The following is a 144,179-nucleotide window of genomic DNA, read 5'->3' as shown; positions in this document are numbered from 1 at the left end:
GTGCTGCTGGTATAATACACACAGGTGACTGTGCTGCTGCTGGTACAATACACACAGGTGACTGTGCTGCTGCTCATACAATACACACAGGTGACTGTGCTGCTGCTGGTATAATACACACAGGTGACTGTGCTGCTGGTATAATACACACAGGTGACTGTGCTGCTGGTATAATACACACAGGTGACTGTGCTGCTGGTACAATACACACAGGTGACTGTGCTGCTGGTACAATACACACAGGTGACTGTGCTGCTGGTATAATACACACAGGTGACTGTGCTGCTGGTATAATACACACAGGTGACTGTGCTGCTGGTACAATACACACAGGTGACTGTGCTGCTGGTACAATACACACAGGTGACTGTGCTGCTGGTATAATACACACAGGTGACTGTGCTGCTGGTATAATACACACAGGTGACTGTGCTGCTGGTATAATACACACAGGTGACTGTGCTGCTGGTATAATACACACAGGTGACTGTGCTGCTGGTACAATACACACAGGTGACTGCTGCTGGTACAATACACACAGGTGACTGTGCTGCTGGTACAATACACACAGGTGACTGTGCTGCTGGTACAATACACACAGGTGACTGTGCTGCTGGTACAATACACACAGGTGACTGTGCTGCTGGTATAATACACACAGGTGACTGTGCTGCTGGTATAATACACACAGGTGACTGTGCTGCTGGTATAATACACACAGGTGACTGTGCTGCTGGTATAATACACACAGGTGACTGTGCTGCTGGTATAATACACACAGGTGACTGTGCTGCTGGTATAATACACACAGGTGACTGTGCTGCTGGTACAATACACACAGGTGACTGTGCTGCTGGTATAATACACACAGGTGACTGTGCTGTTGGTATAATACACACAGGTGACTGTGCTACTGGTACAATACACACACGTGACTGTGCTGCTGGTACAATACACACAGGTGACTGTGCTGCTGGTATAATACACACAGGTGACTGTGCTGCTGGTATAATACACACAGATGACTGTGCTGCTGGTATAATACACACAGGTGACTGTGCTGCTGGTATAATACACACAGGTGACTGTGCTGCTGGTATAATACACACAGGTGACTGTGCTGCTGGTATAATACACACAGGTGACTGTGCTGCTGGTATAATACACACAGGTGACTGTGCTGCTGGTACAATAAACACAGGTGACTGTGCTGCTGGTATAATACACACAGATGACTGTGCTGCTCCTGTTACAATACACACAGGTGACTGTGCTGCTGGTACAATACACACACGTGACTGTGCTGCTGGTACAATACACACAGGTGACTGTGCTGCTGGTATAATACACACAGATGACTGTGCTGCTGGTATAATACACACAGGTGACTATGCTGCTGGTATAATACACACAGGTGACTGTGCTGCTGGTATAATACACACACGTGACTGTGCTGCTGGTACAATACACACAGGTGACTGTGCTGCTGGTATAATACACACAGGTGACTGTGCTGCTGGTATAATACACACAGGTGACTGTGCTGCTGGTATAATACACACAGGTGACTATGCTGCTGGTATAATACACACAGGTGACTGTGCTGCTGGTATAATACACACAGGTGACTGTGCTGCTGGTATAATACACACAGGTGACTATGCTGCTGGTATAATACACACAGGTGACTGTGCTGCTGGTATAATACACACAGGTGACTGTGCTGCTGGTATAATACACACAGGTGACTGTGCTGCTGGTATAATACACACAGGTGACTGTGCTGCTGGTACAATACACACAGGTGACTGTGCTGCTGGTACAATACACACAGGTGACTGTGCTCCTGGTACAATACACACAGGTGACTGTGCTCCTGGTACAATACACACAGGTGACTGTGCTGCTGGTATAATACACACAGGTGACTGTGCTGCTGGTATAATACACACAGGTGACTATGCTGCTGGTATAATACACACAGGTGACTATGCTGCTGGTATAATACACACAGGTGACTATGCTGCTGGTATAATACACACAGGTGACTGTGCTGCTGGTATAATACACACACGTGACTGTGCTGCTGGTACAATACACACAGGTGACTGTGCTGCTGGTATAATACACACAGGTGACTGTGCTGCTGGTATAATACACACAGGTGACTGTGCTGCTGGTATAATACACACAGGTGACTATGCTGCTGGTATAATACACACAGGTGACTGTGCTGCTGGTATAATACACACAGGTGACTGTGCTGCTGGTATAATACACACAGGTGACTATGCTGCTGGTATAATACACACAGGTGACTGTGCTGCTGGTATAATACACACAGGTGACTGTGCTGCTGGTATAATACACACAGGTGACTGTGCTGCTGGTATAATACACACAGGTGACTGTGCTGCTGGTACAATACACACAGGTGACTGTGCTGCTGGTACAATACACACAGGTGACTGTGCTCCTGGTACAATACACACAGGTGACTGTGCTCCTGGTACAATACACACAGGTGACTGTGCTGCTGGTATAATACACACAGGTGACTATGCTGCTGGTATAATACACACAGGTGACTGTGCTGCTGGTACAATACACACAGGTGACTGTGCTGCTGGTATAATACACACAGGTGACTGTGCTCCTGGTACAATACACACAGGTGACTGTGCTCCTGGTACAATACACACAGGTGACTGTGCTGCTGGTATAATACACACAGGTGACTGTGCTGCTGGTATAATACACACAGGTGACTATGCTGCTGGTATAATACACACAGGTGACTATGCTGCTGGTATAATACACACAGGTGACTGTGCTGCTGGTATAATACACACAGGTGACTGTGCTGCTGGTATAATACACACAGGTGACTATGCTGCTGGTATAATACACACAGGTGACTATGCTGCTGGTATAATACACACAGGTGACTGTGCTGCTGGTATAATACACACAGGTGACTGTGCTGCTGGTACAATACACACAGGAGTTTGCAGCAGTCTGTGCACTTTGCTGTTGCAGATAAAAGTTGTCGGTCTTGGCTGGGGCTGAGCACAGCACCCCGGGGTGACAGGCAGGGGACATACCTGGAGGCAGAGCTGTGCCGTCCTGCTCCGTGTCAGTGCTCCGTCCCGGGCTGAGCTGCTGCAGCTGGTCCCTCCCGAGCACACACTGGCTGCATGGGGAGGGGATGCTGGCAGCAGAGGCAGAACCATCATTGGACCTCCTGATCTCCCCTCCCCTCCTGCTGGGGAATACACAGCTCAGCACAGCAGTATCAGGACCATATGCCAGCAGGGACTCCCCGTCCAGATGGGATGTCTGCATGTAGCAGAGCTGACTGTGTTCCCACTCATGGCAATCATTACTGTATAAAGCTGAGCACTAGCTTTGCCTGCAGTGTGTGGAAAACACAGGCAACACAGGGTGATTTCATGGGAATTCTTGCAAAAATTACATTTGCTGCATATGTACAAGAGGTGAAAAAAATAGGAAATCTGGAAATAAATAAATAAAATAATTTTATTTTTGTCACCATTTTCTGAGACCCATAACTTATTTTAATTTCTCCATTGATTCAGCAGGGTGAGGGATTGCTTTTTGCATCATGAAAAACTGATGTTTTTATTGCTACCACTTCATGGCGTATTTTTATTGCTTTTTTACATATTTGTTTAGATTACTTTAAAACTTTTTAAAACTTTTTCACTTTTTTTTCCAATATTTTTATTTTTCCATAGTGGTCTTGATCCTGCAAATGTTTGATAGCATCTTCTATATACTCTAATTCTTCAGTATTGACGTAAATAGTCAAAATGAAGGTCTTTTATGAATGGCATCTACAGGGTAGGTCCATAGAAGTCCTAAGATGGCAGCCATGGGGGGCCTCCAGCTAACAGAAGACATAGGTAAATAGACACACAGACAGACAGGTAGACAGACAGATACAACTGCATCTCAATAAATTAGAATACCATCAAACAGTTTATATACTTCAGTAATTCAATACAAAAAGTGAAATGCATATATAATAGAGTCATTAAACACTGAGGGATTCATTTCTATACATCTATATATTATATAGAGTCATTACACACAGAGGGATTTATTCTTATATATTATATAGAGTCATTATACACAGAGGGATCTATTCCTATATATTATATGGAGTCATTACACACAGAGGGATCTATTCCTATATATTATATAGAGTCATTACACACAGAGGGATCTATTCCTATATATTATATAGAGTCATTACACACAGAGGGATCTATTCGTATATATTATATAGTCATTACACACAGAGGAATCTATTCCTATATATTATATAGAGTCATTACACACAGAGGGATTTATTCTTATATATTATATAGAGTCATTACACACAGAGGGATCTATTCCTATATATTATATAGAGTCATTACACACAGAGGGATGTATTCTTATATATTATATAGTCATTACACACAGAGGAATCTATTCCTATATATTATATAGAGTCATTACACACAGAGGGATCTATTTCTATATATTATATAGAGTCATTACACACAGAGGGATCTATTCCTATACATTATATAGATTCAATACACACAGAGGAATCTATTTCTATATATTAATAGAGTCATTACACACAGAATGATCTATTCCTATATATTATATAGAGTCATTACACACACTGGGATCTATTCCTATATAATATATAGAGTCATTACACACAGTGGGATCTATTCCTATATATTATATAGAGTCATTACACACAGAGGGATCTATTTCTATATATTATATAGAGTCATTACACACAGTGGGATCTATACCTATATATTATATAGAGTCATTACACATAGAGGGATCTATTCCTATATATTATATAGAGTCATTACACACAGAGGGATCTATTTCTATATATTATATAGAGTCATTACACACAGAGTGATCTATTTCAAGTGTTTATGTCTGTTAATGTTGATGATTATGGCTTACAGCCAGTGAAAACCTAAAAGTCATTATCTCAGAAAATTAGATTGATTGTGTAGCCTACTAAACAAGACTAAGGAACCATTTTAAATGCTTAGGAAGCCTTTGCAGGTGTTTTGTGGTAATTATTCTAATTTTCTGAGGTAATGACTTTTGGGTTTTTATTGGCTGTAAGCCATATTCATCAACATTAACAGAAATAAACACTTGAAATAGATCCCTCTGTGTGTAATGACTATATAATATATAGGAACAGATCCCTCTGTGTGTAATGACCCTATATAATATATAGGAATAGATCCCTCTGTGTGTAATGACTCTATATAATATATAGAAATAGATCCCTCTGTGTGTAATGACTCTATATAATATATAGGAATAGATCCCTCTGTGTGTAATGACTCTATATAATATATAGGAATAGATCCCTCTGTGTGTAATGACTCTATATAATAGATGTGTATCCCTTTTTGTATTGAATTGCTGAAATAAATTAACTTGCTAAGGATATTCTAATTTATTGAGATGTACTTGTATATGCATATGACTGATCGAAAAACTAGGACTGCTGTCTACTATTATTATGTTTGCCTTCCTGGTTATTAAAACAAATTCATTCAGGTAGATTTATTTTATTTATGATGAATTTACATCACAAAATAGGAATTAAACATCCATAAAAAGTTGTCATTGAGACATTTGTTCAATAACCAAGATACTTAGCAAAAGCATCCCTTTAAAGATTTAATTCAAGGAGTTGTGCCAGGGCATGACCAGCTGAGGGAGGATTCTCCGGTCGTGATGTCTGTGTAACCAAACCCCCTTATCCTCTAAAAATAAACACACGGACTGCATGCGACTTGGTTCAAATGGCCACAGCAGCCTTTTTATTGCCTATTGTTTCACAGACTAGTACCTTAGGGACGCCGTCCAACGGGCGACCCAAAACAACCACATAACGGTAACAATAGACAATAACATTTACAATACCCCCCGGGGTAGGCCCAGTCCACTAACTACTACTCCCCCTGTCCCCGGCCGCAACACACCGACCCAGAGACGAGGTGCCAATCACCCACGGATTGACCCCCACACTTTGGCAGAACCCCGTGCCTGCCACATCCCGGAAACCGAGAGCCACCATACCAAGACAATGACTCCCGGTCCAGCCACCAATCACTTCCAAACCTCTGGACCAGACCTACCCCCACCGCTACTGTGACAAAAGGTATCCCAACTACCCAAAAACACATCTCCCACATGACAACACAAAGGGAGGGTGGGCGGGGATCGTTCGGCGTCCGGAAACAGAAGAGGAGGTAACTCCTTCCTCTCCCAGACTAACCCTTTCCCTGCTCCTCCTCTTCCTCCCCGGCTAAAACCATCCCCCAAAGCCATATTAGGCATATACACCACTGTCCCTATTAACCCATCACTCCCTACCTCCCCCTTGGTCATGTCGCCCCTCCCCCCAAGTGGGTCCGTGGCTTTCTTTCACTTTGACAAACCTAATCCGACATCATGTGGGTATCCCAGTGTTGTTGGTGTCTTTCCTTTACAGTTCCTAAAGCGTGGTGGATCCGTTTTCCTTGCTCTTCATTTTACCAATGTTTTCTGGGAAATGATCCAAGTGGCTATGGAGATAATGCACCTTGATACTCAATGTACAGCCAAGGTAATGGAAAGAAAATAGCATTCTTTCTACTAGTTCAGTGTAACTATCTACAGTACTTTAGGTTTACCAAGAAAATTCAGTACAACCATAGTGAAAGGAGACCATGCATCTGCCTTAACGTTCAATGACTCTTAAGTGTGGGTCTTTTATGAGTCCTCTGCTATGAGGACTGTCGAAAATACCCGCCTTTAGCTTATCCATGGTGAGCGTTGGAAGTTTTGTACATAGTCAAAGTATTTTCCCTCTTTTTTTAGAGCCTTTACAGTCTACTTTATTCAATGTGCAGTGGTGGTAGAATGATCTTATTCCTGTCAATCAATGATTCTGCAATTACATTGTTTTCTCCTACTACCATGTGTTTTCTAAGAGGCCATTGTTTTCTCAACCCGAGCTCATTTTTTGATCTACTATCCGAGATACAGAATAAACAGGTGTGCTCTGTGTATCTGCCGTCCCAGGACAATGTTCACCATTTTTAGATCCAGAAAGATTGGCCACTAGTGATCATGGTATGATAGTTTCTATAGGGCCAGAGTCATTGTGTTTTGCTCTTCAGTTATCTTAGTTAACTGACCTACTGGCAGGGGCGTAACGACCACGGTAACACAGAACGCGACCATGGCCGGGTTCGGCAGGGTTAGGAGCCTGGCACCTGCCCTGAAGAGAAGTAGATGGCTTCTCTCAGTGAGAGAGGAGCTGCGCTGAAACATCAGACTGTGCGGCTGCTATGGTGCCCGTGAGTCAGGGGGCACGGTGCCAGTGATGGCACCAGGCCCCAGTCACTCATCTTCTCACTAAGCAATGAAGAAGAATGAAGTGGGGCACACCGTTTTATCCTTCATCATTCTCCCCCTGTGCCAGCATTCGATGTCTCAGCGCAACGGAGCGCGGTGACATCACTACTGTGTGCCTGCTGTGCTGAGATGCTTCAGCCTAGAATGTATTGGCTCCTTCCAGGTTAGTGAGCATGACCGGCTTGGTTAGTGGATATTGAGATATGCAGAGCAAAGGACAGGAGGATGCCCTGACCGGAGCAGCTGGGGAACAAGGAGAGGAGAGGTGAGTACTAGTTTTTTTGTTGTTTTTTTTTTAATCAGTGAGTACACGATGACCAGAGGCCTATGGAGTGCATTATCCATGGAGCACTATGGGGCTACATAATTCAATATGAAGGACTATGGGGGCTGCATTATAATACATATAGGACTATGGGGGCTGCGTTATAGTACATATAGAACTATGGGGGTTGCATTATAATACATGCAGGACTACGGGGCTGCATTATGTTATATGGTGGACTTATGGGGTTATGTTATACATAGACTATGAGGCTGTGTGGCGCCCTAGGACCTGGTCGCCACAACGGCATTGCCCTCCTGAGGGTTAATGCTGAGCCTGGAGGTAATGGGGAAATCTACTGGCCAGTAAGTTAACATCCACCGCAGTTTCTCCCTCAGGCCAGTAGGGGGAGCTCTGAACCTGAAGTTTCAGGGAGCTTCCTTAAGCCTGACCTGGGGGAGGAGTTAGTTAGTCTGTAGGGAGCAGTAGAAGTGAACAGACGCAGAGTGAGCTGTCCTGTGAATCTGGGGCCTAGAGCTGGAGCAGTTTGGCCCAGAGAAGCAGGAGTAGCTGAGAGGCAGTGGAGAGACTCGGACATCGGAGTCTGTGGTTGCTAGGGTATAAAATCCGTCCCTGGTAGCCGAATCCGAAGGGCAGGAGAGCTGCAAGCCCCTGGCCCAGACACATCCAAGGTACAGCTGCAGCATCAGGGCCCGGTGTAGACCCCAGCGGGGAAGCACCAGAGAGTGGGCCTGCGCAGCCACCTACAGAGGGAAGGGACGTGCCATTGGTCCCAGCAGCGAAGAGGGCCATTGCTGGATTCAGAGAAGCAGGGTCCTATCATCACCAAGGAAGGTACAGGAGTAGGCCTCATACTCAGCTGGCCAGAAAGATCACCCCAAGTACCTCCAGGCCGACCGGATCCCCATCACCACCTGTAACGGTCTCCCAGGACTGGACTGTTCCCAGAGTAAAAGAGGAAAAGGTAAAGAGACTGTTGTTTGTGCCTGGTTCTTTCCTCGCCTGTCGGCCCTGCACCGTGTTAGTCACACAGCACCATAGACTTTCACAAGCACCAACTGTGCCCCGGGCATTGCTCCACCTGTGGGGAGCAGTACTACCATAGCTGCTATATCATCATCCCGGAGGCCTCACACAGCAGCGGCGGCTTAATAGCCGCATGCCACAGGTGGCGTCACGAACACAACCATTAACAAGCAAGCCACATATTCAACTGACACCCACCAGGGCCACGGAGCCGGGCCCAGCCACCACTGACTACCACCGGACTAGTCCGGCCCGGCACCGGGTGTCCCATAGCCCTGGGGTGGGCGAGTCAACTTTTGGCGTCACGAACAGGATTTCGTGCCCGGTCACACCGGGTACTGTGCGCCTGCCGGAATTGTGCTTAGAAGACTGTGTACTGGCTGCAGACCACCGCCGCCATTAGCCTCGCCGAGCGCAGGAAGAAGGGGGGCGTGCCTGACAAAGAGCGCGAAGGGAGCGCGCCATCAGAGCGGAGCGCTGTTAACCCCGCGCGACCCGGAAGAAAATTTGAAAAGTGAACGGAGCCTGGTAAGGTTCACTAAGGGGGAGGAAGATGTCCGACTCAGAGGGAGGGCAGGTGGATGCCGTAGCCCGAGACGCCGCAGCACCAGCAGAAGCAATCCCAGTCGCCGTCGCCCCAGCCCCCGCTGTAGCGCCGGTAATGCCGATCACCATGCCATACATACCGGGAGCAGAATGGCTGCCGCAATACTCCGGAGAGTCCCATACCTTGAGTGACTTCAGAGAAAGCCTGCACAGCTTATTCCGGGTGTATCCGCTGACTGAGAGCCAGAAGGTGGGCATATTAATGGGACAGCTAGCCGGCGCAGCCCAGCGTGAAGCGAAGTCATGGCCTGATACAGATAAAGGGACAGCAGCCCAGATACTGGCCAAGTTAAAGAGTACGTTTGACACCCGCACCGCAGCAGAGATAAAGATGAGATTCTTTGGGTGCAAGCAGCGGGCCACAGACAGCATAAGGGACTATGCCCTAAACCTGCAAGAGGCCCTGAAAGCAGTTAAACAGGTGGACCCAGAGGGTGTACGTGAAGAAGACAAACTCCTAACTGAGCAGTTCATAGAGGGGCTCCTGTCAGATGCCCACAGGACCCAGCTGCGTATCCTGGTCCTGCAGAACCCTGCTCTGGACTTTGCCAAGTTTAAGGACCAGGCCATCAGGGTACTGAGAGAATCTACGCCGAATGACCCAGTACCCCTCCGGCCTCTTGCTATCACGTACCCCGGGGTGGTGCCTGCAACACGAGCCACTGCAGGGGCTGAGGCGCAGTCCCTGGACAAGGATCCCACTGCGGAGCTCAGACAACAGGTCCAGGAGCTGACCAAGACTGTAGCTGCCCTTGCCAAGACCGTGCAGTCTCTACAAATGACCCCCTCGCCTGCGAAAATCGAGTTGGCCTCCAGCCCAGAGGACGTCCCATGGATGCGACAGAGAAGGATTCCGCCGACCCGAGGCAGAGACACAGACCGGTATGATTCAACAGGACAACCGATCTGCCGCAACTGCAACCAGGCGGGCCACATTGCACGACGCTGTCCTTTAAATGGGCCGAGCCTGGGGCCAGGAGCCGACCCCCAGGTGTAAGGAAGCCCGGCTCAACCCCCAGCCGCAGCAAGTATGTGGGAGGACGACCGGTCCTTCCTATTGTGCTGGATGGGATCCCTTTGAATGCCCTCCTGGATACAGGATCCCAGGTAACAACCATCCCCCACAAACTGTACAAAAGATATTGGGCCGATTCAGACATTGACCATGGCCCAGATGACGATTTAACAATTGTGGCCAGTAATGGTCAGCCCTTACCTCAGATTGGGTACAAAGAAGTAACCATTAAAGTGGGGCGGGTGGAATTGCCATGTCAGGGGATGATAATTGTAGATATTGATCGCAAAGAATCTGACCCACTGCTAACTCTTGGTACAAATGTGATAGAAAATTGTATTGCCGAAGTGATAATTTTGTTACAACAGGCGTCTGAAACTGCCAGCTCCGGGCAGCAGCGTGTCCTACAGAGGGAGATCAGAGCCCTGATGAGGAGGCAGCAGGTAGAGCTGGCCGGAGGAGAAATTGGCAGTGTGAGGGTAAGTGACTCCCTCCCCATTGTAATACCCCCAAGAAGTGAAATGTTGATATGGTGTCGGGCAGCAATAGGCCTCAAGGGTCAGGATTACCATGCCTTGGTAGAACCAATGTATTCAGACAGTAGGCCTGGAGTCCTGATAGCCAGAGGGGTAGCGGACGTCCGCAAGGGGAGAGTGCCCGTCCGTGTCCTGAATTGTGGGGAGGAGGAGGCCAAATTGCCCCGGTATGCCACCGTGGCAAAATTGTACACTGTCAGCAACAATACCATTAAAGCAGTGGAACCCTTGATCCCGTCCGACCAGGCGGAAGACAATGGCTCCAAGGGGCAGCCGGGAGACTGGTGCCAAAAATTACATGTGGGCACCGACTCCACCCCCTCACACCAAAAGCATGGGGTTTACCGGGTGGTACAGGAATACGAGCGGGTCTTCAGCAAACACCCCCTAGATTTTGGGCAGGTGAAAGGGGTTCAACATCAAATCCCCACGGGTGATCATCATCCCATTAAAGAAAGATACCGCCCTGTACCCCCCGCACAGTATCAGTGTGCCAAGGAAATGTTACGGGAAATGAAGGAGGCTGGGGTTATCAGAGATAGTTGTAGCCCCTGGGCAGCTCCACTAGTGCTCGTAAAGAAAAAAGATGGTACAATGAGAATGTGTGTAGATTACAGGCAAATTAACCGCATTACACATAAAGATGCCTATCCACTACCCAGAATAGAGGAGTCACTAACAGCCTTAAAGTCAGCTAACTATTTCTCCACCTTGGATCTCACCAGTGGGTATTGGCAGGTTCCCGTGGCAGAGGCGGACAAGGAGAAGACTGCATTCACGACACCAATGGGTCTCTGTGAGTTCAATTGCATGCCATTCGGGCTCTGCAACGCCCCAGGGACATTCCAAAGGTTGATGGAGTGCTGCTTGGGCCACCACAACTTCGAAACCGTGCTGCTGTACCTGGATGACGTAATAGTCTACTCCAAGACTTATGAGGACCACCTGAAGCACTTAGCAGAAGTGTTTGAGTCCTTGTCGAAATATGGCCTGAAGATCAAGCCGTCCAAATGTCACCTCTTGAAGCCAAAGGTACAGTACCTGGGTCATGTGGTCAGCGCAGAAGGCGTGGCACCTGATCCGGAGAAAGTCACGGTAATCAAGGACTGGCCAAGACCCACCACGGTGAAGGAGGTGCGGCAGTTCCTTGGACTGGTGGGCTACTACCGAAGGTTCATCGATGGGTTTACCAAGATAGCAGCGCCCCTTCAAGATCTCCTGGTGGGCCAGCCGAAGCAGGCTAAGAAGCAGAGCCCTCCATTTGAATGGAGCAGCCAACTGGAGACATCCTTTGTCCGGCTGAAAGGGGCTCTCACGGGAGAAGAAATTCTGGCCTACCCTGACTACAGCCAACCGTTTATACTGTACACAGACGCCAGCAACGTGGGACTGGGAGCAGTTCTGTCCCAGGTGCAGGGAGGCAGAGAGAGGGTGATCGCGTACGCCAGTAGGAAGCTACGGCCCACAGAAAGGAATCCAGAAAACTACAGTTCCTTCAAGCTGGAGTTCCTCGCTATTGTGTGGGCAGTGACTGAACGCTTCAAGCACTATCTGGCATCGGCCAAGTTTACCATCTTCACGGACAACAATCCGTTGACACACCTGGCAACAGCCAAGTTAGGTGCGATGGAACAGCGATGGATGGCCCGGCTGTCTAACTTTGACTTTACCATCAAGTATCGGGCTGGCAAGAAGAATAACAATGCTGATGCGCTGTCCAGAATGCCTCACTTACCCGAGTCTGGAGAAGACCTGGATGAACTCGAAGAAATAGAGTTACCGGCTTTCCATCACCAGGGTGTTTCACAGTGTGAGCATGCTGTGGGAGTGAAGCGCTTAAACCAGCACGAGGTCTCGGTCAATCCATTACTCCACCATAATTGGGAAGAAACCCAGAATGGTGACCCGGCCGTGCGATTGGTCAAGGAGAAGCTAGCGCAAGCTGAGACCCATCTTGGCCCAGACGCTCCAGAGGAAGCCCAGCAGCTGTGGAAGGAGAGGGGACGACTGTTCACCTACCAGGGCAAGCTCTGCAAGAGATATGTCAACTATCGAACAAATGAACTTGTCTGGCAGATAGTGGTTCCGCAGAGGGATGCTCCAATGGTCCTAGCAGCGTATCATGATAACGCAGGACACTTCGGGTGGAAGAAGTTGGAGGCCTTACTCCGTGATCGGTTCTACTGGGTGCACATGAGGAAGATGATCGAGAAATGGTGCCGAGACTGTGGCCCGTGTAACTTGAGGCGGAAGGATGATGCCAGCCAAAGGTCTCCCCTACAGCCAATTGTCACGAAGCAGCCCCTGGAGTTGGTGGCCCTGGACCACGTGAAGTTAACACCAAGTCGGTCAGGCTATGTGTACGCCCTCACCATTGTGGACCATTACTCTCGTTTCCTGGTAGTAGTGCCTGTGAAGGACCAGACAGCCAGGACGGCAGCTAGAGCGTTCCAGGCATCCTTTTATCGACCGCACGGCTATCCGGAGAGGGTACTGACAGATCAGGGTCCTGCATTCGAGGCTGAAGTGTTCCAAGAGTTCTGTAACATGTACGGTTGTAAGAAAATTCGAACCACACCGTACCACCCCCAGACCAATGGACTGTGCGAGAAGATGAACCATGTGGTTATTGATATGCTGAAGACCCTACCGCTGGAAGAGAGGAACCAATGGCCAGAAAAGTTGCCAGATCTGGTAGACCTGTACAACCACATCCCAGTGAATTCGACCAACTGCAGCCCCGCTTACCTGATGCGAGCCAGACCAGGCAAGTTGCCTGTAGACTTTGAGATGGGGACTGTGTCGCCTGAGGCGGTTCAAGAAATAGAGGATTGGGATGCAGAACGGCAGCAGCGGTACCGTAAGGTCCAGGAGTGCGTGGAAAGGAGCCTGTCTCAAGCAAGAACGAGACAAGAACAGCATTACAATCAAACAGCCCCAGCAACTCCCTTAGCACCTGGAGAACAAGTCCTCAAGAAGAAGCGGAAGACGCATAAGTTGGATGATCAGTGGGAAAACGAGCCCTACACCATTATCCCCTCCAACTTTGACAATAGTAAGGTATGCCTCATCAGCAAAGATGAAGGCAAGACCTGCCAAGCAATTTCCCGAGACCGCCTGAAAGCGTGCCCTGAACGGTGCCGAATCCAAAGAGAAATGGAAGGAGTACAAGGAAGTCCCCAACGTCAAGAGAAAGAGGGGGAGATGATTCAAACCATCCTTGGAAAGTTCCCCAAAACTTGGACCCGAATCAACAATGCCATAGTGGTACCAGTTTTGACGTTTCCGCAGTTGGTCGAGCCAGAAACAGAAAAGGTTCCGGATCCACCTAAAGAATCGTCCGCTCCAGCACGAGATGACACGCCAGCAGTGGAACAGGAGGATCAACCCCCTGTCAGTGGTGAACCTGTCATACCCTTGGCGAATCTTAGACCACAAAGGCAACCATCACGCTTACCTATTGGGGTTAGGCCCACCTGTAGTGCTGAGATAGAAGACGCACCACGTAGTCAGGGGCAAACACCAGAGCTACGTAGGTCCCAGCGCAGCACTCGGGGACAACCCCCTCTAAGGTATAGGGAGTCTACCGTATAAAGTAAAGAGTACTTATTAGAGTGTAAATAGTTATGCAGAATGTCTGTCATGTTGTGTACAAAATGTTTTCTTTTTCTTTGATTGCGAAAATGGACAATTGGGCCACTGGACTATGGGTGGCCAACACCCAAATTGTTCATAGTTAGCACCAGTGTGCTCAACACCCCTGAAGAAAAACCCGTCCGGCGTGCATAGAGTGGGGTCATCAATGCTCTGACGCACGCCCAGAGCCTACGTTGGGGGTTTGAACGCGGCGGGTCCCCCATGGAGCAGTGTAATGGACACCCGGCAGGGAGCCACACTGGACTCTCATAGAAAGGTTTAAGATTGTAACGTTAAAGAGAATGTGCCTCCCATATTGGGATGAAATGTATGACATGTTATGTTTTGTTTCTACAGTCCGGGAGTACTGAATTCAACTAAGGGGGAGTGTGGCGCCCTAGGACCTGGTCGCCACAACGGCATTGCCCTCCTGAGGGTTAATGCTGAGCCTGGAGGTAATGGGGAAATCTACTGGCCAGTAAGTTAACATCCACCGCAGTTTCTCCCTCAGGCCAGTAGGGGGAGCTCTGAACCTGAAGTTTCAGGGAGCTTCCTTAAGCCTGACCTGGGGGAGGAGTTAGTTAGTCTGTAGGGAGCAGTAGAAGTGAACAGACGCAGAGTGAGCTGTCCTGTGAATCTGGGGCCTAGAGCTGGAGCAGTTTGGCCCAGAGAAGCAGGAGTAGCTGAGAGGCAGTGGAGAGACTCGGACATCGGAGTCTGTGGTTGCCAGGGTATAAAATCCGTCCCTGGTAGCCGAATCCGAAGGGCAGGAGAGCTGCAAGCCCCTGGCCCAGACACATCCAAGGTACAGCTGCAGCATCAGGGCCCGGTGTAGACCCCAGCGGGGAAGCACCAGAGAGTGGGCCTGCGCAGCCACCTACAGAGGGAAGGGACGTGCCATTGGTCCCAGCAGCGAAGAGGGCCATTGCTGGATTCAGAGAAGCAGGGTCCTATCATCACCAAGGAAGGTACAGGAGTAGGCCTCATACTCAGCTGGCCAGAAAGATCACCCCAAGTACCTCCAGGCCGACCGGATCCCCATCACCACCTGTAACGGTCTCCCAGGACTGGACTGTTCCCAGAGTAAAAGAGGAAAAGGTAAAGAGACTGTTGTTTGTGCCTGGTTCTTTCCTCGCCTGTCGGCCCTGCACCGTGTTAGTCACACAGCACCATAGACTTTCACAAGCACCAACTGTGCCCCGGGCATTGCTCCACCTGTGGGGAGCAGTACTACCATAGCTGCTATATCATCATCCCGGAGGCCTCACACAGCAGCGGCGGCTTAATAGCCGCATGCCACAGGTGGCGTCACGAACACAACCATTAACAAGCAAGCCACATATTCAACTGACACCCACCAGGGCCACGGAGCCGGGCCCAGCCACCACTGACTACCACCGGACTAGTCCGGCCCGGCACCGGGTGTCCCATAGCCCTGGGGTGGGCGAGTCAGCTGCATTATATTATATGATGGACTTATGGGGTTATGTTATACATAGACTACGGGGCTGCATTATATTATATGATGGACTTATGGGGTTATGTTATACATAGACTACGGGGCTGCATTATATTATATGATGGACTTATGGGGTTATGTTATACATAGACTACGGGGCTGCATTATATTATATGATGGACTTATGGGGTTATGTTATACATAGACTACGGGGCTGCATTATATTATATGATGGACTTATGGGGTTATGTTATACATAGACTATGGGGGTGCATTATATTATATGGTGGACTAATGGGGTTATGTTATACATAGACTATGGGGGTGCATTATAATATATGGAGGACTATCGGGGGAATAATACAATATGAAGGACTATGGGGGCTGCATTATAATACATATAGGACTATGGGGGCTGCATTATAGTACATGCAGGACTATGTGGCTGCAATATATTATATGGAGGACTAATGGGGTTATTTTATGCATGAACTATCGGGGTGCATTATAATATGTGGAGGACTATGGGGTGCAGTATAATATATGGAGGACTATGGGGTGAATTATAATACATGGAGGACTATGAGAGGTACATTATTATAATTGGAGGGCTATGAGGCCTACCTTATACATGGAAAACTATGGGAAATGCATTATAATACAAGGAGGACTATGGAGCTGCATTCTTATATATAAAGGGCTATGTGTGAACCATTATACTATATGGAAGACTATGTGGGGGGCATTATAGTATTTGGAGAGCTATATATGAGGGGGGACAAAAATACAAGCATGGGATGGAAAAGTTTTGTGCTGAGGGGAAAAAGGTTCTTTCCCTCAGCACCCAGCTTTCCCTTGCTCTGATATCATGGGAAAGCTGCATGCTGAGGGAAAGATGTATATCAGAGCATGTGGAAGCTGCATGCTGAGGGAAAGATGTATAGGGGGAGACAGGTCCAAACGTCATATGCACATTTTCTTATCTGATCTGCTAGTCTCATGGTGCAGAACCAGTCCTGTAGTGGTGGCTACAGACCATATTTACAAAGGTTCAAATTATCTGCTTACATTTATTATTCTCTATGTACTGCTAAGCTTATTCCCTAAAGAAAGAAGACAACCGCCTAAAAGAATCGCACTTTCCAGACTCGTAAACAATCAAAGTTGGCAAGTGAATGGGCTCTTGTGTCGCCCTGGGCAAGCCAGGGGACACAGGTCACAACACCACCACACCCCACACTCCAGGTAGGCACATCTGCTAACCAGAAATCCTTGTTGCCTTCCTCCAGGAGTCTGTTGATGCACACCAGGGGGTGGGCCAGGCGGTTGGCTCCGCCCACCAAGGAGCTCACAACTCTGGAGACAGGAAGTTACCAGTCAGAAAAGCTCAGGGGGAGCTTGAGTGAGGAGCTAAGTAAACAGCAGAGAAGTGAAAGTGGAGGAAAGAAAAGGAGTAAAGGAGGAAAGCAAGAAGTGGTGACAGCACAGAGAGAGTGCGAAGCCTGAGAGCCCAGCTGTGTGTAGGGCTAGAACAGCAAGGTCAGCGACGGCGGTGACTGTCCGGAGGGGGACCGTTTGGAAGTTCCTGGAAGGACCCCGTTGGCTGTGTGCCCGGTGGTCTGGAGCAGTGTTCCGAAGGACAGTCAGCACCAGGGCAGGGGCCTCTCGGACCCCGGCAAGGCTAGGAGTCGCCCAATTTGCCGAATCCGTCAGTGAAGGGGACGTAGATCCCCCAGCAACCAAGTCCCGATTGACGGCAACAGCCCGACCGTTACAGGGGAGACACCGCCACCGCCAGGGCACCAGTTTCCCCAGGGCCAGCGCCTGCGGGCAAAGTGTAGAGCTCCTCCGGCCCAGATTGCAGTCGGGGAGCGGGTAACCGGAGGGAATCCACCGCTACCATCAGTCAACACAGGTGCAAGGAAGAGAGACGTCACCGTCACCTACCGGGAGTGCAGGTGCAGCCGTCTGTGGGACCGTCCTACCAGCCGTTGGTTTACCGTACAAACTGTGTCCGTGTCTCAGGCTGAGTGAGTACCACAGTGCCGCAAGGCACAGCGCTGCCCCCGCGTCCCTGCGCCCTCCAGGCCCTACACTTTACATCTCTTCACCGGGCCCCGGGATCACCAACCCCTACCCACGGAGGGGCAACACAACACCTGGCTGCTCCCATTACCATCCCCGGGATCCCCATCCAAAGCAGCGGTGGTGCAATCACCACAACCGTGGGTGGCGTCACGAACTATAACAATCCCCACACCCAACAAACCCCTTTCACTCACGGGCGAGGAGTGCCGCTCGAGACACCCCGGGATCCGGCCTACGGCTCGAGCCACCAGGAGCAGCTGCCGGACCCGAGCAGAAGGGGTGAGCGCGGTGTGCTGACACCCTCCTCCCCGCCCGCGACAACTTGGCGTCACGAACAGGATCTTACCGCTCTGCCGTCTGGTAGAGGTGCGCCTTGTTACCGCCGGAAGTATCCGGCAGAAAAATTTCAGAAGCCGCCATCTTTGGCGCGAAAAGTTCCCGCTCGAGCGTCTTCTCGAGCAGTAGAGGCGCGAAGGCCAAAACCCCGCCCCGAGGAAGGAGGGGCCGAAAAGAGCTAAGGGGGACGCGATGGCGGCTGGCCGCATGTAGCTGCGGCTATAAAAGCAGGGACGCCAGGACTCTGCAAATATCCCGTTCCTGGAAACAAACGAACCAGCCATCATGTGGATGCCGTCCCGCGACACCGTACCCCCCGCGCCTGGAACCGCGGCGTGGGTGGAGATCCGGACCGCGCAGCTCTACCAACGGCTGCAGGTGAAGATGCAGCTCCTCATGGAGGAGTGGGAGGCCGACATGGCGGACGTTGTAGCCACCGTGCGGAGACGCGAGGAGGAAGCGGAGAAAGGGAGGGTGAGTGACCCACGTCCCGACGCCCTTGAGGGGCCGGTCATCGCGGCTGTGGGGCCCGGTCCAAGCCCTCTCCCTTCGCTGCCTCCCTCGCCACCCGTCCCGGAGGCCGTGATCCCGCCACTAGGCCTGCTACCACCGCAACCGGTAGCAGTACCCAGCGTCCCCGCCCAAGCGGGCCAACCTGTAGCCGGAGCCCGCAGCAAGTCCGCAGTGTTGCCGTGGAAGACTCCGAAGACCGAACCGGAGGCATCCCCTGAGAAACTCCCCGAGCCGGAGCCGATGACCCGCTCCGGGCCGAAGGCCCAGCAGCGGAAAGCCCCTAGGCCCATCCCCCACACCTCGGCTGAGGTAGCGCCGGGTTGTTGCTGCAGGGCAGCACCCAAGGCCATGACACCGCGGGATACGCCACCCACCTTCCTGACAGTGGGTAACGTTCAGGATGTCCCGCGGGGCCCGACCCGTGCGCCGGCGCTGGCAGCAGCGCCGTACTGGGATAGGGAGCCGGTACCGCTGGGTCTGGAGATCGCCGAGAGAGAGAGGAAGAAGGCTGAGCTGGTGGCCAGAGCGATCCGGGAGAAGGAGAATCTCCGGCAAGCGACGTTCCGTGACCGGGGACCGCTGTACGAGGGACAGGTGAGGCGGTTTGATGTCCGCCGGGGCTACGGGTTCATCTATGAGCCGGGCCTGGAGGCCGAGGTGTTTGTAGCCCGGCGGGACGTGCATGCTCACCTGCCCGAAGAACATCCTGGCCGTAATCTGATGCCGGGAGATATCGTGCAGTATACCCGGCACTTTGGGGAGCGAGGGTGGTTTGCGCTGGACGTTAACCTCAGGAGGGGCCCGGAGGCCCGAGCGAGCGCAGACCTCTACCCCTTGCCAGCAACCCCAGCGCTTGAAAGACCGGAGTAGGGCAATGGAGGCCCGCAGCACCGTCCCCGTTGGGACCACCTGCTTGTTTGCAAAGTTTTGCCAAAGTTGAACAAGATGATGAAAATGATCCGAAGAAGTCACCTGATTTATTTTGTTGATTTGCAACCGGCTGGAGCCGGCACCGTTGTCCCCGTGGGGACCGTTTAATATGCATGGGAACTAGCTATGGACAAGCCCGTGAACTCTGCAGGGCAACCACAAACGTTAGTGGCTTGTAAATATGTTGGGTGCCGTTGCCGTTTCCGCAGGCCGCCTCCGGAGAGGCAGGTTGGAGGGAGGGCCCTGAGCAGAGCAGGCCAGGGCCCAGCCACAAAAGGACCGGTGGCTACCCTCTGGAGGGCAAGGACAGATCCCGCTCGGGTACCGTGTGCTGGACTGTGGGTCAAGGGGTGCTGCCTGGGTTTTAGGGGCAGCATCAGGGCCAGGTTACTTGGGTGGGAGAGAGCGGAAACCGTAACCGTACACCGTTGAAATGTTAAAAGTAAATGTGCCTCCCGTCTTGGGAAGAATTTATTAAAAATGTTATTGATGTTATGTTGAACCTGTTATCCCCTTTTTCACAGAAAAATAAAACCGGTGTAGGACGGCAGCCCGCGGACGGTCTGCATTTTGCTAAGGGGGAATGTGTCGCCCTGGGCAAGCCAGGGGACACAGGTCACAACACCACCACACCCCACACTCCAGGTAGGCACATCTGCTAACCAGAAATCCTTGTTGCCTTCCTCCAGGAGTCTGTTGATGCACACCAGGGGGTGGGCCAGGCGGTTGGCTCCGCCCACCAAGGAGCTCACAACTCTGGAGGCAGGAAGTTACCAGGCAGAAAAGCTCAGGGGGAGCTTGAGTGAGGAGCTAAGTAAACAGCAGAGAAGTGAAAGTGGAGGAAAGAAAAGGAGTAAAGGAGGAAAGCAAGAAGTGGTGACAGCACAGAGAGAGTGCGAAGCCTGAGAGCCCAGCTGTGTGTAGGGCTAGAACAGCAAGGTCAGCGACGGCGGTGACTGTCCGGAGGGGGACCGTTTGGAAGTTCCTGGAAGGACCCCGTTGGCTGTGTGCCCGGTGGTCTGGAGCAGTGTTCCGAAGGACAGTCAGCACCAGGGCAGGGGCCTCTCGGACCCCGGCAAGGCTAGGAGTCGCCCAATTTGCCGAATCCGTCAGTGAAGGGGACGTAGATCCCCCAGCAACCAAGTCCCGATTGACGGCAACAGCCCGACCGTTACAGGGGAGACACCGCCACCGCCAGGGCACCAGTTTCCCCAGGGCCAGCGCCTGCGGGCAAAGTGTAGAGCTCCTCCGGCCCAGATTGCAGTCGGGGAGCGGGTAACCGGAGGGAATCCACCGCTACCATCAGTCAACACAGGTGCAAGGAAGAGAGACGTCACCGTCACCTACCGGGAGTGCAGGTGCAGCCGTCTGTGGGACCGTCCTACCAGCCGTTGGTTTACCGTACAAACTGTGTCCGTGTCTCAGGCTGAGTGAGTACCACAGTGCCGCAAGGCACAGCGCTGCCCCCGCGTCCCTGCGCCCTCCAGGCCCTACACTTTACATCTCTTCACCGGGCCCCGGGATCACCAACCCCTACCCACGGAGGGGCAACACAACACCTGGCTGCTCCCATTACCATCCCCGGGATCCCCATCCAAAGCAGCGGTGGTGCAATCACCACAACCGTGGGTGGCGTCACGAACTATAACAATCCCCACACCCAACAAACCCCTTTCACTCACGGGCGAGGAGTGCCGCTCGAGACACCCCGGGATCCGGCCTACGGCTCGAGCCACCAGGAGCAGCTGCCGGACCCGAGCAGAAGGGGTGAGCGCGGTGTGCTGACACCCTCCTCCCCGCCCGCGACACTCTCACATACAGATCTGCGTCTCTGTCATGTCCCCCTGCATTCTACAATGGCTGGCTCCCCCTAGTGGTGACTGGAAGCAAGTCATTTTCTGATGAGACATTCACGTTTTAAGGACTGAGCTGCAATACCTGACACAACCACAAGCAAACGCACAGCGCTGTTTTTTGGCAAACAAAGTAGATGATGAGACTATGAGGCAAACTCCTACCAATCTGATATTCTCAGTGATTTAGTCCATCAGAATTAAAATCCCAGAAAAAAAGCCTTTAAATAGACAGTGATGGAGAATATCTCTATGAATAGAATGATTCCACTCCCTGCCATGATGCCCGGGATATGCCGTAGTAACATAATCTTATCATTCTGTACCACAGCAGTCACAGCGGCTTCTAATATCGGAAGAAGCGAGGAGATGAGACATTTCAACCACTTGTAGAATGTACTTGGAGGAGATGGTTCTGGACGATGTCCAAAATAAGGCAAGCCTATGGGGGGTAGTGACGACGAGACACACAGACTCTACACAAGACCTCTGTCCATAAATATAAGGTTACTCTGCACTGTGCCTTAATAGAGAGATGATTTCCTTGTTGACGTCAGAATATTGCAGATCCTGGGACATATTCACACTGACAATTTGGTGTTTGCACTGGGAAAACCCCCAGTGGACAAAACCTTAAAGGGAAACAATGAGTAGGATTTTCATGTCTAAGGCCTCTTTCACATGTTCATGAAAAACCACGCACGTGTTTCACGGACGTGTCAGAGGTGCATTTTGCCCTCCGTGAGCCGTGTTTATAGCCCACGTGTGTTCTCGGTGTGTTATCCGTGATAACACACGGAGAACGGGAACTTTCTGCTCACCTGTCGCTGGCGTCGTTGTCCGTGGTGCTGATCTTCGGTCTCCGGTCCCGACTCCCCGCTGCTGCAGCTTCCGGCCGCAGTGAAGTGAAAATTAAATGAGCATAATGAGCGGCGGTCGGAGGAAAGTGACAGCAGCGGCAGAGACTGGAGGGCAGGAGAAGGTGAGTAACGTTTTTTTTTTTATTTTCTCAAACACGTGTGTTTTCTCCGGCGCGTCTCACATGGAACACCTCCGTGTGGTCCGTTTGCGTTCTGTGTGACAGCCGTGATGCCGGAGAAAAAATGGACATGTTGACGTGTGGAGTACACGGACACACGTATGCTCCACACGTACACACGGTCCATGGCAGAAAACGCACGTGACGCAGACCCATTTATTTTAATGGGTCTACGTGTGCCCGTGTCTCCGGTACGTGAGAAAAAGGACCAAACACGTACCGGCGACACGGACGTGTGAAAGAGGCTTAAAGTAAAGCCAGTGCTATACTGGTGCTAGGATGCTGAATGTAATCATAGCTTCTGTTCTGAGATTGGATGTTTTATTACAGTAATATGTGCAAGTAAAGTTCCAGCAATGCACTGCTATTTGATTGACAGGTGCAACAGGGGTCGGAATATGGGGTCGGTTCTTGGTATCTATACCTCCACTCTGTCTGCCTGCTTGCCCCCCCCCCCCCCCCCCCCCCCCCCGTCACCATCATAGACTTAAATTCTGGTACGTACTCAGCATTTATCACTATTGCAACAAACTCTTCACTGAGATGGCGTTGGAGTCAGTGCCTGTGCATAGCGCTATCTCTGGCGCCATCTTTCTGAAGACTCTTTTTTTCTACATTGGACAAATGGCTGCGCCATGTGAGGGCGGCGCATGTGCCCTCGCATCCTCATCTCTCGTGAACACTGGAGCGCACAAAGTCACAAAATAAGTGGAGACTGCTCCCGAAGTCAACTCACCTGTCTCCTCTGAAGCATGTGGCTCGTATTCTGGGTGCAGTCTGAGGTCACATGCGGGGAGCTGATCCTTGGGGGCGGGCAGTTTCCACTTTTGTTGTAATGGTGCATTCCCCCATGGTCATGAAGAAAGCTGAGATTGCGAGGGTGCATGTGCTGCCCTTACATCACGCATTCACCAATCCAATTAAGGCCTGCGACACACATCTGTGCCGCCGGTACGTGTTTGCCATTTTTTACACGCACTGGCGGCACGGAGACACGTTCAGCAATGCTACCCTATTGTAACACGCACACACACGTAAAACCACTCGGAACGTGTGTCCGTGTGCGTTTGTACGTGTGTGCGTTTTTCTACACGCTGACATGTCAGTGTTTGGGTGTCACACGGCCCGCACCCGTACCACACGGATGTAGTATGGATGCGGTCCCGTGTGACACGCGCCGGAGAAAACACACGTGTCAGAGAAAACAAAAAACCTTAACTCACCTTCTCCAGCCCTCCTGTCTCTGCCACTGCTGTCACTTGCTGCCGACCGCCGCTCATTATGCTCATTTAATATTCACTTCACTGCGGCCGGAAGCAGCAGCAGCGGGGAGTCAGCAGGGCTGGAGACCAAAGATCGGCACCATGGACAGCAGCGCGGACCACGTGAGTATGTAAATAACCTGTTCTCCGTATGTTATCACGGATAGAGCATGCGGAGAACACACATGGCCCGCACATACCAGAGACACGTACTTACCTGCACGCAACACGCAGGGGAAATACTTGTCTCTCGGCACGCGCGTGATTTTCACGTGAGTGTGTCGGAGGCCTAAGGAATAGAGAGCCTTCACAAAGATGGCGCCAGAGATATCGCTATGCGCAGGTGCTGACTCCAGCGCCATCTTAGTGAAGACTTTGCTGCAATAGTGATAAATGCTAATAAGCAGGCTCCAGTATTAAAGTCTTTGATGGCGACAGGGGGAGGAAAGCCAGGTGGGCAGTCAGGGGCGGGGATAGATAGCAAGACCCGACTCCCACATTCCTGCCCCTGTTGCACCTGTCAATCAAATAGCAGTGCATTGCTGGAACTTTACTTGCAAATATTTGTGTAATAAAACATCCAATCTCAGAACAAATGCTATGCTTACATTCAGCTTCCTAGCACCAGTATAGCACTGGCTTTACTTTACACATGAAAATCCAGCTGGTTGGTTTCCTTTAAAGCACCACTTCAGCGGGGGGTTTTCAGTGCTTTAAATATAAGTCTCCCTCCCCTTATCTTATACTCACCCTCTGGTGGCTAATTTTTTATTGATGCTACTCTAGCGCCATCTTGTGCCCGAAACGTCTGAATGGCCGGAAGTCAGAAATTACATCACAAGATCTCAATACAAGTCTATGAGAGCCAGAACAAGGCCAGAACGTTCTCTCACAGACTTGTATTGAGATGTGACCTCCAGCACTCTCCATGAAACACTGGCCCGCAGCACTATATTGTGCCCGTAACTTCTGAATGGTCGGAAGTCAAAAATTATGTCACAAGGTCTCAATACAAGTCTATGAGAGCAAGAACGAGGCTCCCATACAGTTGCAGTGATTTCTAACCTCTTGTTACTCCATCAACCAATGGAGCTATCAACAGGTCACAAATCACCAGAGACCGACCGGAGTGGCAGTGATAGAAGATGAAGCCGCCAGAAAGTAAGTATAAAAAAGGGGGAAGTGGAAATAGATTAGAAACACCGCTCAAGCATAACATTTTAAAAAAAACCTCTGGAGTGGTGCTAATCCATGACCAATCAAAAGGTTAAAAATGCAAGGATATATGTTGCATAGAATAGGGGTGTACGTACGTTCGACCAGGAGTTGATATGTCATTGCTGCAATCTGTACAGTCACACAGGGGATTAAAAAGTAAGGAGGCCACTTCTGCCTCCACTCCAAGATGAATCATGCAGTATGATAAGATATTGGACTGCAAAGAGCCCATGTATTGTCTTGCACAGAGGCATCTTTTCTCTGTGTTTGTTCCGGGGTTGAACTAAGGCTATGTTCACAAACAGTGGGGGGTTTTCTGCAGCCAACACAATTCTCTTGGCAGTAAAAGTTCTGTGCTTCGCAGCATTTTTATTCCGTTTTTTTGCAGCGATTTTGGGTGCAGATTACATGTCTGCTTTATCTACAGTCATGGCCAAAAGTTTTGAGAATGACACCAAAATTATATTTTCACATGATTTGTTGCCCTCTGGTTTTTAATTGTGTTTGTCTGATGTTTACATCACATACAGAAATATAATTGCAATCATATTATGAGTACCAAAAGGTTATATTGACAGTTAGAATGAGTTAATGCAGCAAGTCAATATTTGCAGTGTTGACCCTTCTTCTTCAGGACCTCTGCAATTCTCCCTGGCATGCTCTCAATCAACTTCTGGATCAAATCCTGACTGATAGCTGTCCATTCTTGCATAAGCAATGCTTGCATTTTGCCAGAATTTGTTGGTTTTTGTTTGTCCACGCGTCTCTTGATGATTGCCCACAAGTTCTCAATGGGATTAAGATCTGGGGAGTTTCCAGGCCATGGACCCAAAATCTCTATGTTTTGTTCCATGAGCCATTTAGTGATCACCTTTGCTTTATGGCAAGGTGCTCCATCATGCTGGAAAAGGCATTGTTGGGCGCCAAACTGCTCTTGGACACTTGGGAGAAGTTGCTCTTGGAGGACATTCTGGTACCACTCTTTATTCATGGCTGTGTTTTTAGGCAAGACTGTGAGTGAGCCGATTCCCTTTGCTGAGAAGCAACCCCACACATGAATCGTTTCAGGATGCTTAACAGTTGGCATGAGACAAGACTGGTGGTAGCGCTCACCTCTCCTTCTCCTAATAAGCTGTTTTCCAGTTGTCCCAAACAATCGAAAAGGGGATTCATCTGAGAAAATGACTTTACCCCAGTCCTCAGCAGTCCACTCCCTGTACCTTTTGCAGAATATCAGTCAGTCCCTGATGTTTTTTCTGGAGAGAAGTGGCTTCTTTGCTGCCCTCCTTGAAACCAGGCCTTGCTCAAGCAGTCTCTGCCTCACAGTGCATGCAGAAGCACTCTGTTACGGTTGCTGTGGCACTGGAGACTATGTTCGGATTTCTTGCTACTGCACATGTGCGAGCACTGGAGACTATGTTCGGACTTCTTGCTACTGCACATGTGCAAGCGCTGGAGACTAAGTCCTATCTTGGAGCCATTGCACATGTGCGGGTGACATCATCGCTGACACGAGGTCACATGTCTCTGACACCTTCTAAGCTGATTGGCCACTGGTCATGTACTTGTGACATGTGGTCACATGTCTCTGACACCTTCTATGCCGATTGGTCGCAGGTCAGGTGCTTGTGATGCTTTGCTCGGTGATAGGCCAGCGTGACGCCATTGCTGTCATTCTGGCAGCGGATTGGCTCTGGTGTCCTCCATCTTGGATGAGGCACAGAGTCTATATAAGACCCTGACGCACGCCGCCCGGCGCTCAGTCCTCTTGGTTCCTGCATAGGAGTAGACGCTCTGTGCATGTCCCTTGCGGCACCTATTCTATCTAGGTGAGCGTTATCGGTAGGGTAACGCTCTTGTACCTTGCAGCTTATGCTGTGGTCCGTATCCTCGCACCTTAGTGGAACGGACATAGGCAGGTGCTTGCTGCACATGGTCTGACTGGGCCTTGTGGTTCTACTCTGAGGTGAGCGCTATCGGTAGAGTAGCACTCCTCTACCTTTCAGCCGTACTGTTGTCCGTGTCCTCGCACCTTAGTGGAGCAGACATAAGTAGGTTAGGTGGTCGTTGCCTTCTAGGGTAACGCTCCACTACGCTGCCTCCTGCAGCAGTCCGTATCCTTGCACACTAGGGGAGCGGTCATAGGCAGGAGTTTCAAGCTAGCAGCCGTATCCGTATCCTTGCACCACAAGTGGAGCGGACATAGGTAGGTGCCATATTGCACACACTACACCTAGTCTCTGTGACTGTTAACTGAGACAGGTGTTTTCACGCTCACAAACTGTGAGACTTCTATGCACTTTTATGTTGTATTCCTCACTCTTTTGCATTTCCACTCCTATGTTATTCTAATAAGGTAGTCGCTGTGACTTAAACAGTATACGCCGCTATTGGTCTTGGTGACTCTGTGACGCAACAATGTCAGTACCGCTTTGGTGGTACAGGTTTCCCCTATCCTCTGCCATACTCTGCAGCAGAGCTCTGCACGGTGGACCATGACTGTCGGATAGTCTTCCATTCCCTTATTATCCGACAGCCCCCATAACACACTCACACCAGCCTGCTGGTATTGCTGAGCTAGCTCGGCACTGCTGGTAGTCCGATCCTGCAGCTGAAATAGTTTTAAGATACGGTCCTGGCATTTGCTGGTCCTTCTTGGGCGCACGTGAGCCTTTTTGGCAACAATGGAAGATTTCTCCTTGAAGTTCTTGATGATGCGATAGATTGTTGACTGAGGTGCAAACTTTGTAGCTGCGATACTCTTCCCTGTTAGGCCATTTTTGTGCAGAGCAATGATGGCTGCACGTGTTTAGAGATAACCATAGTTAACTGAAGAGAAACAATGATACCAAGCACCAGCCTCCTTTTAAAGTGTCCAGTGGTGTCCTTCTTACTTAATCATGACTGATTGATCATCAGCCCTGTCCTCATCAACACCCACACCTGTGTTAATGGGCAGGAATGAAATGTGTTGTGGGGGTTAAAGTTCATTTTCTTAGCCAATATTGACTTTGCAAGTAATTGCTATTAAGCTGATCACTTTATGACATTCTGGAGTATATGCAAATTGCCATTAGAAAAACGTAAGCAGTAGACTTTGTAAAAATTAATATTTGTAGCATTCTCAAAACTTTTGGCCATGACTGTACAGTACATGATTAATAAAGATAATTTTATTCTCCAAAAAACACTTTCAAAATGTAGTGAAAAATGTCGTTGCGGCTTTTGAAATGTTTTTTTTTCACTTTCTCGTTGTTTTTTATGGGTGAAAAAAATGCGCAGATCTTAAATTCAACAAACCAAAAAATCCCCCTCCCTGAAATCAACAGAGGAATAAAATGACACTTCAAGTGACCCTCTCCATCCTGCCTTGTTGGCACCTGGCTCCAGTCCGTCCTGCCCTTTTGGTACCTGGTTCCATTCCATCCTGCCATGTTGGCAACTGGTTCCTGTCCATCCTATCCAGCTGGTACCTTCTACCTGTCCGTCTTGCCCTGTTGGTACTAATGACTGTGTTGGTCAACCCCTGCTGTGCCATTGTCTCAGCTACCCTGGTGTTTCTATCAAGGTTGGGAATTTAGGGAAACCCGCAAATGGAGTTTTTCAGGGTCACAGAGACGGATTTCAAATCGATCTGCACAGATATAAATGAATCAATGAAACATGTTCACTGCTTGAGCAGAAGTTAACTTCTGACCCGTTTATTAAAGAATCTTGTGATTAAACAATACAACATTCGACTTCGACCTTGGAGCAAGAACAAGGAGTCAACATCCCGCATTCAACATCCCACATCCCACATGGTGTGAACCAACTAATTATGAATTCTCTCAGTATGTTATGAATACTTCTTTGTTCATTGTTCCTTTTGGCGACCTTATCTTTGTTAACACTTTGCAGAATACACATCTTAGAATCATATTATAAAGCTTCTATGCGATTGTCATATAGACACACAGATAATTATGCAACGACATCTATACTTCGATTATTTGCATACACAGATCATCTTATTATATCTGAACAAATGGCCTATAGCCCAGGCCTACCCTCACAGTTCTTGTCCTTGCTAGTAACTCTGCTTGTCTGTCCTGGCCATACTGTCTACTTCAGCTATCCTGTGGTCCCTGTCTAAACTAGACACTCAGCTTGTCTGCACCTGTGTCCGACCCTGCCCTGGGGGTCAGCTGCTACAGTCCCAGTCTCTGTCCTGGAAGTAGCACCTGGTGTCCACCTCATGGTGGGCGCTTAGCTCCTCCCACAAAAGAGTAAGCCTGGGTTCTCCCTGTGGTCCATTGGGTCCACTTCAGTTCACCGCTTTACCATCTCCAGTGGTGAGTGTTACAAATTCACACAGGCAGAGAAATCAAATCATAGATGTCCATAATTTAAGTTATGTTTAATAATGAGAAATGGCACAGGGAAAAAGTATTGAACACATGAAAAAAAGAGAGGTGAAAAAAGCCATGGAAAGTCATGACAGCAGCTGAAATCTATCAGTAAATAGAAAGCAATACTGCTAGTTAGTGAAAAATATATCAGCTGCTTCAACTATTAGCCTATAAAAAGGTCTCATTCAAGGTGTCACACAAGAAACATCTCATGATAGGTAAAACCACTGAGTTATGTCATAACTTAAGCCGGCGTCACACGGTACGATATATCGGGTGATATGTCGGCGGGGTCACGTCGTAAGTGATGCACATCCAGCATCGTTTGATATATCGTAGCATCTGACAACTATGAGCGACGGTGAACAAGCAAAAATACTCACCTTATCGTTGCTCGTTGACACGTTGCTCATTTTCAAAATGTTTCTTCTTCTCTGCGCCGGTTGTTCATCGTACCTGAGGCAGCACACATCGCTCCGTGTGACACCCCGGGAATGATGAACACAGCTTACCTGCGTCCCGCCGGCAATGCGGAAGGAAGTAAGTGGGCGGGATGTTACGTACCGCTCATCTCCGCCCCTATTGGCCGGCCGCTGTGTGACGTCGCTGTGACGCCGAACGTCCCTCCCCCTTCAGGAAGTGGATGTACGCCGCCCACAGCGAGGTCGCCCGGCAGGTAAGTACATGTGACGGGGGTTTAACGACTTTGTGCGCCACGGGCAACTAATTACCCGTGACGCACAAATGACGGGGGCGGGTACAATCACTTATGCGATCGTACGATAACTCATCCCGTGTGACACTGGCTTTATACAGCCATATTGTTGCAAAATGAACTCATGGCATTGGTTACAGAAGAATTTTTAAACTGCTGAAGGTGCCAGTGAGCACTGTTGGTGCCATAATTTTGAAATTAAAAGAACATAATTTCACCATAAACTGGCCACGGCCAGGTGCTCCCTGCGAGATTTTAGACTTAGGAATGAAAATAATTATCAAAAGGGTTGTCCAAGAGCCAAGAGCCACCTGTAGAGAGCTACAGAAAGAACAGAAAGACCTGGAATCAGCAGGTACAATTGTTTCTAAAGAAAACATTAAGTAGTGCACTCTACATGGCCTGTATGCATGCTTACCATGCAAGACTCCATTGCTGAACAAAAACCAGGTTCAAGAGCGTTTAAAGTTTGCTCAATAACATTTAGACAAGCCTGTGAAATACTGAAAATATAGTCTGGTTAGATGAGAGCTAAATTAATCTCGTTGGATGCCAAAATACAACTCAGGTTTGGAGGTCAAACGGCAAATTACCCCCAAAGCACCATACCCACAGTGAGGTTTGGAGGTAGGAGCATCATGGTGTGGGGCCATTTTTCAGCATACAGCACTGGCAAACTTCATATGATTCAAGGAATGATTAATGGACAAATGTACCAAAACATTATTATAAAATTATAAAATCTGTTACCAGGATGATGAAGATGAAACGAAGCTGGACATGTCAGAAAGACAATGATAGCAAATGCACAGCCAAGGAAACTCTCAACTGGTTTCAGCGAAGGAAAGTAAAGCTGCTAGAATGGCCGAGCCGATCACCGGACCTGAATCCAATAGTAAATGTATTGAAGGAGCTAAAGCTCAGATTTAAGGGTTCTTTATACGCTGCCACATCGCTAGCGATAGCTTGCGATGTCGAGCGCGATAGCACCCGCCCCTGTCGCTCGTGCGACATTTGGTGATCGCTGCCGTAGCGAACATTATCGCTACGGCAGTGTCACACGCACATACCTGTGCAGCGACGTCGCTGTTACCGCCGAACAATCCCTCCCTCAAGGGGGAGGTGCGTTCGGCGTCACAACGACGTCACCACGACGTCACTAAGCAGCCGGCCAATAGCAGAGGAGGGGCGGAGATGAGCGGGACGTAACATCCCGCCCACTTCCTTCCTTCCGCATTGCAGGTAAGGAGATGTTTGATTCCGCAGGAATGACAAACAACATCGTACCTGCAGCACCAACGATATTAAGGAAATGAACGACGTGTCAACGAGCAACGATTTTTCACGTTTTTGCCATCGTTGATCGTCTCTCCTTGGTGTCACACGCTGCGATGTCGCTAATGACGCCGGATGTGCGTCACTAACGACGTGACCCCGACGATATATCGTTAGTGATGTCGCAGCGTGTAAAGCACCCTTTAGACAGAAGTGTTTTGTTAACAATGCCCCAAATTAGACAAACGTTCCGCAAAGTTTATATGACTTTAACTTTGAACTTCTCTAACTCCAGAAAAAATATTACATCCAAACAATCCTGTCCTAGAGCTGAATAGGACCAGTATTCAGTAGCACCAATCTCTCCTATACCTTAGTGATTTGCTATAGTGTATGGCTATGTGCGCACGTTGCGTACTGGCCCTGCAGAAATTTCTGCAGCGATTTAACGTGCGCTTCAAATCGCTGCAGAAACAGTCCGTAATGAAAAAAAACCAAAACAGCCGATTCCATGCGCTCTGAGTGCAGCCCCTCTCATAGACAGGGCAGGGGATGCAGGCAGAGCGCAGGAAAGAAGTGACATGTCACTTCTTAGAACGCGCGCTTCAGGCAGCAGCCGAAGCACTGCGCTCTAATACGCCACGTGCGCACGTCTCCTGCACAATCTCTATAGACTGTGCAGGGGACGCAGGATGCATGCAGTTACGCAACATGCGCACATAGCCTATCAGTGCAGGAATAAATGAATGAGGTGGATGGCAGTACTGTGCTAAGAGAATTGTCTAGAATTAATACAATGTATCTACTATTCAGCTGTGAAAAATATTGTTTGTAGCACTTTTCGGAATGTGACTGTTCACTGATCTTGTTTATGATGGGGGACTGAAACACAAAATTCAGTGAAGAATTGCACAATTGTCTATTATTTAATTATTAGGTTTATTATTTGCACAAAGACCCCTTTAAAAAGCAAATTAACAATGTGACTAATGTGCCATATTGCATGTTGTTTCGTCCTGCAAGAACACATGCAGACGACGCTCATTCTGAGGTTTGTGCAGGAATTTAGAGCAGATTTTCCTATTAGAATTGCCAAAGGTTAAATCTATAGCCAAATTCCCAACTAAATCCACATATTAAATAAATTGGCTTCTTATGTAACAGAAATGTTCCCTTTATTTGACCAAAGCAGTATAGGACACTGTCCTGTTAGTTTTACTTGAAATACGATGCCATTACTATTTCTGCCACCAGATGGCGAAAAACAACATTAGAATTTTCCATGTGTTGCAGAAACATTTTGGTTTATTCACAAAATCCATTTCCAAAATTGCCATTTAATTCCAATTGGTTGCTGATTTTGGAAAGTCAGAGACATGATTAGAGAATAGTTGTTTTTTTCACAACTGCATTGTAAAGATTAGCACAAAATGGCGCACAGCTGGATGATACAATACAAGCACTTATTAGCATTTACATTTTGTGCCCCCCTATTTCCTTATAGATTATTATTATTATTATTATTATTATTATTAGTAATTATTTATAGAGCACCATTAATTCCATGGTGCTGTACATGAGAAGGGGTTACATACAGAATACATATACAAGTTACAGTAGACAGACTAGTACAGAGGGAAGAGGACCCTGCCCTTGCGGGCTTACATTCTATAGGATTTAGGGGAGGAAACAATAGGTGGGGTGTAGGTTGGGCGGCAGCTCCGCACGGTGGTAAGGCAGCAGCTCTGCACGGTGGTCAGGCGGCAGCTCTGCACGGTGGTCAGGCGGCAGCTCTGCACGGTGGTCAGGCGGCAGCTCTGCACGGTGGTCAGGCGGCAGCTCTGCACGGTGGTAAGGCGGCAGCTACGCACGGTGGTCAGGCGGCAGCTCTGCACGGTGGTCAGGCGGCAGCTCTGCACGGTGGTAAGGCGGCAGCTCTGCACGGTGGTCAGGCGGCAGCTCTGCACGGTGGTAAGGCGGCAGCTATGCACGGTGGTCAGGCGACAGCTCTGCACGGTGGTCAGGCGGCAGCTCTGCACGGTGGTAAGGTGGCAGCTATGCACGGTGGTCAGGCGGCAGCTCTGCACGGTGGTCAGGCGGCAGCTACGCACGGTGGTCAGGCGGCAGCTCCGCACGGTGGTCAGGCGGCAGCTCCGCACGGTGGTCAGGTGGCAGCTCCGCACGGTGGTCAGGTGGCAGCTCCGCACGGTGGTCAGGCGGCAGCTCCACACGATGGTCAGGCAGCAGCTCCGCATGGTGGTCAGGTGGCAGCTCTGCATGGTGGTCAGGCGGCAGCTTCGCACGGTGGTCAGGCAGCAGCTCCGCATGGTGGTCAGGCGGCAGCTCCGCTCGGTGGTCAGGCGGCAGCTCCACACAGTGGTCATGGGGCAGCTCCGCACGGTGGTCAGGCGGCAGCTCCGCACGGTGGTCAGGTGGCAGCTCTGCACGGTGGTCAGGTGGCAGCTCTGCACGGTGGTCAGGCGGCAGCTCCGCACGGTGGTCAGGTGGCAGCTTCGCACGGTGGTCAGGCGGCAGCTCCGCATGGTGGTCAGGCGGCAGCTCCGCACGGTGGTCAGGCGGCAGCTCCGCACGGTGGTCAGGCGGCAGCTCCGCTCGGTGGTCAGGCGGCAGCTCCACACAGTGGTCAGGCGGCAGCTGTGGTGGTGGTGAAGCAGTGAGGTCATTGTAGATTATATGCAATATTGTAGCTTGTGAGGAGGAACCTCACTCCTCTTGGTATGTGTTGAATTGTGTTAGGCCCCTTTCACATTGCGTTCAGCTCTCTGTTCAATGGTCCCGTTGGGGCTTCCGTCCGAACCCCCAACAAAACAAGTTTCGGACGTATGCGCTGACGGGGCCACTGACTGTAACGGTGCAGGCGGAGTCACCATGTGCTCTGTCTTGCACCATTTTTGGGTGCACACACTTTTGTCCTGGTGTCCAGAAAGCGGACTCCGTCTGCACCATTATAGACAGTGGCCCCGTTAGCGCATACGTCCAAAACCTGTTTTGTTGGGGGTTCGGACGGAAGCCCAGATGGGACCACTGAATGGAGAGAGAAATGCAATGTGAAATTGGCCGAAGGCTGCATTCACAAGACCAGTAATCATCTGTTAAAACGGATCCTCAGAGATACATTGGCAAACTGATTTCTGCCAGTTCCATTTTTTTAACATGCGAAGTTTATGGAGGCCATGTGGAGTCTATGGAGGCCAGTTCCGTTAACGGAGTGCTATTTATCTTCCATTTGTAACAGATTCGGTAAGAAAACAACGGATCAGTTACAAATGCAAGTACAACTGATGGCTAATTAGCAATCCGTTAACGGATCCGTCCTCCATAGACTACCATGTTTAAAAACGGATCCAGCAGACATCAGTCATTTAACAATGCACAAAAAAGTTGTGTTTGCAGAACTTTTCTTTGACAAGGGATCTCTGCAGGATGATTACCGGACAGGTGAGCTCAGCCTTATTCTGTAATGTCTCCTATTGTCCGTCCATGTCCTCCTGAATTGTAATGCGCTGCAGAATATATTGGCGCTAGAGAAATAACAATTATTATTATCATCAAAAATCTGAAGGCAAAAAAATAAAAAGTCACAAAAAAACATGATAAATCTGCTTTACAAAACATTCACAAGACAGAGTTTTCATGCAGATTCGGACCAAAACCTGCGCTTATGGCTCATATTTTCTCACTCATGTCTTTGAAATACATGGAAAAGAAGTAAATACACATATTTATGATGCATTTTTATTTCGTTTTTTACCCATTTATTTAAATAGTTGAAAAGTGCTTTGAAGGCTCAAACCTGCAAGAAAAAAATGAGAAGAATGCGCATGAAATTTCAGAAATCTCACATTGTTGATATTGTAAATTCCGTATCTCTTCTGTAGCCAAAATGGAAAGTGTGAACAATCCGTTACTGATACGGAATACGTCAGATTGAAAAACGACACTAAGCAGCCCCATGAGGGTCCGCCCCACTCACTATCATTATCTACAGTATATGGAGGGCTATATGGGGCCCATTATTCTGTATGGAGGGCTATGTGGGGCCCATTATTCTGTATGGAGGGCTATGTGGGGCCATTATTCTGTATGGAGGGCTATGTGGGGTCCATTATTCTGTATGGAGGGCTATGTGGGGCCTATTATTCTGTATGGAGGACTATGTGGGGCCCATTATTCTGTATGGAGGACTATGTGGGGCCCATTATTCTGTATTGAGGGCTATGTGGGGCCCATTATTCTGTATGGAGGGCTATGTGGGGCCCATTATTCTGTATTGAGGGCTATGTGGAGCCCATTATTCTGTATGGAGGGCTATGTGGGGCCCATTATTCTGTATGGAGGGCTATGTGGGGCCCATTATTCTGTATGGAGGGCTATGTGGGGCCCATTATTCTGTATGGAGGAATATGTAGGGCCCATTATTCTGTATGGAGGACTATGTGGGGTCCATTATTATGTATGGAGGGCTATATGCGGCCCATTATTCTGTATGGAGGACTATGTGGGGCCATTATTCTGTATGGAGGGCTATGTGGGACCATTATTCTGTATGGAGGGCTATGTGGGGCCCATTATTCTGTATGGAGGACTATGTGGGACCATTATTCTGTATGGAGGGCTATGTGGGGCCCATTATTCTGTATGGAGGGCTATGTGGGGCCCATTATTCTGTATGGAGGACTATGTGGGGCCCATTATTCTGTATGGAGAGCAATGTGGGACCATTATTCTCTATGGAGGGCTATGTGGGGCCCATTATTCTGTATGGAGGGCTATGTGGGGCCCATTACTCTGTATGGAGGGCTATGTGGGGCCCATTATTCTGTATAGAGAGGTATGTGGGGCCCATTATTCTGTATGGAGGGCTATGTGGGGCCCATTATTATGTATGGAGGGCTATGTGGGGCCCATTATTCTGTATGGAGGACTATGTGGGACCATTATTCTGTATGGAGGACTATGTGGGACCATTATTCTCTATGGAGGGCTATGTGGGGCCCATTATTCTGTATGGAGGGCTATGTGGGGCCCATTACTCTGTATGGAGGGCTATGTGGGGCCCATTATTCTGTATAGAGAGGTATGTGGGGCCCATTATTCTGTATGGAGGGCTATGTGGGGCCCATTATTCTGTATGGAGGACTATGTGGGGCCCATTATTCTGTATGGAGGACTATGTGGGGCCCATTATTCTGTATGGAGGACTATGTGGGGCCCATTATTCTGTATGGAGGGCTATGTGGTGCCCATTATTCTGTATGGAGGGCTATGTGGGGCCCATTATTCTGTATGGAGGGCTATGTGGGGCCCATTAATCTGTATGGAGGAATATGTGGGGCCCATTATTCTGTATGGAGGACTATGTGGGGTCCATTATTATGTATGGAGGGCTATGTGCGGCCCATTATTCTGTATGGAGGACTATGTGGGGCCCATTATTCTGTATGGAGGACTATGTGGGGCCCATTATTCTGTATGGAGGGCTATGTGGGGCCCATTATTCTGTATGGAGAGCTATGTAGGGCCCATTATTCTGTATGGAGGACTATGTGCGGCCCATTATTCTGTAAGGAGGGCTATGTGGACCCCATTATTCTGTATGGAGGGCTATGTGGGGCCAATTATTCTGTATGGAGGGCTATGTGGGGCCATTATTCTGTATGGAGGACTATGTGGGGCACATTATTCTGTATGGAGGGCTATGTGGGGCACATTATTCTGTATGGGGGCTATGTGGGGCCCACAACTAGGTTGGCTCATAACTTTGCACAAGTTTATAAATTTGGCGCCCTGTGTATTTGAGTTTGATATCCCTAGCCAATCCTCTGTGTGCTTATAAATACAGGACTATAATGTAAATGGGCTTCTGGACTGACAGCAAGTTGGTGTCTTGAAATATAATGAGAAATGGAAACAAAATATACAAAAAAAGTTGAAAACGTTTCATTCTGCAACTTTTTTATTTGTACAGGACCGGCCAACACCTTGCAGGACAGAGCTATAGGTTCTATTTATTTCTTGATGGAGGAGAAAGAAGTATCTAAAATAAATGTTGAGTCAGGCTGAAATTCAATCCAACAATAAGTGTTAAAAAGTGCCAAAATTTTGGTGCATTTACATTTTTGTTTGCATGAGTAAGTCTGCACCTTTTTTTGCAATGCAAATTCATTTGCGATTATAGGACAGACCCGGTTTTATGCAAATATTGCAGAAAATCCACACGTGGCGTCATGTGATCCCGAAAGAAAAAAGTCACATATAATATGATTGTTCTGTATAAGAAATCCCAGTGGAGCTCTAGCATTTATTTGGACACAATAATTGTGAATTTGATTATCAAAAATAATTATGCAGTAAATTTAATATGTCCTAAAATAAAAAAGAAGAAAAAAAACGAAAGATTGCAGTAAATTTGTCAAGAGGAACCAGTGCTGCCTCATGGTGGCCACTCCTGGGATGTGCAGAAAATTACCGAATTTACTGGTTTTTATCAAACCAGATACGAAAATGTTTTGGAAAGGAAAATAGACAAAGAAATCCTAAAATCTAAGGTCACTGCAACAATTTAACAAAAAATTTTGAAAGTGGCTCTAAAAAATAGCAGTAAAATCTACCCCTAAAACCATCGCATACAAAGAACGAGAAAAGGAAAAGGAGATTTTTTTTTTTTTACATAGTGTGAATCACTCTAAAAATATAAATGATTATATAACATTGTGGTGTCAAATTTTTTTTGTTTTGTTTTTTTTTGTAATTATCGTCACAGAATATTGTTGTGAAGCCTGAGCTCTAGTGTATGTTCACACATGACAGATACACTGCAGATTTTCTGGATGGAACATCCACAGTGTATACAGTGCCAGCTATTAGTAAATGTAATCCACAGAAAAAGTGCAGAATTTGCTTGGAGATTGACTCGCAGCAATGGTGCAGGCGGATGTTTAGGCTATATGCGCACTTTGCGTTTTTACCTGCGTTTCCGCAGCGTTTGAATGCCAAAATGCATGCGTTTTGATTTTACAAGCAAAGTCTATGGGAAATGGGGATTTCTTGTGCGCACTTTGCTGTTAAAAAGGCAGCGTTTAATTTGCATATTTTTGGGCAAAAACTCAGCGGTTAAAGAAGCAACATGTCAATTGTTTTTGCCATTTGGGCAGCGTTTTGCTAACATTGAAGTCAATGAGAAGTTGCAAAACGCAAGCAACATCTAAATTCTTGCATTTTACATGCTTTTTTGATGCTGAAAACGTTTAGGACCAATTAATTGCATTCGTTTTTGGCAAAATATTAATGGCATGATATGTCCCTTTACACACACACACACACAATTATTTTTTAATAAAATCCATAAATAAATGTAATTTTATGCATAATTGTCACAAAATTATCATTTTAATTAAAAAATATTAAAATTATCAATCAAAAATTGGCTATTTGTTATCATTTTTTTCCCTTTTTTTCAGTGTTTGAATGTTTAAGCTTTATTTAGTAGTGTCTTTGTATTCAAAACGCATCTGACTTTAAGCAATGGAAAAGCATGTGAATTGCACCAATAAACGCAGCAAAAACGAGGTAAATACGCACGCGTATTTATCGCGTTTTTGTGGTCAAAACCAAATTTGGCAAAAACCATTTCTGTCAGAGGATGCGTTTAGAACTGCAACTACCTCGACGCAATGTGGGCACACAGCCTTACTGCCAAGGGGGAAATACAAGGCAAATCTGCATCCATATTGCGCGGACTTTGCCACAGATTTGTGCCAATTTTTTTCTGTTCATTGTGACAGACGACTTCCCACAGAGAAAAAAAAACATTGCATTTACTGCAATATTTATTCTAGTGTTTTTATGCCAAATATAAGATAAAACTTACCTGTAACACATTAGCAAGTTATTAAACACTGCAAACTGTGGTTTTATGTCACTTTTTGTTTTTACTTTTGGTGTAGTTTTTTAACCCATGGGGAAAAATGTACGAAGTTTTATGTGGTAGTTTTAGGCCATGTACACACTGTGTATTTGATGAGTTTTTAATTTTGTATCTATAAGGCAGGTGCACACGGTGAGTATTTGGTGAGGGTTTTTTTTTTTTTTTTAACCTCAGTATCTGTAAGGCCACGTGCACACGTTCAGTATTTGGTGAGTTTTTACCTCAGTATCTGTAAAGCTACGTGCACACGTTCAGTATTTGGTGTTTTTTACCTCAGTATTTGTAAGGCCAGGTGCACACGTTTAGTATTTGGTGTTTTTTACCTCAGTATTTGTAAGGCCAGGTGCACACGTTTAGTATTTGGTGTTTTTTACCTCAGTATTTGTAAGGTCACGTTCACACGTTTAGTATTTGGTGTTTTTTACCTCAGTATTTGTAAGGTCACGTTCACACGTTTAGTATTTGGTGTTTTTTACCTCAGTATTTGTAAGGCCAGGTGCACACGTTTAGTATTTGGTGTTTTTTACCTCAGTATTTGTAAGGCCAGGTGCACACGTTTAGTATTTGGTGTTTTTTACCTCAGTATTTGTAAGGTCACGTTCACACGTTTAGTATTTGGTGTTTTTTACCTCAGTATTTGTAAGGTCACGTTCACACGTTTAGTATTTGGTGAGTTCTCTACCTCAGTATATGTAAGGCCTCTTTCACACGTCCGTGAAAAACCATGCACGTTTTTCACGGACATGTCAAAGGTGTGTTTTGCCCTCCGTGAGCCGTGTATATGGCACACGTGTGTTCTCCGTGATAACACACAGAGAACGGGAACTTTCTGCTCACCTGTCGCTGGTGTCGCTGTCTGTGGTGCTGATCTTCGGTATCCGGTCCTGCCGACTCCCCGCTGCTGCAGCTTCCGGCCGCAGTGAAGTGAATATGCAATGAGCGGCGGTCAGAAGCGAGTGACAGCAGCGGCAGAGACAGGAGGGCTGGAGAAGGTGAGTAAAGTTTTTTTTTTTTTCTCAAACACGTGTTTTCTCTGGCGCGTGTCACGCAGAACACCTCCGTGTGGTCTGTTTGCGTTCCGTGTGACACCTGTGATGCTGGAGAAAAACGGACATGTTGACGTGTGGAGCACACGGACACACGTATGCTCCACACGTACACACAGTCCATGTCAGAACACGCACGTGAGCGCAGACCCATTGATTTTAATGGGTCTACGTGTGCCCGTACGTGAGGAAAAGGACCAAACACGTACCGACGACACGGATGTGTGAAAGAAGCCCAAGACAACGTGCACACATTTAGTATGTGGTGAGTTTTTACCTCAGTATCCATAAGGTCACATGCACACGTTCAGTATTTGGTGAGGTTTTTACCTCAGTATATGTAGCCTAAACCAGGAGTGGAACTATAGGAAGAAAAGTATAAAGCAAACACCAGCACCACTGCCGGATTTTTTTTTATCCACTCCTGGTTTTAGCTTAGGCTACTTTCACACATCAGTTTTCTGCATTCAGGCACAATCCTTTTTTTTCCTGATCCAAAGGATCCGGCAAAAAAGTGTAAAACCGTATCCACCGGATCCGGTTTTTAACGGATCCGTTATGCCGGATGCGTACAAAACCGGATCCGGTGGATACGTTTTGCATCCGGTTTGTCCTTTTTTTTTTGAAGGATCAGCTTTTTTAATTAATTTGGTGCATGCGCAGTTTACAAAAATGGATCCGGTAGCCGCATCCATTTTTTACCGCATTGCACCGGATCCAGCGTCCATAGGCTTTCATTGGAAAATATGCCGTATCGCGCCGGATCCGGCGCGATGCGTTTTTTTTGCCGGACAAACAAAACGTTGCAAGACACGTTGCCTCCGGCCGCCGCTTTGATAAATTTTGCCGCATCCGGAAAAAAACGGATGCAACGCAAAGCCATAAGGTACAATCCGGTAACAATGCAAATCTATGGGGATAAAACGGATGCGGTACCGGATCAGTTTATCCCGTTTTTTCCGGATTGTACCTGATGGAAAAAAACTGATGTGTGAAAGTAGTCAAAGGCCAGAATCACACTTGCTAGTGCCTCGCGTGTAACTCACGCGAGTCTCTCATGGTAGAACCCGGCATGGCCGCACACTCTCCTGACAGGAGCTGGTCGGTTGCATGTATCTCTATGCAGCTCAGACGCTCCTGTATGCATAGTGTGCGGCCATGCCGGGTTCTACCATGAGAGACTCGCGTGAGTTACACGCGAGGCACTAGCAAGTGTGATTCTGGCCTAAGAAATAGTGGAGGTAAATAACTTACCAAATACTGAACGTGTGAACGTAGCTTTAAATTAAATGGATTTTTCACACAAAAATCACAGCATTTATCCTCCTTGGAAACACTGCAATGAGCGGATATATTATTGGTGTTACCGGTGACGCCGCACAGGGGCGCCAGAGGTAAGGGGCCCATTTTTACCTCCAAAGCAGGTGGAATTATGAAAAGCTATTGAGCTACAAAGGACCCAGGTACTGTTCTTGCACAGGGGCCTCTTCTGTGTCCACCAGTGAACACAGCCCCAGCCTTTCTGATGTTACTAGTGAAGCCAGTAGCGGAGCTCAGCAGTTATTGGTAACATAAGGCCGGACACCATCATTAATTAGGATAATCTATACCAGCATTTAGTAATTAGGTCAATTAGGTAAGTGCTTTCATATAGGAGATTGGCCGGGAGCAGCCACACAGTAGTATCTGGTCCGGTCCTAGTCTCAGGAGGGGAAAGTAGTGCAGTATGATGTGTGGCCGCTCCCAAGTTGTCTTGCTGTAACTTTGGGTAAAGTCTTGTGAGGGCATTGTCTGCTTCTGACAGGTCCCTGGCTGAGAAAATGTCATTACTGTTCAGGTAAGAAGTGGGCACCTCCCTGGCAGGAGTGGCGTAATTGCAGTGTGTTTCCATAGCTATATATTAGTGTGTGTGCACTGGGGACAGTGATAGACTTGCAGGGCCCTGGGCTGGTAGCTGATGAATACTGATGTGGACACTGGACCAGGGTCCTGTGAATCTGTTTCACAGTTAGGCTAGTATCACACTTGCGTGTTTTTTTTTTTTTTTGTTTTTTTTTCAGTTGCAATCCGCCGTCTTGGAAAACAGCGGAATCTGTTAACTGATTCCTCTGTTTCCCATAGACTTGTATGGATGACTGATTGCAACAGATGTACCTGCGTTGCTTCCGCTGGCCGATGCTGCGTTGCCTCCGCTGGGCGGAAGGAACGCAGCATGTAATGTTAATTGCTTGTGTTAAAATCACACTGAGCAGTGGATTCCGTTACATCTGTCTATAGTTATAATGGATCCCTATTGTGGCGGATTCCGTTGCAAAGTGCTTTACAACGGAATCCACTGCTGGATTCCACTAATTTCTACTGAGCATGCCCAGAATGAAGAGAAAAAAACGGAGCCGATGCATTCCGTTAGATGGATGCCTAACGGATGCAACGCGTCCGTTATTTTATAGGAATCAGCTAACTGATTCCTGTGAAATAATGGACCCGTTGCATTCGTTGACAACACAAATAACTGATGCGTCAAAACGACGCAGCAACAGACCCGGCGGATTCAACCCAAAGCAAGAGTGAAACTAGCCTTAGTGATAAGCTTAAAGTCAGGTGTAATGAGTGGCTGATCTTATGTTAGGTTTACTCTGACTGGGCCCAACTATAGTATTGTGGGGCCCTTATGCCGCTTATTCTTAGGCTAGTTTCACACTTGTGTTTGGGCGAAATCCGCTGGGTCCGTTGCTGCGTCGTTTTGATGCATCCGTTATTTTTGTGGTGTCAACGGATCCGTTATTTCACAGTAATCCGTTAGCTGATTCCTGTAAAATAATGGACCGTCGCATCCGTTTGGCGTCCGTTAGGCGTCCAATGGAATCCGTTGGCTTATTTTTTTTTCCCCATTCTGGGCATGCTCAGTAGAAATTAGCGGAATCCAGCACCGGATTCCGTTAAGCACTTAGCAACGGAATCCGATACCATAGGGAAACATTAAAAATGAACGGAAGCAACGGAATCCGCTGGTCGGCGTCATTTTGACGCAAGCATTTAACATTAAATTCAGCGTTGCTTCCGCTCGGCGGAAGCAACGCAGGTACTTTTGGCACAATCCGTCATCAATTCAAGTCTATGGGAAATGGCGGAATCCGTTAACGGATTCCACTGTTTCCCAAGACAGCGGATTGCGCCATAAAAATAAGGCAAGTGTGAAAGTACCCTTGAAGGGATCCTCTACTAGTGTCCCCCTTTAAACTTTTTGCAAGTTAGGCTCACTTATAACTTCTAGGCTTGGCATATCATGTGCAATATGCATCCAGAACCACAAGCAGTTCTTGGTGTATCTTGCTAATCCCTGCCTAATTGTCCCTGTTTCTAGTATGTGAGTGAAATACACTCCTTCTATGCCACTGGAACTCCAAATTAGTAAGACTTGTTTTACAAGCGCTCAAGAACATCCTTGCAGCACACATGCTTTCTGGTGTACTAATAGCTTCTGCTTTATTACATCATGTGACAAGCTTGTATAGTAACCCACACAAAGAAATTACTCCCCAGCTCTATGCACCAGGCTATGTGCGCACTAGAAAATTGACTTTTCTTAAGAAAAAGCTGCACCCTCTGGCAGAATACCGCACCTGTGGCAAAAACTGCAGTAAAATCGCACCTGCGTGTTTGCCATAGTTTTTCTGTGGGTTGGCCCCTCAGGTATTTTACCATTCTCTATGGCAAAAAATTCACAGGTGCCTGCAGAGGCTACATGCTCACTTTTTGCTGCAGAAATTCTTTTTTTTTTTTTACCGTAGGCTTTGCTGGAAAGTGACCGCAGAATGGTTATGAACATTTTCTGCAGCAAAACCGCAGTGTGTTCATAGGGCCTAAGGCTATGTGCGCACATTGCTTTTTTTCATGCGTTTCCGCAGCGTTTTATGCCAAGAAGCTTGCGTTTTGTTTTCTAAGTAGTCTATGGGAATTTAGCAAAACTTGCCCGCACGATGCTTTTTTTTTTTGACAATTTTGTTAATCTCTGCGTATATAAAAGCAGCATGTCAATTCTTTTTTGCGTTTTGGCAGCGTTCAGCTAACATTAATGTCAATGACAGTTTTGAAAACTCATCCAAAATCAAGATTCTAGCATTTTACATGCATTTTTGATGCTACACGCATGCTTTTTTGTCAAAATTAAAGCATGCATTTTTAGCATTAGTGAGGTCAAGAAGTTTCCTTTTGCCCTCACATCCAGCCTGACTTAAAATAGTCAGTTCATTTTATTTTTAACATAAATATTCAATCTCAATAATCATTTTAGTAAAATTATGTGTATGACTTAAGGCTTGAATTTAATTTTTTTTCACTTTTTTTTCCTAGTATTTGAATGTTCAAACTTTATTTAGTAGTGTCTTTGTATTGAAAACGCATCCCATTTTAAGCACTGAAAATGCATGTAAAACGTAGCAAAAACGCATGCGTATTTCCTGCGTTTATGTGGTCAAAACCAAATTTGACAAATTTTGCCAGAGGATGTGTTCATTTCTGTAAGTTACAGAACGCAATGTGTGCGCATAGCAATGTGAAACCTCACTGCCAATCAGTGTTAGCTGAGCCCTATAGCATCATTTCAGTTATAAGAGAAGATTGTTTCTAGAAGAACAAAGTGGATTGTATTCTCAAAGATCTTTAAAAGCCTTTCTAAAGATCCTTTGATATGCTAATGAGCGCAGGGACTAAAGGTACTAAGCGACGCTCCAGTGATCCCACCAGCAATCTGACATTGCAGGGATCGCTGGCGTGTCGCTACATGGTCACTGGTGAGCTGTCAAACAGGCAGAACTCACCAGCGACCAGCCCCCAGCCAGCAGCGACACATGGAAGCGATGCTGCGCTTGGTAACTAAGGTAAATATCGGGTAACCAAGGAAAGCACTTTTGGTTACCCGATATTTACATTAGTTACTAGCGTCCGCCGCTCTCACGCTGTCAGTGCCGGATCCCTGTTCCCTGCACTCCTAGCCAGAGTACACATCGGGTTAATTACCTGATGTGTACTCCGGCTAAGTGTGCAGGGAGCTGGCACTGACAGCGTGAGAGCGGCGGACGCTGGTAACTAAGGTAAATATCGGGTAACCAAGGAAAGGGCTTCTTGGTTACCTGATGTTTACCTTGATTACCAGCGTCCGCAGAAGTCGGCTCCCTGCACATGCAGTTGTTGCTCTCGCTGTCACACACAGCAACAACTAAAAAATGGTCCAGGACATTCAGCAACAACCGGCGACCTCACAGCAGGGGCCAGGTCGTTGCTGGATGTCACACACAGCAACATCGCTATCAAGATCGCTGTTGCGTCAAAAAAATCGTGCCTCAACAGCGATGATGCTTAGGGAGACATGGCCTTAATGCAAAGGTAACACTTCCCCCTGACTACACTGTCCTCTTAACATGTTTGGTTCGACCTTGTGGGTGTGCAATGTGGCGCCCTGGACAAGCCAGGGGCCACAGAGAACAACACAACACACCCCACACTCCCGGTCAGGCACACCGAAGTCAGACACAACCCTTGTTGCCTTCCTCCAGGGGCTGATGTTCACACCAGGGGGTGGGCCAGGCGGTTGGTCCCACCCACCAAGGAGTACACAGTCCTGGAGGCAGGAAAAGTAGACAGTTTTTTAGTTTGAGAGGTGAAAGTGAGAGGAAGGAAAGTGGTAGTGGAGCAACTAACTGACGGCGTCCAGGTGTGTGGCCCGGGCGGTACAGCAAGGTTGGCAGACGGTGGTGACCGTCTGCAGGAGTGGCCTATCGGAGTCTACCGTAAGGACCGTGGACGGGCGCTGGCCCGGCGGTACCGGACCGGTACGCAAGGAGAAGCCAGCACCATCTGGCAGGGGCCTACGGACCCTGGCAAGGCTAGGAGCTGCCGTAAAGTTGCAGAATCCGTTGGCTGCTGGGAAACCCAGGAGGTTCCCTTCGCTAAGTCCCGAAAGAAGGCAACTGTCCAACCAAGGGAGGGAGACACCGCCATGGCAACAGTTTCCCAGGGCCAGATCCTGCGGGCAAAAGGGGCTCCTCCAGCCCATATCCAAGCTGGGGAGCAGGTTACCGGTGGGAACCCATCGGAACCATCTACCGTACATAGGTGCAGGGAAAGGCAGTCACCATCAACCTGCCGGGAGGAAACTGCAGCCGTCTGTGGGACCCGTCCATCCAGCCGTGTGTTTTACTGAGAACTGTGTCTTCATCATTGGGCTGAGTGAGTACCACCGTGCCATGCGGCACAGTGCTGCCCTCCGCGACCCTGCACCTCACCAGGCCCCATAGCCCGCCTGCACCAACCATCCCTACCCCCATCACCGGGACAACCAACCCCCTACCCACGGAGGGGAGAACTAACAACAAAGCTGCTCCCTGTCGCTGCTCCCTGTCACCGCTCCCGGGATCCCCGTCCAGAGTAGCGGTGGTGTCACCAATATCACCACAACCGTGGGTGGCGTCACAGACAGTATCCAAATCCCCACAAACATTTCCCCTTTTCACTCACGGGCGAAGAACGCCGCTCGAGTCCCCAGGATCCGGCCCACCGCTCGAGCCACCGCCGGGCAGCAGCCAGACCCGAGCAGTGGGAGAGCACAGCGTCCCCTCCTCCGCCCACGACACCAACATGCTATTCAATGCCCAGCATCATTGGCAGTGATACATGTACCTGTGTCCGTTGTCACCGCCTCAGATGCTGAGTTTAAGCTCAGTGTGCATGATCGGAAGTCACTGCACTTCCAGTCATGTGCACTTTAAACCTGGGTGTATGTGTCCTGGCTTCAGAGGTCTACTGCGCTTGACCGGAAGTGCCGGATTTCTGATCGTGCACCCTGAGCCTAAACCCAACTGCCTGACTCCACCCCACCTGGTGTGGACATCAAACCCTGGAGGGAGGCAACAAGGATTTTTCGATTGACTGTTGTTGCTGCCTATGGTGGGGGTGTGTGACTACCTGGCTAGTCCAGGGCGTCACACCACCCACAGTGTGTGGTGAGATGTAGCACCACTGCTGCTGTTGGGGAGCACTCGGGGGCGATGGGATAGCAACCGGATATTAACCCCTACGTGGGTAGGGATGGATGCCCCGGGGCCCAGTGTATGTGCTGAGGATGGTGGTTGCAGGGGCCTGTCTGACGCCCTGGGCAAGCCAGGGGTCACAGGTCACAACACCACATGCACCCCACATTCCCTGCAGGTACACCGAAGTCAAAACTAAAATCCTTGTTGCCTTCCTCCAGGGGCTGGTGTCCACACCAGGGGGTGGGCCAAGCAGTTGGCTCCACCCACCGAGGAGTTCACAGCCCTGGAGGTGGGAAAACCAGGCAGTCCAGCTAGGGCAGTGAAAGTGAAAGGAAGTGAGAGTGAAGCAGTAAAGGAGGAAAGTGAGAGTAGTGACAGAGAAAGTGACAGCAAGAAGCCTGAAGTTGGTCCGGGTGTGTGCCCCAGACTGAGACAGCAAGGTTGGCAGACGGCGGTGACCGTCTGCAGGAGAGATTGCTCGGAGGTTGCCGAAAGGACCGCAGACGGGTGGTGACCCGGCGGTACCGGAGCGGTATACAAAGAACAGTCATCACCAGGGCAGGGGCCTTTCGGATCCCGGCAAGGCTAGGAGTCGCCATAATTTGCCAAATCCGTCAGTGAAGGGGACCTCTGTCTCCCAACAACCAAGTCCCGTTTGAAGGCAACAGTCCGACCGTTAAGGGGAGACACCGCCAAGGCACCAGTTTCCCAGGGCCAGCGCCTGCGGGCAAGAGTGTAGCTCCTCCGGCTCATATCCAAGCTGGGGAGCGGGTTACCGGTGGGAACCAATCGCTACAAACTACACATGGGTGCAGGGAAGAGACCGTCACCGTCAACTGCAGGGAACATCAGCACCGTAACCGTCCGAGGGACCCGTCCAACCAGCCGTTTGTTTACCGAGAACTGTCGTGTTTACTGGCTGAGTGAGTACCTTCGTGCCGTGCGGCACAGCGCTGCCCCTGCGCCCCTGCACCTCCACAGGCCCCATACCTGCCTGTCCACCATCCAATTCCATCACTGGGCCCCGGGATCACCAACCCCTACCCACGGAGGGGCAAAACTGGCTGCTCCATACAATCACTCCCAGGTTCCCCAGCCAGAGCAGCGGCGGTATACACTCAATCACCACAACCGTGGGTGGCGTCACGGACAATAAACTATCCCAACAACCAAACCCCTTTCACTCACGGGCGAGGAGCGCTGCTAGAGTCCCTGGGATCCGGCCCATCGCTCGAGCCACCGAGCAGTAGCAGCAGGCCGCGGCAGCCGGACCCGAGCAGTGGGAGAGTGCGGCGTCCCCTCCTCCGCCCGCGACACCTGCGCGCCCAGTCAGACCGGGGGATGCTGGTGTACTCAGTCAAATGAATCACACAAATCAAACGGTAAACCAAGGTGCCAGTGGCCAGCCACTGCGGCCGGGTGTATTCTGGTCCCTCACACTGGGTGATGGTCTGTGTCTTTCCTTTGCACTATTTTAGTTCTTTGGACTTCTTGATATGGAACATGGGAGTCCGCTCCCAGAACTACGGGTGCAAGCCTTGCCCGCAGATGCTGACCCGTGGGATCTAAAGAGGCCCTGGCGGATGCCCTATCCCCTGTGGTGGGCTGCTAGTCTGCTTCTTTTGGGACTTCGGGTGGGACAGGACCTGTAATCCTGTCCTCAACTGGTGAATTAACAAAGCTGGTGGATCCGGTCTCTGCTTCAGGGACCAGGTATCCCCTCTGTGCACGGTTTCCGGTTCGGTTCTCTGGTGTTGGTACCGGTGGGCTCCTATCCTGTCCTGGTCCACCTCGGATCTCCGGCAACCGTCTTCCCGTCTCCTGACACACGGACCACCATCTACCACCTAGCCAGTATGCCGGGGCTCCAACCCAAACGCCTTTTCTCTCTGGCTTCCACTCCAACTTCACTCTCTCCTCTCTCAACTGTACTTCACTCCAACTCCAAACAAAACTGAACTCAACTCTCACTTTTCCCTCCCTGGATTCTCTAGACCCCCTAGGTGGGTGTTTTCCTTCCGCCTGGTCCTGCCCACTGGTGTGCCTTTCCTACCCTGGGGGGGTGACTAGGGTTTTGTTGGCTCAGTGTAACCCTGTGAGGGAAGGTGTTGTGAGGGCTTATTTTGTGTGACCACCTGGCGGCGCCAGGGCGTCACATTAGCACGCCCCTGTGGGAGTGCTAAGAGGGTGGACTAGTCTGGGGACATAACGCCCTTGCTACTAGTCCCTGCGCTCATTGGATATCATAAAGAATCTTTAGAAATGGGACGCCCCTGAGTCGATTAGGGTGTCACAGGGAACTGCACCCCTGTCTCTCATGGTGCAGAACTCACCCTCCATGGTTCTGGGTTCCTACACACTGGTATTGCTTCCTTCAGCACTCAAATCCTAATCACACCTCACACCACACCCTGTCAGGCACACCAGAGGGTGGTCTAGCTGGAATAGGGCAACCCACCTAGGGGTCAGGCAGACTGGTGGGAGGAAGTCAGATGAGTAGTAGCCTTCAGAGTAAGGAGCTGAGGGAGTTGGAGCTCCCTGTGAGATCTTGGTTGGGTAGCAGACTGTCTGGGACCAGAGGAGTCGGAGACCTGGTTGCAGGGTATTGGAAAAAGGTGTATTGACTTAGTTTTGGAGAACAGTTGGCACCAGAAAGTCCAGTAACCAGACCGGTACCGAGCACGGCAGGATACAGGACCCTAAATCAGGGAGTAGATTCACGCAACCTGATAATTCACCTGTGGAGGATAGTCTCTTTATGAACTTTCCCCCAAGAGCTTAGAGATCGAAGGCATCAACACAACGAGGGGGATAGGGCTTTCCAGCTTATATGGCCTACGGAAATCCCAAGTGTCAGCCATCGAGAGCACAGCTTCTCTATATCACTATAGGGAGCCGGACCCTGACAGCTTCAGGTCGAAGGGTCACTCGGGAACATCTACACAATTGTGCATGGAGGCAGACTCTGGACCACTAATCAGTACCAGCAGGGACGGATTCCCGGATGGGCTCCCCAGAGTGGCAGCGGCACCCAGAGACTTGGTTTACTGCTGTCAATCTGCTTATTGGCCGCACTAACAATTGCACCGCTAGAGTACACTTACCTTCCTGGATCCTGACCTGCCCAAATCACCTCCACCATACAATTTCACCTCCCTCCAGTGCCTTTGTGGTGCCCTGGACAAGGCAGGGGCCACACAGAACACAACACACCCCACACTCCCAGCAGGCACACCGAAGTCAGACATAAAACCCTTGTTGCCTTCCTCCAGGAGCTGATATCCACACCAGGGGGTGGGCCAGACGGTTGGTCCCGCCCACCGAGGAGTTCACAGTCCTGGAGGCGGGAAAAGTAAACAGTTCAGTTCTGGAGTGGAGGAGGAGTAAACAGTTGAGTTTGAGAGTGGAAGTGAGAGGGAGAAAAGTAGAAAAGGAGCAGACTGAAGTTGGTCCGGGTGTGGGGCCCGGACAGATCAGCAAGGTTGGCAGACTGTGGTGACCGTCTGCAGGAGTGGCCTATCGGAGTCTACTGCAAGAACTGTGGACAGGCAGTGGCCCGGCGGTACCGGACCGGTACACAAAGAGAAAGCCAGCACCATCTGGCAAAGGCCTACGGACCCCGGCAAGGCTAGGAGTTGCCGTGAAGATGCCAAATCCGTTAGCAAAGGGAACCTCCTGGGTTTCCCAGCAGCCAAGTCCTGACAGAAGGCAACAGTCCAACCAAGTGAGGGAGACACCGCCAAGGCAACAGTTTCCCAGGGCAAGTGCCTACGGGCAAAAGGGGCTCCTCCGGCCCACATCCAAGCCGGGGAGCGGGTTACCGGTGGGAACCCATTGGAACCATATACCGTATCTAGGTGCAGGGAAAGGCAGTCATCACCAACCTGCCGGGAGGAAACAACCGCAGCCATCTGTGGGACCCGTCCATCCAGCCGTGTGTTTTACGGAGAACTGTCTTCATCATTGGGCTGAGTGAGTACCACCGTGCCGTGCGGCACAGCGCTGCACATCGCCAGGCCCCGTAGACCGCCTGCACCAACCATCCCTACCCCCATCACCGGGCCCCGAGACAAACAACCCCCTACCCACGGAGGGGAGAAATAACAACCAAGCTGCTCCCTGTCACCGCTCCCAGGATCCCCATCTAGAGCAGCCAGGGTGTCACCAATATCACCACAACCGTGGGTGGCATCACTGACAATAATCAAAACCCCCACAATCAAAATCCCCTTTTCACTCAAGGGCGAGGAACGCCGCTCGAGTCCCTGGGATCTGGCCCACCGATCGAACCACCACCGAGCAGCTGCAGGAGCAAGCCGGACACGAGCAGTGGGAGAGCGCAGCGTCCCCTCCTCTGCCCGCGACACCTTCCCTACCTGTGGAGGGATCACAATCTAGCTGCCCCACTCAATCAGCCCCGGGTACTCCAATCGGCAGCGGCGGTACTCCCTTTCCACACACCACGGGTGGCTTCACTAACTGTCCCTTGTACATATTACCCCATAACTGCAACAACCTGCAACCAGGTAGATAATGCCCAATAGTCCAATTCATACAAGATAATAGCAAGGACTAAAACTTAACTTTTAATAATTCAGATAAAATTGTCAATATTACATAATAGTGCAGTAAAATTGCCAAATGGCTATAAGTTGAAGTGATCTCACCCAGATGTTCTCCAGGGACAGTGGCAGGGATCAAAGTAAAGGCCACCCTGTATTTGGACACAGCCTTTACCTTTGATCCCTGTCACTGCAGGTTGATCAATTGGTTCTCTATTCTCCCCTGAGGAACTCTTTATACCTGGAGGGAAATGCGTTGGGAGAACGCTTTTTTCTTTGTTTGGTTGTGGGGCAGACAGCTCATTTGGGCGCTGCCCTTGTCAGGGCGGAAGCATTGGCACGGGGCACGACAGGGTTTATATCTTATCTCCCAATGCTTTACCCCGGCTTTTTCCGCTTGTGACCAACCCTGGATCGGTGTGTCCTTCTGTCCCTGGAGAACATCTGGGTGAGATCACTTCAACTTATAGCCATTTGGCAATTTTACTGCACTATTATGTAATATTGACAATTTTATCTGAATTATTAAAAGTCAAGATAATAGCAAGGACTAAAACTTATCTAGATATTACCCCACCCTTTTCCCCTTTTATTAGAGTGGCCACTGAGCCCTGGGTCCGGGGACCCTCGAGCCACGAGCAGTCCAACTGCTGCAGGGGCGGCGCAAATACTTTTTCTAAAGATCCCTTTTATCTATGCTACTAGATGCAGGGATTAGCAATATTCACCCAGAACTGCTCATGATTCTGGGTGCACATTGTACCTTACAGGTTCCTTTTAACCAGGGGTGTAACTTGAAGCTCAGACTTTGATGGAGGTGTACCGCCCCGCAGGCTTGGCTGCGACCGCCGAGCCGCTCTGATCCGTGCTCGTACTGCAGGCGGTGGCTCGAGCCTCCCATGGATCCGGGGGTCACGTCGCTCTGCAAGGGAGTTGGCACTGCACGCGGGGACTCGGAGTGTATGGATTTGGAGTGATAGTTCGTGACGCCACCCACGGGTTGTGGTGATCGTAGACACCACTGCTGCGGTGAAGGTGTGGGGGCTCCCGGGAGCGGTGTAGTGGCGCAGCTAGGTGTAGGCCCCTCTGTGGGTAGAGGATGTTGGTCCCGGGGCTCGATGCTAAGGGGGCGGGTAACAGGTGTTTCGCTGGTCTTGGCGATGGTGCAGGTGCGGTGCGGCGCTCGGCCCGAGGGCACTGGTGTACTCACTTTGACAAATACACTGGAGTCTCTGGTAAACCAAACGAGATGGTGGACGGTGCCCACAGCCGGCTGCGTTGTTTCTCCCCTTACTCCGGGTTGGTGGTTTCCGCCTTTCTCCTGCACCTATGTTGTGTGTAAGTAACTGCCTACGCTTCAGCGACGGTAGTTCGCTCCCCAGCGGTGTGTGTGATGGGGAACCCATTTGCCTGCAGACGCTGGCCCTTTGGATGTCTTGCTGTGGCAGTAGCTCTCTATCCTGAATCGTGGGGCTGTTGTCTTCAATCAGGCCTTGTGTTGGAGTGAACCCCTGAGGTCCAGGCCGCAATCAGTTAATTTGACTAAAAGGTGGCTACTAGCCTAGTCGGGGTCTGAGTACCCCTCCTGGTGCTCCGGTATCCAGTTGGTTCCCCGGTTCGGTTCCAGCGGGCCACTACCCTGTCCAGTCCCTTACGGTTCCACCAGTCATCTTCCCGGTCTCCTGCAGGCGGCCACCACAGTCTGCCTCCTGGCTAAAGGGTGTCCGGGCTCCATCCCGAACCCCCTGTTAGTTCTGTCACTCTCCCTACTCCTCTCCTTCCTCTCCCTCACTACAGACTCTGTTCTCCTGTTTTTCCCGCCTCGGGCCATCAGAACTCCTCGGTGGGTGGGGCCAACCACCTGGCTCCACCCCACCTGGTGTGAACCTCAGAATCTGGGGGTGACTCAGGTTTTTAAGGGTGGCTGCTGTGACCCTTTTTAGGGGGGGGTGTTGTGCGTGGGACTGTGACCCCTGGTTAGTCCAGGGCGTCACACAAACGCTCCAATCAGGCCTTTGATTATATAAAGTATTGGTCTCTTCCTATAGGCTGAAGAGACTTTTTGGGGCCTGTGTGCAATTGCAACTCCTGCACCTGTGTCCCTGCCATTAAGTGCTTGTGGCACACTATCCTTACTGTTAGGATTGGTCCATTGCTGATGTGTACTGTATTGGATACAATATTTGGTTACAAAACTGCCTCTTTATGTATGGTTAGTGTTGGGTCATGCGCACTGTGTATGCATGATAGCAGCTGCTGGTTTTAAAAACAATTTTATGCAAGTAAATAACAAATATATGGGCCCAGAAATAACTTGGCGGCTGAGATGCAGCTCCTGAAGAGCAGAGGTTGCACAGTCAGGAGATCATGACATGCTGAGTCAGAAGACATGTGGCTGACACCATGGAAGTGGTCACTTATCATGGGAGAGATGCAAAGGACAGGCATAACATTACTTACTTCCAGTAGATGATGGGCTACAGGGGAATAAGTTGTGCTGTAAATTCATGTGCCATAGATGGCAGGTGGTATGTAACACTTAATATACATATCCTATCCTGGGGCTTTAAATGGGGCCATAGATGAGCAAGTAAGAATCTCTCAATCTAAGCCTATTCAATGTAAGGAGGCCTTCATAAACTTGTGCATTTGACTTCTGTGTCGCCCTGGGCAAGCCAGGGGACACAGGTTACAACACCACCACACCCCACACTCCAGGTAGGCACATCACAGCTAACCACAAATCCTTGTTGCCTTCCTCCAGAGGTTGATGATGCACACCAGGGGGTGGGCCAGGCGGTTGGCTCCGCCCACCGAGGAGCTCACAACACTGGAGGCAGGAAGAAACCAAGCAGTCTAGTCAGGGAGGAGGAAGTGGAAGGAGTGGAGGAGTAGTCTAGACAGGGCTAAAGTAAACAACTAGGTGAAAGTGAAGGAAGGAAAGTAGTAAAGGAGGAAAGCAAGTAAAGTAACAGAAGAGAAAGACAGCCTGAAGGGTCCAGCTTTGTGAGGGCCAGAACAGCAAGGTCAGCAACGGCGGTGACTGTCTGGAGGGGGACCGTTTGGAAGTTCCTGGAAGGACCCCGTTGGCTGTGTGCCCGGTGGTCTGGAGCAGTGTTCCGAAGGACAGTCAGCACCAGGGCAGGGGCCTCTCGGACCCCGGCAAGGCTAGGAGTCGCCAGATTTGCCAAATCCGTCAGTGACGGGGACGCAGATCCCCCAACAACCAAGTCCCGATTGAAGGCAACAGCCCAACCCGTATTGGAGAGACACCGCCACCGCCAGGGCACAAGTTTCTCAGGGCCAGCGCCTGCGGGCAAAGTGTAGAGCTCCTCCGGCCCAGATTGCAGCCGGGGAGCGGGTAACCGGAGGGAATCCACCGCTACCATCAGTCAACACAGGTGCAAGGAAGAGGGACATCACCGTCACCTACCGGGAGTGCAGGTGCAGCAGTCTGTGGGACCGTCCTACCAGCCGTTGGTTTACCGTACAAACTGTGTCCGTGTGTCAGGCTGAGTGAGTACCATAGTGCCGCAAGGCACAGCGCTGCCCCCGCGTCCCTGCGCCCTCCAGGCCCTACACTTCACATCTCATCACCGGGCCCTGGGATCACCAACCCCTACCCACGGAGGGGCAACACAACACCTGGCTGCGCCGCATCACCATCCCCGGGACCCCCACACTGAGCAGCGGTGGTGCAATCACCACAACCGTGGGTGGCGTCACGAACTATAACAATCCCTTCACCCAACAAACATCCCCTTTCACTCACGGGCGAGGAGTCTCGCTCGAGAAACCCCGGGATCCGGCCCACAGCTCGAGCCACCAGGAGCAGCTGCCGGACCCGAGCAGAAGGGGTGAGCGCGGTGTGCTGACACCCTCCTCCCCGCCCGCGACACTTCCACAAGACTTAAATGTAGGGTGCAGCAGTGGGCTGCCCTCAGCTGGTTTTGGCATTTTCTCAAGTGTCAACAATGGCCTTCATTATTGTAGTCTGATCAAACCTGAATGTTCTCCTTCTATATGGAATAAAGTACTTTAAGCAACAAATGAGACAGAGGAGTCCTTGTACATGGGGCTCTGCCCTTGTGACATGAACTTTTAGCATGCTTTGATGGACTCCTGAGGGTTTTAGTTGGCTTGTATGTCCAGGAGTCAAAATGGAAAGGCCACTATAGCATGCCCATGGTTGCAGTTTCTCAGCTTGGTGGTGCATCTAATTGGGGATTATTGGCGGAAGGTCACAACTAATTCTATCTTTGGCCATTACAGGTTAGCGTTCCTAATGTATATTTTGGCCACAGAAGTCTGCACACAAAGCACCAGCTCAGGTAACGTCTTCTAACATTGCCAGGGCCCAGGAGACTTCTCTACCACTAACCCAGGTTACGTTCTTTAGATTTCATAGTCTCCAGCTGCCGGAAGTCCCTGGTACAGCTCGATTTGCCTGCACAAAATGTTTTCAGGAAATATGTAAGATTTTCAGCAATTGGTAAGTTGTACTCTAAATTTTTTTTTTTTTTTTTTTTTTTAACTCAATTTAACATGTCATGGAAAAATGAATCATTGCTTTATTGGGTGTTTGTTAAAGGGAACCGGTCAGCAGAAATTTTGCCCTAAACCTAAGTTTCCCCCTCTGCAGCTCCTGGGCTGCATTCTAGGAAGCTTCCTATAGTTTTTTTGTGGCCCCTTTTATTCCAAAATAAATACTTTATAAACTTGTACCTTTTTCGTATACAAATTTCTTAAATCTTCCATGGGGGCGGGCTGCCTGATGTACGTTGCTGTCCTCCTGCCGATTTACGCTGCCCCCGAACGCTAAATTTCAAACCTCAGGACGCCGCCCCTGGGCGCCCGTGGTCCCTTCGCATGGGCTGTGCTATTGTAGCGGTGCCATGCACTGCGTGCACATGTGATCGCTGGTGACGCTTTGCGCGGGCACCGACTGCTCCGTCCGCTCCTCCCATCTATTTCCTGCTGCTGAGCAGGATGGGAAGGAGGTGACGTCCGGTCATCTGGCCAGCGAGCGTTTGCGCAGAACGCTGGAGGAATAGGCGAAAGTGCAGTAACGAGGTTATGGGCGGCACTTGCTGATGACACACAGAGCGCCGCCCATAACCTCGTGCCTGCGCAAAGCGTCACTAGCGGTCACACGTGCACGCAGTGCACGGCACTGCTACAGTAGCACAGCGCATGCGTGGGACCAGTGGCGGCGTCCTGAGGTTTGAAATTCAGCGTTCGGGGGCGGCGTAAATCGGCAGGAGGATAGCAACGTACATCAGGCAACCCGCCCCCATGGAAGATTTAAGAAATTTGTATACGAAAAGGTACAAGTTTATAAAGTATTTATTTTGGAATAAAAGGGGCCACAAAAACTATAGGAAGCTTCCTAGAATGCAGCCCAGGAGCTGCAGAGGGGGAAACTTTTAGGTTTATAGCTAAATTTCTGATGACAGGTTCACTTTAAATATGTAACTTGATATTTAAAAAAAAAAAAAAAATAGGAGTTTGCAATATATAGAATTCAGAAATCTTGACACTTGCACGCTACTCCTAGTCTGTATGGGAGAAATTCAGCAGTTTCATAATGATCAAACTGATTTACAATGGCAGATAACACCACCTATATACAGATGGTGGTATCCACCTTTCACAATAGGGTGATGTCACAGCTCCCCATCCTGTACAATGACTGATAACCTCTATATGAAGTAGATAACAGAGGGTCCACTGTCCGCATTAGCACTGCAATGTGCTTGCAGATTAAAGGGAACCTGTCAGCAGAAATTTTGCCCTAAACCTAAGTTTCCCCCTCTGCAGCTCCTGGGCTGCATTATAGCAAGGTTCCTATAGTTTTTGTGCCCCCTTTTAGATCAAAATAAATGGTTTTTAAAGTGGTACCTTTTCAGTTAGAAAATCTTGTTAATTCTACCACGGGGGTGGGCTGTCTGTCCGTTACTGTCCCTCCTGACTCTTTAGGCTGTCCCCAACGCTCATTTACATACCTCAGGACGCCACCCAGTGCATCCCAGGTCTCGCGCATGCGCTGTGCCACTGTAGCGGGACCGTGCACAGTTGGACCGCTGGTGACGTTGCACAGGCACGAGATTATGGGCGGCGCTGTGATTTTCATCAGCAAGCTCTCACCCATAATCTCGTGCCCGCGCTTTCCCCTCTGCCTCCACTGTTCTGCGCATGCCCTGGCTAGATGACCCAACGTTGCCTTTCCCATCTAGCCCTGGAGCAGGAAATAGATGGGAGGGGCGGAGCAGGACACCACCAATCATCTGGCCAGGGTATGCGCAGAACTGTAAAGGCAGAGGGGAAAGCGCGGGCACGAGAGGAAATGGGTGTTACAAGGTTCTGCATGCCCACCAGGATGAAGGGCCTACCCCTTTTAGGGACCCAGAACCCCAGTGCCTGTAACACCAAAAACCCAGGTAATCCCAGTTTTCCCCAACAAATCCCCCATACAATGGTACCTAGCTAGGGTGGGACAATAGATGGCTGCCTAGAGGTGGAGCCACTCCAGTCCACTAGTTGACCAGGTGGGAGGGGCAGACTGTGGAGAGTAGGGAGTACAGAGTTGACTGTGGAAGAGTGAAGGTGTCTGAGCAACATCCTGATTGACTGTGAACTGGTATCCAGGAGAAGTGGTTGCCAGTGGAGTACTCCCGGAACTATGCACCGACTGGGTACAAGACCCTAGGACATGAAAGAGCTTCAAGCTGACCTGTTAACACCTGCACAGGAAAGGGGACAATCAAGAACCTTGCTGACCCTAAAGAATCCAAAGACTCAGTAGCAAAGGGATGACCAGAGACCCCAACCCTACAGGGTTCACTCTAGTCAGGCAAAGTGGACAAACTACAGACTGGGGACCCCCAGTGTTCTATACCTCGGGGACCCACTTACCAGAGAAAGGTGCAAGGGAAGTAGGTACCAGAGAACCAGACTGGCACTGGGACCTGGAGGTGAAACCACCCAGCCTCGGGCAACCAGTTAACATCTCAGCAGTGAGTAAACCAGTTGCACTGAATATCTGTCTGGACTACCTTCTTCCGATGCCCACTGCACCATACACCTGCTGATGCAATACCCTACTTGTGGAGGGACTACCATACTAGCTGCTAATACAATCAGCCCCAGTAAAGACATTCTGCTGCGGCAGCTCCCTACATATAGCCGCAACACCGCAAGTGGCGTCACTTATAAACTTTATTCACCAATCCCCTGTAAATATCCCCATTACATAAAGGACACAGGTCACGGAACCGGGTAACTGCCACCACTGTGACATTCCCAATACACTGTCCGGAACTGAGTACCCCATATCCCTGGGTGCTACAGAAGCGTGACACCGTGCGGACAAATGCATTTGTGCATGTGTGACGCCCTGGGCAAGCCAGGGGGTCACAGGTCATGACACCACCACACCCCACATTCCCTGCAGGAACACAAAGGTCAGAACACAAAACCCTTGTTGCCTTCCTCCAGGCGCTGATGTCCACACCATGGGGTGGGCCAGGCGGTTGGCTCCGCCCACCAAGGAGTTCACAGTCCTGGAGGCGGGAAAACCAGGCAGATTAGTTGAAGAGGAAGTTTAGAGTTGAAGGGAAGTGGTAGAGGAGCAAGAGAGGCGTTAAGGTGGAAGAGAAAGTGAGTTAAGAGCCTGACGTTGGTCCAGGTGTGTGCCCCAGACTGAGACAGCAAGGTTGGCAGACGACAGTGAACGTTTGCAGGAGAGGCTGATCAAAGGTTGCCGAAAGGACCGTGGACGGGTGGTGGCCCGGCGGTACCGGAGCGGTATACGAAGAGAAGCCAGCACCATTGGCAGGGGCCTTTCGGATCCCGGCAAGGCTAGGAGTCACCGTGAATTTGCCAAATCCGTTAGTGAAGGGGACCTCCTGGGTCTCCCAACAGCCAAAGTCCCGATTGATGGCAACCGTCCAACCATATTGGAGAGACACCGCCAAGGCACCAGTTTCTCAGGGCCAGCGCCTGTGGGCAAAAGAGGGGCTCCTCCGGCTCATATCCAAGCTGGGTGGTAATCAATCGCTACAAACAACCGTATTTAGGTGCAGGAAAGAGACAGTCACCGCTAACTTGCAGGGAACCTCAACACCGCAGCCGTCTGAGGGAGCCGTCCAACCAGCCGCTTGTTTACCGTGAACTGTCATCATCCTTGGGTTGAGTGAGTACCTCCGTGCCGTGCGGCACAGTGCTGCCCCTGCACCCCCAACAGGCCCCATAACCTGCCTGTCAACCATCCTAACTCCCCATCGGGCCCCGGGACCACCAACCCCCCCCCCCTCTACCCACGGAGGGGAGGGCCAACATCTAGCTGCTCAATACCATCACTCCTGGGATTCCCATACAGAGCAGCGGTGGTGTCCACAGAATCACCACAACCGTGGGTGGCGTCACGGACAATAAATCCCCAAAACCAATCCCCCTTTTCACTCACGGGCGAGGAGTGCCGCTCAAGTCCCCGGGATCCGGCACATCGCTCAAGCAGCAGAGGCTGCGGCAGCCGGACCCGAGCAGAGGGAGAGCGCAGCGTCCCCTCCTCCGCCCGCGACACATGCAGCACACAACCGCGTGGTGTTGCGCTTCCACTGTAAATGAATGTGCTGCATACGTGCCGGATCAGGCATTGGCTATTGAATTTGGATGGAAGAGGAAAGACCTATCTAGTTTAAGGCAGGTATTTTCTGTTCTTTGCTTTCACTATTGGCTCACTACTTGGTGAGCAGTAATTGAGCAATTTCCTAAAGATATGGCTCTGTGGTTAACATTGGTGCTTTATACTGCTGTGGTCCGGAGTATAAGGCTGTGTCCACGCTGCGGAAAATGCGCGGATTTCTCGCGGAAAAGCCGCGGATTTTCCGAAAATCTGCAGCAGCGGCACTTCCCAGCCATTTCTATGGCATTTTGGAAATGCTGTGCCCATGCTGCGGATTTTTCCGCGGCGGATTTTGATCCGGAAAAATCTGCAACATGTCAATTATTGTTGCGGATTTTGATCCGGATTTTGGCTATTTAATTGGGAAGAAAAAAAAAAAATCCGCACCTTTGAAAAGGTGCGGATTTGCCGGGAAAGTCGCGGATTTTCATGCAGAAAAATCCGCAGCAACATTCTACCGTGGACACATAGCCTAAATCTCTCTAAGGACATCTGGAAGGAGTTTTCTACCTCCCACCCTCAAGATATTCAGATGGGGATCTAGATTGTGAGCCTTAATGGTGCTATACAAGAGAATAAATGCTGGTCAATTGTTTTCCACAAACTAAGTTGTACAACTGTTTTGCAGACCCGGCTGGCATGGCCCATGAGATCACAGATGCTGTGGCCATGAAGTGTGGTTACACCACCTCATATGATGACTGGGGGAACATCAACTTCAGGACATCTCTCTACAGCTGTTACGTGGAGATTGGGGTAAGGTACAAGTCTTGTCACCAGGTTCAGAGCTATTTTTTTAGGTTTCTGGAGAGTTGATGGTAACTTGTCCTATAGAATGACACCTACTACACAGTATCGGTGAAGATTGAGATCGCATCCAGGAGTGATATGGTGGATGCTGTAAGCTACGTAAAGGTGGTCAGTTGCCCGTATGTATGGAACCCACGTGAAATTATTTGTGAAACGAACTACATGGAGGTGAGACTTATTTCCCTTATGGCTCCACTCTGGAGACTAGTCATGTGGGTTCTGGATAACTATGGAGATGTTTGGCGGTATCTTGACTGACCTATAGATTCCTGGTACTCTTTACTTGGGTGGGGGAGGGTGTCTATCAAATATAATTTTTTTTTTTTTTTTTTTGTGTAGCTTATTGGAATTGATGATCATACATTTTCATCAATCTATAGCCTCAATCAAAATCTCATTATGCAGATGATTTGGAGACCTTGTATTACATTTCAACAGGTGTCGGTAAGAAGGAAAATTCCAGTGATTGCTGAGGGAGTCTTCAGAAATGAGCCAGAGGACTGGTCAACTGCTTTCCCCCAGGTAAGGACAGAATGGATGTAATGTGTGGGGGTTTTCATTCCTAGCCAGTACCTCAGTTGGGAGAGGTGGTCCTTTCCTACCTGCCTACCAGGTGACTTTGTATATTGAGTTGAACTGCAAAGGGCCCATATATTCTTTCACATGGGCTGTGATCTAAGCCCTTCCAAAAATGACTTTCTCATGAGAACTTGTAGGATATATATTTTGCCAGATTAGAGCTAATGATATAAACCAGGGATATTAGTTTCAAATAGAGGGCCAAAGTTAAAAACGTAGATAAAGTTGTGGGCCAACCTAATTGCAGGGCTCAGTTATCCATACAGAATGGGACTCGCATAATCGTCCATACTGAATTATGGGCATCTGCAATAATGCATCAGTTTGACATGTGATGTAAGGTGACTCCTGAACGGTCTTTGTAATCTCATACATTGAGCAAGCTACATAATGGAAACATTAAAATGGTTTAAATTAGTTTATTGTAAGGCTGCTTTCACATTGCGTTTTATATCTACATTCACTGGTCCTGTCAGGGCATCCAGTCTACAATGTTCAGGTGTCCACCTGCCGAAAACGTATATACGCACCTATATAAGCTGACTCCATCTGCTCCATTATAGTCAATGGCCCTGTCGGCGTATGTGTGGTACCCCAGTGGTCATGGGAGCCACAGTGGCGTTATTCTCCTCACCGGGGGGCAATGTTATGCCTGGAAGCAGCAGGAATATCTCCATGTCAGGTATAATCACACACACTTCCTCAAGTCCTGGTTGAGACGAGCTTCCCTGTGCATTCTGGGCTGGAGATGAGTTGGACAGGAAGAGACCTAATAACACGAGGCAACAAGAGACCGGTCGCTATGTGCCCACAGGAGTTTGTACCTGCGGATATATCAATCGACCATCGTTCTGTACCGGATCCTACCCCCCCCACCCCCTATAGGGAACACATGTAGGCTACATTCACATGACCGTTCCGTCTTTGTGGTCCGCAAAAAACTGTTGGTTTTTTTTTCGGACCGCAAACAAAACGGAAGCAGCAAGAAAGATGGATGACTAGAGGGATAGATGAGAGAGACATATATAATGTCCCACCCCCCTGCATATTCTAAGCTGGCACCCTTCTGTGACTCATGTGCCACTAAAGGGTGCTTAGCATTGTAGTTAGCCAAAAACATAAATTAAAAAAATGACGTGGGGTCCCCCTTTCTTTTGTAGCCAGCTAGAGTAAAGCAGACGGCTGCAGCCTGCAAACCACAGCTGGCAGCTTCACCTTGGTTGGTAATTCAAAACAGAGGGCACCCCACACTGTTTTTTACAATAAATAAATAAATAAAAAATTTAAAATAAATAACTTAAAACAAAAAACATGGGGTCCCCCAAATTGGATCACCAACCAAGGTAAAGCTGACAGCTGTGGTCTGGTATTCTCAGACTAGGGAGGGCCACAATTAGACACTTCCCAGCCTAAAAATAGCAGGCTACAGGCGCCCTAGAAGTGGCGCATCCATTAGATGTGCCAATCCTGGTGCTTCACCCCAACTCATCCTGTGCCCTGGTGTGGTGGAAAACAGGGTAATATATGGGGTTGATGCCAGATGTGTAATGTCACCTGGCATCAAGCCCTGGGGTTAGTGATGTCATGGCATCTATCAGCTGACCTCACCAACCCAGTCAGTTAAAACTTTTTTCCAAAAAAAAAAAACACTCCCCAAAACATTCCCTCTTTACCAATTTATTAAAAAGAAAAACAAATCTGGGTCTGGCGTAATAAGGGGTCCCACGACTATCCGTACCATAGTCAATGTCCCAGTCAATGAAGGACAGAATGTTCCCCATTGGCTGGGAGAGTAATGCAGTGACCTGAGCGAACATCAATAGGTCAGCCCAGGTCACTGCAGGGGATGATGAGCGCTGCTGTCAGGAGGTTAGATGAGATCCTTACCTGCTGTGACTATCTCCTGCACTCCTGACATCAGCGCTGTCACTGCCTTCTATGCCTGCCGCATTCTCAGCAGTATTGCCCGTGACATCACCGCTAGTGACGTGAGAACGCAGCGGACATAGAAGGCGTGACAGCGCTGATGTCAGGAGTGAAGCGAGGATTGTCACAGCAGATAAAAATCTCATCTAACCTCCTGACAGCAGCGCTCGTCATCCCTGTGTGACACCCTGGACTAGCCAGGTAGTCAGACATAACACCACATACACCCCCTAGACAGTTACAACAGTCAGACAAAAACCCTTGTTGCCTCCCTCCAGGGAGGAAAGAACTTCCTTTCCAATCATGCAATATGCTGCCACTGTCCAATGATTTGCCTGCCCTGAACATGAACCTCTACTTTGCTTGTATGCAGCATGATGGTGCATGCCCTCTTCTCTCATCTGTATCTCTGCCGCTAGGTGATTAAATACAGACTAGGGAAAAGAGCGCAGATAGGGTCTTGGGCTGCTTTCACCAATCCGGTTTTTCCTGTGCGGCACAATCCGGTGCTTTGCAGAAAAAACGCAACTTTTTTTTTTCCGCCAGTTGCGGTTTTTTTGCATAGACTTTTTTTTTTATATTCGTGCCGTATTGTGCCGCATGGCCTTGTGTTCCATCCAGTTTTTGCGCTGCATGCGGCAGATTTAGCTGATGCGGCGGCCGTATGGAACATTGCCTGGCACTTTTTTTTTTTTTTTTTTTTTTTTCCCCACTGCGCATGCTCAGTAGCCTGCCGCAAGCGGCAAAAACAGGACAGGCCACATGGAAACTTATGCAAAGGATGCAGGTTTGTCGCCGCATCCGTTGCATAGGTTTTAGAGCCGGATTGGCCAGCTCTGCTAAAACCGGAGGTGTGAAAGCAGCTTTACCAGATATATAAAACTGCAGTGTGTAATGGTATACTCACCTTATGTGGCTGTGAGTGTAGAAGCCACGACAGCACCACCAGGGACGCCGTGGCGCTGTCGTGGTGAAGGGAAAAAATTGAAGTATTTTTATTCCATAGGTCTACACATTTCAAAGTATAGGACCTGCAGGACCAAAATCAACAACACTAGTATTGATTTATGTGGGGGGTTTTTTGTGGTTTGTTTTTTCGTTTTTGGTCCTGTGTCGACCAGGGGGTACTCAGATCCGGGCCACGAGGTCACTTCTGTGGGTATCACGGTGGTGTGACCCGGTCTGTGATCCCAGGCTCCACAGTAAAAGGGGATTTGGTAAGGGAGATTGTCCGTGACGCCACCCACGGTTGTGGTGATTGTGTGGACACCACCGCTGCTCTTTATGGGGATCCCGGGAGCGGTGACAGGGAGCAGCTTGGTTGTTGTTTCTCCCCTCCGTGGGTAGGTGGTTGGTTGTCCTGGGGCCCGGTGATGGGGTAAGCAGGGTGCAGTGCTGCGGTGCCAGAGGGCATGGGCGTACTTGCGTATTTCAGTCACTGGTAAACTAGGAATTGCCGGAGTCCGCAGCCTTCGGTACGGGGGTGTTAGTGTCCCACACACGGTGCAGCAGCTCCTGTTCTTTCCCTGCAGCCAGGTGCCTTTCACTCTCTTCCTCTTTCTCCTCAGCCGGGAACGGGGAATCCACTCCCCTGCAGTGATCCGGGTCACCCTAGGTACTGTCGGGCCACTACCCTGCTCCGGCTACCTCTGGCCCCTTCCTCACTGCAGCCTGTCCCGGCCCTCTCGGAGCACGCTTCACTTTCAGCCTGGGAGCTACAACTCCAGACTCCTCTTCTGTCTGTCTCTCCACACACTCTGCTCCAGCCCCTCCCCTCTGCTTTTCTCTTACCCTGGGGGATGTGGTTTGTCCTGCTGCATCGGTGTGGGATCAGATTACCAAGGAGGATTAACTCTTTCTGTGACAACCTGGCTTTGCCAGGGCATCACATATACCTCAAAACAGACCTATGGAATATAATTAACAATTCATATTTTTTGGTCACTGCATGGTGTTAACCCCTTATCGTCTTTCCATCTTTAAAGGCTAGAGGATTATCACAGCAGGCAGTGGACAACAACAAAACTCTGGTCACTTGGTCTCTTATCATGCAAAAATTACTAATCATTTTTATACAAGTGATTTGCAGATAAAATATTTATTCACTATTCTAGTGAGTACAGGGACCAAATTATTGTATCACTTTTGTCCTTCAGGCAGTCAGCGGTCTCATGTCTGTGTGGCAAGTGGTTTTTCACTTGTCTTCCACCCTAAAATCCACAATGATGATTGATGATGCACAGAACATTGGCTATGGAATTAACACCACAGAATCCAGGGTCTTATTGAGGTCGCCCTACAATGCTAGTCAAGCTGTGCCTCAAAGGGTAACTATCAAAAGCTCCACTGTATGGTTTTGGGATTTATTTATTTTTTTTAATACCCTAATCTATTAAATTTAATTTGTCAGCAAGTGTTCGCTATTCAATTTGAGAGCAGCATGATGTAGGGGCAGAAATCCTGATTCCAACATTGCTTGGTGAAGTTTTGATCGGTCTTTTGTAGCAGTAGTCAGCATGTTGAGCTGTTTATAACCCCACTCACACCAATGATTGACAGCTTGCTGACTGGTTGTGGGGAGGGTTACAGATTAGTTGGACTGCCTTGCACATGTTAGTCCAGCAGTGATAATCTCCTGATTTAACAGATTGTATTGAAACTATAGCAAGCTACTGAACAAGTGACACATCCCTGGAATCAGATGATCTGCCCCTAAATCATGCTGTTCCCAGATTAAATCTAAAGAGAATAAAAAAAATTCCCTTCTGTCTTTACAATTTTATACTCAAAGTTACAATCTATTTTTGCCATTTCAGATTAGTGGTGTGACTTTCTCAACTGTAAGGGCTACACTATTCTACAAACAGCGCTGGTTCATTTACTTGGTTGATAATGCTGTTGCCTGCCCAATAGGTGAGTTTCCAGCAATATTTGGTCTCAGTCACCAATAATAGTATGAGTTTGGTCTTAATAGCCCCTAATTCAGGTAACCATTCTACAAACCTCCATGGTTCTCAAACATTTTTCCCTTCACCCATGACAGCACCACGTGATTACATGGGTGCTGTCATGGGTTCTGAAAAACAGCTACTGGTAAGTAATCTTTATTGTTCCCTTCACCCATGACAGCACCCATATCATGTGGGTACTGTCATGGGTGAAGGGGGGGGGGGGGGAAGCTACCGGTAAGGGGGGGGAGGGGAACCAGCTACCGGTAAGTAACCTTCATCTTATTCATTTTTTTTTTTTTTTTTTTTTTTTTTTGTTCCTTTCCAGATGATGTGAAGTTTGCGAGCGGCTCGATCCTGTGGGCCGTCCAGAAGAACATTTCTCCACTTCTCACTGGTGCAAAAACGATCCAGCACAGTCTAATCCAGTTTGGGGTTGACCTTCTGAATTTAACAGATGCAGAAATTGTTTCTAGACAGTATGAGATTGTGGACAGCAACACTGTGACTAACATAAGGATACCTGTGGGAGCTGAAGGAGGATATTATAAGGTGACTATGAAAACTACCTTCATATACTGTCTGATCCAGAGTTGTGGTATCATGTTGGGGTCTGAAATAGTGTGGGGTCTTCTGGTGTAAACATTCCATTTGGTTCTTAGATCTGAGTACTCCTGATCTTCTATACTCTTGCTTTTGTCCCCAGAGCCATGTTGTAAACTCCCAATATGGGATAACCTACAATATCCGCCCATTTCTTGAAAACCTTTGGCTGGATGATAGCTGGGGCATCACAAAATACACGATCATTAAGGACATAACGACACCATTTGACCAACAACCACCCGTTGTAATCAATGGTAAGGCTTCACAGAGCAGCCACTTTCAGATTTCTTCCTATTCTAACTGTGTCCTTCTCCCTTATAGCAACTATACTAACAACGCAAACGTTTACAATCACGGTTGGAACCTTTCTACCCGATGTCCAGTTGGTCAATTTGACAATCGGTGGTGTCACCTTGACTTTGCCACAGGCTACTAACCTTGGATATGTCATTGAGAATAAAACTCTTCCAAATGGAAACGTGACCTTCATTCTTAAAGTTCCTTTTGGTGATGACCGTGTGACCAAGGAGGTATGTGTAACCTTAAATGTAACAGACTTCTCCCCAAATTTTAAAGGGAACCTGTCAGGTCCAGTATATACAGAGCAGCACCAGCAGTTCTGGGTAAATGTGTTGCCCATTAGCTATGGGGTACTGTTCCGGGCGGTGTACCGCTGGGGAGATGTCACTTGGTGTCCGTTGCCTGGTTCCGTGGCCCTGGGGACACTTTTTTTTTTTTTAAAAAAAAAAAAAAAAATTACAAGGGAGGTTAGATAAAAGTTAATAGCCGCAATCCGCAAGTGGCGTCACATTATGTAGTTGGAGCTGCTGCACAGTTCTCACTACTGGTGTTGGTGGCAGCCTGGATGTTAAATCCTCCAAGCAGGGCCAGGCCCCAGAGGATAGGTGCAGAAAAGGTAGGCCAAACAAGGGGTTGCAGTATAACTAGTGACTTTACTAGAGGTCTCTTTTTGAACTGGTCACCTGAGGCAGGCTGGCCACCTTAGTCCCAGTGCCGGTGTAGTGACTTAGTGACTTCTTTCCCCCGCACCTGTCTCTAGTTGGTGGGTCCCCATGGCTTGGAGTGTCTGGGGGTCCCCTCCTGGTAGTCTCTCAATGGTAGTCCATATGACAGTAGCGTGAACCCTGTGGGGTTTGAGTATGGTCCTGTCCCCAGTTCTCCTGTTGCTACTGTGTCCCGAACTTAAAGGTCAATGAGGTCCTTGATGGTCCCCTTGTGGCGCCCCTGACCTGGTCAGGCACCACTGAGTACTGCACCCATGCTGGGGGCAGTACAATACAGGTAATCCAGAAGGCTGACCGAGGTGTGACTACACAGGTGCATAGTAATCAGGTCTCACATGTACCTTTTGATAGGGACACCTGTCAAGACTCGTATTGAGGGATGCCAGCTGTCGCCCAGTTATAATTGATGACATGGCAAAATTTGTGTTTGCTGTTAAAGATTGTAGAACCACACGACGGGTAAAGCGTTCCATGGGGCACGACACCATTTTTATTTATGGTACTGTACAGTGCAGTCATGGCATTGCATGGGCTGTAGTGTACAAAGTCATGGCATTGCATGGGATAACCACTTAATAGATTTTCTAGTCAGATCCCTGTACAGATCAGCTCAACCAGTAATGAGTAAACAAATGCAAAACTTACACAATGATAGAAGCCTAGCCATGGGTATTGAGCCTTTCCATCTAGAGCTAGTCTGAGCGTGCCTGGCACTGCTGTATAGATGTGGACTCAAACCAACCCTGTAATCTTAAGGCATTTGCAGAGGCATAGGGAAGGGGGGGGCAGCATCCGCACCAGGTGGCACGTGTCGGGGGTGGCATTTTGGGGGTAAAATAATATAAAAATCTATCTGTGATAACACATGTAGAACAGGAACTTTCTGCTTACCTGTCCCTGGCGTTGCTGTCCATGCTGCTGATCTACGGCCTCTGGTCCTGCCGACTCCCCGCTGCTGCTTCCGGCCTGCAGTGGAGTGAATATTCATGAGCATAATGAGCGGGGGTCGGAAGAAAGTGCCAGCAGCGGCAGAAACGGCAGTGCTGGAGGAGTATAGAATTTCTTTCAGACATGTGTTTTCTCAGGTGTGTCACACAAATCACATCCGTGCGGTCCGCGTGACACCTGTGATGCCAGAGGAAAAACTGACATGTCTACGTGTGGAGCACACATGCTCCACACAGTCCATGGCAAAACATAGACGTGCGCGCAGACCCATTGATTTTAATGGGTCAACATGTGTCCGTGTCTCGGGTACATGAGGAAACGGACAAAACATGTACCGGAGACACTGACGTGTGAGGGAGGCCTAAGGGTTTTAATTTAAGGGAGTAGCATGTAACACTGGAATGACTACATCACTCGTTTTGTGGGCTTACAGGAAATGTTATAATTCATTCAATATTTCAGACTGTTCCTGATGGCATTCTGTTTACCCTGAATGTAACGTTTGGATTTCTAATTATTCCAAATGAGGAAACCTTCACTACGACTGCAACCATTGACTGTTTAATCCGTGAGTAGTCTATAGTAAAATTTTCCAGACTAAAAATACTGATATTTGGTATCTAGTAGATGACATTTAAAGTGTTGGCACTTATGCTATATGCAGAGGGAAGCCTACAGAGGTGATCTCTTATTTTGTAAAGCATTTTTTTTTGTGATGGTACCCAAACATCTATATATCGCACTGACCAGAGGAACAAAGCCACCTAATCACTTTTACTACAAGGTGAACAGTGTAACAAATACATATAAATAAAACAAATTCTTCAACCAGTTATTAATCAGTTCATTTTGCCTCCCAAAGATTGCAGTATGGCACAACTCACATTTATCCTGTGCTCTATGTTGAGCACTTACACAAGGGATTGTGTGTAAGGCTGAGCGGTCATGATCAGGAATAGCAGCATTCTGGATGCTGCAGGTTTTCACTGAGCCCCAAACTCTGCATTTAGTACAAGCACAGTGGATGGGATTCATAGAATCCGATGCACACTGCTTTTCTCCATGGCATAAACTGACATCTGGTGTGGGTTACCTCCACCTCCCCACAAAAAAATAAAGGAACCTGCACATTCAAAAGTGCCCCACAATGTGCCTAAACCATTTAACATTAATGTTTGGCATTATTGTAGTGAGGAAAGCCTGCTTAATTTACAGAGCAGGTTTCCAGAATCACAAGCTGGAAACAATGTACAGGCACTAAAAGGACTTGCAGTCTTTAAATCTGCTACATTCTCTGCATTTGACCCAATGGGTTTCTCTAGAGACTAAATCGCTACACCCACAGATTACCAGAGGGGTGTAACTTCCAAAATTTGGTCCCTTGAGGGAATTTCTTCTGTCCTGGTACTTGGAGGCTCTGCAAATATTGTCCACAAACTAATCTAGGAAAATGTGTGCACCAGAATTCAAATGGTGCCCCTTACTTTATTTTGCACTTTTTCTCAAATGTAGTTTTTGACCACGTGATATTGGCCTACTCAAATTGCACAACAAATTATATGGTGCACTCTCCTCCTCCTCTTCCCTCTACCACAAATGTTGCTTTAAGTAAATCTTTTATTTTCATTAAAGGATTCTTGTTTTTTCCTCCCCCTTCCTTCCCAAATCTTGTAAAGCACTTGGGGGTTCAAGGTACTCCCCAAACATCTAGATGAATTCCTTAAGGGGTCTAGTTTCCAAAATAGGGTCACTTGTGGGGGTTACACTACTGGGCACCTTTGGAGAGCCAAAAGTGGCATCAGCTGACAATTCAATCTAATTTTTGCATTCCAAATGGTGCTTCTTCCCTTCAGAGCCATGCACCCAACCAGTAGCTTTACCCCACATGTGGTATAATCGGTGTACTCAGGAGAAATTGCACAACAAATTGTATGGTGCTTTTTCTCAATTACCGTTGTGAAAATAGGCTCGCGTAACCTTTTTGTGGCTAAGTGAAATTTTTTATTTTCCTTCCATATTGCTTAAGTTCCCATGAAGCGCCTAAAAGGAAAAACCTATTGTGCTGATAGTAAAGATTTCCCCACATGTCTATTTTTGCATGGAGACATAACTGTCTGAAAATAGAATTTGCACACTTTGATTTAAGATATAAATTCAAACACAAATATTGTCTTAAATTTTACCACCATTATGAAGCCCAATATGTCACAAGTCAGTCACTGGGATCCATGGAAGTGTTTCAGAGTTACTACACTGGTCATGAAGCAGAAATCTTTGCTGGGTGTGCAGGGTTAACCCAAGAGCAGGGCTGGTGTTAAGGAGGGGAAAACTGTGCAGTGTCCAGGGTCCACAGGAGCTCCACTAATCAGTTGTGGTGACTGCTTCAGGACCTTTGATATTTATAATTATGCTGCAATGCTATGGTATTGTCTAATTTTACCATATACAGCAAAAGCAGGTTATGGTCCCAAGAGGACTACAATCTTTTTTTTTTTTTTTTTTTTTTTTTTTTTAAATCTCCCACCTTTTTTGCCTCTTTAAAAGATGAAAAATACATGTGGCTCCAATTTCTAATACAAGCCCTACAAAAGAGCCCTGTGCAAAATTCTGTTCAAAAGATTTCCAACAGAGGTGAGGCCTCCAGGTGCCCCACTCGCTGGACCTGCCATCCTATTTAGCTTTTGGTTTGGCCTACCACACATGGCCAGTTCTGCCTTGTCCCCTTCTACAGATCTTACAGATGTGGTGGCACTTTATCTAGTGGATCAATGTCATATTTCTGTACTGGAACCCCTTGTCACACAAGGACCCCCTCTTAAAGTCCTACAGACATGTCAATCTCCCTCTTGGCCTATGTGGTCCATGCTTGCCACTCTGGCAAACCATGGTCTGAGTGGCTAACTTCCCCCGTTTAAACAACCACACCTTAACACTGACAAATGTATCCTTCACCCAACTAATCAAGTGTATCCCAAAAAACTATCAACACTTTCCATGTCCAAGACATACTTCAGACTTGAAGAATTCTCACCAACCAAAGCTTTAGCTGCCATGGGGCCACATGTACCTGCTGGTATCACCTCCAGTGTAAGTGCATAATTAAACCTTTATGTATCAAGCATGAACTCAAAGGCTGTGCACTCAACATAAATTTGCATAACAATCCTTGTTCAAGTTAACAGCCCTTTAAAACTGTTCTTGGGGTCACTGGGTGGGAGCTGTTCCAGTTTTCCACCATTTTACAAGCTGACAATAGCTTTGTCTCCCCTTCAGGTCAGCCTACCGTTAGTCCTTGTGGGCAGAAAGGCGACTTGTTGATGACTACACTGGGAAACCTTGATCCAAGCTGGCTTATATACATCAACAATGTACAGGCAACACTAAGTAGTGGCTTGCTATCGAATGTCAACGCAACACATGCTACAGTCGCGGTCCCGGCAGCCTCTAATCTTGTCATGGACGAGGTAAGTGGCCACAAGGTCAAACTTCGTGCTTGTATAAGCTTCAATAGCTCCAAGTAGAGGATAAAGTAGACTTCGACATCAGTGCAGAACTCCTTTTTATAAATATTGTCTGTATGGGGTCATCACAACTAACATGGATCAGCACTGCAATTCCTAGATTGCTATGTAAAGTCAGAAACCCAGCAGATCCCATTTAAAGCAAGATTTAGATGCAGTTTCACAAGGTAATGGATCGGTTTCCAATATATCCCCCTTCTTCCAGTCCATGCAGCCCAAGTAAAGACAAGTGTATATGATCTAGTTTTGGGGCCACACACAAGGGAACTGATTAATTTTCTAGTCATTAAATGAATTTGCCAAGAATCCTGAATTTACTATAGCGGTGCTTGAGTGATCACTCGCTGGAGTATGTTAACTCCCAAAAGTTGGCACCACTTAAAATTTAATTTTAATTTTTCTAAGGACTTGTTTAAAAAAATTAAATTGCTACAGGGGTAGCAAATACATTAAATGTTTTGGAATATTATTATTTTTTTTTTTTTTTAAATCCACAAACTCCTTGCAAGTAAAAGTAAAACTGCCCAAAGGACTAGTGAAAAATTTTAGTTTTATCCCCCTCCCACAAACCTAATTTTAAAGCTCACCATGATTTTCCTCTATAACCTAAAGCCAGTGCTATAGTGGCACAATCAGGCTGACTCTATACATACCTTGTAGTTGTCAGGATGTATACGTTTTGAAACACAAGCAAGTAAGTTTGTAAAATCAGCAGCTTATTGAAGGACAGCAGCTGATAGCTGGGGTTGGTATTCATAGTTATCTCCTCCCCCTGTTTATACTAATTTTGTTATCAAATCTATTTACTTTGTGACTAGAAGGACCTGTGCTGATGTCATTCCCATGTGACCAGAAGGGGCAGGGCCTCAGCCAACATAGCTGATACCAGGTAGCAACCTTTGTTGGCTGAGGCACCACTCCTTCTGGTCACATGCCTATGACACAAGCATAGGTCCTTCTAGTCACAAAGTAAATTGATTTGATAAAAATTAGTATAAACAGGGGGAGGGGATAGCTTGGGTGGGTATTCAGTTATTAGCTGCTGTCATTTAAAGCTGCTGATTTTGCAAATTTGATTGCTTCAAAATGGATAAATCTGAGCTGACCAATATAGGTATGTATAGAATCAGCCTGATAGTGCCAGTATAGCACTGGCTTTAGCTTGTATAGGAAAATCCTGTTAATCTGTGCACTTTAAAGGAAACCTGGTCAGTGACTTAAAGTGCAAATGTGGGGAAAGGTTAATTTGATTCAATTAACATTTGACTAAATTGCAGCTAGATTTCAGCTTGGAGTTTTCTGAAAATGGATTGTAGTATTTAAAACTTCTTTACATAGTGAAGAGCCCAATATGTATTTGGTATAAGATTAGCAAATTCCTCAAATTAGAAATATAGGGTTTTCTCTTGGTTGGTTATGTTGTATCTCATGTGCAGGGTATTGCATTGCCTTGTGTATCCAAAGTTACTATCACAAGCAACTTACTAGGAGTTTTTGCAGCGTAAGGCTGGGACCACACAGGGATCTACAGCGATCTTCGCATGACTCTGCTCACACTGGCAGTACAGCAGAGCAGAGTGTCTCTGCGACAGGTCCGATGCAAGCGGGCCGGCACTGAGGGGCGGGAGGGATTTCTCACTCTCCTCTGTAGCTGGCTATTGCCATTGTCTCCCTGCACTCGTTGTACACCGTGTACTGAGTGCAGTGTGTGGTTTTTTTTTTTTGTTTTTTTTGTTTTGTTTTTTTTTATCACTCCACTCCCGCTTTTTCATGCCATGTGGCTTAGGCCTTAGCTGCTTGTGATCATAACCATTAAATATCTAAGCTACTGCAATGCCCTGCACTTGAGGTAAGCAACATAACTAATCAAGAGAACTACTACACATTTCTAATTGGAGGTATTTGCTAACGTTTTACACCTACATATTAGGATCGGTTCTGTGCTTCACATAATGGGGTGTTCCTATTTGGGCTAACAATCCTGTGTCCTGTCTTCCAGGTGACCAGTGCAGGGTTTGCTGTAACAATTCCCATAACTATAAAAGATAAAGATGGGAATGACGTTTCCTCAGTGGTGGTTTCCTGTGACTCGCAGTCAAACCCAGTTGGTATGTGTGTGGTTTTGGCACTGTTGGTGAGAAGCTTTTACTTTTTTCTAATTTGTATTTTTACAGTTTGCCTTTCAGATGGGACAATGGAAGTGTCGGTAAAAAAACTGTGGAATATGCCAGACATGGACCTGTCAAGACTCGTATTGAGGGATGCCAGCTGTCGCCCAGTTATACTCGATGACATGGCAAAATTTGTGTTTGCTGTTAAAGATTGTAGAACCACACGACGGGTAAAGCGTTCCATGGGGCACGACACCATTTTTATTTGTGGTACTGTACAGTGCAGTCATGGCATTGCATGGGCTGTACAGTGTACAAAGTCATGGCATTGCATGGGATAACCACTTAATAGATTTTCTAATCAGATCCCTGTACAGATCAGCTCAACCAGTAATGAGTAAACAAATGCAAAACTTACACAATGATAGAAGCCTAGCCATGGGTATTGAGCCTTTCCATCTAGAGCTAGTCTGAGCGTGCCTGGCACTGCTGTATAGATGTGGACTCAAACCAACCCTGTAATCTTAAGGCATATGCAGAGGCGTAGCAAGGGGGGGGGGCAGCATCCGCACCAGGTGGCACGTGTCGGGGGCGGCATTTTGGGGGTAAAAAAATAAAAATAGAAGAAATAATTGTTTTAAACTCTTAACAACCATGACATACTGGGTACGTCATGGTAACTTGGTACTTAACGACCCATGATGTACCCAGTACGTCATAGCAACATTGCGGCCACGGTGGCTGCGATTGAGCAGGGACCTCTGCCTGACCTCAGGTGGGGTGGTGTGAAATCCGCCCCCCCCCTCCTCTTAGACCTGCAGAGGCCGTGATTGGCTGAGCTGCGTTAATCAGCCAATCACAGCCACTGACATTTCAGCCATTGAGTGGCTGAAACATTAAAATCCATCCATGACCAGTGCAGCTATAGCACTGTTCACTGGCTGGAGCTGGATAAACTTTGTTTCACCCACCCCCAACTCTGATTGGAGAGATCGGTCACAAGGCCGATCTGTCCAGTGACCGATCTGTCCAATCACCTTGGATCTGGGGCCAGTGACCTGTAGGCGACCATTCCCCCTCAGCTTCACTCCATCCATGAAAGCTGAGGAGTGATCCCTGCAAGTGCCATTTGGTAAGGTCCCCAATCCACCACTGCCTCCTTTCTGCTGCACTGCCGCAGCAGTAGTCACTGCCCCGATCCACACCACTACTGCCTCCGATCTGCCACCACCCTCCTCTATTTGATGCCCCCCCCACCCCTGCAGCCACCACCGCTCTCCCATCAGCTGCTGCCACCGTCAATCTGTCACCCAATACTCAAGATACCCAAATTATATAATGTATAATATAAAAAATATATATTATATTAAAATATTTCTGGATTATCGATTGCAAACAGAGGGGGTCAGAAATCGCCAGAGGCCAAGCAGAGCAGCACAGATACGGTAGATGCAGGGGACTTGGATTTAAATCACCGCTCCACTGGTGCAATAAAAAATGCTGTAACGGTGCTTTTTACTTTACTGTTTCTTCTGTTTCAGTTTCAGGGTAACCTGATGATCTATGAAAATGATGTAACCTACTCAAGTACCTCAACTGGAAAAATCCTATTTGTGTAAGCTTTCTAAATGTCTTTACCACCAGCTTAAACTTTTAGTCTAAACATTAAAAAGTAGCTATTTAAAATTTTTTTTTTTTTTTTACTATGTAGCATGAATGTGACCTGTAACTACACAACAAACAGCACCTTGGTTGTGGACTACAGCTATGATGACAATCCGACCCCCAGTGCACAGACTGGAATTGCTCCTCTTGATCTTGTGTTAAGGCTCAGTAAAAGTAAGGGCCCTGTTCTTGAGATGAGTACAGGTGCCACTTGTGGAACCTGGATTTGACATTATGTGAATACACCATTTAAAGGGAACTTGTCAGGTGCAATATGTACTCAGAACCATGAGCACATCTGGGTGCCTATTACTAATCCCAGCCTAACATATAGGCTGTATACACTAGCATAAATAAACAGATCTTTAGAAGGTGTTTCTAGTATGCTAATGAGGCCAGGGACTAGTTGCAAGGGTGAGTTCCTTTGGCTTGTGGGTGGGGGAAGGGAGAGAGGGAGAAGAAAGTGAAGTGAAAAAGTGACAGTTGAGCAGAGGAGTTGAGAAAAAGGAGAGGAAGGAGGCAGAGGTGACTCTGAGGGGGAAAGGGTCACCGGTCTGGGACAGAGCTCCTGTAGTTACTAGGTGGCAGACGTTGGTCTGTGCCTGGTAGGAGCTGGAGCCCCAGTCATAGGGGATTGTCAAGGGGCATGGACTGCCAAGGAGGGCAGCCAGCGGCCTTGAGCTATCACCGGGCAGGGGTCAGGGCACGACTGGGTACGTGGACCCTAGGCCAGAAAGTAGCTTCACGTGTTCCGGTAATTTAACCGATGGGGTGAAGACTTCAAGATTCATCCCCAACCTGCTCCAAAATTGGGGTACTAGCGTACCGATGGGATAGGACTTTCCCAATATGGGCCAAAGAAATCCTACGCGCGAACCCTAAGAGCAAGCGCACTCTGTTAGCCATATGGGTGAGTGGGACCCGAAGAGTCTCACACTTGAGGGTCCAAAAAACACAGGTGCTAAGGAAAGGGCCACAGGCTAACAGCAACACAAAGGGCACGGACCCAAGCGTGCTCCCTACAATCTGCAATGGTGCTCAGAACTCTGGTTTACAAGCTGTCTATGTTCCTGGACTGAGTACACTGAAACCCTTTTTCCCATCTCCTAACAGCACCAACAGGCCCTGGGACACCCCCCACCCACTGAGGGATTAAACATCCTGCTGCTACACAATAATCACCGGGCTCACAAACAGCAGTGGTGGTCCCTCACATTACCACACACCGAGGGTAGTGTCACAAACTTTCTAACCCCCTTGTACATACTCTCCCCGTAAACCCCCCCCCCCCCTCTTAATTCGAGTGTCCGCACAGCCCCCTTGGATCTGGGGACCCCTCGAGCAACCGCGGCTCCGGATCCGAGCGGTTCGGCCGCTGGCACGGGGGCAGTCCACTAGTTTATACAGGGAATAGAAATATGCACCCAGAACTGGTCGGGGTTCATATTGCACCTGACAGGTTCCCTTTAATGCTTTATATAAATGATTGATCACTTTCCTGGAAATCTCCTCCTTCCTCTAGGTGATGGATACAATGTCTTCTATGAAGATGCCGAATATCCAGTAATTAAATACTTGCGAGAACCTTTGTATTTTGAGGTTGAGCTCTTGCACACTTCTGATCCACGGCTAGAACTCTTCTTGGACACTTGCTGGGCTACTACAACTCCAGATATGCGAAGCCTTCCTACATGGCCTATTATCGACAACAGGTACATATACTTTTTGGATTATTGGCTTGTTCCACAAACTTTAGATCTTTATTCCAAGTGAAATTGCTGCTGTGAACCAGATCCCTGCATTGAAATCAAACCAGGCTGTAGCTTCTTATTAAATACTCCTTGTGAAGCCAAACTCACAATTTTGGATTTGACTGCTCAGTTGGCCCATTTGGTACTTCATCTAACAATCTTCTGTAAATTCTATGCAAATCAGCATTTTTAGTGCAATTTTTTTCCATGGTGTCTTACAAGTGAAAAGGGTATACATAAACCAGTACAACAATCATGGACATTACAAAAACGAACTGGTACAGGAGGAGGACCCGGTCCATAAGGGATCAGGCTACAGGAGATGGGTGAGGATAAAATGGGGGTAAGGACAGAGCTGGCTGTGCAGTGGTCTTAAGGCCACTTTACACACAGAAATCTGCAGCAGATCTGTGGTTGCAGTGAAATTGTGGACAATCAGTGCCAGGTTTGTAGCTGTGTACAAATTGAACAATATGTCTATGATTTCACTGCAACCACAGATCTGCTAAAGATTTATCTCTGCGTGTAAAGGGGCCTTTACTCAAAGTTGTAGGCTTGTCAGAAGAGGTGGGTCTTCAGCTTCATATTGAAGCTTTCCATGGTAGGCGAGAGTCTGATATGCTGGGATAGAGCATTCCAGAGTATGGGGAGACACGGGAGAAATGTATGCGATTGGGAAGAGGAGTAGAGAAGATAATCTTGTGAGGATCTGAGGTTGCATGAAGGTAGGTACCAGGAGACTAGGTCACAGATATATGGAGGAGATGGGTTCATATGTCATGGTTAGTGTTTTGAACTCTAGTTTTTGGGCAATGGGAAGCCAGTGAAGGGATTGGCAGTGGTGGTGGGAGGTGGATTAATTGGTCTTGGCATAATTGTGGCGCCCCTGACCTGGTCAGGCACCACTGAGTACTGCACCCATGCTGGGGACAGTACAATACAGGTAATCCAGATGGCTGACTGGGGTGTGGAACACAGGCGCATAGTGATCAGGCCTCACACATGTACCTAAGAGAGGACCCCTGGGGAACCCAGGAGGGGGCAGAGCCTACGCCTTCACTGGAATAGTGGAGGGGGTGAGAGCTTCCATCTCCTCTCAAGGGGTGTGGTAAGAGAGTCTGGTTGCTAGGTGGCGTAGGCAGACACAAGTGGGGAAGGAAAGAGAGATAGGAGGAGTTAGTTAGAGCTTGGAGCTCGGACTGAGGAGATGTCAGCAGAAAGAGCAGAGATGGAAAAACCCACCAGTGAGTCGGTTAGGGCAGAACTCCAGAGGGCTCAGTGAGGAGCAGACCTGTGGGGCTGATGCTGTCTAACAGCGCCCGCGCAGTGACTACAGACGGGGGAGAACGGTCAACTAGAAGTGCTGCCTGAAAGCCAGCTTCAGCTAGCGAGTGCAACGGAGTGGGAATTAAGGAGACTTCTAGAGAGCACCAGGCCCAACCGGGCGGCAGATCCCGAAGCGAGGATAGATTCACCTTTCCCTGCTAAACCTGCCGGTGTGGGGCTCTTAAAGCCCACACCACAACACTACAAAAGCCGCAGCCACGTAACCGCAAGTTTGGGCCCATAGGTCATAGGAGGCAAGAGGCTGGAGTGGCCTGGTCCGGGGAACAAGCACACGGCAAACAACAAGGGGAGAGAGGCTTGGAGCATCTTCCCTGGGTGACCCCCATAGGGACTCAAAGTCGGGGTCACCCCAAACCACCAAGGGCTAGGAAGGCGAGTCAGTAGTCACCCTCATAAAGTCAGCCTGAAGGATACCTGGTTCCTACCTGGTTCATCTCAGCTACGCCCGGGTTACTCACCCTGCCATCAACTGTGAGTAAAAACCCTGAAAGACATCCTGCCTGTGTGGTCATTCTGCGACTTGTGGTACTACAAACCTACACCGGGCCCTGGGGCTTGCCTCACTCTCAGGAGGCTACTACATCCGACTGCACCCACCATCAGCCCCAGGCGTCCCCTAACCTGCAGTGGCGGTCCTCACTGACCGCAATACTGAGAGTGGCGTCACGATCAAACAAGAAGATTTCCTACCAGTGACGGAGATCCAGCAACGTGGAGTCCCTGAAGGTAATGCACCGACACCGACACCACACCTGCGGGGCTTCACATCTGGCGTCACGAACAGGATAAGGACTAGACCTGTTGAGACAGGTGACCATGTGCCTGGGCGGTCCGCTTGAAAAATTGGAAGCGCCGCCATATTGCCACCATGAAAAGCGCGCTGAAAAACAGCAGCCCGCGCTGGAAGAAGTTACCGCCCACGAAGAGGTGTGGCTACCCAGAGATCCCCTGCAGAGTTCTGACCTTGCCAGCTATGAGAGTGGAAGCGTCGAGAAACGGCGGAACAGAAAGGGAGCCACAAGCCTGCTGCTGGGAGAGAAGCTGCTGAAAGAGGCAGAACAGAAGCTGGACAGCTTGCTACAGGAGGCAGCGACGAGGCCACCGCTGGGAGATCGTGCGGAAGACGGCGCAGAAGGAATGGCGTCTGACAGCAGGAACCCAGAACCAGGCTCCGCTGCCTGGTGGTATCGGGAGCTGGCCCAGTTCTGTGATCGACTGGAGACCCGGGTCATAGAGCAGGTCAGAGAAGAGTACGCGGAGTTCCTGGGGATGGCTGCGGCGGTGCGGACCTACGAGGAGGGAGCCGCGCGACGCATGTCAGATCGAGCGGCGACGACGCAGACCCCGATGCTGCCACCGGTGGGTGAGTCAAGTGATGCCCCGGCCAGCGCGAGTGCCCCGACCCCTGCAGCCACGCCCGCGGTCCCCGAAGAGGCGCCCGGCGCGGCGATGCTGGACCAGGCCGCAGCCACGCTAGAAGCAGCCCGCCAAGCCCAGGCCGCTGCAGCGATGCCCCGCCTGTCCCGCAGGGCTCCGACCACCACGGCAGTGCTCATCCGTGCTGCAGGTGTGACGCTGACCCAGGCTGCCACCCTGCTGAACCCAGCCCGCCAAGACTCCAACGCAGCAGCGACGCTCGTCCGCGCCGCAGGTGATATGCTGAACCAGGCCGCAGCCCCGCCGGGTGCGGCCCGCCAAGCTCCGACCACCGCAGCGATGCCCTGCCCGGCCCGCACAGACCAGGCCGCCGCAGCGATGCCCTGCCCGGCCCGCACAGATCAGGCCGCCGCAGCGATGCCCTACCCGGCCCGCACAGATCAGGCCGCCGCAGCGATGCCCTGCCCGGCCCGCACAGACCAGGCCGCCGCAGCGATGCCCTGCCCGGCCCGCCAAGACCAGGCCGCCGCCATACAGGGCGCGGCCCGCCAAGATAAAAGAGACATACCATTTACCCCGGCCTGCAAGGCCAGAGCTGATACCGCTCCCCAATCCACGGAGGTCTCTGATAGGAAGCCCACGCTGGAGGAAGAATACTGGCAGATGAGGGCTGACATGGAGGCCAAGTTTCCCCAGTGGTTGGTGGATCTGTACCTGCGCCCCCCATGCACCCCTGAGGAGATTCAGGCAACCCCTGCAGCCGCGCCGGAGAGTCCCCCGTCCGGGCCAGCAGAAGAAAGTCCATCCCCAGTCCTGCCACCAGAGGAGTGCCAGGAAGAACTAAGGGGGAGAGGAGGCCAGGAAGCAGAAGGGCTAACTCCGACGCCAGCCGCAGCAGACCCCTACCCAGAGCCGGAGATGCTGCCCTATTCCCGCTGGGAGGAGGAAGACTTGACACCGTCAGCAGACGAAGATCAGCCCAAAGACCTCACCTGGGAGCCTGCAGGCATGAACCCAGCCCGCAAGACACGGCGCAGCAGATCAAAGCGTCCTCCGACACCACAGTCCCCAGAACAGAAAGAGGTTACAGCCAGAGATCTGGAGGAGAAAAGGTGCCTAAGAAGGTCCAAAGCCCAGGCTAGAGGACCCCTTTACAGAGGAATAGTAGAGGACTTCAACCTGAAAAGTGGATACGGCTTCATTGTAGTGAAAGGAATAAAAGAGGGCATATTTGTTAACAGGAGAGATGTTCAAGCCCACCTGCCCAGAGGACATTCAGGCAGAAATTTGAAAATTGGAGAAGCAGTACAGTTCACTCTGCATGAAGGTGAAAGGGGATTGTATGCGCTCGATGTAGCACCATGTCCAAGACAAGAAAGACAAGAAAGACAAGAAAGACAAGAAAGACAAGAAAGACAAGAAAGACAAGAAAGACAAGAAAGACAAGAAAGACAAGACAGAGATAAAGAAACAGATACAGAAAAGGAATCAGATGCAGACCAAGAAAGGAAAGACACAGAACCTATAGATGAGGCAACCACAGATGAAGAAAGAGACAAAGAGCAGGAAAGTCACAGGTGCCAGTGCCCAACGTGCCCTCGCCCTAGTGAAAAAGAGGAGTAAAGTAAAGGAAAGTAAGAAGAGAAGTTACTGTTTTGATCAGTTTTGAAAAGTTTTGTTTTGCAACGTTTAAGAAATGCGCCCACAAAAACTATTGTGAGAAACAAACTTAAGGCTATGAACTTGCTATAGCCACAAACTCTCGCAGTGTAAATAGTTACACCAGTGGCACCACCACCAGGGCCAGCCTGTTTAGGGGCTTGGCTCGTCTGCAACCAGGGGGGCCCGTCCGTAGAAAAGGGCCTTGGCTCACCTGCGACCAGAGAGCACGCCTGTTTATGGGGCCTTGGCTCACCACCACAAAGAGGGTACCTGGTCAGCACCAACTGTGGAGTCCGCCTCTGCATCCTGCCAGAAGAGGCTGACGGCGCGGATCCACCAGGCCAGGTATACCCTGAAACCACCAGCCCATGAAAGCCGCCTATACATCCTGCCAGAAGTGGCTGAAGTTGCGGCCAACGTGAGAGGGTTTTGGGTGGGTTAACGGACTTGTGGGTGGAGGGTGGTGATGTCTGATACCTGGTGCTTTTAAAAATGTTTTACATGTTTTAATGTTTTATGCATTTTAAAATGTTGTCTTGCAGCCCGAGGACGTGCTGGTGATAACTAAGGGGGAATGTGGCGCCCCTGACCTGGTCAGGCACCACTGAGTACTGCACCCATGCTGGGGACAGTACAATACAGGTAATCCAGATGGCTGACTGGGGTGTGGAACACAGGCGCATAGTGATCAGGCCTCACACATGTACCTAAGAGAGGACCCCTGGGGAACCCAGGAGGGGGGCAGAGCCTACGCCTTCACTGGAATAGTGGAGGGGGTGAGAGCTTCCATCTCCTCTCAAGGGGTGTGGTAAGAGAGTCTGGTTGCTAGGTGGCGTAGGCAGACACAAGTGGGGAAGGAAAGAGAGATAGGAGGAGTTAGTTAGAGCTTGGAGCTCGGACTGAGGAGATGTCAGCAGAAAGAGCAGAGATGGAAAAACCCACCAGTGAGTCGGTTAGGGCAGAACTCCAGAGGGCTCAGTGAGGAGCAGACCTGTGGGGCTGATGCTGTCTAACAGCGCCCGCGCAGTGACTACAGACGGGGGAGAACGGTCAACTAGAAGTGCTGCCTGAAAGCCAGCTTCAGCTAGCGAGTGCAACGGAGTGGGAAGTAAGGAGACTTCTAGAGAGCACCAGGCCCAACCGGGCGGCAGATCCCGAAGCGAGGATAGATTCACCTTTCCCTGCTAAACCTGCCGGTGTGGGGCTCTTAAAGCCCACACCACAACACTACAAAAGCCGCAGCCACGTAACCGCAAGTTTGGGCCCATAGGTCATAGGAGGCAAGAGGCTGGAGTGGCCTGGTCCGGGGAACAAGCACACGGCAAACAACAAGGGGAGAGAGGCTTGGAGCATCTTCCCTGGGTGACCCCCATAGGGACTCAAAGTCGGGGTCACCCCAAACCACCAAGGGCTAGGAAGGCGAGTCAGTAGTCACCCTCATAAAGTCAGCCTGAAGGATACCTGGTTCCTACCTGGTTCATCTCAGCTACGCCCGGGTTACTCACCCTGCCATCAACTGTGAGTAAAAACCCTGAAAGACATCCTGCCTGTGTGGTCATTCTGCGACTTGTGGTACTACAAACCTACACCGGGCCCTGGGGCTTGCCTCACTCTCAGGAGGCTACTACATCCGACTGCACCCACCATCAGCCCCAGGCGTCCCCTAACCTGCAGTGGCGGTCCTCACTGACCGCAATACTGAGAGTGGCGTCACGATCAAACAAGAAGATTTCCTACCAGTGACGGAGATCCAGCAACGTGGAGTCCCTGAAGGTAATGCACCGACACCGACACCACACCTGCGGGGCTTCACATAATCAGATTAATATGACTGATTTACAACTTTTTCTCATTAGAAACACCTGACTAATCACTTGGATATTTTTGGGTTTGAGCAAAGATGAACATGTCATTGTAAAGGCATATTAAGCATCAGAAAACATTCTTTGGACTATGCACCACTGGCCATGTTGGGTTGTGGCCAGGACCCTGCAAACCTCTTACCTGTTGAATGAGGTCTATAAATTCAGAGGTGCCTGGGATTGTGGCTGATTATGGAGCTTTCACAGGGATCTGGTAAACGGACGTAAGCTATGGGCATGGTGACTGTAAAAGTTCCTGAGGATCCTTAATCTCTAGCATTCAGGCTGCGGATAATAGCAGTAGTCTCAACTTATAGTTGGTCTTCTAATGCCCCAGAACCTCAGTCATACTAGGCGTTACTTGCATCAGTTGGAGACAACTGACTTCTGCACATAGATGGGTGATCTTGCAAACGTCTGGCAGGCGGACTCCTTTGTACTCTGAGCTGGTGCAGTCCATGGTGGACAAGACTACTTTCGACACAACCTGATCTATGAAATGATTTTAAATTTTCAGCTGTGAACACAATGAACCATATCAGACCATCTTCCACCCAGTGATGACTGATGCCAGAGTACAGTTTCCATCACATCTTAAAAGGTTTGAAGTGAAAACGTTTACCTTTATGGATGGAGGTGCAATCTATGCAGGAGAGGTAAGTGCTTTTGATTAGATGTTCACCTTCCAAAACTTTTTTTTTTTTCTTTGAACTAGGGCTACAGACCAAGAGACTGAAAAGTTATAAATGAGACCCAATATGCTGGTTTGAGTTAGCAAAGCCTAGGCCCTCAGAGCTTGGCTACAACAGGACTATCACACAAATATAAATTAAATAAATAAAACATGATGGGTAGAAGCAGGGCCTCCACTAAAAATTTCAGGGCCCCATACTGGCAATTTTTGGGGCCCCTTGAGACTTAACCCAGGCTCCACCTCCACGGCTCAAACCTTCCACTCACCGCCATGCTTAGAAAAAACATTCCTATATACAGTCATGGCCAAAGGGGTTAAGCACACTTTAAGTTCCATAAAATAAAGTATTTCCCTCAAAATTAATACACCCTCTACACCGCCCCTCTCCATAATCTCACTCACTGCCCCATGTATATCCCCCCCAAACGCACTACTTTTCTGTATAACATACCTACACACAATACCCAGTGTATAATATTTCCACGCTGCTCTTCTGTATATCCCCCCCACGCATTGCTCCTTGGTATATCACCTTTACACATACTGTTAAAGTGTGGTGTGTGTGTTCTCCACCCCCCCACACTGGTCCTTGTATATCTCCCCACGCACACTGGTCTTCTATATACACACTGTACTTGGTCAAAATTGTTGGTACCCCTCATTTAATGAGAAAAAATCCGCAATGGTCAACTTGAATCTGACAAAAAATAACTATCTCTGAAAATGAAAGTCAGACATTGCTTTTCAACCATCCTTCAGTGTAATTTTAAAAAAAGAAAACGTGAAATGGACTTGGACAAATTATGGTACCCCTAAAATTGTAACAAAAGGGACCTGTTAAATCAAGGTGTCCACTAATTAGCATTGCAGGTGTCTACAATCTTTTAGTCAGTGTGCATATATAGGGCTACAGATACTCACTGTGCTGTTTGAAGACATGGTGTGTACCACACAACATGGACCAGCGGAAGTGAAGGAAACTTGTCTCCGGAGATTAGAAAGAAAAGCATGGTAAAGGTCATCAGACAATCTCAAAGCGGCTTGAGGTTCCTGTGACTACAGTTGCACATATTTAATCAGAAATTTAAGATCCATGGGACTATAGCCAACCTCCCTGGATATGGCTGCAGTAGGAAAATGTATGACAAATCAAAAAGATGGATAATACAAATGGTAACAAGCCCAGAAAAACTTCTAAAGAAATTAAAGTGAACTTCAAGCTCAAGGAACATCAGCGTCAGATTGCACCATCCGTTGTTTGAGCCCAAGTGGACTTCATGTGAGACTACCAAGGAGGATACCATTGACGAAAAATCATTAAGCCAGACCAGAATTTGCCAAACTGCATGTTGACGAGCCACAAAGCTTCTGGGAGAATGTCCTATGAACAGATGAGACCAAAATGGAACTTTTTGTCATGGTAAATTTTCTCTTGATATGCTTAATTTTTCAATCTGTGAACATGGAGCTGAACACGCCTACTGTGAAACATAGAGGAGGCTCTGTTATGTTCTGGGGATGCTTTGCTGCATCTGGCACAGGGTGTCTTGAATCTGTGCAGGGTACAATGAAATCTCTAGACTATCAAGGGATTCTAGAGATGTGCTGCCTAGTGTCAAAGCTTGTAATGAATTAAAATTTCGGTCTGGTTGAGCGCTAATGAATGGGCTGCCAGCTTTGTAGATGATTTGTTTTATTATTAATCGTAATAAAAAGGATAAACTCCTGTTTTATACAACGCGTTTCAGCACTCTGTTGCTTTCCTCAGGTATCTGATATGATACCTGAGGAAAGCAAGACTTTGCTGAAACGCGTTGTATAAAACAGGAGTTTATCCTTTTTATTACTATTAATAATAAAACAAATCATCTACAAAGCTGGCAGCCCATTCATTAGCGCTCAACCAGACCGAAATTTTAATTCATTATATCCACACTCCCACTAAGGGAATTCGGCCAGAGCTGCTTTGAGGAACAGGACCTGCCAGGCAAAATTTGAACCACTCCAACCTGAAGGACTGAGGATCGCACAGAAGCTCCAGGATCTAAGGTGCCGGAGAATCCTAGGAGCCAGCAGCGATTCCTAACCCGGATCCATTCAGTGCATAAACTGCAACGCCAGCAGAGACAGCCCCCACTCCGGAGGGATTATCCATCCACCTACCACCGGGGTTGTGCGGGGGCGCACAACCTCATCAGGTGAGCAAATACAATTTTTATTAACTCCAGCCCACGGGTGCGTCTCATATGCGCTACCCTTTTCCTTTTCTAGTGTCAAAGCTTGGTCTTGGTCGCAGGACATGGGTTTTGTAACAGGATGACCCAAAACACAGCTAAAAACTCCCAACAATGGCTAAGAGGAAAACATTGTACTATTCTGAAGTGGCCTATGAGCCCTGACTTAAATCCTATTGAGCATCTTCAGAAAGAGCTGAAACATGCTGGAAAAGGCAACCTTCAAACACGAGACAACTGGAGCTGATTGCTCTTGAGTGGCCAAAATACCTGTGGCGAGGTGCAGAAGTATCACTGACAGTTACATGAATCGTGTGATTGCCTCAAAAGGCTGCAACAAAATATTAAGTTAAGGAGGGTACTATCATTTCTGTCCAGGCCCATTTCACTTTTTTTTTTTTTTTTTCCCTCAGATTCAAGCGTTCTGTGACCACCATGGGGTTTTTTCATTAAACGAGAGACCAACAATTTTGACCACGTGTAATCTTACACTCACACACACTCTCTCTGTATAATATCCTTCAAGTACACTGCCCCTTTGTATACTATTCCTCACACAACCTGCACCTCCATAGATATAATTAGTGCCTACAAGTAGTATTCAACCCCCTGCAGATTTGGCAGGTTTACACATTCGGAATTAACTTGGCATTGTGACATTTGGACTGTAGATCAGGAAGTGTGAAATGCACTGCAGCAAAAAAGAATTTCTTTTTTTTATTTTTTTTTAAATTGTGAAAAGTTTATTCAGAGGGTCATTTATTATTCAACCCCTCAAACCACAAGAATTCTGTTTGTGCCTGAAATACTTCTTAATACTTTAGGGGAACCAAAGAACAATGAGCTTCACATGTTTGGATTTAATTATATTTTTCCAGCCTTTTCTGACTAATTAAGACCCTCCCCAAACTTGTGAACAGCACTCATACTTGGTCAACATGGGAAAGACAAAGGAGCATTCCAAGGCCATCAGAGACAAGATCGTGGAGGGTCACAAGGCTGGCAAGGGGTGCAAAACCCTTTCCAAGGAGATGGGCCTACCTGTCTCCACTGTTGGGAGCATCATCCGGAAGTGGAAGGCTTATGGAACTACGGTTAGCCTTCCACGGCCTGGACAGCCTTTGAAAGTTTCCACTCGGCGCGAGGCCAGGCTTGTCCGAAGAGTCAAGGCTAACCCAAGGACAACAAGGAAGGAGCTCCGGGAAGATCTCATGGCAGTGGGGACATTGGTTTCAGTCAATACCATAAGTAACGTACTCCACCGCAATGGTCTCCTTTCCAGACGAGCCCGTAAGGTACCTTTTACTTTCAAAGCGTCATGTCAAGGCTCGTCTACAGTTTGCTCATGATCACTTGGAGGACTCTGAGACAGACCTGGTTCAAGGTTCTCTGGTCTGAGGCCAAGATCGAGATCTTTGGTGCCAACCACACATGTGACGTTTGGAGACTGGATGGCACTGCATACGACCCCAAGAATACCATCCCTACAGTCAAGCATGGTGGTGGCAGCATCATGCTGTGGGGCGGTTTCTCAGCCAAGGGGCCTGGCCATCTGGTCCGCATCCATGGTAAGATGGATAGCACAGCCTACCTGGAGATTTTGGCCAAGAACCTCCGCTCCTCCATCAAGGATCTTAAGATGGGTCGTCATTTCATCTTCCAACAAGACAACGACCCAAAGCACACAGCCAAGAAAACCAAGGCCTGGTTCAAGAGGGAAAAAATCAAGGTGTTGCAGTGGCCTAGTCAGTCTCCTGACCTTAACCCAATTGAAAACTTGTGGAAGGAGCTCAAGATTAAAGTCCACATGAGACACCCAAAGAACCTAGATAACTTGGAGAAGATCTGCATGGAGGAGTGGGCCAAGATAACTCCAAGACCTGTGCCGGCCTGATCAGGTCTTATAAAAGACGATGATTAGCTGTAATTGCAAACAAGGGTTATTCCACAAAATATTAAACCTAGGGGTTGAATAATAATTGACCCACACTTTTATGTTGAAAATTTATTAATTTAACTGAGCAATATAACTTGTTGGTTTGAAAGATTTATGCATCTGTTAATAAATCCTGCTCTTGTTTGAAGTTTGCAGGCTCTAACTTATTTGCATCTTATCAAACCTGCTAAATCTGCAGGGGGTTGAATACTACTTGTAGGCACTGCATGTATGTATGTATCTATCAATCATCCCATCATGGTATGTATATTCCCCTCCTGGGCACATTCTGGTATGTCACCCATCCTGGTTTCTCCTTGGTATATATGCTCTCCTTGTATACATCCCCTTCCATGGCCTCTCCTTTTTTCTTTGTCTCCTGCAAAAAAATGTACTTGCCCTCCCCAGCTCCCATGTTGCATGGTATAATCTGAGCCACCATGCATTTATGCTGGATGTGCACCCTCCGACCCGCATCCAGCTAAAGCAAGACACAGGCTGGGTACTGCAGGCCCCACCAAAACCCCCTCGGATCTTCAGCTCTTGGAGCGCCTACCTGTCCCTGCCAGATGCCACATCCTTGTTACCTCTGCGTTGCCTGAAGCAGTGTGATCACTTAATCACATGCAGCCTCCCTGCTTTGCTCCACTCGCCTTGCTTCTGGCCACATGGCTAATTTGCATGTGATGCCCTAGAAGGGCTTCGCATGCACCAGTCATATGTAGTGGCTGAAACACTGCCAGGCCGCCTACTGCGGCTGGAGCTTGGCGAAGGGGGGGCGGGGGGGGTTGCTTACCAGAGCTTAATAAAGCTAAGTAGCTCAAGCATGGCCGGGCCCCCATCAACACGGAGCCCCCTACACAAGTCAGGGTTGTAATAGTCCTGATGGCAGCCCTGGGTAGAAGGGAGTAGGTTACAGTATTGCCTAGTCTAGTACTTTACATTAGGGGTGAGTCTCCATGGCCATATGTTCTAAGTGACATCAACACACTGGTGTGGACTATTCAAATAGAAGGTGAGGTTGGTGCACAGAACCCCTGCCCTAGGTGATAACATTATGGCTTTGCTTCACAGATTTACTTTCATTGTGATGTGATTATCTGCGATTCTTCCAACCTGGCCTCTGATCCAGTCTGCACGGAAATAGGATCCTGTATACCTGACCGGCAAAGACTGGGTAATTTCTTCTTTTTGGTTTGAATCTATTGTGCCTGAAACCCTTCTAAGCGAATCTAAGGTTTACTTAAGAGCCCTGAATGAACCAAAAGGGTTCTGGACACCATGATGGACCATGTGCACCTCCTGGTCTGAGACCCTGGCCAAGTACAGTGCCCACAGCTGGTCTTTGCACTCAAAGGATGAATAGATTGGAGATTAAATGATCTACCTCAGCCTCATTCAGTAGCTCTCAGAGCCCTATTTGTTGAAATTGATGGGGGTTCAACTGCCAAAACATCAGCAATTGGAACATTTCCCCCCCCCCCCCCCCCCCCCCCAAAAAAATCTAATTGTGGATAACTTCCAAACTTGAACTAAATCAAGTTTACAATAATTAAATTATACTTTTTTCCTGAAGTGATTCTCATGGGCACATGTGATGTGGGGAACTTTAATACAATCCATGACACACTTTAACAATGGCCCGTATATTCTGTGCACTGTAAAGAATGACAGTAATAACCTAATAGTACCGTAATACCCCCTTGTGGGGGTTTTAGAAAACATTCTGGTTTGTGCCAACAGGGCATCTCACTTTACCAATTGGAGCAGGAGGTCTCAAACATGAAGCCACTGAGGCTGCTTTTTGCAGCCCGCAAATGCGCTCAGCTGCTGTTGGGGACTACTACTGTCAGCATTTTCTCAGCTCTATTGGCTGCCCAGACAAGTGCTGTACAAATCTATACCAATGGCAGCTGCTGGCCAATCAGAGGCAAGCAGCAGACATCATGCATCAATGTCAGATGCTTGCCTCTGGCTGGTGGCATTAGTAGAACTGTGCAGAGCTTCTCTGGTGCCAGCATTGCAACTGAACGTGCTACTGGCGGTGGCCCCCTGCACTGGGCCACAATAGTTAAGCGGGGTCTATGTGCCCAAGGGTAATTTTTTGACCCCCTACACCCCAGTAATTTTATTTGTTTTTTTTTCTCTATCTTTGCCAGGGCGGAGTGTGGATGCAGACAGTGAGCCCAAAAGGGTTTCTTCTGGAGAACTTTTCTTACTGGCATCAACAATGGAGACATAAAGCAGTGTAAGCCTGTGGATAAAACTTTCCTATGAATATTGACTTTATGGGGAAAGTGTAAAGTTTAGTGGTGTGTGGTTTGTGTTTTTTTTTTTTTTGTTTTTTTGTTGAATTGGGATATGCTAAACAACTGGTAAGCCCCACGATGGAGACTAGTGTAGAGTACAATATTATGAAAAATTGTACCCAACATGTAATGTATCAATATACCATATTTTTCATTTTATAAGACTCGCCCCAAAATTTAAAGGTTTTAAAAAAAAAAAAAAAAAAAAAAAATTTAAATAATAATAATAATAATAATAATTTTATTCATTTATATAGCGCTATTAATTCCACAGCGCTTTACATACCTTGGCAATACTGTCCCCATTGGGGCTCACAATCTAGAGTCCCTATCTGTATGTTTTTGGAGTGTGGGAGGAAACCGGAGAACCCGGAGGAAACCCACGCAAACACGGGGAGAACATACAAACTCTTTGCAGATGGTGTCCTTGGTGGGATTTGAACCCAGGACCCCAGCGCTGCAAGACTGCAGTGCTAACCACTGAGCCACCGTGCCGCCCGTATATAATAAATATATTCCAGTGTTGTCTTACCAGAGTGGGGTCAAAGGAGATAGAGGCTGTGCTGGCGGCGGCAGGTCAGTGCTGGCAGCGGAAGCTGCAGTGGTTGTGTGGTGGACCATGCTGCTGCGGCGAGTGTCCCTGATGCTGGCGGCTGTCCAGGCTTCAAAAATGGTGCCTGGAGTAGCATGTGCGCAGATGGAGTGCTCATCCAAGAGCTCAATCTGCGCACACTGACTCCCGGTGCCATCTTTTTAAGCCAGGACCGCGGACAATCTGTGACATCTGCCGCACAGCCACTCCAGTCCGCACAGAGGCAGCTGCCTGCATGCAGACATCTGGCCACCCGCACACAGACAGCCCCCCGCCAATTCTCCACATCCCAGTAAGCTATATTCATATTTTAAGGCACAACCCTCATTTTTCCTCCCAAATTTGTGGGAGGAAAAGTGCGTCTTATAATCCGAAAAATACGGTAAGGCGATGTCGCTATTCTACAGATTAAGCGGTCTACAACTCTTCCTAGTTGACACAACAGGACTGCTCTAATTAATTTGAAAAAAATGTGATAATGAATCTCATTTCCTTTCACTAACTTTTTTTTTTTTTTTTTTTTTCAGTTCAGAATCTTCAATGACAAAGTTGAACATTTTTAGAAGGCACTTATTTTTGTTAATAATAAAATTGCCTGGGGATAACTTGTGCGGTGTGTTCTGTTCTTTTACACTTAGATTTAAGTTTTATATTAAACCTACATCTAGTGGCGTAAGCTTGTGGACCACAATGCAAAATCTCCAGCAGGACCCTAACAATCATTGCTTTTCTCATGCATTGGAGAGGTTTTTGGGCACCACTAGACAAGGAGGGACCCTGTGATAATCCAGTAGCTGTTCTGTACATGAACACTTGTGTCGCGGGCAGAGAGGGGGCCATCGCTGCTGCGCTCTCGCTGGCGCTCGGGTCCGGCGCTGCTGCAGCCCGCTGCTTGCTGCTCGGTGGCTCCAGCGGTGGGCTGGATCCGGGGACTCGAGCGGCGCTCCTCGCCTGTGAGTGAAAGGGGGTAGTTTTTGGGATTGGGGAAGTCGGTTCGTGACACCACCAGTGGGTGGTGAGGTTGGGACACCACCGCTGCTCTGGACGGGGATCCCGGGAGCGATGACAGGGAGCAGCCGAGATGTTTCTCTCCCCTCCGTGGGTAAGGGGTTTTTGGGTGGTCCCGGGGCCCAGTGAGGGTAACTGGAGGGTGGATGGCAGGGTTTGGGGTGCGGGGGCAGCGCGGTACCAGACGGCACTGTGGTACTCACTCAGCCAGTAACGTACACGGAGTCTCTGGTAAAACTGCTGGATGGGTTCCGCAGACGGCTGCGGTGGTCACTCCTGGTAGGTTGGCGGTGACTGCCTTTCCCTGCACCTGTAGAGTGTTTTCGGTCCCGATGGCTTCCCACCGGTAACCCGCTCCCCAGCATGGATAGATGCCGAGGGAGCCCCTTTTGCCCGCAGGCTCTGGCCCTGGGAACTGTAGCCTTGGCAGGGACTATTTCCCTTCACGGTTGAGCAGTTGTGTCGCGGGCGGAGGAGGGGACGCTGCGCTCTCCCATTGCTCGGGTCCGGCTACTGCTGCTGCTCAGTGGTGGCTCGAGTGGTGGGCCGGATCCCAGGAACTCGAGCAGCGTTCCTCGCCCGTGAGTGAAAGGATGGTTTTTGGGGATTTATTGTCCGTGACGCCACCCACGGTTATGGTGAGGTTGGTAGCACCACCGCTGCTCTGGACGGGGATCCCGGGAGCGTTGACGGGGAGCAGCTAGGATGTTTTCTCCCCTCCGTGGGTAGGTGGTTTGGTTGTCCCGGGGCCCGGTGATGGGGTAGGGATGGTTGGCAGGCGGGTTTCGGGGCCTGGCAAGGTGCAGGGTTGCAGGGGCAGCGCTGTGCTGCACGGCACGGTGGTACTCACTAAGCCCAATGATGGACACAGTCTCTGATTAAACAAACTGCTGGATGGACTGGTCCCACGGGCGGCTGCGGTGCTGTCTCCCGGCAGGTTGGTGGTGGTTGCCTTTCCCTGCACCTGTGTAGTATAACGGTTTCGATGGGTTCTCACCGGTAACCCGCTCCCCAGCTAAGATGTGTGCTGAAGGAGCCCCCTTTGCCCGCAGACTCTGGCCCTGGGAACTGTAGCCTTGGCGGTGACTGTTTCCCACTCTCGGTTGGACTGTTGCCTTCTTTCGGGACTTGGCTGCTGGGAAACCCAGGAGGTTCCCTTCGCTAACGAATCTGGCAAATTCACAGCGACTCCTTGCCTTGCCGGGGTCCGCAAGTTCCTGCCGGATGGTGCTGGCTTCTCTTTGCGTACCGCCGGGCCACCGCCCGTCCACGGTTCTTATGGTTGGCTCAGATAGGCCACTCCTGCAGACGGTCACTGTGAAGCCCCACAGGTGTAGTGTCGGTGCATTACCTTCAGGGACTCCACTCGGCTGGATCTCCGTCACTGGTAGGAAATCTTCTGTTTTAATCGTGACGCCACTCTCAGTATTGCGGCCAGTAGGGACCGCCACTGCAGGTTGAGGGTCGCCTGGGGCTGATGGTATGTGCAGTTAGTTGGAATAGCCTCCTGAGAGTGAGGCAAGCCCCAGGGCCCGATGTAGGTGCGTAGTACCACAAGTCGCAGAATGACTCACACAGGCAGAACTGTCTTTCAAGGGCTTTACTCACATTTGATGGCAGGGTGAGTAGCCCGGGCGTAGCTGAGATGAACCAGGTGGGAACCAGGTATCCTTCAGGCTGACTTTATGAGGGTGACTACCAACTCTCCTTCCTTAGCCCTTGGTGGTTTGGGGTGACCCCGACTTTGAGTCCCTATGGGGGTCACCCAGGGAAGATGCTGCAGCCTCTCTCCCCCTTTTGTTCGCCGTTTGCTTGTTCCCCGGACCAGGCCACTCCAGCTGCTTGCCTCCTGTGACCTATGGGCCCTCACTGCGGTTACGTGGCTGCGGCTTTTGTGGTGTTGTGGTGTGGGCTTTGAGAGCCCCACACCGGCAGGTTTAGCAGAAGAAAGGTGGATCTATCTTCGCTTCGGGATCTGCCGCCCGGTTGGGCCTGGTGCTCTCTAGCAGTCTCCTTACTTCCCACTCCGTGCTTTCTCTCTAGCTGAAGCTGGCTTTCAGGTAGCACTCCTAGTTGACCGTTCTCCCCCGTCAGTAGCCACTGCGCGGGCGCTGTTAGACAGCATCAACCCCACAGGTCTGCTCCTCACTGAGCCCTCTGGAGTTCTGCTCTAACTGACTCACTGCCCCTCCTCTCCTGTTCTTGCCTACGCCACCTAGCAACCAGACTCTCTTACCACACCCCTTGAGAGGAGATGGAGGCTTTTGGCCCCCTCCACTATTCCAGTGAAGGTGAAGGCTTTTCCCCCTCCTGGGATCCCCAGGGGTCCTCTCATGGGTACATGTGTGAGACCTGATCACTATGCGCCTGTGTTCCACACCCCTGTCAGCCTTCTGGATTACCTGTATTGTACTGTCCCCAGCATGGGTGCAGTACTCAGTGGTGCCTGACCAGGTCAGGGGCGCCACATCACCACTGTCTGCCAACCTTGCTGTTCCGTCCGGCCCACACACCTGGACCAACTTCAGTCTGCTCTACTGCCACTTTCTTTCCTTCCACTTTCAACTCTCAAACTAAACTCTCTCCACTCCACAACTGAACTCTCTCCTCCTTTACCACTTCCGAAAACTAAACTAAAACTGAGCTCTTTTCCTGCCTCCAGGACTGTGAACTCCTCGGTGGGTGGGACCAACCGCCTGGCCCACCCCCTGGTGTGAACATCAGCCCCTGGAGGGAGGCAACAAGGGGTTTTGTCTGACCGGTGTGCCTGACCGGGAGTGTGGGGTGTGGTGGTGTAGTACCTGTGACGACCTGGCTTGTCCAGGGCGCCACATTAACAACCTGACGTTCAATTGTTAGGAATTGAACGACGTGCATGCGATGAACGGTAAAATGTTCAATTGCAATCGCACGTAGCTGTTGCATGCTACAATGTAACTTACGATGCCGGATGTGCATCACTTACGACGTGACCCTGCCGACACATTTGTAAGATATATTGTAGTGTGTAAAGTGCCCTTTTACACTAGTGCCACCTATTGGAGGTTACAATTCTAAAAGTCAAGTGACCCTTTTAATGAGCCTTGTAATGTGACTTAGGATTTTTGCCACATCAGAACCTCAATTTGCAGACATGGTGTTTTCAGATGGTTGTCCCTTGTCAGTGTAAAGTATGAGATCTGATCTGGCTTTAAGAGGTTAAGACGGGCTTTTCTCCTTGCAGAGACTGACACCATGCCAGTGGTGAGGAAATTAAGCTGCAATGCTGTGGTGACCCTGACCTGGTCAGGCGCCACTGAGTACACATGCTGGGGCAGTACCTCCAGGTAATCCTGAAGGCTGGAATAGGGTGTGTATGCACAAACGCATAGCAACCAGGTCTCCCACACCTTAGAGGGGACCCTTGGGCAGACCCGAGAGGGGGCGTGCCTCCACATCTCAGCTAAGGTGGCAGTGGCTGTAAGGAAAGTAGGAGGAGTTAGCCAGTCTGGAGCAGAAGGCGCAGAAAAAAGAGGGTTGAGAAACTAAGATGTGTGACACGCTAGTCAGACCCTGCACATGTGAATGTTAGCGGGGGAGAATGGTTACCAGCAAGTCAATCAGAAAGACGCTGAGGAAGTCAGCTGGTTGAGTACGGAGACTCCTGGTGACTAGGCACGCATGTGTCGCGGGCGGGGAGGAGGGTGTCGGCACACTACGCTCACCCCCTTCTGCTCGGGTCCGGCGGCCGCTGCTCAGTGGTGGCTCGAGCTGTAGGCCGGATCCCGGGGGTTCTCGAGCGGCACTCCTCGCCCGTGAGTGAAAGGGGTTTGTTGGGTGTGGGGATTGTTTATTGTCCGTGACGCCACCCACGGTCGTGGGGATTTCACCACCGCTGCTCAATATGGGGATCCCGGGGATGGTGATGCGGAGCAGCCAGGTTTTGTGTTGCCCCTCCGTGGGTAGGGGTTGGTGATCCCGGGGCCCAGTGATGGTGTTGAAGGTGTAGGGCCTGGTGGGCGCAGGGACGCGGGGGGCAGCGCTGTGCCTTGCGGCACTGTGGTACTCACTCAGCCTGAGACGTTGACACAGTTTTACGGTAAACCACACGGCTGGAAAGACTGTTCCCACGGACGGCTGCACTTGCTCTCCCAGTAGGTGACAGTGATGTCCCTTTTCCTTGCACCTTTTTGTTTCTGTGTTGGTAGCGATGGGTTCCCACCGGTAACCCGCTCCCCGGCTTCAAGCTGGACCGGAAGAGCTCTACTCTTTGCCTGCAGGCGCTGGCCCTGAGAAACTGGTGCCCTGGCGGTGGCAGTGTTTCTGCTACAATGGTTGGGCTGTTGCCTTCAATCGGGGACTTGGTTGTTGGGGGGATCTACGTCCCCTTCACTGACGGATTCGGCAAATTATGGCGACTCCTAGCCTTGCCGGGGTCCGAGAGGCCCCTGCCCTGGTGCTGACTGTCCTTAGGTACACTGCTCCAGACCGCCGGGCCACTACCCGTCCGCGGTCCTTCCAGGAACTTCCAAACAGTCCCCCGCCAGACAGTCACTGCTGTTGCTGACTTTGCTGACCCTGTCCTGCACACAGCTGGACTACTTCAGGCTTTCTTTCTGTCACCTTTCACCTTCTTTCATCTTCTCCTACTCCTCCTTTACCACTTCCACTTCTACTTCACTTCCACTTAGCTGTTTACTCAAGTTCCCCCTGAGCTAATCTGCCTGGTTCTTCCTGCCTCCAGAGCTGTGTCCTCCTCGGCGGTCCAACCGCCTGGCCCACCCCCTGGTGTGAACATCAGTCCCTGGAGGAAGGCAACAAGGATTTTTGGTTAGCTTTGATGTGCCTAACTGGGGTGTAGGGTGTGGTGGTGCAATGACCTGTGACCCCTGGCTTGCCCAGGGTGTCACACATGGGTAGCAGGTGCCTAGTAGATGTCGATTTACTGATCTGCTAAACCTACGTGTGTGTGTGTGTGTGTGTGTGTGTGTGTGTGTGTGTGTGTGTGTGTGTGTGTGTGTGTGTGTGTGTGTGTGTGTAACAAGTCCCACACCAACCAGAGTCCGAGCCCCAGCAGCAACGAGGGGGCCCAAAAGGAGGATTGAGCCTGGAGCCATCTTCCTTGGTCCACGCTGCCGGCAAACGGGCTAAAAAGGGGAGAAAAGGCAGTAGTGACTTCCCTGGATGAATCCCACGGTACTTCAAGTCAGGGGTTATCCGAAATAAGAAGTGCTAGGAAGGAGTGTTAACGGTTACCCTTAGACCAGCCTAAAGGATACCTGGTTCCTCCTGGTTTATCTCAACATCGCCCGGGTTCCTTACAGAATATCTGAAAGTGAGTAAAACAAGTTGAAAAATCTTGGACTGACTGAGTTATTCTGGGACCTGTTCTATGTACCAGAGTCCCTGGGGCCAGCCTCACTCATGGGAGGCCACACCATCAGACTGCAGATTCAATCAGCCCCAGACGCTCGTTAAACCTGCAGCGGCAGTTACCCATATCCCGGACCACAAACCGTGAGTGGCGTCACAACTCCCATGTAAATAAACCTGACATACCTGTGGCCAGAAATACCAGCAAGTGGAGACAATGTGGTGTCCCTGGGGTGACCTACAGGTGGGTGACACACTTTTTTCCTCTGGGAAATATGCAAATTCTTCAGTGAGGAAGTAGGTGGCACTACAGTTCGCCTCTCATACTTTGCACTGACCAGGCACAACCAACCTTGAACCTGTGTCTGCAAATTGAGGTTCTGATCAGGCAAAATCCTAAGTCCTATAACAAGGCACTTTAAAGGGTCACATTTGACTTTGTTAGGATTGCTACCTCCAATAGGTTGCACTATAGTGTCGCCCAGGGTTATGGGGTACTTGGTCCCAGGCAGTGTACAACTGGGGAATGTCACTTTGGTGGCCGTTGCACGGTTCCGTGCCCTGGGCCATTTTGAAAAGGGGAATATTTACAGGAGATTAGAATCACATGTGACACTACTTGCGGTGTTGCGACTATGTGGATGGAGCCATCGCTGCACAATGTCCATTACTTGGTCTGGTGTTAATGCCAGCCTGGATGGTAGGCCCTCCGCAAGCAGGGCCGGGCCCCAGAATGTAGGTGATGTGACGAATGTTGGAAGAAGGTAGGCCACACAAGGGGTCCAGTGCAATTGGTTCTTTACTCACTTTCTGGTGGCAACTGGTCACCTGAGGTTGGCTGGCTTCACCTTCAGGTCCCAGTTTAGTAAGCTGCCTTCTTCCCCTGCACCTGTCTCTGCTTGGTGGGTCCCCGTCTAGTGGTCTTCTACTGCAGTCTGTATGACTGTAGTGTGGCGCCCTGGACAAGCCAGGGGCCACAGGTAACAACATCCCCCCCACCAGTTCACAGCAGTCATCCCCAGTGAGACCTGATTTCTTCCCTCGGGTTCAGACACACACCAGGTGGGCGGAGTCAAGCAGATAGGCACGCCCACCGAGGAGTCTAGCTGGCCTGAGGCAAAAACCAGCTCAGACAAGTCCAGGCAGAGGAAGAGAGAGGAGGTCTGCAGAGAGGCAGATGCAGACTGGGGCCTAGGTTGGAGCTTAGGTCCCTTGTGTAGCCAGTGAGGCAGACGGTGGTGGCCATCTGCAGGAGCCGGGAAGACAGTCTTGGTGGAACCGTAGGTAGCCGGGGCTGGGCGGTGGCCCACTGGTACCGAACCGGGGAGCCAGCTGGAAACCGGAGCGCAGGAGAGAGCGTACACGAAGGGGCAGGAAAGGACTTACACTACCCACCTGGGGTCAGGGGAAAAACACCGCAGCCGTCTGTGGGACCCATCCATCCAGCCGTTTGTTTGACCAGAGACTCTGTGTAAATTACTGGCTGAGTACCACCGTGCCGTGCGGCACAGCGCTGCCCCCATGATCCGCCTGCCATCCACCCCTACCCCCTTACCGGGGCCCCGGGACAACAACCCCCCCATACTCACGGAGGGGAGAAAACATCTAAGCTGCTCCTTGTCACCGCTCCCGGGATCCCCGTCCAGAGCGGCGGTGGTGTCACCAACCTCACCACGACTGTGGGTGGAATCACGGACAATATCCCTAAACCAAACCACCCCTTTTCACTCACGGGCGAGGAACGCCGCTCGAGCCCCCGGGATCCGGCTCACCGCTCGAGCCCCCGGGATCCGGCTCACCGCTCGAGCCACCACCGATCAGCAGCAGCCGGACCTGAGCAGTGGGTGAGCGCAGCCTCCCCTCCTCCGCCCGTGACAGCAGCATGAACCCTGTGGGGTTGGAGTCTCTAGTCCTGTCCCTGGTTTTCGCTTTGCTGCGGAGTCCCAGAATTCAAGGTCAGTGAGGTCCTTGATGGTCTCCTCATTGTGCAGGTGTTATCAGGCCTGCCTGGAACCGCTGCCTGACCTAGGGTCCTGTTCCCCGTTGGTGCATATGTGATGCCCTGGGCAAGCCAGGGGTCACAGGTCACAACATCACATGCACCCCACATTTCCGGCAGGTACACCTAGGCTAACCTAAAATCCTTGTTGGCTTCCTCCAGGAGCTGATGTCCACACCAGGGGGTGGGCCAGGCGGTTGGCTCCGCCCACCGAGGAGTTCACAGCCCTGGAGGTGGGAAAACCAGGCAGTTCAAGCTAGGGGAGTGAAGTGGAAGGAAGTGGTAGAGGAGCTTGAGTGAAGGAGTAAAAAGGAACAGTTAAGAGAGCCTGAAGTTGGTCCGGGTGTGTGCCCCGGACTGAGACAGCAAGGTCAGCAGACGGCGGTGATAGTCTGCAGGGGGACTGCTTGGAGGTTGCTGGAAGGACCGCGGACGGGTGGTGCCCCGGCAGTACCGGAGCAGTATACGAAGAACAGTCAGCACCAGGGCAGGGGCCTTTCGGATCCCGGCAAGGCTAGGAGTCGCCATAATTTTCCAAATCCGTCAGTGAAGGGGACCTCTGTCTCCTAACAACCAACTCCCGATTGAAGGCAACAGTCCGACCGTTAAGGGGAGACACCGCCACCGCCAAGGCACCAGTTTCCCAGGGCCAGCGCCTGCGGGCAAGAGAGAGGCTCCTCCGGCTCATGTCCAGGTCGGGGAGCGGGTAACCGGTGGGAACCCATCGCTACCAAAAAGACTTTACATAGGTGCAGGGAAGAGACTGTCACCGCTAACTGCAGGGAACATCAGCACCGTAACAGTCCGAGGGACCCGTCCAACCAGCCGTTTGTTTACCGAGAACTGTGTCGTGTTTACTGGCTGAGTGAGTACCTCCGTGCCGTGCGGCACAGCGCTGCCCCTGCGCCCCTGCACCTCCACAGGCCCCATACCCACCTGTCCACCATACCAACCCCATCACTGGGCCCCGGGACCACCAAACCCCCTACCCACGGAGGGGCAAATCAACAACTGGCTGCTCCATACCATCACTCCCGGGCTCCCCAGACAGAGCAGCGGTGGTGTCCACTTAATCACCACAACCGTGGGTGGCGTCACGGACAATAAACTATCCCAAAACCCAATCCCCTTTCACTCACGGGTGAGGAGCGCCGCTCGAGTCCCTGGGATCCGGCCCATCGCTCGAGCCACCGAGCAGCAGCAGCAGCAGCAGGCCGCAGCAGCCGCAGCGGCAGCCGGACCCGAACAGTGGGAGAGCGCGGCGTCCCCTCCTCCGCCCGCGACACATAGTTCTGGGAGTACTCCACTGGCAACTAACGTCCTGGGCACCAGGTTCCTGTTCACTCCCAGGCAGTGCATCACCTCATGTCCGCTGTCAAACTCCGACTCACACTGTCTGATTGTCCAACTAGTGGCCTGGACTGGCTCCACCTCTAGGCGGCTATCCATTGGTCCAACCCTAGCCTTGTACCATTTTATGGGGGATAATTGGGGAAAACTGGGATTTTCTGGAGTTTGTGTGTTGCCAGCACTGGACGCCTGGGTCCCTAGGGGGTAGTCCCTGCACCCCCCCCCCCTCTCCAAATCTTCAGACAAGACAGATCTAGGATCTTGAGGGAGCATAGTGCTGCTCGTTTCCTCCAGATGTGCTGCAGCTGACACTGCCAGAACAGCACAAAAGAAAAGTTTTCTATAAACTCAGTGGTGAACAAGCCCTTTAATTTTCCTGTATTAAGACAGTTTAAAGGGCTTATTGCAAAAAATCATTCTCTACAGAATTGCAAGAATGGGGAATCTGCATGATATATGCTAAGTAGAGCAGAAGTGCACATGTACAGCATGGTTTTAGCAGTCCCAGCGATAATAAAAGGATGGGGTGTTAAGCACTCAATGTGCCATATAAAAGATTGGATGTGTGATCTTATTTATTTAAACTTTTTTATATAGCCATTAAGGGGTGGAAATATCTTGCAATTTACATTCTGACCAACAGTTTACACAGGCTAATACTCTGCAAAAAATGCCAAGAAAACAGAATTTTTGGTGCAGAAGATCATATTTTACAGTCTAAGCTTAAGGCCGGGGCCACATTGGGAATAATGTGATCCTCGCATGACACTCGTCTCACGCTGGCATCCCAGCAGGAGCAGAGTCATGCGAGTGTCACTGCGACTGAGGTCCGATTATGCGATCGGATCTCAGCTGCGGGGGGTGGGCCGGTACGGAGGGATTTATCTCCCTCTCTCCTCCGTAGCCGGCTATTGCCATTCTCGCCTTACACTCGCGGTACACCGGTGTACTGCGAGTGCACTGCAATCTTTCTCTCGCCCCATAGACTTGAATGGGTGCGAGAGTCTCGCATTGCACCCGCAGCATGCTGTGATTGTTTTCTCGGTCTGATTGGGGCTGAGACAATAGCTCATGGGTGCTGACACAGGCTAATATTGGTCTGAGCGGAATGTGATGTTTTTATTGCATTCCACTCGCTCCGATTTTTCATGCTGTGTGTCTTAGACCTCATGAGACCACTGCTGCTCTCCGGATTCTATGGGGTCAGCCTTCAAAAAGTGTATTACAGTGCAGACAAAATACATGCCCTTGTGATCCTGTTGTGCCCTCTTGTAAAAACTGGACTACTAGACCCAAATCTCAAATGGGGCAGTTTTAAAAAAAAAAAAAAAAAAAACAGCTGGAAACTTGACAAGGTAAATTAAAATCCACTTTAACAGGGCTTAATAAAATTTGCACACTTTAAGATGGTCTATAATGTAATTTATATAAAGACATGTCTCACCATAGTCATGGGTGAAAATGTTGGCAACCTTGACATTGTTTCAGAAAACAATTGTGCCGCCCCGTGCTCGGTGGCAGCTGAGCCGCTCGAGTCCAGACCTTCACTGGGTGGCTTGAGGGTCTCCAGACCCGGGGATCCACGGTCACTCCGATCTAAAAGGGGTTGGCGGTTTGGGGACGTAGGTATACGGCCGGAGCAGTGTTTGAGTTCGTGACGCCACCCACGGGTTGTGGTGAAGGTGGACACCACCACTGCGGTTATGGGGCACCCGGGGGCGATGTTGCGCAGCAAGTTGTTAACCCCTCCGTGGGTAGGGATGATGGCCCCGGGACCTGTTGGGGGAGTAGTTGGGCAGTGCAGGGAGATGGGCGGCCGGAGGGCACTGATGTTCTCACGAATAGTAACACACAAGTCTCTGGTAAACCAAGGTGATGGTGGTCGGTGCCCGAAGCCGGCTGCAGTCTGGTCCCCCACCCGGTTGGTGGTCTCTGCCTTTCTCCTGCACAGTTTGTGTGATGGTGGACTACCTGCGCCTGCAACATCAGGAGTCTGGTCCCCGGCTTGTGGTCGCCTAAGGAACCCTTTGCCCACAGACGCTGGTGTGACGCCCTGGGCAAGCCAGGGGTCACAGGTCATAACACCACCACACCCTACACCCCAGTTAGGAACACCCAAGCTACCAAAATCCTTGTTGCCTTCCTCCAGGGGCTGGTGTTCAAACCAGGGGGTGGGCCAGGTGGTTGGCTCCGCCCACCGAGGAGTTCACAGCCCTGGAGGCGGGAAGAACCAGGCAGTTAGAGTTTGGACAGGAAAGAGAACAGAGTTCAGTTAGGGAAGTGAAGGAGTAAACAGTAGAGAGCAGTTTAGGAAGTGAAAGTGGAAGGAAGTAGGAGTGGAGCTAAAGAGAAAAGCTGGAGTGACAGAAAAAGTGAGAGTAGTAAAGCCTGAAGTTGGTCCGGCTGTGTGCCCCGGACAGTGACAGCAAGGTCAGCAGACGGCGGTGACAGTCTGCAGGGGGACTGCTCGGAGGTTGCTGGAAGGACCGCGGACGGGTAGTGACCCGGCGGTCTGGAGCAGTATACGAAGAACAGTCAGCACCAGGGCAGGGGCCTTTCGGATCCCGGCAAGGCTAGGAGTCGCCATAATTTGCCAATTCCGTCAGTGAAGGGGACGTCTGTCTCCAAACAACCAAGTCCCGATTGAAGGCAACAGTCCAACCGTAACGGAGAGACACCGCCACCGCCAGGGCACCAGTTTCTCAGGGCCAGCGCCTGCGGGCAAAGTAGGGCTCCTCCGGCCCATATCCAGTGCAGGACAGAGGGACCGTCACCGTCACCTACTGGGGAAAGCAAGTGCAGCCGTCCGTGGGAACCGTCTTTCCAGCCGTGTGTTTTACCGAAAACTGTGTCAACGTCTCAGGCTGAGTGAGTACCACAGTGCCGCAAGGCACAGCACTGCCCCCACGTCCCTGCGCCCACCAAGCCCTGCATCCCCCACCTCATCACTGGGCCCCGGGATCACCAACCCCTACCCACACAGGGGCAACACAACAACTAGCTGCTCCATACCACCACTCCCGGGATCCCCATACAGAGCAGCGGTGGTGTCAACAAATCACCACAACCGTGGGTGGCGTCACGGACAATAACCAATCCCCACATCCAAAAATCCCCTTTCACTCACGGGCGAGGAGCGCCGATCGAGTCCCCGGGATCCGGCCCATCGCTCGAGCCACCGAGCAGCAGCAGGCCGCGGCAGCCGGACCCGAGCAGTGGGAGAGCGCGGCGTCCCCTCCTCCGCCCGCGACACTGGCCTGTGGGATCTCTCTGCCGTGGCGGTGGCTTTCTATCCCCCTCATTGGGCTGTTGTCTTCAGTCAGGACTTTGGGTGGGACAGAACCTATAATCCTGGCTGCAATCAGTTAATTAGCTAGCCCCCAGTAGCTTCTGGACCTAGCTTCAGGGTCTGAGTACCCCCTTTGTGCTCTGGTTTCTGAGTCTGTTCCCCAGGTCGGTACCGGTGAGCCACTACCCTCTCCCGATCCACCACGGTTCCACCGAGCCGTCTTACTGGGTCCTGCAGGCAGAGGCCCTCCGTATGCCTCCTAGCCAAAGGTGCCCGGGCTCCAACCCTGGCACCTGTCAGTAAGTTGCAGACCTGATACAGACTTGCTTCCACTCTACTTCACCTCCAAAACTAATCTGACTACTTTACTTTTCCTGCCCCAGGCCATCCGAACTCCTCGGTGGGCGTGTCCAACTGCCTGGCTCTGCCCCCTGGTGTGTCCATCAAGCACTGAGGGGGGTGACTAGAGTTTTAGTGTTTGGCAGCTGTCATCTTGTTAGGGGACTGGTGTAATGCGGGGCCCTATCTGTGACTACCTGGCCCGGCCAGGACGTTACACAATGTTATACACATTTATATCTTTTTGTGTTACTTCCAACACGTACAAAACAAAAAACCCCAATAGGGTTGGAAGTGAAATTGGACATTTCACACCACTCCAATTGTTGGCACCCTCAATATTTGTTTTCATAAACTTTGTAATAGGAAGTGACTGACTATTTATTACAAGCTGCTTATGTGTCGCCCGTGGATCAGGGGGTACTCAGACAACAGCCCAACGAGGGGGATAGAAAGCCACCGCCACGGCAGAGAGATCCCACAGGCAAGTGTCGCGGGCGGAGGAGGGGACGCCGCGCTCTCCCTACTGCTCGGGTCCGACTGCTGCGGCCCGCTGCTGCCGCTGCTCGGTGGCTCGAGCGATGGGCCGGATCCCGGGGACTCGAGCGGCGTTCCTTGCCCGTGAGTGAAAGGGGATTGGGATTTGGATTGTTTATTGTCTGTGACGCCACCCACGGTTGTGGTGATTTGTTGACACCACCGCTGCTCTGTATGGGGATCCCGGGAGTGGTGGTATGGAGCAGCTAGATGTGAGTCCTCCCCTCCGTGGGTAGGGGGGTTGGTTGTCCCGGGGCCCAGTGATGAGGTGGGTGATGCAGGGCTTGGTGGGGTGCAGGGACGCGGGGGCAGCTCTGTGCCTTGCGGCACTGTGGTACTCACTCAGCCTGAGACGATGACACAGTTCTCGGTAAAACACACGGCTGGAAAGATGGTTCCCACGGACGGCTGCACTTGCTTTCCCCAGTAGGTGACGGTGACGGTCCCTTCTTCCTGCACCTAAGATGATGATGGTTGCGATGGGTTCCCACCGGTAACCCGCTCCCCGGCTTGGATATGGGCCGGAGGAGCCCTACTTTGCCCGCAGGCGCTGGCCCTGAGAAACTGGTGCCCTGGCGGTGGCGGTGTCTCTCCATTACGGTTAGACTGTTGCCTTCAATCGGGACTTGGTTGTTAGGAGACAGACGTCCCCTTCACTGACGGATTTGTCAAATTATGGCGACTCCTAGCCTTGCCGGGATCCGAAAGGCCCCTGCCCTGCTGCTGATTGTTCTTCGTATACTGCTCCAGACCGCCGGGTCACCACCCGTCCGCGGTCCTTCCAGCAAACTCCGAGCAGTCCCCCTGCAGACTATCACCGCCGTCTGCTGACCTTGCTGTCACTGTCCGGGGCACACACCCAGAACAACTTCAGGCTTTACTACTCTCACTTTTTCTGTCACTTCAGCTTTTCTCCTTAGCTCCACTACTACTTCCTTCTACTTCACTCCCTTAGCTTCAACTCCACTCTAGCCCTCAGCTAGACTTCAACTCCTCTCACTTCCTCCTCCAAACTCTATCTGCCTGGTTCCTCCCGCCTCCAGGGCTGTGAACTCCTCGGTGGGCGGAGCCAACCACCTGGCCCACCCCCTGGTGTGAACATCAGCCCCTGGAGGAAGGCAACAAGGATTTTAGGTTAGCCTTGGTGTTCCTAACTGGGGTGTAGGGTGTGGTGGTGTTATGACCTGTGACCCCTGGCTTGCTCAGGGCGTCACATATGTGTGACTGGGACTAACGATATTGTGCGCCATGGGCAGCGATTTGCCCATGATGCACAAACGACAGGGGGTGGGTGCGATTGGCAGCGACATCGCTAGCGATGTCGCTGTGTGTAAAGCAGCCTTTAGTCATGTGCATTTTGGTAAACTGCAGTCTAGCTTTTTCTGGGTCAGCAGTGGGGTCCTCCTGGGTCTTTTGTCATAACGGTTTATTTAACTGTTAACTAGCTCGCTCTGACATAGATGTACCCTGTGCAGCTTAAATTTCTTTGGAACTTGAGTGCAACTTATCTACTATCCAGACTATCCTGTGTTGCAACCTTTCATCAATTTTTCTTTGCTATCCAGAGTTTACTTATAGTGCCAGGAGTTGTAAACTTCTTGAATATGTTGTGTGCTGTGGACAAAGGAACATCGCGATCTCTCAAGATGGACTTGTAACTTTGAGATCGATAATTTTTCAACAATTTTGGTTCTCAGTTCTTTTCTTTCTGTTCCCCATGCTTTGTATGACGCGCGCACACAGTACAACGATTAAGGAAACATCTCCCCTTTTTTATCTGGTTGACGTGATTTTATATTCGCAACAGTTACTTGCTACCGGTGAGTTAGAATGAGCATCACATGCGTAAAAGGGGATTTTGCTTTTTTTTTTTTTTTTTTGTTCCCTCTCCCCCCCCCCCCTTCCCCACCCTCCCTGCTTTGGTGGTAACCATTTTTTGCACCATGTTTGGGATTTTTTTTTATGAAGTTAAGTCCAATTTTAATTTTTAGTGTTCCACTAGAAGTAAGGGAAATGAAATAAACGTGAATAACAAAACATGAGTACAGTAGTTATGATGATTTTCTGGGAGAAATACTTCATTTTCTGGAACAATATCAAGAGTGCAATACTTTCAACCATGACTATATGTGTGGTGTCTATCTGACTAGGATTTTAGTAGCTACATGTAAGTAATTTGTATATAGCCATACTGTAGGTCCATTGTGTTGAGTAGTAGGTTGAATCTGATGATCCAGTAGAAGGCAATTGTTCAATTGTTCCATGAGGCAGATGATAATTGCACCATATCAGGGGGAAAATTGTTTTCAGACTCCACATCCAGCAAGAGGACAAGTTCCCTGGTTCATTTCCCATGATGGAATTGTAGCGCCCATGAGACCCTCAGGGCACTACAGGGAACTGCATCTGTGCATAGCAGCCGGGCTGCTCGGATCCAGACCCGCTGTGTGGCTCGAGGGATCCTCTGGACCCGGGGGTCACGCGGACACGCCAAATGAAAAGGGGGACGTAGTTGTATGGCCTTGGCCGTATTCAGTTTGTGACACCACCCACGGTGTGTGGTGAAGTGGGACACTACTGCTGCTATTGTGGGACACCCGGGGGAGATGTAGTGGCAGCTGGATGTTAACCCCTCCGTGGGTAGGGATGGTTGCCCCGGGACCCAGTGTCTCTGTGCAGGGTATGGCGATGGCAGGGGCTTGCGCGCTTGGACGTACCAGGGGATGTTTGGTTACTCACAATTAAATGAATCACACGAGTCTTTTGGTAAACCAAGGTGCTGGTGGCCGGCCGCCGCGGCCGGTTGTACTCTGGTCCCCCACCCACCCCGTCCTTTCCTCTGCATTAATTCTGTTGTTTGTTTGGACTTCCCGGTATGGAACACAGGAGTCTGCTCCCGGCTTGTTGTGTACCTGAGGAGCCGTGCCTGCTGATGCTGAACCGTGGGATCTATGGGCCCTGGGGGTTGCCATATCCCTTTTTGTGAGTGGTTGTCTGCTTTTGGGACTTTGGTTGGGGCAGGACCTAATAATCCTGTCCCAAATCAGTTGATTAGCTAGTTCCCGGTCCTGGCTTCAGGGTCCGAGCACGCCCTTTGTGCATGGTTTCCGGGTCGGGTCTCTGGTGTCTGTACCGGCGGGCTCCAACCCTGTCCTGGTCCACCTCGGATCTGTGGCTGCCGTCTTCCCGTCGCCTGCCGATGGAAACCACCGTCTGCCACCTAGCCAAGGTACCAGGGCTCCGACCCTGGCACCGTTCAACTTGCGCTACTCCTCTGCTGGAGCTACACCTAGCTCCACTCCTCTCAACTTGAACTTCAACTTCACTTCTCTTCTACTTCTACTGTTTTTCCCACCCTGGGCTGTCTAGACCCCTAGGTGGGCGTTCCCTAACCGCCTGGCCCCGCCCACTGGTGTGCCTGTCTTGCCCTGAGGTGGGTGACTAGGGTTTTAGGTCAGCTGTATGTAACCCTGTGAGGGAAGGTGTTATGCGGGGACCTAATGTGTGACTACCTGGTTTTGCCAGGGCATCACACATCCTCTTGGGGATGCAGGACCTACCCCCTGGGACCTTGAGTATTAGTGCCAATACCACCAAAGCACAATGAAAATACTAGTTCTCTACTCCACACCAGGCATAGAGGGTTAACCATGTAAGGGGATGGTCGCTATGGAAAGGAACGAGTCCCTGGGATTAGCTAACCTGGTGGGAGGTGTCAGCAGTCAGTAGAGAATCTAGGGAGAGTGGCACACAGGAAGTGTGTGGACGTGCCTGAGCTGGGTCCGTGCAGCGGTGACCCGGGGGCACAGGAGAGAGGTCGCCAGGTCAGGTACCGAAGCACGCATGGGGCACAGGGCAATAGATCAGGTGTCAGTTCTACATGGCTTCATAAATACCTGCCCGGTGATGACACCTTCACAGACTTCGCCAAACCAAATAATCCGGGGGCATCAGCAGTAAACTAGGATCTGGGTTCGGACACTTACCTCCCCACAGGGTCCGCACTGCCCGCCGTACGGAGAAGGAGACTGTACCCCCAAAAGGGACAGTCGGGCCCCAAACGCTTCATGCTATGGGGACCCTGCTAACAGAGTACCGTGGACAGAGCAACCTGGGTCACTACATTGGCACTGATACTCCATGGCACCTGAACCAGCAACTCCTGGGTCCAAGTGAGTAGACTGTTCAAGACAACCTGGTATGGTCTCCGTTACCCCCTCATCATCTCCCAGGCCTAACACCATTGCTGCAAACACCACCAGCTCTGGGAGTACTCACATTTAGCAGTGGCGATTCTCTATCCTTAACCGCAACCCGCAGGTAGCGTCACATGACATTAACTCTTTCACCCCTGTAAATATTCACCACTTACAAAAAGGGGCCCAGGGCACGGGACCGGGCAACAGCCATGAGAGTGACATTCCCATCTGTTACCGCCCGGGACCGAGTATCCCCTTCCTTGGGCGCTACAGAATCTAGTAACACTAACTGGTAATATATTTTCCAACAATGGTGTCTAGGCCCTCATTGTACTTATTCGCACAGTATATCTTTGAAAAGGCTACATGAAAATATTTGCCAAGCTTTCCAATAGGTTTCTCTTAATACTGTATATTGTAGCTAGAAAAACAAAAGCGCTGATAGGGTCTTACCAGATAAATAAACAAGGTAATATATGATATTATACACTCATCAGATGTGGTTGTGAAGGGTCCTGAGGAAGAGGTTTTCATACCTCGAAACGCGTAGACCTATGGAATAAAAGAGTTATTAATCTATCAACCTTTCCATCTTATTCTGGCGAATTGCGTGGCATTAACCCTTTTTCCTTTTTCCTCCTGCTTTGCAGACAATAGGTTTCTCTTGACTGCACTTATACCCATTGGTATGTCTGGTATAGATTTATAAAACTTTCTTGTCCATTTGCCACAGAGAAAGTTAGAAAAACCCAGCACATTCACCTCTTGAGGTGTGCACTCCATTGATCTCTTCTAGTCTGGATCCTGCCAAATAACAAAGGAGATGTGATTGTACCGCCCCGCGCTCGGCCGCAGCTGAGCCGCTCGGATCCGGGCTCATTTGGTGGGTGGCTCGAGCGCCTCCGGACCCGGAGGTCACGTCGCTCTGAAAGGGGCTTGGCGCTACGTGTAGGGACTTTGGTGGGGAGGTTCACGGCTGGAGCCGTGGAGTCTTTAGGGATTAAAGTTCGTGACGCCACCCACGGGTTGTGGTGAATGTGGACACCACCGCTGCCGTTAACTAGGCTCCCAGGGACGGTGTTATGCAGTCTGGTGTTGACCGCTCCGTGGGCAGGGGGTGATGGTCCCGGGGCTCGGTGGTTGTGAGGTGCGAGCAAGATGGTGTGGAAGGGAATCAGGAGTGGTGCAAGACCTGGAGTAAATGCCCCTAGCTGGCAGACAGCCGGGAGCCACACAGCGTGGGCCCGCGAGCCACAGGTTGGGGAGCTTTGTTCTGAGTTTTCTTGGCATGACAATTACTTGGCTTGAACTGTTAAACACAACAGATTTTCTGCCCCCCCCGCCCCCACCCCCCCAAAAAAAAAGAGAAGAAAAAACAATGTGGACATTCCCTTCAATTATCCTATGTGCTGTCTGGCTAGTACTTGTCTACATTTGGACATAGTAACACTTGTGAACAAGCAGGTGCCTGGGAAAGGAATTTATGACACTTTATAGCATAATACACCATGAAATCACTATCAATAGCCTTTAAAAAAAAAGACAGCATGGAAGCCGTGTGTCACCTTAGATGGAGTAATTGCTACGTAGTGACCAACTCTATGTTATGTATTTTAGCATCAGTCTGTTGTGTACTCATTTTGTTTGTAGCAGCTAATAAAGCCTTAACACAAATGGTTTCAACAAGAAGCCAAAAAAAAATGTATTTTGGAAAGAAAGTTTAACCATAATCACAGATTCTTTACTGTAAGAGCAGTGACACTATGGAACTGTCTGCCACATGACATTATAATATTTATATAACACTGTTAATTCCACAGCGCTCCACATACATTGGCAACACTATCCCCATTGGGGCTCACAATCTAAATTCCCTATCTGTATGTCTTTGGAGAGTGGGAGGAAACCGGAGTACCCAGAGGAAACCCACACAAACACGGGGAGAACATACAAACTCCTTGCAGATGGTGTCCTTGGTGGGATTTGAACCCAGGACCCCAGCGCTTCATAGCTGGAGGCCTAACCACTGAGCCACCATGCCATTGTAATGGTTAATTCACTACAAAATAAAGGGGTTGCAGGGATGTGCATTACCATTCATTTTAGGTGTCGGAAACAGTACAAAATGGGAAACCATAGTGTCAGTTTCTGTATTGCATATTTGCATTTAGGGGTGCAGCATGAATTAATTAGTGTCCTTTCTAGAGTTGAGCGGACTTGTAATAATCCGTGTCCGGCGGATCCGTTGCGGGTTGGAAAAGGAGAGAGAGAGAAAAAAACCAAAACAGGATCTGGAGCGTGCAGCCGGATTCCCGTGTCCGGGTCGGACCCGGATCGGACGCTGAAACCGCGCGGATCCGGATTTTTACAGTTCGGATCCGCTCAACACTAGTCCTTTCTTATTATGCATAACATAGTGTCCTCCCTTATTATGTACTGTATAGTGTTATTACTGTATACTCAGCATACCCTTTTATATATATATATCAGAATATTTTATTTAATATCAATATTTGTACCAACTTATAATTATTTTTTTTTAGCTAAGCATATTTTATAGTTTTTAGGCAGCTCTGTCTGTTTAGGCAGCCTGACTCAAAATGGACTTTATATTACGTACGTTACTGTAGATTCTGGGTTCAGATTTAGAGGGTGGCTTAGGGTTTCACAACTATTTTCAATTTTTTCGGATTTTTTTCGTGGTCCATATATCAATAATTTTATTTTTTATATTTTTTATTGAACTGTATCCATTGCTGTCATAACAAGACTGTTCATGGATAAGGATATATATCTATATACTGTATAATATATATATATATATATACTGTATAATTTTATTTTTTTTTCCAAATAACAAAATCACTGCACTTACCAACACAAACATTTTGTTTTGCCTCATTAATATTTTTACCTTAAATCCTACGAAAGTGGCATGGAGTCAGAAATCCACCAATAATAATTTTATATCTATGATAATTTTGTATTATTTTTAAATACAAAATTATCATAGATATAAAATTGAAGATGAATCAAAGAGCGGAGCAGGAGCCATTTATACAAATTAAGGAAAATGTTGGTTCACGTGAGCATAAAAAGTAACTTGTATTAATAGATGTAACCGAATCTTAAATCGGAACGATGATGGTCAGGTAATGAAACATAATAAGACCTATACACTCAAATAATAGTACCTTGGTCACACATTGTTCCTTGTGTTAGGACAACACATGACCACAGCCCCAACACGTGTTTCATATGGTCTTTCTCGTTGTTACACCTGAGTCTACGTCTAGTATCACAGACTTGGCCCTATCTTGGATCTCTTCATACCTAACGGACCAGACTTTCAGTGTCTCCCTCTCTCGCACCACCTCCTCATCACGCCCCCTATCTGTCGGTTTCCCCAAAGGTTCAGTTCTTGGACACCTCCTCTTCTTCCTCTACACCTTCGGCCTAGGACAGCTTATAGAGGCCCAGGGCTTTCAGTATCATCTTTATGCTGATGATACGCAGATTTACCTCTCTGGCCTTGATGTTAGCTCCTCCTTACTAACCAGAATCTCACAATGTCTGTCTGCTATTTCATCCTTCTTTTCTGCTCACTTTCTGAAACTAAACACTAAACTAAAAAAAAAAAAGACTTTATCATCTTTCCCCAAATCTCGCTCTACCACTCCACCTGACTTATCCATCACAGTCAATGGCTGCTCACTCTCCCCAGTCCCGCGTGCTCACTGCCTGGGGTTAAACCTTGACTCTGCTCTCTCCTTCAAGTCACACATCCAAGCCCTTTCCACCTCTTGCCAACTCCAACTCAAATATATTTCCCGGATCCGTACATTCCTTGACTAAGAATCTGCAAAATCACTAGTGTTGCGGGCGGGGACCGCTGTCGCTTCTCTCTCTGGGGGCCTGCTCGGATCCGGGTTACTGCTACGGCTCGAGTGGTGACCGGACCCATGCTCTCACGGCCGCCCGTCCTCACAACTGTCGGAAAGGATATATTTACAGGGGACCCGTGGATTGCGGTGAGGGATGGTGGCACCGCCGCTGCCTGGTGATGGGGCGTCCGGGGCTGATGGAATGGGGCAGCAAGATGGGATCCCCTCCACAGGTAGGGGAGGTGTAGTCCCGGGGCCTGCAAATTGAACACGGGAGTGATGGCTGCTGGAGGTGGCGCACTGGGCTGGACCGGGTGACAATGGTGTACTCACAGTTCAGTAATTTCACACAAGTCCAGTAGTAAACCAAGTTGCCAGTGGCCGGCTGCATTAGGAGGGTGCATTCGGGTCCTGGACCCAGGTTAATGAACAGGTATCTCTTCCTCCTGCACTTTGTGTTTTTCTTTCCTTTTGGACGACTTCACATGGAACGGAGAAGTCCACTCCCAGTTCTGTGTGTGTTGGGAGCTGTGGCCTGCGAAAGCTGACCCTTGGGATCTTAGTGGGTTCTGATGGACACCCTATCCCCCGCGTTGGTTTTCTGTTTCGCTCTATCTGGGCAGTTAATGGTACAAAGTCTGGAACCTTGTCCCCGGCTGGTTAATTGGAGAGGGGCTTGCAACCTTCCTCGCCCTAGGGTCCAGGCACCCCGACTGTGCACGGCCTCTGGACTAGATTTCCGCTGTCGGGACCGGCGGGCTACAACCCTGCCCAGGTCCACTTTAGATCTCCCACGACCGGATCTCCATCGCCTGTGGCCCTGTTCACTGTCTACCAGCTAGCCGGGTAGTCCAAGGGCTACTACCCCTGACTATACTGCACACTTCGCTCCTCTCACTTCAACTGTTCAAACTCGACTCAAACCCAACTTAAATGATGTGTTTCCGCCTCTGACACCTTAGAACCCCTAGGTGGGCGTTCTCATCCGCCTGATCCTGCCCACTGGTGTGTCCTTATTATCATGAGGGGGTGGCTAGGGTTTAATGGCTGTGTGTTATGCCTGAGTGTGGTTTTCTGGTGGTGACAAGGAGGATGTACAACTTTTGTGACTACCTGGTTTTGCCAGGGCGTCACACTAGTGCATGCCTTCATTATCTCCCACCTGGACTACTGCAACCAACTGCTCTGTGGCCTCACTTCTAACACTCTTAGTCCCCTCTATCCCAAATTATGCTGCCCGACTAGTCAAAAAATTGGTGGATTAACGACTCCATGGCCCTTTTGTAGGATTTATGTATTTCAGGAGTTTTTTCCCTACACATCAATATCATATAGAATAAACTCTTTTTTTTCTCAGTGGCCGTACTGTGGCACCCCAGGGTTGCCACAGTAACAACACAAAGGGTTAACTCCCCACACACAACACCAAGACCTCCTGGCCAGAAGGGGGAGATCAAGCTGCTTCCCTGTATATTCTGGTGGGGGGGGAGGAAATGGTCAGAAGTAGTTTCAGAGTAGTTTCAGTTTGGAAGTTCAGTGCAGAGCACTGAGGAGACAGGATCTCTGCAGGTTGGAAGCTGGCTTTAGCTCACCTCAGGATCCACTGACCAATTCCAGGCCTAGCTGAGGGTCTGAGGAAAGGAGAAAACGTACACAGAGGAACATTCCTGGGAGGCAGAGCATTGCTGAGTTCATCCCAGTGGAGCACACAGAACGGATGCTGGATCCGAGACTGCAGGTTACATACTGCACAGTTACCACCAGAGAAGTGAAGATTCCAGATCTTTCACCTGTACCACAGACACAAGCAACAAACGCAGAGTTCAGGAACATACTAGTAAGGACTCGAGTTGCCTGTCAGGTCGGTACCGAGGAGCACAGGGCCGGCTGCATAGTTCACGCAGCAGCAGGGCCACAGACACACAGTGCAGGCAAGGAAGCCAAAACGGCCCGGCTGGGTGGGAGAAACCCTGAACCCCTCACAGACTCCGTGGACAGTACTTTGCTGAATACCATCACCAGTAAAAGACAAAGAAACTGCAAAACCGTGAGTCTGCCTGTTTATTGTGCTCGTGTCCTGCACTCCCCCCATAGACTAACATACTGCCCCGGGGAAAAGGCTCTACCCGTGGGGAGCCGTCCCATCTCAAGCTGCCTTCCATCACCCCGGAGGTTCTGCAGCAGCGGTGGTCATCTCTGATCACATTCCACGGGTGGCGTCACGAACATAACCCCCCCCTTTTATTGTGGAACCAGGGAGCACAGACCGGGTCACGACACCGTGATCCCCTTTCCAGAAGCGACCCCTTGGCCTGGTTCTGGGTATCTCCTTAACCCCTGGCGACACAACTTTGGCGTCACGAACAGGATGCGGACTGGACCCGGCTGCAACCCGGGTGACGTGCGCCTGTAAAGACTTGTTGCATCGCATAAAAGACTTGCACTGTGAATTGTTGCAACAAAGAACGGACTTTAAACTTTGCAAAGATACCTGGAAAAATCCAAAAACATCATTGGTAAAATTTTCCAGGCGCCATCTTTAATCGCGCCATTACCTGCTACGCGCGGGAAAACATCGCGCCTAAACTAAGACTCCGCCCACCGCTTGCAGAGGAGGTGCGCTCGGTGCTGCGACCCGAACGAAAACGCAGAAAAGTGTCCCAGGCTTGCTGTCAAGAAGACTGGTGAAATTAACTAAGGGGGCGCAAAGATGTCGCAGCAGGGAGACGCTGTTGTACCCGGCGGTGCAGCGGCACCTATCATGCCGTTCCTGATGCCGTACACCCCGGGTGCAGTGTGGCTGCCGCAGTACTCAGGTGAGCCCAACACACTTAATGACTTTATTGGAAAGCTAAAAATCTACTACAGCATGTACCCCCTGACAGAAGCCCAGCGTGTTGGTATGCTTATGGGACAGTTAACTGGCAATGCCCAGCGGGAGGCTACATCCTGGCCGGACGATGCAAAGGACACTGTAGAGCATATAATAGCTGGACTAAAAGCAGCTTTTGAATCCACTGCTGGCAGCCGGGCTAAAATGAGGTTCTTTGGATGCAAGCAAAAACCTAGAGAGAGCGCAAGAGACTTTGCCTTAAACTTGCAGGAGGCGCTCAGAGCACTTAAATTAGCAGAACCTGCCTTAGCCCCTGGAGCAGATAAGCTGCTGATAGACCAATTCCTGGATGGACTCTCATCCCCTTCCCACCGGGGACAACTGAGCATGATGGTGATCCAGGATCCAGGACTAACATTTGCCCAGCTAAAGGATAGAGCCATCCGCCTCCAGCAGGTGGAGGAGCCGCAGGATATAGACTCTGTTCAACACCTTACAGTGGCACCCCAGCAGCCAGTAGTGCCGGTGACATCTGCCATGTCAGCGGCTGTTGCTAACCACCTGGAGCCGATCACTAATGAGGCTCTACATCAAAAGCTTGAAGCCCTTACAGACACTGTTGCTTCCATGGCTAGAATCGTCCAGGAGCTGCGTGGATCCAAGTCTGCACCCAAGATTGAGCTGGCGACCAGCAAGGAGGATGTCCCGTGGATGAGGCCTAGGAGATACCAAGCGACGAGAGGACGACCCAGCGACCGCTACCAGCCGGATGGACAGCCCATTTGCCGCCGTTGCAAGGAACCAGGTCACTTTGCCCGTGAATGTGCTTTAAATGGGGATCCCCTGGGGAGGCGGGCCGCTCCTCAGGAATGAACTCTCAAGGTCCCTCACCCTGGCACGACAAGTATGTGGGAGGACGTCCAGTCATCCCCATCGTGCTGGATGGCATTCCGCTCAACGCCTTGCTGGACACTGGTTCCCAAATATCATCAATTCCGCATGTCCTTTATAAGAGGTACTGGGCTGATTCAGACGTTAGCAGTGGTCCATCTAATGTTGCATTGAATATATGGGCTAGCAATGGTGAATTAGTACCACAGGTTGGTTTCAGAGAAATGACCATTAAGATTGGGAGAGTAGAATTGCAGAACCAGGGTATTATCATTGTTGATGTTGACCGACGAGAACGTGAACCAACTATGCTGCTAGGAATGAATGTAATTGAAAATTGTTTTGCAGAGGTAATTACTGTCTTGCAGCAGATCGTCGAGACTGCCAAACCTGGGCAACAGAGACTCCTGCAGAAGGAAATTAAAGCCTTGATGCTGAAGCAGCAGGTAGAAATGTCAGGAGGTGAAATTGGCAGTGCAAGGGTAAGTGACCCAATACCTATTGTAATTCCTCCCAAAACAGAAATGCTGGTCTGGTGTAGAGCCGCAATAGGCATCAGAGGGCGAGACTATCAGGCCCTGGTAGAACCCGTGTACTCAGACAGTAGGCCCACTGTACTGACGGCCAGAGGAATAGTTGAGGTACACAGGGGGAGAGTGCCAATACGCCTTCTAAATTGTGGGGAAGATGAGGTCACCCTACCTAAGTATGCTACCATGGCTAAGCTATATACGGTTAATAACAACGCCATCACCACCGTTGAGCCCTTGAAGCCGTCAAATCAGGCGGAGGACAATGGCTCAGAGGGAAAGCTGGAGGATTGGTGCCAAAAGCTACATGTAGGTACCGATTCTACACCCTCCCATCAAAAGCATGGAGTATACAGGGTAGTGAAAGAATATGAACAAATATTCAGCAAACACCCCTTAGACTTTGGGCAGATCAAAGGGGTAGAGCACACTATACCCACTGGTAACCATCCACCAATAAAGGAGAGGTATAGACCAGTACCACCGGCTCACTACCAATGCGCTAAAGACATGCTCAAAGAAATGAAAGAAGCAGGGGTAATAAGAGACAGTTGTAGCCCCTGGGCAGCCCCACTAGTGCTAGTTAAGAAAAAAGATGGGACCATGAGGATGTGTGTACTACCGACAGATCAACCGCATTACACACAAGGATGCATACCCATTACCTAGGATAGAAGAGTCATTGGCTGCATTAAAATCCGCTACTTACTTTTCCACCCTAGATCTGACTAGTGGGTATTGGCAAGTTCCTGTGGCAGAGGCTGACAAGGAGAAGACAGCGTTCACCACGCCGATGGGCCTCTGTGAGTTCAATTGTATGCCGTTTGGACTCTGCAACGCACCTGGAACCTTCCAGCGACTGATGGAGTGCTGCCTAGGACATAAGAACTTTGAAACTGTCCTCCTGTACCTGGATGACGTCATAGTCTACTCCAAGACCTATGAACAGCATCTACAAGACCTGGCAGAAGTGTTTGAAGCCTTATCCGGATACGGCATGAAAATCAAGCCATCCAAGTGTCACCTTCTAAAGCCAAGGGTACAGTACCTGGGACATGTCGTGAGCTCAGAAGGGGTAGCACCAGATCCTGAAAAAGTTACCGTGATCAGGGATTGGCCGAGACCCACCAGCGTGAAAGAGGTGAGGCAATTCCTGGGACTGGTAGGCTACTATAGAAGATTTATAAAAGGGTTCACGAAGCTAGCAGCTCCCCTACAAGACATCCTGGTAGGACAGTCAAAGAAGTCTGCAGCCCGAAATTCTCCTTTCCAGTGGAGTGATGAGAGAGAACAGTCCTTTAAGAAGTTGAAGTGGGCACTGACAGGAGAAGAGATCCTGGCATATCCAGATTACCATCAACCCTTCATTTTGTACACGGATGCCAGCAACGTAGGACTGGGAGCAGTATTGTCTCAAAAGCAGGAAGGCAAAGAGAAAGTTATTGCCTTTGCAAGCAGGAAGCTCCGGCCTACAGAAAGAAACCCAGAGAATTACAGCTCCTTCAAGTTAGAACTACTGGCAGTAGTTTGGGCTGTAACAGAGCGTTTCAAACACTACCTGGCAGCTGCAGAATTTACCATCTTTACTGACAACAATCCGTTGACCCACCTGGACTCTGCAAAACTAGGTGCGCTGGAACAGCGATGGATAGCCCGACTGTCAAACTACAACTTTGTCATCAAGTACAGGGCAGGCCACAAGAATGGGAATGCAGATGCTTTATCCCGGATGCCACACTCGGGGGACGTGGAAGAGGAACCGGAGGGACTGGAAGAAATTGAGTTACCGGCCTTTCACCGTCCTAAGGTGGGACAGTATCAACCAAGTGTCTACCAAAAACAACAGCAGGCAACTCTCAACCCATTAGCACACCACGGATGGGCTGAAACACAAGACAGTGATCCAGCTGTGAAGCTAGTGAAAGAACTGCTTACACAACAAGGTGCATACCCTAATCAGAATGCCCCAGCTGAGACACAACATCTCTGGAAAGAGAGAGGTAAATTGTTCCTGTACCAAGGGAAGCTCTGTAGAAGGCACACCAATCCAAAAACACATGAGTTGGTCTGGCAGATCATCGTGCCCAAGAGAGACGTCAAGATGGTTCTGGAAGCTTACCACGACGGTGCTGGTCATTTTGGTTGGAAAAAGTTGGAAGTGCTCTTAAGAGAAAGATTCTACTGGGTTGGCATGAGAAAATCAATTGAAGATTGGTGTAGAAAATGCGGACCGTGCAACCTCAGAAGAAAGGATCAACAGAACCAGAGAGCTCCACTCCAGTCCATAGTAACCAAGCAACCACTCGAGCTAGTCGCATTAGACCACGTCAAGTTGTCACCAAGCCGGTCCGGCTATGTTTATGCCTTAACCATCGTGGACCATTACTCACGCTTCTTAGTGGTGGTACCCGTGAAAGACCTTACAGCTAGAACAGCAGCTAAAGCATTCCAGACGTACTTTTGCAGACCCCATGGTTACCCAGAACAAGTCCTTGCAGATCAAGGTCCAGCTTTTGAATCACAGATTTTCCAAGAATTCTGCAACATGTATGGCTGTAAAAAGATCCGCACAACAGCATACCATCCCCAAACAAATGGCTTATGTGAGAAGATGAACCATATTGTGATTGACCTGTTGAAGACCTTACCAGAGTCAGAAAGAAATCAATGGCCAGAGAAATTGCCAGACTTGGTGGACTTGTACAATCATGTCCCGGTGAGTTCTACAAACTGCACCCCCGCTTACCTTATGCGTGCAAGGCCCGGTAAACTGCCAATTGATCTAGATATGGGAATTCTGAAGCCAGATGCGGAAGTTCAAGGATCCAATTGGGATACCCTACGTCAGCAACAGTATCGCCAAGTACAAGAGTGCGTAGAGAAAAGTCTCCAACAAGCTAGGGGAAGACAGGAGAGAACCTTCAACCAGCATGCTCTAGCAACCCCATTGCAACCTGGTGACCAAGTTCTCAAGAGGAAACGGCGCACAAACAAATTGGATAATCAATGGGAAACCACCCCATATACAGTCTTACCATCCAGTATGGATAATCCCAAAGTGTGTCTCATCAGTAAGGATGAAGGAAGGACATCAGCTGTCGTGTCAAGAGATCAACTCAAACCGTGTCCTGAAACCCTGAAGACACCAGAAGTCACCTTACCCATACAGGTACAACCTGTCAAGGAGGAAGAAGACGTGTTCCATACAGTCTTAGGAGATTTCCCAAAAACATGGCCAAATTACTATGGAGCAGTAGTAGTCCCAATGATCGCCTTCCCTCAAGTGGTGGAACCAACATCAGAATCCATACCACAAGAAGTCCCAATACATGAAGAACTGGAAGTTGAAACCGTAGAGGAAGAACAGATTCCTGGTCCCAGTGAGCTTGCCAGTCCTACAGTCAGTCCACCATCCTCACAAGTACCAGAAACACCAAATAGGTACACTTCCACCCACACCATTATGCTAAGTACACCCAGTACACCAGCAGTACGCAGGTCACAGCGTAGTACTCAGGGTCAGATACCAGCAAGATATAAAGACTAATGTGGAATTGCATATAAAATGTACATATGTTATAATGTTTATATGAAAAACCGTAACAGTTTAGTGTACAGAAAAGGTGAGAGAAGAGTGGTGTAAGGTGGCAGCACGGAGAGTTACAACTTGATCACATGTTGGTGGCCCGAGGGCCGTGAGGCCTACTGCACTTACGACCAGAGTAGAGACACCTTTAAGAAGTGTTTGTTGATTGAAATGTTTATTTAATTGCAACGTTAAGACCAAAAGCCCAGTACCTACAGAGACTATACTGTATGAACACTTATATATTTTTGAACATTTTGGACTCTTTTTGAGCTTTAAGGTTTTTGTATTTTTTCCTTTTGAGACTCTGTATATATATAATTGTTGTGATAACTTGTTTGTTTCTTTCACAGTCCCGGAGTACTGTTCTTCACTAAGGGGGAATGTGGCACCCCAGGGTTGCCACAGTATCAACACAAAGGGTTAACTCCCCACACACAACACCAAGACCTCCTGGCCAGAAGGGGGAGATCAAGCTGCTTCCCTGTATATTCTGGTGGGGGGGGAGGAAATGGTCAGAAGTAGTTTCAGAGTAGTTTCAGTTTGGAAGTTCAGTGCAGAGCACTGAGGAGACAGGATCTCTGCAGGTTGGAAGCTGGCTTTAGCTCACCTCAGGATCCACTGACCAATTCCAGGCCTAGCTGAGGGTCTGAGGAAAGGAGAAAACGTACACAGAGGAACATTCCTGGGAGGCAGAGCATTGCTGAGTTCATCCCAGTGGAGCACACAGAACGGATGCTGGATCCGAGACTGCAGGTTACATACTGCACAGTTACCACCAGAGAAGTGAAGATTCCAGATCTTTCACCTGTACCACAGACACAAGCAACAAACGCAGAGTTCAGGAACATACTAGTAAGGACTCGAGTTGCCTGTCAGGTCGGTACCGAGGAGCACAGGGCCGGCTGCATAGTTCACGCAGCAGCAGGGCCACAGACACACAGTGCAGGCAAGGAAGCCAAAACGGCCCGGCTGGGTGGGAGAAACCCTGAACCCCTCACACACTCCGTGGACAGTACTTTGCTGAATACCATCACCAGTAAAAGACAAAGAAACTGCAAAACCGTGAGTCTGCCTGTTTATTGTGCTCGTGTCCTGCACTCCCCCCATAGACTAACATACTGCCCCGGGGAAAAGGCTCTACCCGTGGGGAGCCGTCCCATCTCAAGCTGCCTTCCATCACCCCGGAGGTTCTGCAGCAGCGGTGGTCATCTCTGATCACATTCCACGGGTGGCGTCACGAACATAACCCCCCCCTTTTATTGTGGAACCAGGGAGCACAGACCGGGTCACGACACCGTGATCCCCTTTCCAGAAGCGACCCCTTGGCCTGGTTCTGGGTATCTCCTTAACCCCTGGCGACACAGTACTACTACCGTTTATTCAGTTCATGCCTTTGTTTTGGCTGATACTGATTCCAGTAATATTTTTACAATCTGACCTATTCCATCTCCAGGACCTAATCCCTTTTAAAGAAAATATCTGCACTAAGATAAGTCCAGCAGCCCATAAAGCCGGGTATCTGATGATTGCACCACATTTGCCTCCATTTCCTGCTGTTTGGATCTTGTCATCATCTGTTTTTTATCATTCGCTTGCTCTGAGATATGCAAGATCCAACAACTGTCTCCTTCCAAATCAATTAAAAGTGTTTATGGTGTTTTCTTAACACCTCGGTGCCCTTGAAGTTGGGGCATTTTATGGCCTTTTATCAGGTATGGAGGATGTTATTTTTAGACCCTGTCTGCAAGACATGAAAGGATAGAAGTTTGGGTCTATTAGGTGGCAGTAAATGGGTACAGTTAGAATATACTGTGATCTGTACATTACTGGCTTATTTATATTGTAAAACAGCTGCAGTCCAAATGTGCGAGCAATAAAGTACGGTATGTCTGTGCTATTCACTGATATCTATGCAAAAACCATCCTGATACAAGAATACAGTACAGACCAAAAGTTTGGACACACCTTCTCATCTCTAGAACAACTGTTAAGAGGAGACTTTGTGCAGCAGGCCTTCATGGTAAAATAGCTGCTAGGAAACCACTGTTAAGGACAGGCGACAAGCAGAAGAGACTTGTTTGGGCTAAAGAACACAAGGAATGGACATTAGACCAGTGGAAATCTGTGCTTTGGTCTGATGAGTTCAAATTTGAGATCTTTGGATCCAACCACCGTGTCTTTGTAGAAAAGGTGAATGGATGGACTCTACATGGCTGATTCCCACCATGAAGCATGGAGGAGGAGGTGTGATGATGTGGGGGTGCTTTGCTGGTGACACTGTTGGGCATTTATTCAAAATTGAAGGCATACAGAACCAGCATGGCTACCACAGCATCTTGCAGCGGCGTGCTATTCCGTCCGGTTTGCGTTTAGTTGGACCATAATTTACTTTTCATCAGGACATTGACCCCAAACACACCTCCAGGCTGTGTAAGGGCTATTTGACTAAGAAGGAGAGTGATGGGGTGCTACGCCAGATGACCTGGCCTCCACAGTCACCAGACCTGAACCCAATCGAGATGGTTTGGGGTGAGCTGGACCGCAAAGTGAAGGCAAAAGGGCTAACAAGTGCTAAGCATCTCTGGGGACTCCTTCAAGACTGTTGAAAAACAATTTCCGGTGACTACTTCTTGAAGCTCATCAAGAGAATGCCAAGAGTGTGCAAAGTAGTAATGAAAGCAAAAGGTGGCTACTTTGAAGAACCTAGAATATAAGACATATTTTCAGTTGTTTCACACATTTTTAACAGGTAAAATATATCTTTGTACCGTGTTAGCCAGTAGAGATAAAAAAATGTTTAAAAGAACTGAAGTCCTCAGTGGTTGATACCTTTTAATGGCTAACAGCCATTAAAAGGTATCAACCACTGAGGACTTCAACACTTTTTTAAGTATTTCATTCCACATGTGTTAATTCATAGTTTTGATGTCTTCAATGTGAATCTACAATTTTTACAGTCATGAAAATAAAGAAAACTCTTTAAATGAGGAGGTGTGTCCAAACTTTTGGTCTGTACTGTACATGCAAATACAACATGTCTATTTCACTCAGACTCTGTAGTGGAAGTCATAAAATATAAGAAACACAAAATATTTCATGACTATATATTCTCTTAATTTAATGGAATCCAAGCTAAAAAAAAGTATATAGATGAAATATGGACTTGTGGATGACCCTGTAAAGTGTTATTATCAGTGATGAGCGAGCAGTACCATGCTTGGGCGCTTGGGCAATGTGGTCTATCCTTTAGAGATGTGTTGCTAGTTGTCAGTACCTTGTGTAGCTGCTGCTGTTTTGCTTTGTGCTGTATCACTAATATCCGTCTGTGTTCCAGTACAAGACATACCCGCTGCTGCACCATTCCGTACCAACTGTATCTGCCGTACTCGCTACTGCACTAACCCGTACTTAACTGTATTTGCTGTACCCACTGCTGCACTAACCCGTACCAACTGTATCTGCCGTACCCACTGCTGCACTAACCCGTACCAACTGTATCTGCCGTACCCACTGCTGAACTAACCCGTACCAACTGTATCTGCCGTACCCACTGCTGCACTAACCCGTACCAACTGTATCTGCCGTACCCACTGCTGCACTAACCCGTACCAACTGTATCTGCCGTACCCACTGCTGCACTAACCCGTACCAACTGTATCTGCCGTACCCACTGCTGAACTAACCCGTACCAACTGTATCTGCCGTACCCACTGCTGAACTAACCCGTACCAACTGTATCTGCCGTACCCACTGCTGCACTAACCCGTACCAACTGTATCTGCCGTACCCACTGCTGCACTAACCCGTACCAACTGTATCTGCCGTACCCACTGCTGAACTAACCCGTACCAACTGTATCTGCCGTACCCACTGCTGCACTAACCCGTACCAACTGTATCTGCCGTACCCGCTGCTGCACTAACCCGTACCAACTGTATCTGCCGTACCCGCTGCTGCACTAACCCGTACCAACTGTATCTGCTGTACCCACTGCTGCACTAACCCGTACCCACTGCATCTGCCGTACCTGCTGCACTAACCCGTACCAACTGTGTCCGCCAGTCCCGTTGCTGCACTAACACGTACCAACTGTATTCGCTGCTGCACTAACCTATACCAGTGGTATCTGCCGTACCCACTGCTGCACTATTCCATACCAACTGTATCTGCCATACCTGCTGCTGCACTCATCCATATTGGCCGTGCCTACCACATCGGCCATGCCGGCTTTCACCTGCCATATCTGAGACTGTCAGTATCCATACCCCTGTGGTAAGCTGTTGCAGCAATGTGTCTCCCTGAGTGGTACTTGGGTACCTGGTTGCTACCTGCAGCTAAATGCACCTTCGCGATCAGAGGTTCTGGTGAAAACCTGGTGTGCGCCATAGTCAAGCCTGTCAGCTGTACTGTGTGCTGAGGCCCAGTGTGTCCACTTCCCACTCGTACCCCATAGCATTATAGTGAACTTGGTCTTAATGGGATACTCAAGAGGTCCAAAATCATTATCAATCCACTTATTATGAGTAATTGCTAGACTGATGTGGGTTTCACTGTTGGGAGCCATAGCAATAGACAGAATCAGAACTTACAGTATATCACAAGTGTGAGTACACCCCTAACATTTTATTATAACTTTTCATGGGACACCACTGAAGATATCACTTTTTGATACAATGTAAACTAGTCAGTGTACAGGGTGTATATGTGACGCCCCTGGACTAGTCAGGACGTCACAGGGTACTGCACGCTGTTTATTCTTTAGTGCAGGACTCAAACCCTCTTGGTTCTGGGTTCCCAACCTATAGTACTGCCTCCATCAGCATCCAAAATCCCAATCACACCTCACACCACACCCTGCCAGACACAACAGAGGGCTGCTGAGCTGGAATAGGGCCGCCCACCTAGGGGTCAGGCCGACTGGTGGGAGGGGTTAGAAAAGTTGGCTCCAGGGGAGCAAAGTGAGAGGAGGCAGAAAAGTTGGCTCCAGGGGAGCAAAGTGAGAGGAGGTAGAAAATTTGGCTCCAGGGGAGCGATGGAAGAAGAAGTGTAGGAGAAGCTCTACAAGGGAGAGAAAACTGGGAGTTGGAGCTCCCAGGGAAGCTGAGCCAAAGGTTGGGTGGAAGACGGTGGTCTGGGCCCGGAGGAGTCGGAGACCCGGTCACGGGATATTAGGACTGGGTGCCTGGACCTAGTCTTGGAGAATGGTCAGCAACTTGAGTTCAATAGCTGGTCCGGGACCTAAAGCACGGCGGGGTACTGGACTCTAGGTCGGGGCGTAGCATCATGCAACCTGGTAATTAACCTGCGGAGGATAGTGACTTTATGGACTGTCCCCACAAAGCTCAGAGATCAGGGGCACTAGCTCAACGAGGGGGATAGGGCTTTCCAACCCAAGCAGCCCACAGAAATTCCAAGCGTGAGCCCTTGAGAGCACACCTCCACTGTTATGATCCGGAACCATGGAAGATCACCACAAATCTTTGGCAAAAAGGTGACAAGAGCCTTGGGAACTAATCTGGCCGCCATCCCCTTACTAACCAACACAACTAGAAGTAGCCGAGGGGTGAACTAACATCCTGTGCACCGCGAACCCAGCCGGAGAACTAACTATCCTAAAGGTAGGAAAGATGAATAACTCTCTGCCTCAGAAAATAGACAAGAATAGCAAGCCCCCCACATTCAAAGACTGCAGTGATATAGGAAAAACACAATACACAGGTAGATGACAGGATTAGCAAAAGGTGAGGCCCCCGCTGACTAAAATAGGAAAGGACAGGAAAGGGACTGATGGTAGCCAGAGAAAAACCCTGCAAAATACCAACTTCCTGATAGTACAAAAAGGCCCTCAGATCGCTCAATCTGAACTCCGTCCTATACCAGGTGCCCTTGTCATACCAATGGACAGAAAACAAGAATTATAACAAATTCAACAAGCCACAAACACATGGACCCAAAGGAGCTATACTCCACACAGAACTGCAGGGAGTTCCTCAACAATCCACTAAGGGGGAAAATCCCTGGAAGGAAATAAACTGAAACCAACCCCAACAAATGACAAACCCAGATAAGCAAAAGAACCAGGCAATAAATAAAGAGCAAGAACTTATCTGGAGTGGATGTGATGTAGAGCAGGATTAAGCAGGCTGGAGATACAAAGACCAACTGACATCCGGCAACAGCCTGCAATCAGACCAGGACTTAAATAAGCAGAGAGTTAGGAAAGGAAACACCCACTGCACAACCCACCTGGTCTCTGTCCAAACCCTTCCTGGCCACCAGAGGGAGCCTCCCAGCAGCCAAGACATAACTAACATTCACAACACTCCACTACCAATAGTAGAGAGCGGGGCCCGGACAGCTTTATGTCTACAGGCCACTTGGACACTTCTAAAATTGTGCACAGAGGCAGGCTCCAGACCATCAGGCAGTACTGTAGGGGTCGGATACCCGGATGGGCTCCCCAAGAGGGCAACGGCACCCAGAGACTTGGTTTACCTTGTTGTCAGAGTCTGCTTTTCATCACCGACGCTGTCTGAGTGAGTACTTGGTCATCCTGCTTCCAGCAAGCCTGCGCTCCCCTGCACCCCACTATCCAGAGTCCCGGGCCTTCCCTACCTGTGGAGGGAAACGTCATCTGGCTGCCCCCCTCCCATCTCCCTCCCATCGGCAGCGGCGGTAGTCCCCGTTATCTCATACCACGGGAGGCATTACAAACTATATCTATTCCCCCTGTGAATAATTCACCCTTTACATTTGAGAGTGGCCCCTAGCCCCCGGGTCCGAAGACCCTCTAGCCACCAGTAATCAACCCCGGATCCAAGCGATTCACCGCTGCTGGGGCGGCACATCTCACAGTGTAAATTTGGTGTGTCTAAACTGCTGGCAACAAGTGAGTACACCCCCTGAAGGAAATTAGCCAATACGTCAGAATTAGTGATGGGCAGACCTAACTAGCTTTTTTTAAAAAAAAAAAAAAAAATCACCAGCTACAAAAGTTAGTACACCCCTAAGTGAAAATGTCTAAATTGTGACCAATTAGCCATTTTCCCTTCCCAGTGTCATGTGACTTGTTAGTGTTACAAGGTCTCAGGTGTGAATGTGGAGCAGGTGTGTTACAGTCTTATCACTCACACACTCTCTCATACCGGTCACTGGATGTTCAACATGGCTCCTCATGACAAAGAATTCTCTGAGGATCTGAAAAAAAGAATTGTTGCTCTACATAAAGATGGCCTAGGCTATAAGAAGATTGCCAACATCCTGAAATTACAGCACAGAAGCCAAGACCATACAGCGGTTTAACAAGATGACTCCCCTCAGAACAGGCCTCGCCATAGTCGACCAAAGAAGTTGAGTGCACATGCTCAGTGTCATATCCAGGGATTGTCTTTTCAAAATAGACATAGGAGTGTTTCCAGCATTGCTGCAGAGGTTAAAGGGGTGATAAGGTCAGCCTAACAATGCTCAGGCCATATGCTACACACTGCATCAAATTGGTCTGCATGGCTGTTGTCCCAGAAGGAAGCCTCTTCTAAAGATGATGTACAAGAAAGCACGCAAACAATTTGCTGAAGGCAAGCAAACCACATGACATGGAATACTGAAGCCATGTCCTGTGGTCTGATGAGATCAAGGTAAACTTATTTGATTCGGATATTATCAAGCGTGTGTGGTGGAAACCAGGTGAGAATTACAAAGACAAGTGTGTCTTACCTACAGTGAATCATGGTGGTGGGAGTGTCATCGTTTGAGGCTACATGAGTGCTGCGGGCAGTGGGGAGCTACATGAATGACAACATGCACTGTGACATACTGAAGCAGAACATGATCCCCTCCCTTCGTATTCCAACATGATAACAACCACAATCACACCTCCAAGATGACCACTGCCTTGCTAAAAAAAATTGAGGGTAAAGGTTCTGGACTGGCCAAGCATGTCCCCAGACTTAAACCCTATTGAGCGTCTGTGTGGCTTCCTCAAATGGTAGGTGGAGGAGAACAAGGTCTCTAACATCCACCAGCTCCGTGACAAAGTATCTCATACCATCCTTACTGAAAAAATGACCAAAAATGATCATTTGACAATGTATCTCATACCATCCTTATTGAAAAAATGGCCAAGTATGGATTGGACAAAGCAACTGTTAGGTGGATTCATAATTGGCTTAGTGACTGGACCCAAAGAGTAGTCATAATTGGCTGCACATCTAGTTGGAAGAATATCTCAAGTGGGGTACCACAGGGCTCTGGGACCTGTGTTGTTCAACATCTTTATCAGTGATTTAGATGAAGGAATTGAACTTGAAGAGAAAGAGAGGATTCAAAAAGATCTAAACAAACTGGAACAATGGGCAGCAACTAACATAATAGTTTTTAACAGGGAGAAATGCAAAGTCCTAGATCTGGGCAAAAAAAATGAAAAAAGCATATACAGAATGGGAGGATTAGGGCTAAGCAAATGCATGTGTGATAAAGACTTGGGTATACTAATAGATCCACAGACTGAAAAAGAGTCAACAGTGTGATGCAGCAGCAAAAAAAGGAAACATTTCTGGGATGTATTAACAGAAGAATAAAGTCTAGATCACATGAAGTAATTATTGCCCTCTACTCTTCCTTGGTCAGAACTTATGTAAAATACTGTGTCCAGTTCTGGGCACCACATATTAAAATATACATCAACAAACTAGAACAAGTTAAGAGAAGAGCAACCAGAATGGTGAGCAGTCTATAAACCATGTGCTATGAGAAACGGTTCCAGTATTTGGGAATAGACTGGGAGGAGACTTATCAGCTGTCTAAAAATATCTCAAGGTCTGTCACACTGTAGAGGGATCAGCCCTATTCTCATTTGCACAAGGAAAGACTAGAAGCAATGGGATGAAACTGATGGGGAGGAGACAGATTAAATATTAGAAAAAACCTTTTGACAAGGAGGGTGATCAACAAGTGGAACAGGCTCCCACAAGACGTATTGAGTTCCCCTTCAATGAGAGTATGATACCCAGCACAGATTAAGTATACGGCTACAGGCTGCAGCCCCCAACCTTGCATTTACCTAAGCTATGTATCAAAATAAGAAGAGGAATTGCATGCGGCTTTAATATTTAAAATAAAATGCATTCTCTGCCTGAAGCTCACAGCGGGTGGTCATGTTCTATGCACATGCGCTGTCACTTCAGATGTAGCACAGCTGTAATCATTATGAGACAGCGTGTGGATTACGTTGGACCTTGATGTTTTGGGGGTAATAAAGGGGTGAAAGAGTGTAGGGTTTTTATGTATTTTATTTCAAATAATGGATTTTTTAGGTGTTGGTGTTTATTTCTTTTTAATTACAGATTTTTAATGGGGGTCTCATAGATGCCTCCTATCACTAATCTAGGAATTAGTGGTAGCTGGGAGCTGTTATTAACCCCTTATTACCCTTATTGCCACCATACCAGGGCAATCGGGATGAGTCGGATAAAGTTCTGGGATTGTCGCATCTAATGGATGTGACAATTTCGGGCATCTGCAGGCTGCTATTTTCCACAGCCTGAGAATACCAGCTCCCAGCTTTCAGCTTTATAACGGCTGGGTATCAAAATTGGTGGGGATACTTTTTAAAATTATTTATATAAATAATTTTTTCAAAAGCTGCATGCTGTTCCTCTTGTTTTGATACACAGCCAAGATAAGTGCACAGCTGGGGGCTGCAGCCTGTAGCTGTATGCTTTATCTGTGCTGGGTATCATAATACGTGGGAAACCCTATGCCAATTTTTTTATTTATTAATGTTTACATCAATTTAGACACGCACAGCGCCTCTGATTGGTTGCAGTCAGACACGCTGTCACACAGGCTGGGGGCGCTGTCTGACTGCAACCAAGACGCTGTGGGCGGGAGATACAGTGCATATGGATGAACATAATGAGAGGCTCCAGAAGGAGAGTGAGTGGCCTGAAAGCAGTGTTCAGCCGCACTGAGACCGGTAAGTATAAAGCGCTTGCTCTATTCCCCCTATACCTTTTATCACCATTTTTAAGCACCTAATTTGGGTCACCATAAGCTTATATGGGGACTGGTGTCCGGCCATATATCCGGGATCAATTCTTTGCCCGAAGTGTTTGTTTTTTTTTAACTCAGTTGGACCCGCCGACCCCGGGTATCTGCGAGTTCTCCCATCACTACCACAAACAAATCAGACCAACAATGAGGCCCCGTGCAGACTACTGTATTTTCAGTCCAAGTGCTATCCGTCATAAAATGAGATCACGATCAGCCCATTGTTATTCTGTGGTGCCTTGCACATGTCTGTTATGGAGTTTGCCTCTAAGAATCCTATGGCACTTGGTCATTCAAGTCTAGGGGTACTTGAAAAAAAATCAAGCCACACTTGGATGACATCCCAGTTCAATCCGATTTATATTAATAAATAGGATAGCGAAGATCGAGAACCTTTTTTTTTCCTTTCTACCTCTGAGAAAAACGGATCCCACTCTGATGAGAGTCTGATTAACATAATTAGCTTAAAGGGAACCTGTCACCAGTTTTTTCAGTATTTAATCCAAAGTAGCACCATGTGCAGCTCCTGGGATGCATTCTATGAAGGTGCACCTTGTTCCCTGGCTCCTCTTGCAGACCCCAGAAATACCTTTATAAAATTTCCCGTCACGTATGTAAATGAATCGTTCTGGTCGGATGGGCGTCCTCTTTTTCATCTCCTGTCCCTCTTTTTGCCGCTGTTTGCCGTCCTGCTTTCATGACTGACCTGGATGACGCCTCCATCATCATCCAAATAGCTGGGCTGAATCTTGCGCCTGTGCAGAGTCATTCCCGGCTCGCGCAGGCGCACTTCGTTCTGCCCCCATCGCTGGCAGAGCCGAAAGAATAGGTGTGCTTGCGCGAGCCGGTGATCTCTCTGGGCAGGTGCAAGACTGTGAGAGAGCTATGTTTTTGGCTCTGCCCGCAATGGGACAGAGTGAAGTGTGCCTGCGCAAGCCGGGAATGATTGCACAGGCGTGCGATTTTGCCCAATACATGGATGATGATGGAGGCGTGATCCACGTCAATCATCAAAGGAGGACGTCGAACAACGGCAAAAGGAGGGACTGTAAAAAAGTGAAATCAGTAAACCCATCTGACCAACAAAAGGATGCCCATCTGACCAGAATGGTTTATTTACATACATGGCGGCAGATTTTATAAAAGGTATTTCTGGGGTCTGCAAGAGGAGTCAGGGAACAAGGTGCACATTCATAGAATGCAGCCCAGGAGTTGCAGAAGGTGAGACTTTTGGTTTAACACTCAAAAAAATGGTGACAGGTTCACTTTAATTAGCATAGGTTTTCTTCCATGGAGAAAATACATGGTGTGAACTCTTCCATAAAGTGATTATTGAACTACCACCATGTGATCGTATATTAGAAACTTGATGAGGGAATGTGAACACAGTGCTCCCTTCCAAATGCACCTCTCTTTATCACAGATGATTGGCTAGTGCAGTTATATTTTGCATTAAATGGTAGAACGGAAGCACGCGTCGCCTGCTGGTTAACTATAATTACTAACCTTTTACATTGCAATTCTGATACTTGTGGCTGTTATCTGATTCATACATCAGTCATCATGATCCTAACTTAACTCCTCACTCAGACGTAACCTCATTCCTGAGCGGTCATTATGCTATCTACGGCCGTACTCATTCATCTTACATTTTATGTCAACATCTCTGGGTATTTTAATAAGCCTTGTTCTAGAGTACAAATTAGGCTTGGATTTCATTACAGAAACAGTGTCACATTTGCCAAAGGCTGTGCCTGGTATTGCCGTATTTTACTATGACAGTGAATAGGTATAAGCTTCTATCCTATAAAGCCCATAGACACGAACGTATTGTTCTAGAAATAAATCACCCGTTTTTCTAGTAAAAAAGTATAAAAAATAGATAAAATGCTTAACCTCTGTATTGACTACATAGTATGTAGAAATAAAGACATCCATGTAGACTTTGAGCCCTCGCGGGCAGGATCTTCTCTCCTCCTGTGGACTGTGAGCCCTCGCGGGCAGGATCTTCTCTCTTCCTCCACCAATCTGTGTCTAGTATTGCTCAAGACAAAATAATCACTGAACTCGGGGAGACCAGCCAGAGAAAACACTGCCAGTAGCCAACAAAGGCGTTCAACACAGTGAAATCCTAGGTACATTGCCCCCTGGGAAGTATGCAAATCAAAAAAGGTCAGTGGAGCCCCTGTTAGGAGTCTCGACACAGAAAATAGCCAGATATCCCTCCGCCCCTAGGATTTCACTGTGTTCAGCGCCTTTGTTGGCTGCTGGCAGTGTTTTCTCTGGCTGGTTGTGACAACATGGACTCTCATGGGTTAAAGTTTCTTAAAATTCAGCCAGACAGCATGATAGATTGTTTATAGGCGGGGGAGAAGTCCCTCATTGTTTTTACAAGACTCTTGTTGACTCAATGTAATTGTGTTGGCCACTGAAAGCCAGACGTATTGTTCTCCAGACTTTTCCAGTAACCATTGTATTGTAGTTGTGTATTGCTAATGTGATTACCTTAGTAGCCATTGTTGAGTCTGAGACTTGCAGACTCCATGTAGAAATCTTCAGTCTTTCTGTAGACATCATTTGGATGAACATTGTCCATGCAGCTTGAGATTCATCCAATGGGAGAGGCGCTCTTGTCCAACCAATCGATGAGGACGCAATGTATCTAAGTGGAAGGCTGTGGCTATAAAAAGGGACTTCTTTAAGCCACCAGGTCGATGGATGCTGATGGATACAGTCTAAGCTCTCAGGAGCTGACTAGAGGATCAGGATATCTTATGGCTTCAATCTAGGGGCTCCGGTTCCCGTTGGAGACCATATCCACAGCCTAGGGATTTCGACTCTGGCTGCCAGGATTGTAACATCATTCCAGGACTACCTAAGGAGGACATTCAGGTTGGGACAGTTCAGTCACCTGGCTACAGACTTTGCAGACCTCACACAGCTTCCTAAATCTGGCGCTATTCCTTTCTCGGTGGGTGCCCACCAAAAGCGGGGTGCTGCTGGATTGGAGTAAGTGGCCCTGGAAGCTCTGAGGCATGGACATTCTAATCCCTGGTGAGCCAGCGGAAGGGTGAGACTCTGTTGCCTGTTACATTTGTGTGTTTTGCTGGTTATGTGTTATGTGCCGTTAATTGTTTGGGGATCCAATAAAGTCTAATTATTGTGGTTCCCTCACCCTGTGTTGTCTGAGTAGTGTTCCGCCCACGGTTAAGGAGGCCGGCGTTCAGTTGGGATGAGCCCTGAGCCACGTTGTCTTTCTAAAGGCGGTGGGTTTTAGTGGACGAGAGCACCCACTGAGCCCCGTGTCTCCACACTGGTCTCCCCGAGATCAGTGATTGTTTTGTCTTGCTGGTCTACTAGGCATTGCTCCCACCTACCCAGAATCCTACTCCACACTGATGAGGGCCAATACCCCGAAACAGCTGTCTGTGGATGGATACCTGGCCTTGGTATTTCCCTTGTCATATCTTTAAACTCGTCAAAGAGTTGGATATTGACTAAAAGGGCCACTTAATATGGTGGTTATGGTGGTCTCCTATAAAGAGCCACTCCTTGGCTAGGTCCTTCCCGGAGGGATATCTGGCTATTTTCTGTGTCGAAACTTTTAACAGAGGCTCCATGGACCTTTTTTGATTAGTATTCCTCAAGAGTATTATATTTGTTTTTATTATGTAAACACTTTTTCACATTTAATGCACCACAGAATAAATGGCACTATAATAATAATAATAATAATAATAATACAAAATAATAATATGTTGCAATAAAGCAAATGACTGGTGTAAAAATAATATTTTCCAATGGTAGGATGGCATGTGGTGCCAGTCCACTGAAAAGCATGGCTTTATATGATCCAAGGTATGATTCTACCAGGTAGACAAGATCTATGAGATCTAAAGGTGCGTCACCATACACTCCCTGACAGTTCTGTCGCTTATCCATGTTATGTAAATAAAAGTTATAACCTGACTTTAAATTCATCCATTGGTTTCAGAAATTACTCTTTTGAAAGCTGAAACCCTCCCAAATTTGGTTTAGGTTATGAAAATAAAGTTGATGCAAAGCTGCAATATTGATCATTTAATGAACACAGAAAGGTCAGATTTCTGTAGTTGGTGCATGGGTTGAAGTAGCATCCAAACACTGAAACCTATGGAGGACCAAAAGGTCCCTAGAGCCATATGAGAAAACAAATACTATTAACTGCTTCTCAAATACATGTACATCTCACAGTGAGTACGAATATAGAAAACAGGCTCAGGAGATGAACCCAAGCTACACAAAGCAGGTGCCAGCTGTGTTATACAGCCTGTACATATCTATGAGCAGAATCAGAAGTAAGCTCTGATCGCTGCTGTTTAAAAGGAACCTGTCACAAGATTTTTCCCAGATAAACTGTGGCCACCTCCAGAATGCCCATGTATACAGTATTCTAGTTTACTGTTTCTAAAGGCAAGGCCGCCCAGTCACAACACAGTTATGACCACCAATCAGAGCAGAGGGGGCGTGGAAAAGACAATGTAGATCCACGCCTATGTTACTAATCAAGACTTGAATTGTGCTATGTGACAGGGTCACAGCGACTGCTGTACCGTTGCTGCGTCGTTTTGAAGATCTGACTGTTTGACAGCTCACTAGCGACCCTGTAGCGACGTACCACCGATCCTGACCAGGTCGTATCGTGGTCGGAATCACTGGTACGTCGTTTAGTGCATAGCTGTGGAGCCGGTAAGCCAAACCTTCGACTCCGACTCAGACTCCACGACTCCGACTCCCACATTTATTGCTTATAGTTAAGTGAAAAATTTATTGTAGTACAATGTGAACATCAGACATTTAATCATGTTTTGATACAATAATCAAGATATTTAGATAGAGCATAAAATATATTTATTGGAATACAACTTTAGAACACACAAAACTATAATAAATTGTAAATATGTAATACACTATGTAATATACAGTAGATTACATATATATATATATATATATATATACATATCTTGTGTGTGTGTATATATATATATATGTATATATATATATATATATATATATATATATATATATATATATATATATATATATATATATATATATATATATATACAGTTAGGTCCAGAAATATTTGGACAGTGACACAAGTTTTGTTATTTTAGCTGTTTACAAAAAATGTTCAGAAATACAATTATATATATAATATGGGCTGAAAGTGCACACTCCCAGCTGCAATATGAGAGTTTTCACATCCAAATAGGAGAAAGGGTTTAAGAATCATAGCTCTGTAATGCATAGCCTCCTCTTTTTCAAGGGACCAAAAGTAATTGGACAAGGGACTCTAAGGGCTGCAATTAACTCTGAAGGCATCTCCCTCGTTAAACTGTAATCAATGAAGTAGTTAAAAGGTCTGGGGTTGATTACAGGTGTGTGGTTTTGCATTTGGAAGCTGTTGCTGTGACCAGACAACATGCGGTCTAAGGAACTCTCAATTGAGGTGAAGCAGAACATCCTGAGGCTGAAAAAAAAGAAAAAATCCATCAGAGAGATAGCAGACATGCTTGGAGTAGCAAAATCAACAGTCGGGTACATTCTGAGAAAAAAGGAATTGACTGGTGAGCTTGGGAACTCAAAAAGGCCTGGGCGTCCACGGATGACAACAGTGGTGGATGATTGCCGCATACTTTCTTTGGTGAAGAAGAACCCGTTCACAACATCAACTGAAGTCCAGAACACTCTCAGTGAAGTAGGTGTATCTGTCTCTAAGTCAACAGTAAAGAGAAGACTCCATGAAAGTAAATACAAAGGGTTCACATCTAGATGCAAACCATTCATCAATTCCAAAAATAGACAGGCCAGAGTTAAATTTGCTGAAAAACACCTCATGAAGCCAGCTCAGTTCTGGAAAAGTATTCTATGGACAGATGAGACCAAGATCAACCTGTACCAGAATGATGGGAAGAAAAAAGTTTGGAGAAGAAAGGGAACGGCACATGATCCAAGGAACACCACATCCTCTGTAAAACATGGTGGAGGCAACGTGATGGCATGGGCATGCATGGCTTTCAATGGCACTGGGTCACTTGTGTTTATTGATGACATAACAGCAGACAAGAGTAGCCGGATGAATTCTGAAGTGTACCGGGATATACTTTCAGCCCGGATTCAGCCAAATGCCGCAAAGTTGATCGGACGGCGCTTCATAGTACAGATGGACAATGACCCCAAGCATACAGCCAAAGCTACCCAGGAGTTCATGAGTGCAAAAAAGTGGAACATTCTGCAATGGCCAAGTCAATCACCAGATCTTAACCCAATTGAGCATGCATTTCACTTGCTCAAATCCAGACTTAAGACGGAAAGACCCACAAACAAGCAAGACCTGAAGGCTGCGGCTGTAAAGGCCTGGCAAAGCATTAAGAAGGAGGAAACCCAGCGTTTGGTGATGTCCATGGGTTCCAGACTTAAGGCAGTGATTGCCTCGAAAGGATTCGCAACAAAATATTGAAAATAAAAAATTTTTTTTTGGGTTTGGTTTATTTGTCCAATTACTTTTGACCTCCTAAAATGTGGAGTGTTTGTAAAGAAATGTGTACAATTCCTACAATTTCTATCAGATATTTTTGTTCAAACCTTCAAATTAAACGTTACAATCTGCACTTGAATTCTGTTGTAGAGGTTTCATTTCAAATCCAATGTGGTGGCATGCAGAGCCCAACTCGCGAAAATTGTGTCACTGTCCAAATATTTCTGGACCTAACTGTATATATTACATATTTACAATTTATTACAGTTTTTTGTGTTCTACAGTTGTATTCCAATAAATATATTTTATGTTCTATCTAAGTATCTTGATTATTGTATCAAAAAATGATTAAATGTCTGATGTTAACATTGTACTACAATACATTTTTCACTTAAATATAAGCAATATACTAAATGTTATTTTATTATTTAGTATGTTTTTGTTGAAAACTGTTTTTTGCCACTTACATAGTGTATTACATAGTGTTATACAGTATATAACACTATGTAATACATTCTGTAAGTGGCAAAAAACAGTTTAAAAAAACCCATACTAAATAACATTTGTGCAGTCCATGAATTTGTTGTAAGAAATAGAATTGCCTCCATCAGATCCTCCTTCGCAGATGACCTCAAATCTGACCTAATAATTTTAAGGCTAGAGAACAGCCTCTCTACAGTAACTTGGGTTGGAGGCAAAGCCGTAATGGGCAACATCTCTAACAATTTCCGGGTATAAAGGAATTGCCTCAGGCACAGTCAGTTTTGATGAATGGTTGAATTTTTCTATTTCTTTGAGAGCAAGTAAAAAATGTTACTCAAATCTTGTCAATCTGCTGCTATAAGAGACGGAGTGAAATCTTTTTCCTTGCGGCAACGCTTTGCCTGCTCCATGTCATCCAAACACTTGTCAAAGTTAAACTCCTCATCTGATGAGGATGAAGATATGGCAGCAGTAGCACTGTCAGGCCCTAAGTCCTCTTTCGCCTGGCAGTCCTGTAGCCGCTCATCCTAACTGCTACCTCACTCAAAGCTTCTTTTCCTTTAGTAAGCTGTTGATCATCAACCAGTGTGCGATGACTTGGGTCCACATAAACAGCTGCCAGAAGAATTTTATTTTCCAATAGCTGTGTCTCTCTCCATTTCATTAACGCAGAAATGCTATCTGGGACCTCCTCTTTGGGACAGGCAAAATAGCAAGTTCTTCCACTCCCTTATGAAAATGCCAGGAGTTAAATCCTCAGCTTGTAATTTTTTAGTCACGGTAAATGGGTGATTAAGCAATTCCTTCAATTCAACCACCTGTGTCCATTGACCTTCATTTAAGGTTACTTGAGGGTTCACCATATCTATAAGAAATGATTTTAGTTCAAGCAATCGCTCAGTCATTAAATAAGTGCTGCCTCACCGAGTGGCTTGATCAACAATTGCCCTATTACCAGCACGTCTCTTCAATATGGAATCAATTTTAGGAGTTCTGGTGGCAATAACCAATTTCCTCACTTTTCCAATCAGATTTCCAGCATGTCCACCCAGTTTCACACATCTGGCTTTTCGCCGGTTTGACAGATGCGGCGCACACCAGTACAGTACGATACAGTACAGTGGCAGCGCCGCAACTTCCGGGTCACATGACAGCATGTGACCAAAGTTTGTCACGCTGCCACTGTACTATATACACTGTACTGGAGTGTGCCGCATCCGCCAAACCGGCAAAAGTCAGATGTGTGAAATCGGGGTCCCTCTTGCAGACTATCTCTTATTGCCAGCTGCAGCGTGTGTACATGTGATGAATATGAAAGTGTTTTGAAGCAGCTTCAACAAGATCATCTAATCCTAAAGTATCATTTTGCTGTTCTGTTGTAATATCTATTTGTTCCCCAGTTACATGAACAGCACTGTGGCCTTCCATCTCAAACATACTGAATCCTAAATTTTCTTCTAGCTGTTGTTCATTACTCTCATTCATCAGTTTAATTGTATGTACTTATCAAGTTTGAAGCATTGTCCTTTACAATAGCAAGAACCTGTTCTTTTTTGAGTTTGTAATCTTGCAGAACTTTTTCCTCTAAGGCCTGGAGAAACTGGCTGGTGTGACGAGCTTTACTATCTTTTACTGCCAGTGTCTTGCTAACAATTTCTTTCTTGTCACAAACATATCGAACATTGATGGCAAAATAATTCAGTGAAATGCAGTGACTCTGGCATCCAGCAAAGGCAATGGGTTTCAAGATAGGACATTCAGACACAGAGTTTTGTGAGGATCCTCACAAAGAATGAGCATGTCAGTTTGTGGCGTTTTTCTAATCTGCTTTTGCTATTGAAAACATTATTTATGAGCTCAACAACCTTTCAGGTGATGCGATTTTTTAAAAAGCTGATCTGCTTTTGCAGCTGAAAAACGTATCCTCAAAAAAACGCAGCAAAAACGCTGTGTGTGAATGTATCCTTAGATCAGGAATAGAACAGCCATTTAGAGGACATTTCATATCTTTCCCAAATTCCTATGAAAAAATATTCAGTACATTCTGCATTGCACTACTGTCCCCAATTTATTATATATTTTAGGAGTCGGAGTCGGTACATTTTATACCGACTCCGACTCCACCAAAATGAGCTCCGACTCCGACTCCACGACTCCGACTCCACAGCCCTGGTTTAGTGTGACGTTACCCTTAGTTAAGGGGTCCTCAAGGAATAAAGTGATTGATCTTGGAGCACATCATGTTCAATGCTTTCATCAGGTGAGGGAGGTATGGAGAGGGTGGGGGGTTACTTGGGTAATCCTCAAAGTTTGAATAAGACAAGGACCACCCACGGATCTCATATTAAACAAATGGGCAACAACTCCCAAAAACATACATTAGAAACCCAGAAAGAAAAAAGTCTTTAGACTTTGCCAAGAGTAGACCTAGTATCCAAATGAGCAACACTATAATATTATTGTAATAATTTATTTAATTTTTGCTCCAGGATACAAATAATTAAGAAACAAAATAATATAGGGATGGGGTATAGTGCAAAAGGGGAAAGAACCCCACGTGCCCCCGGAATAAAAGTACCAGTAAATATGATGTATAAATTTAGTAGTGGGAACTAACATTAGATGGTGCCAAACAATTGTCACTAACCGGATTACATCATAATGATTGTAGCTTACTACCATCCACGAATAATTACACATAAGGGCAACCAATATCACTCACCCATAACTGGTAGCTCAATAAATGTCTGGTACCGGGGTTACACATGGGGACCGACTCTTGGCAAAATCTAAAGACTCTTTTCTTTCTGAGTTTCTAATCCTCAAAGTCTAAATATAGAGGCTTCTGTAATATGCCAGTGTATTGACATCCAGAAAGATCTCATACACTCATTTGTAAATTATCCCATGATAAAGTCTTTTGGTAAGTGACTCTATGTGAATGTTTTCTGCTAGGCCTCAGAGACTCTGCACCCATTACTGTCCAGGGTCGGAGGCCATTGTTATATTTTTGTCACTACTATTCTGTATTTGTGGCCCCTAGCAACCAATCACAGCTCTGCTTTTATTTTTCTACAGTCCTTTGAAAAATGAAAGCTATGCTGTGATTGGTTGGTCTGGTCAACAAAGATATCATTCTTGTTGCCACTGTACAAATGACTTTCTTGCCCATAGTAACCAAGCACAGAGCAGCTTTCATTTTTCAATAGGAAAACATAAAATGAAAGCTTATCTGTGACCAGTTGCTTTGTGCAAAAAAGGAGGTTTTCCTTAAAGCCATATCCTTACAAGAGGGTGTAGTGGCCCGGTCCAGATTGTCTCTGCCCCTTTAAGTACCCCTGGACTGTGGGTAGCTCCTGCACACTAGAACTCACTCCCAACTGCCCTTCTCCTTCCATGTGTGAGCTCTACATATGCAGTAATATGTAATGTATTTCTCATTTTGTTGTGTCACAGCATCATCTACTTTTGAAACTGTAAAGCGGGCTTTACACGCTGCGATATCGTTAGTGAATTATCGTCGGTGTCACGGTGTTTGTGACGCACATCCGGCTTCATTAACGAGATTGCAGTGTGTGATACCTACGAGCGACCTTAAACGATCGCAAAATAGGTCAAAATTGTTTGCCGTGTAGAGGTCGTCCTGAAACCAAAAATCGTTGTCTGCTTATTAGTTCCTCGTTCCTGCGGCAGTACACATCACTGTGTGTGACACCGCAGGAGCGACGAACATCTCCTTACCTGCGTCCCGCCGGCAATGCGGAAGGAAGGAGGTGGGCGGGATATTACGTCCCGCTCATCTCCACCCCACTGCTTCTATTGGACGCCTGCCTTGTGACATCGCTGTGCCGCTGCACGAACCGCCCCCTTAGAAAGGAGGCGGTTGGCCGGCCAGAGCGACATCGCAGGGCAGGTAAGTATGTGTAACGGGGACTAACGAGGTTGTGCGCCTCGGGCAGTGGTTTGCCCGTGTCGCACAACCGACGGGGGCGGGTATGATCGCTTGCGATTTCGCTAGCGAGATCGCAGCGTGTAAAGTACCCTTAAGAATCTGAAGTGTACATTAAGTTTTTTTGGTGTAATCATTCACTTCTTATGGTCAACATTGACATTTATTAGTACAGTATTTAGTGTCTTTATCCTGATATTAGCCATCATGGGATTATTACCATTACATCGCCACGTGTGTTGCTGTTCTTCCATTGTCATTTGGCTTGCTGTGCACATATTTTATTAATTTTTATACATTCTGAATGTTTCAATAAAGATTTTCTAAAAATTGCATCATTGTAGTTTTTTGTAGGTTGTGTTCTAGTTTACTGTGAACTACTTTGCCATTGTAATATTATTGGCTCGTTTTTTGAGTAGTGATAAATATTATAGGTTTGTACACCCAGAATAAGCTGTACAGTCTCTCCTTAAAGTCAGTCAGGGTATATGCCCCCCCGGAATACTGGGGTAGCCATGTTGCTCCTGGGAGGTACGGCATGGTAAACGGTAGC

The 144,179-nt window shown here is 48.6% G+C and overlaps 2 protein-coding genes across 3 annotated transcripts in view; one reads left to right on the top strand and one right to left on the bottom strand.

Moving 5' to 3' along the window:
• KCNS3 (potassium voltage-gated channel modifier subfamily S member 3) overlaps window positions 1-3,250 on the bottom strand; it is a 173,143-nt gene extending 169,893 nt beyond the window's left edge. For both annotated transcript variants that reach the window (XM_075341134.1, XM_075341133.1), the window contains exon 1: window positions 3,105-3,250. The gene's annotated coding sequence lies outside the window, so the exon portion shown is untranslated. The remainder of the gene's footprint in view (window positions 1-3,104) is intronic.
• Window positions 3,251-35,040: 31,790 nt separating this feature from the next.
• LOC142297346 (zona pellucida sperm-binding protein 2-like) lies at window positions 35,041-93,396 on the top strand. The gene is made up of 21 exons (XM_075341579.1): window positions 35,041-35,110; window positions 56,638-56,730; window positions 61,553-61,680; window positions 61,759-61,902; window positions 62,173-62,256; window positions 66,396-66,566; window positions 67,056-67,152; window positions 67,516-67,739; window positions 67,894-68,047; window positions 68,115-68,323; window positions 70,229-70,334; window positions 73,040-73,230; window positions 75,287-75,395; window positions 75,462-75,628; window positions 76,940-77,013; window positions 77,110-77,237; window positions 78,586-78,775; window positions 85,580-85,718; window positions 91,001-91,103; window positions 92,086-92,174; window positions 93,355-93,396. Exons 1-20 carry the CDS (start codon window positions 35,041-35,043, stop codon window positions 92,166-92,168), a joined length of 2,664 nt encoding a protein of 887 aa, XP_075197694.1. The 3' UTR covers window positions 92,169-92,174; window positions 93,355-93,396.
• The last annotated feature ends 50,783 nt before the right edge of the window (window positions 93,397-144,179 follow it).

This window comes from Anomaloglossus baeobatrachus, chromosome 3, assembly GCF_048569485.1.
Source record: "Anomaloglossus baeobatrachus isolate aAnoBae1 chromosome 3, aAnoBae1.hap1, whole genome shotgun sequence".
In the NCBI taxonomy this organism is placed as follows: domain Eukaryota; kingdom Metazoa; phylum Chordata; class Amphibia; order Anura; family Aromobatidae; genus Anomaloglossus; species Anomaloglossus baeobatrachus.
Note: the sequence above shows the minus strand (reverse complement) of the source record. Positions and strands in the feature narration are given on the sequence as shown.

What these genes read in the sequence shown, in the direction of transcription:
- LOC142297346 (XM_075341579.1), top strand. Translation starts at nt 35,041, where the DNA reads ATGCACAAAAAAGTTGTGTTTGCAGAACTTTTCTTTGACAAGGGATCT. An exon ending in TGCTGTTGCCTGCCCAATAG is followed by an intron (nt 67,153 to 67,515) that starts GTGAGTTTCCAG and finishes GTTCCTTTCCAG; the next exon opens with ATGATGTGAAGTTTGCGAGC. An exon ending in CTAATCTTGTCATGGACGAG is followed by an intron (nt 73,231 to 75,286) that starts GTAAGTGGCCAC and finishes CCTGTCTTCCAG; the next exon opens with GTGACCAGTGCAGGGTTTGC.